At 58.0% G+C, this 141,229-nt stretch overlaps 2 protein-coding genes across 4 annotated transcripts; one reads left to right on the forward strand and one right to left on the reverse strand.

The window, feature by feature from the left end:
• Window positions 1–3,125: 3,125 nt before the first annotated feature.
• Window positions 3,126–98,046, reverse strand: SUSD4 (sushi domain containing 4). Of its 3 annotated transcripts, XM_042925382.1 has the most exons (10): window positions 97,933–98,046; window positions 96,544–96,729; window positions 52,840–53,052; window positions 40,674–40,847; window positions 36,922–37,110; window positions 10,132–10,323; window positions 9,025–9,169; window positions 8,038–8,067; window positions 5,038–5,414; window positions 3,126–4,282 (listed from the first exon to the last, which is right to left on the reverse strand). In XM_042925382.1, the coding sequence occupies exons 2-10, from the start codon at window positions 96,692–96,694 to the stop codon at window positions 4,254–4,256; spliced, it is 1,500 nt and encodes a 499-aa protein (XP_042781316.1). In that variant the 5' UTR covers window positions 96,695–96,729; window positions 97,933–98,046; the 3' UTR covers window positions 3,126–4,253. The 3 variants fall into 3 exon arrangements, with proteins under 3 accessions (XP_042781316.1, XP_042781314.1, XP_042781315.1); XM_042925380.1 differs by lacking the exon at window positions 8,038–8,067 and having other exon boundaries at window positions 97,933–98,042; XM_042925381.1 differs by lacking the exons at window positions 8,038–8,067; window positions 52,840–53,052 and having other exon boundaries at window positions 97,933–98,045.
• Window positions 98,047–110,947: 12,901 nt separating this feature from the next.
• Window positions 110,948–112,583, forward strand: CCDC185 (coiled-coil domain containing 185). The gene has a single exon (XM_042925375.1). It carries the CDS (start codon window positions 110,988–110,990, stop codon window positions 112,572–112,574), a length of 1,587 nt encoding a protein of 528 aa, XP_042781309.1. The 5' UTR covers window positions 110,948–110,987; the 3' UTR covers window positions 112,575–112,583.
• Window positions 112,584–141,229: the final 28,646 nt, after the last annotated feature.

The raw sequence follows: 141,229 nt of genomic DNA on the forward strand, positions 1-141,229 counted from the left end.
CCCTTTGGATCCCCTTCAGTTAGCGAAACGGCGGGAGCAGGTCCTTCGTGAAAGCCAAGCGGCCAAACGCGAACTTTTGGAAAGCAGGGGACACTCTTCGACTGTTGCCACTTCGGCTCAAGAAAGTTTCAGATGGGGGGGGGCCTACAACGCGTCAACGTGGGCTCATCCATTGTCACAAGCAAACTCCGGGTGGAAATAACGGGAGGAGGGGTGTGGGGCTCCGTACTTTCCGCTCGATTCTCCCATAACTCATGCTGTTCTGAAGAATACAGTCTGTTGAGAAACTAGAAAGGTCCGTGCACACGAGCCTAACCAGGGAGCAGGGCTGCCGTGCGCCTGACACCGCGGCTTCCTCCCGTCTCCCCCCACACGCGTCACGGGACAGGAAACGCTCCCCGATTGTGAAGAACCTACCTGGTCATTGGTCTGGGCCGGCTGCCGCCCCGGGAGAGGCTCGTTCTGGCCCAGGGTGCCCCCCCGCCCCGCACCTGCTCCCAAGGCAGTGGCTCAGAGCTGCTCAGTGTAGATGCTCCTGGCGGAGCCCGTGTGTGCAGGGGAGAGGCGCTGACAGGGAGAGAAGCAGGGCTCCAGGGCCGGGCTCCGCAAACTCCACACGGACCTCTCAGACCCGGTGCTCCCGTCTCATCCAGCCTCTTCCCGGTTTCCAGGCCCTGAGGAGCCACTGTCGTCCTCGAGGGGCACCCGGCTCGCGGCCTGGCCCAGCTGTGCTGCCAGTCACAGCTCTGCCTGCCCGCCCTCCCTCCCCTCGCCAGGCCCCGAACTCCTGGCCTCCGGGCCCCCAGCACCCCTCTGCCACAAACCTGCTCCCCCCGTCCTGGGGACTGCCACCCACCCCCAGCGTGCGGCCGCAGTCTCCCCGAGCGCCTAGGCCTGGCTGGGTGTCCTGGGTATCCTGGTCTGAGGCTGCCCGTTTATCAGCCCCTCTGCACCGGCCCGGCCCAGAGAGCTCCCACGGGGCCTGGCCCACAGAAGGTGCTCCCCGAGTACTCATCCGCTCGGGCTCCGGCCCATGTCCCAGGTGTGTAGGTTTATCCCACGGCCTGGAGAACCAGGGACCAGCGTTCCCACCAGCTCTGGATGCACCGATGCGCCGCTCAGCCGGGCGGGTCCACGGCTCCTGCGGAGGTGGCTGGGCCACGCCTCTGGCCCTAAAAACTGTGCGTCGAAGGTACCCAGGGGCTGATTCCTCGCCCAGTGTGGAGACGGTGCCCTGCTGGCCGCAGCTGTTAAACGTTGCTGTGCTGACGCCGCTCACTCTAAGTCGAGTTTTATGATTTCAAGGCCACTGTGACCGGGACCCACCCTCCCCGACAACGGACCGTTCTCTCCAGGGCCCTGTTCTGTCTGCCAGACCAGGCCTCTTTATTGTGAGGTCTCTCCCCTTTATCACCCAGGAACGTACGGGCGTTAACTTTTATGCTTTCAATCCAAGACAGGCTATAAAATTAGGGAAGCAGGGCTGCTGTGTAGCTGATCTGGGTTCTTCGGAGTCCCCGGGAGACTCCTGAGGTTGTCCTGCCCTCCGTGAGCAGAAGCTTCTGGAACATTCAGAGGACGGGACACGTTTCTCTGCACAGAGAGCTCAGGGAGGGGAGAGGCCAGGGGAATGGACCTCACGCTCCCGCCCATCTGCCGGGGGCGGCCTCCAGCAAGCACCCGCCCCGGGCGGCAGGGGCCCAAGGCAGGTGGAAGGTGCCCAGAAATCATCCACACGACCCCTCGCACACGCTCGGCCCCAGGGGAGAACAGCCACCGTTTGTCAACGCCTACTGGGCGCTGCGCGTGTGTCTGCGTTTGCCATCCTGCCCACCACAGGCCAGCGAGGAAGGCCAAGGGGGCCGGCTCTCATTTCTCCATGAGGAGACGGACGCTCCAGGCGCAACCCCTCGTCCAAACACACAGCCCGTTAGTGGCGGAGGCAGGATCTGAGGCCAGGTGGTGGCTGTGGCGAAGCCGTGCTCTCCCGTGTCACTGCGCTGTCCCCGCAGGGACACCAGGCACCAGGCCCTGGGGCACGGAGAGGGGAGGCACAGGGATAGGAGGTGCATCTGGACCCAGCAGAAGCCTGTGGCCCGAGAGCCTTGGACTCCTCCTGGGCCTGCGGTCTCGTGCAGCTACCGGGACTGGGGCAGGGAGGTGGAAAGGGCTCTGAAGCGCCTCAGGGCACTGGCCTGACTGCCGACCACTGCCCAGGGCAGCACCAGGACCCAGAGGGGCTGCCGGGACCTTCGAACGGAGAGAGGACAAGATTGAGACGTGCTGGGGCCATCACGAGCATCCTTTTCTGCCACACAGGCTCACTACAGAAACAATCATGGGGAAGAGCATTTGTGGGTGAGGCGCTGACGTGACCAGAAACCAGAGGGACCGAGGGGGTCCAGGGGACTCGTTTAGACTCTAATGCGGAGAAGCAGCACCTCCTTCCAAGAGGCCGCGATGCTGAGAACACTGCTGCCGCTAACACCTGGGTGTCCGTGGCACCTGCGGGACCGGCCTCCCAGGTGCAGGGCTGGAGCGGCACCCCTGCACGTGGCTCACCGGTGAGAGGGCCGCTCTCTACTTTGGGAGGGAGAACACTTTCCGGGGCCCTTCCCAGCTGTCCCGCAGGAAAGGAGGCACTTAGCCAGAGGTCTCTAACATGCTCTCCGCTTGGGGGCTGGGAGGGAGGACAGGTGCAGGCCTGGGGAACACCTGGGGAGCACCTGGCCTGACCGGGCTCCTGGGATGGCTGCCCGGAGGAGGCGGCCCACGCTGGATCCTCAGCGGCCCCTCAGCCGCCCCTGCCCCCTGCCTCTTGGCAGGCCAGGTGGCATTTAAGCAGAAACACTGATGAAAATTCAGCTCCTTCCCTGCGGCTCGTGCTACAAAGTTGTGCCGAACAAGGTCTAGTGAGTAACACTGCTCCCCACACGCCCAGCGCTCGCTGTCCCGGGGGACTCTCGGGCCCCTCCCAGCCGCCGCCCTCAGCCCCGACCCTGAGGTCACTGATCCTCCCCTGCCCGCCCGGCCCCACCCTGATATTAAAGTCACACTTCAAACTGTCACTTTGTTTTTAATTTTTACTCAGTCTGCGTCCGGATAAACCAGGATTTGACCAAGCTCCCAGCTCTCTCCGCTCCAAACACGTAGCAATTTTATGGATCAGAGTTTTGTTTCTATTTGTCTAAAGCCCAGAGGAAGAAAGAAACCAAGTCCACAGATGAACATGTATTTGAAGAGACATTTCAGGACTTGGGAGACTTTTTCATCCATCAGTTTCTCAGGAACAGCACCCAACGGGCCCGGGGGAGGCCCGCACAGCAGGTGCACAGGTAGGTGGGCGGCCGCAGGCCCCTGGAGGGAGGGGACAGCCGTGTGGGCTGGGCGGCCCGTCTGCTTTGCAGACAAAATAGAAAGAAAAACTCCAACTTCATTCATACTTTATTTGGAGGAAGAACACGTGTACAGAAAATCTCTGTTTTGGAAAATAAACTGTATGGCTGTTGGGGGCGACGCTGTAACGGGTAATGAGGGGGCTCGCGGCTCTTGAGACACATGGTCACGCGAATCCTTAAACCGCTGAACGCAACGTTACCTTGTAACGTTCCCTGCCAGGCCCCGCGTCTGAGCACATCCGGCCATCCCCAAAGTCACCAGACTCACCCGATGCACCGTCTGCGCGCCAGTCCGTGGACAGACGCTCGTCACACCTCACCAAAGGACGGCCGGAGGGCAGAAACTCCGCTTCTGGACAGGCTTCCGAAAGCAGAGTCCGCCCTCGTCCTTTCCTTCCTCCCTTGCTGGGACTGCTGCGCCCGCTCTGAGTACAGTGTCGGGCCAAGGAGGTCGCCCCAACCCCCCCGGGAGCCTTCCCCAGGGGCCTCCCGCGGGAAGCACAGCCCCCAGATGGAGCCTGCGTCGAGCACGGCAGACCTCGGGGCGAACCGGTGAGGGACATGCTGACAGAGGAGGCAGGCAGCGCCCACAGCACAAGTCACGGGATTGCTCCGCAGCAGGGACACATTGGACACCTTCTCCAGGACCGCCCCGGGCCCCCTGCTACCCTCCACTGTCGTGAAAACCTCCGCCAGCCTACCAGCCGCAGAGTCGAGTCCGCGATGGATGATGTGAGTCACGGCCCCCAAAGCTGGAACCCCCCAGCGCCCCGGAGCTCTGTCCCCCTGAGGCCTCACCCCAGGGCGCACAGTTTACATCCCCGAGGAGCAGGAAGATGGTCGGACCTCTGCTGGTCAGGCATCTTCTTCCATCAGAGGGATCTCTGTAAAAGGAGAGCCGTTACCAGCTTAGCTGCAGGGATCTGGGAACAAAAACTTTGTTAACAAGGTATCTGTAATTCTTGGTGTCAGAAGAAAACGCCAAGTTCCACGTAAACTGACCACATAAAGCACTCATTACAGCGTCTTTGCTGGAAAATCTCACACCAGCTCACGAAAAATAAAGTGCTGAGACCTTAACCCCGTGTCCTAGCGGTCAGACCCGCCAGAGGGCGAGATGCTGTGCAGAGGCAGTGGGCGGGCAGGAAGGAGGCCCGTCTCTGGGCCACCTCGGCCATCACGGCCACCACACGCCCGGACTGGGGCCCTCGCGTGCCCCGCGGTGCTGTGCGTCCCCCGGGAGACCCTGGCTGCCCCCACTTCTCCGGGAGCTACACCGGCCTTTCCTTGTGCTGGGCGCGTGTGCCCGTTTCTTCGTCCCTCCAAGAGGCCTGCGTGCCAGGGCTTCTCGGGGCCGCCCCACAGGCGCCCTGGTCTCCCGTGTGCGTGCGTGCATGCTGACCCTGGCACCAAGCTCTTCCAAGCCCTGGGTAGCGGACGGAGCGGGCAGAGAGCTCCCTGGCTCGCCCGGACACCACGAAACCACGCACGTCCACCGCGGGCTTCCTGCTCTGACGGCTTGGAGCCTCCTGAAACCTGCACCCATCACGTGGGAGAGGACAGCCTCGCTCCAGGCCTCACGCAGGGAGAACAATGAGCGGCAGGAGAGGCCAGGGGCGGGCGCGGGGCGGACACTCACCGTCGGCGATGTCGATGCCTGGGCTGCTGGACGCCGTCTCCCGCGCCGAGCCGGCCCCCGTGTCAGCGCTGTCGGGGCGGGGGCCCCCCGGGCACGCGGAAGGTGAATACAGACTCTGGAGCGGCTCCGAGGAGCCTGAGACGCCGTCACAGGGCTCTGAGCCCCCTGGGCCCGTGTCCGTGTCCCCTGAGCCGGGGTATGCCGGGGGGCTCTGGTCGTCCACAGGCAAGGGGCAGCCTGGGCCCACGGAGCCCAGGTACCCAGGGCCTGAGGCCCTCAAGCTGCCGCTCACGGCCTCGTCATAGGACGGAAGCATGACGGGAACCCCGTCCACCACCACGAAGTCCGGGTCGCTGCTGGAGCTCCGGGGAGGCCCCCTGTGCCGAGGAGAGTGGCGCCGACAGGTCAGAGTGGCGTGCCCCCAGGACGGAGGCCCCCAGCACCCCCCAGGATGGAGGCCCCCCCCCGTGCAGCACAGGCCCCCCAAGACCGAGGACGCCCACCCTGTGCAGCAGAGGACCCCCAAGACCGAGGCCCCCCACCCTGTGCAGCGGAGGCCCCCCAAGACCGAGGACCCCCACCCTGTGCAGCGGAGGCCCCCCAAGACTGAGGACCCCCCCGTGCAGTGAAGGCCCCCCAAGACCGAGGACCCCCACCCTGTGCAGCGGAGGCCCCCCAAGACTGAGGACCCCCCCCATGCAGTGAAGGCCCCCCAAGACCGAGGACGCCCACCCTGTGCAGCGAAGGCCCCCCCCAAGACCGAGGACCCCCACCCTGTGCAGCGGAGGCCCCCCAAGACTGAGGACCCCCAAGACTGAGGACCCCCACCCTGTGCAGCGGAGGCCCCCCAAGACTGAGGACCCCCACCCTGTGCAGCAGAGCCCCCCCAAGACCGAGGCCCCCCACCCTGTGCAGCGGAGGCCCCCCAAGACCGAGGACGCCCACCCTGTGCAGCAGAGGACCCCCAAGACCGAGGCCCCCCACCCTGTGCAGCGGAGGCCCCCCAAGACCGAGGACCCCCACCCTGTGCAGCAGAGGCCCCCCAAGACCGAGGACCCTCACCCTGTGCAGTGGAGGCTCCCCAAGACCGAGGACGCCCACCCTGTGCAGCGGAGGCCCCCCAAGACTGAGGACCACCCCCGTGCAGTGAAGGCCCCCCAAGACCGAGGACCACCCCCGTGCAGTGAAGGCCCCCCAAGACCGAGGACCACCCCCGTGCAGTGAAGGCCCCCCAAGACCGAGGACCCCCACCCTGTGCAGCGGAGGCCCCCCAAGACCGAGGACGCCCACCCTGTGCAGCGTAGGCCCCCCAAGACCGAGGACGCCCACCCTGTGCAGCGTAGGCCCCCCAAGACCGAGGACGCCCACCCTGTGCAGCGGAGGACCCCCAAGACCGAGGCCCCCCACCCTGTGCAGCGGAGGCCCCCCAAGACCGAGGACCCCCACCCTGTACAGCGGAGGCCCCCAAGACCGAGGACCCCCACCCTGTGCAGCGAAGGCCCCCCCAAGACCGAGGACCCCCACCCTGTGCAGCGGAGGCCCCCCAAGACCAAGGACCCCCACCCTGTGCAGCGGAGCCCCCCCAGGACTGAGTCCCCCCTATGCAGCAGAGGCCCCCCAAAACCAAGAACCCCCAGGACTGAAGGCCCCCCAAGGCTCGTGATGGCAGCGGAGCCCGTGTTGAGCCTCTTCCGGGGCCCCGTCTGGCAGATGGTGGCACTGAGGGCCACGGCCACACTGGGACAGCAGCGTCCCCCTTTGTCTGGGCCCCGCTGACCCCTCAGGCTTCCTCCTCCCCATCCTCCGGCCCTGAGCAGGGGACTACGTGGCCCATCCCGCTGTGCCTCCTCAGGGTCGCTCAGGAAGCCCTCTGGAAATGGAGGAGCTCCAGGAGCCAACGGGAAACCAGGGGCCCTCAGTGCGCGAGAAAACGTTAGACCCTGTGCTTCTTAGACTCCGTTTTTGTTTCCGCTCCAGCGTGAAAGTCACCGATTCCCATCAAGGTAGAAAAGGGAAAACCCACGTCGCCACCTTAGTCATTACGCGGCCCCTCCACCCCCCACCCAGCAGCCGCCAAGGGTGGCCGCTGTCTCTGTGGGCCTCGCCCCTGTGCGGCCCGTCGCCCTGACGGGGGTCTGACCACCGCGCTGCGTCTGTCCCCCAGAGGGCCCGAGTGGCTGGTTGACTCGGCTTCCTAGTTGCCCGCTGGGCCCTGGCAGAGTGACGCAGCCGGAGGATAAATGTCCAGAGGGGAGGACCCAGCCGGCGGGCAGACCTGAGCGCTGACTGCCGCGGCCCAGCTCCAAAACCCCGGGAAATGCCACGTGTGGATGTGGGCGCTGGGTGGAGGGGCACAATCCCGGAGACGGAGGGAGGCGGGCAGGGAGGGAAGGCGAGCTGGCCAGGAACGCTCCCCGCTCCCCCCGCGAGAGGCTGCGTGTCCCCCCCCTCAGCCTGTGTCCGTCCGTCCTCTGGTCTCATCCACCGACGTCGGGCCGCGGCTCGGCCCCCATGTGCTGCCATCGAGCCCCTCGCTCTCTGGTGTTCCCCGCCCCCGCGTGGCCCGAGAAAAGTCCACTGTGGGCTTGTCCCGAGAAAGCTGTCGTCTGTGTGGCTGACTGAGAATACTCGAGGGTAGAAAAACACCACGTGAAAGAGTTCGGGGCACGTTTTAAAAACTCCTCGTGCAGTGGATGTTCTGGAAGCTTCTCTCCCAAGCAGACGTGGGGAAATGGCCCCAAGCACCCAACGTGCCACAAATCACGTGTGGGTCAGCCCCCCTCTGCAACCTTCAGTCTTCTGTAGATGCTAGGACTGCTCACGATAGATCCCAGGCCCTCGATCAGTAAGTCAGATGTGAGGACCGAGGCCACAGAGCACAGAAGGTGCCGGCATCTCAGCAGGGGTGTGGCTGGGGCAGGTGCACGGCTCAGCGACACGGGGCCGGCCTGGGGGCCTGAGGGCCGACCAAGCGGCTCCACGGCCTCCCTCAGTCCTCACCTGGCCAGGAGCTTGAGAGACTGGACCTTCCTGGAGGCAAGAGGGGGAAGGGATTCATTCCAGGAGCCTCCCCCGCTGTCAAGCCGCCTTTCCGGGAAGGCGCGCACAAGTCTGGGGGCCACACCGGCCCTGCGGGTGAAGACAAAGCTTCTTCTGGAAGCACGGGGTCCCAAAGGGACCGACACGGGTACGCAAGCCTGAGGACACTCGAGATCCCTCCGGGTGAGGCGGCTGGTGTCGGGGAGGCCTGGCCGGTGATCTGGCCTCTGTTTCCTGAAGGTCACAAACTCGTCCCCCGACAACATCAGCAACGCCTCCCTCCGGGAACGGTGGTCAGCCAGCAGCAGGGGTCAAGGGTCACGCCTAGTTTGTCGGAGAGGCCGGGGCACCGTGTTCCCAGCAACCTCCTCTTCTGGGATGACCGCCACGAGGGTGGGGGCACCAGTGTGAGCCCGTGTGTGCACCGGCCAGGGGAGGGCCAGCGGGTCCTTCCCAACCCCCCACACCCCGTCCAGAGCCCTGTCTGCTTCCGGAGGCTTCCCTGGCACGTTGGTTTGGAACCTCTGCTGGGTCTCACACCTTTGCCTGCATCTCCTACTTAGTTCCGCCCAGGGGTGATGGCAACGGGCCCCGGGGGCCCTGCACGGCCACAGCCCCGACTCTGTAGGTCCATCTCCACACCCCCCGTGCCCGCCCGGAGCCGTCCACCAGGGGCGCACGAGGACACGGTGGGGAGGAAAGAGTTGAGCCCTGCCCAGCTCCGTGCTCCGAACGCAGACACCCCCTTCCCCCTCCTGCGCCCGTCCAGAGCCATCCGCCGGGGGCACACGAGGACATGGTGTGGGGGTGGGGGGTGGGAAGAGTTGAGCCCTGCCCAGCTCGGTGCTCTGACCCCAGACACCCCCCCAACCTGCGAGCCCATCTGTCAGGCCTGACCCAGTGCTCCCACCACCTTCTCCTGGCTGCTCGAAGGCCACAGGCACTGACCTGACAGGGAAATGGGCCTTAAACTTGGTCTGGAACATCCTGGCCAGGATGACGAGCAGCAGCACCAGCAGCACGCTGGTCGCCGTGAACGCCACGACCTTCCACGTGGTCAGGAGGGTCTCGTGAGTGCTGGGCCACGTTTGCTCTGCGGGGAGAGAACAGAGCGGCGCCAGAGGCTGAGCGGGCACGAGTGTGTTTGTTGGATGGATCTGACCTGGGGGGGCTCCGCAGGCAGGTTGGTGCTGCCCCAGGTCAGACCCCCCCTCCCCGCACCCCAAAGTCCGTCCCCAGTGCGGCCTCTGTGTGGCTGCCGGCAGGTACGGAGGGCGGACAGCCTGGTGCGCAGTGAGAAACGCACCTGCTTCTCTGGCAGAGAACAGGGGTCACTCTCCCTGGGCACCCGGGGCAGGGGGGTGGGCTGGGACTGTCGGCCGTGCTGAAGAAAGGGACGGGGGGTAAAGGGATGTGTCCTCCGCGGCCTCTCATCCACCTCTGACCGTCAACATGTCTGCCAGGAGAAGGCAGGAGCAGCCCTTCCAGGGGAGTCCCCATCCCTGGGGCCCAGGCCCCCCCGTGTGCGCCCACCATCCTCCCTTGGGGCCGCCCCCTCCCCGTGTAACGGGTTCCCATCCAAGGGTCACCAGATGTCCCAGGTCAATAAGCGCTTCCCCCACATATAGCGGCCAGGGGACAGGTGCTCTGGCAGGAAACCCCAGGGCGAGTGGGTGGGACCAGATGTGCGAGAGACCGAGATTGTGGTCACTACCCTGGGCTCCTGGGACCGGTGGTGGGTTTGCTAGCATCTTGCTAGTAACTAGGAGGCCCCCAGGTTTGCAAACAGCCTGCGGTTTTCCAAGTGGGCACAGGTCTTACCTGCAATTACACCGTCTGTGTTCTACACGCATCAATTGGAAGAGAAAGGCCGGGCTGGCGCCCGAGGGCCGGGGGCCTCCTCAGAGGGAGAGACGGGGCTGGGGGAGACCCCGTGCGCAGAGGACCACCCTGCCCCGGGGCGGGGAAGCATCTGGGGCCCCGGCGAGGGGTTTCCGCATCACGTGTGTCCTTCACGCCGGGGCAGGGAGGGGGCTGTGACCTCACGCTGCTCACCTGACTTGATGCAGTAAACCTGGTAGGAGGGGAACCACTCCCCGTACTGGCAGGTGATGTACTTGTAGTCGCTGGTGAGGCTGTAGCCGGGGTCGCAGTAGAACTCTACCACGGTCCCGTGGTTGTAGCGCTCACAAGGCCGCGGGTGGCAGACGAAATCACCGTGACTCACGGTGGGAGGCAGCGGACACACTGGGGCAGCGGGGAGAAAAACAGCTTCAAGACTGGCTCAGGGATGGCGCCTGAGGCCCGCGGAGCCCCTGCCGCGCCCTGGGCACGTGTGGGAGCCCCTGCCGTGTCCTGGGCCCCACGGGAGCCCCTGCCGCGCCCTGGGCATGTGTGGGAGCCCCTGCCGCGCCCTGGGCACGTGTGGGAGCCCCTGCCGCGCCCTGGGCACGTGTGGGAGCCCCTGCCGTGTCCTGGGCACGTGTGGGAGCCCCTGCTGCGTCCTGGGCATGTGTGGGAGCCCCTGCCGCGCCCTGGGCACGTGTGGGAGCCCCTGCCGTGTCCTGGGCCCCACGGGAGCCCCTGCCACGTCCTGGGCACGTGTGGGAGCCCCTGCCGCGTCCTGGGCCCCACAGGAGCCCCTGCCGCACCCTGGGCACGTGTGGGAGCCCCTGCCGCGTCCTGCGCCCCACGGGAGCCCCTGCCACGTCCTGGGCACGTGTGGGAGCCCCTGCCACGTCCTGGGCACGTGTGGGAGCCCCTGCCGCGTCCTGGGCACGCGCGGGCCGCAGGGGCCGTGAGAACCTCGTCAAAGACACGTTCATCCTACGCGGCAGCGTGTCTCTTTATCACACAGTACTGACCGCGAGTGTTATAACGCACCCGACAACCCAGTACCTGCAATTAAGATACTTACAGAGAAACACTCTACCGACGGGAGGCGCCACCCCAAGCCTGTTTCTGCCCGGGGCAGGCGCCTGGCAGGGGAGCACTGTGGGCACAGGGGGGCCACCGAACGCTGTGACCTCACGCACGCCACACGGCCTCTCCAGGCCCTGCTGTTCTCCCCTGTAAAATGGAAGCCTACCCCACCCACTGTGATTTGGTTTTTCTGACCCTAATACTCTTTGATTTCAGGGGAAGAAAAAAGGCATTTTCAGTTTCCTCTCTGGGCAGAACCGCTGGTGCCCCGTAACCGGTCGCTGCACACAGTCCAGGCACAAACTACCAAGGCAGCTCACGGCCACACGTGGGGGAGCCCAGCACCGCCGGTGCAGACCCCGCACATGCGGGCCACGTGAGAGCAAGAGGGGCCACTGCGCACAGCGTCCTGAGGTGGGGAGAGGGGGGCGAGAGGCCCTCTACACTCACTCCTCCGGCCCTGCGAACACCACTGCGGGGTCCTGTGGGCTCCTCGTGGATGGGGAACGGGAGCTCAGAGCTCAGACTCTCCGGCAGCGGCCAGCCCCGGTCTGAGCTCGGGCCCGGCGCCTGGCCAGCCGAGTGACCCCGGCCGGCTGCTTCTCGCCTCTGGGCCTCAGTGTCCTCACCTGTGAAACGGGAGAGTCCGAGGGCTGTTCCGACAGAATGTAGGTGGACGGCCAGGAAGGCCAGGGCCTGAGCGTCTGAAGCCAGAGACCCCAGTGACACTTGGGGACGTGGCGGGGTACGGGCCGGTGGGACTCCAGCCTTCCCCAGGCTGAACGATGCTGTGTGCACCAGCGGGATGGCAGAGGTCACTGGCAGCGGGGGGTGGGGGGGGTGGGGGGGGAGGTGTCCATGTCTGACGGTGACCTCTGCCCACTCAGGCAGCTGCCTGGGTCCCCCTCCACCACCCCGGAGCCCCCTCAGTCCTGCAGTGCAGAAGGCCCTTTCTGCGCTCAGGGGCACACAGGACAGCACAGGCTCCGTGTCAGTCCCAGAGCCACAGGGATCGGGAAACTACCGGAACGTTTCCAAGGCCCAGCGAACGAATGCGTCTCAGCAGCACCCCCTCACTTGCCCTGAAGGACAAAGGACCGGTCACACTGTGGCATCGACCCTGTGGCAAACGGTCCCATATTCTGCTGAGAATGACGAACTGGACGCTGGACAGATCAATCATCTAGGAGGGAATTGGGGGGGCCGCGCGGAACAGAGGGGCAGGGCTCGGATGCCCCAGATCTGCACGCGACCCCCACTCTGTGCTGATGAGCCGGAGTGCGGGGCTGTTTCCCTTCTGGGGTTTCGCCATCCGAACACTGGGGGACGCTCTCCCTGACTCCCGTGCCCTGGGGGACGCTCTCCCTGACTCCCGTGCCCTGGGGGACGCTCTCCCTGACTCCCGTGCCCTGGGGGACGCTCTCCCTGACTCCCGTGCCCTGGGGGACGCTCTCCCTGACTCCCGTGCCCTGGGGGACGCTCTCCCTGACTCCCGTGCCCTGGGGGACGCTCTCCCTGACTCCCGTGCCCTGGGGGACGCTCTCCCTGACTCCCGTGCCCTGGGGGACGCTCTCCCTGACTCCCGTGCCCTGGGGGACGCTCTCCCTGACTCCCGTGCCCTGGGGGACGCTCTCCCTGACTCCCGTGCCCTGGGGGACGCTCTCCCTGACTCCCGTGCCCTGGGGGACGCTCTCCCTGACTCCCGTGCCCTGGGGGACGCTCTCCCTGACTCCCGTGCCCTGGGGGACGCTCTCCCTGACTCCCGTGCCCTGGGGGACGCTCTCCCTGACTCCCGTGCCCTGGGGGACGCTCTCCCTGACTCCCGTGCCCTGGGGGACGCTCTCCCTGACTCCCGTGCCCTGGGGGACGCTCTCCCTGACTTCCGTGCCCTGGGGGACGCTCTCCCTAACTTCAGGGCCTTGTGGGGGTGGGAGCCACAGAACACGAAGGTGTGCTACAGCCCTGACTATCCCTGCCACCCCGTACAGCCAGGACCCCACACGCACATGTCAAGGCCGCATCTTCTTGATGCCACATGGAAACCACCCACTGCAGAGACTTTGATCCCGTGGCTGCCGCTGCCGCTGGTGAGACACACGAGCCACGAAGTGGGGACGTTTATCTGCACATCTCGTGGTATTTCTACTGACTGAGCCTGGCCCACCATCGGCTTTGCTGGGAGGGGACCGCCCACCTCGTGTCCTGCTAGCAGCCAGGGTGGGGTGGTCTTTCACTTGCAAGAGACGACGACAGAGACCATAATCACGATCCCGGCAAGCGGCTTTCCAATAACAACGTGGGAGCCCTCGGGGCTCGGGGGGCGCCCACCCCCGGCCCCTCTCGGAGCCTGGACAGAGTCCACGGCCCCCTCCCCTGCACCCCTCCCGGAGGGACAGACAGATCTACACAGACAGATGGCACCCCTCACCGGAGACCCCACACAGGCGAAACTCCGCTCGTGGTTGTGACTCTGACACCGGCAGCTGCCGCATCCACACGACACAAAACGAGCCCGGGAAAGCCCGCGGGCGGCGGGAACAGACCCCTGGACGCGGGTTTCCTCAACGTCTCTTACAACTCAGAAAATATTAGGTCCAGTTGGGGCTTCTGTGGGCCTTGGGGTCCCAAGGGTGTGCTGGGACTCAGCCAGGACCGGCCCGTAATCCCTGTCCCCTTGTCACTGCTCCGTGTCCTGTCACTGCTCTGTCCCGTGTCACCACTCCGTGTCCTGTGTCACCGCTCTGTGCCCTGTGTCAACACTCTGTCCCCTTGTCACCGCTCTGTCTCATCACCGCTCTGTGCCCTGCATCACTGATCTGTGCCCTGCCGTATGACACAGGGTCACGGCTCCTTCCTGCTTAGCAGTAAGATCTCTACCAACCAAATGTCTGCAAGGCGCACTATTCACGAGAGCTCGTCTCCTGTGGGCTGAGGAAGGGGAGTGGGAGACGGGCGCAAAGACACAGGAGCCCCACCTGCTCTCTGCTTCCCCTCTGTCCCCCTCCCCTCCCACGGCCCCTGGCTCCTCTCCCACGGCCCGCGGCACTGCTCGTGATGAGTGTCCACAAGGAGCTGGAGGGCCCGTCCCCCTCCCAGGGGAAACCCTCAAGCGTTTCTGGTCCCACGGAAGAGGAAGTTCAGGCGTGATCGTAGTTTTATCGAAGCTTCTCCACCACGTCGACACTGACACCTGCGTGCATTTTAGGGGCCTCAGCGAAGGGGGCCCGGGCCAGCCGGTGCCGCTCTGGGAAACACAGAAACGCAGAGGCCACGTTCCCAGTCCGCTTAAAGCAACGCCCTCTGCCCCTTCCCACCATGCACCTCCTGCACTTCCCGCGTGTGCAGCTCCCAGGGCAACAGGCGCCAGATGCAAATGCGGGGTTCGGTGTGGACATGGCGTGTGGCCCGGGGCTGACATCCGCCACAGAGACGCAGCCGCGCCCGCGCTGGGTGGCAGAGGCCGGGACTGAGCTCCAGCAGCACAGCCGCTCCAAGCTGAGCTGTGACAACGGCCCCCTCCCGAGCGAGGCGGAGGACGAAAACACACACAGACCCTACTTTTCTGGGTGGAAAACCCCCAAAAGGTTGCCAAGGGGCTGGTGCAGGGGGGCCCCTCCGTATGGGACACGGGGTGGCTGCTGTCCAGTGTCGGATAGACGGGGGCCTCGAGGGGCCCGGACACACACCCTTCGGTCCCGTCAGAGAAGAAGCCAGGAGAAATCAGGCCCCTTGCTGGGTCTCACACAGCCACTCCGCGGCCTCTCACCTGCCCGAGAGACCTCCCCAGACTCTGCCCGGGCCCACCAGCAGCATCGCCCAGGGCCTGGAAAAACCCCAAGTCCCCCGTGCTTCCAATGCCCCTAGAATCACCCCTTGGGTCTCCCCTTTCCTCACCTGCAGTCCTGGCCCAGGACCGGCCCCCTCCAGGCAGCTGGCAGGTGCCTGGGGGCCTGGAGGCAGGTGGTCTGTCTGGGCTGAGCTCGGGGAAGCCTCCCTCACTGCAGGGTGGCCACGAGCCGCGGGCTAAAGGGCCCGAATCGGGTACGGGTGCTGCTCTGTTGGGTCTTCCAGGGCGCGGGGCGCTCTCTTCCACAGTGTGGGGGGAGGAAAGCATTTGCCAGGGCCCGGGGTCCCCCAAATTCCTCACGGTCCACCCTGGGCCCTGGCGAGAAGCATCCTCCCACTGACCCCGCCTCGTGGGGGGTGAGCCCACAGCGGACTCTCTCCGTTCCTCCTCCAGGGAGGAGCCCCCTGGACGCGGAGGTTGTCCTGCTCCGTGGGGTCTGCGATGCTCACATGCCTGATGACCTTGGCTCGGCAATCCTGGCTGGCTTCTTGTGGGAGGCAGACCATACCAGCCTCTCCATAGATGGGGCTTCCCTACAACACAGCTGACCGGCCTCCCTCGGTCGTGACGGGGCCACGGAGCCTCACCCCGCACACCCGAGTCTGGGCTCCTAACTCTCCGGCCTCTGAGCATCTCGTGGGGACCCCCGGCTGCTCCTGTGCAGGCTGCTCACTACGTGGGGGGGGGGGGGAGGGGGCGGGGGGGCGGCTGGACGGGCCCCAGGGTCGGGCAGCAAATGCTGCTTGTGTTTGGGGTGCTAGAAGTGGACGCACAGGCTGTCTCCTGCCGGCATGTGGGACACTCATTTGCCAACGGGCAGGCACGTCTCAGACGGCCTCTCCCCTGTCCTTCCGTGCGCCTAGGCCCCTTGCCCACCGTCTGGGCTCAGGGAGGCCCAGCTCGTCCTAGTGCCCGAAGCAAAATGAAGCTGGAAAGAAAGCCTGATGCATATCTAAGTGGCAAAAGTGATTTCTCACCTGTCTTCCTGTTTTGCGTGCTCAGCACACGGCGCCCGCTCTGGCACAGAGACATGGGACTGATTACCCCGGACAGGCCACATCTCAGGCCTTCTGGAAGGGCCTTCCCACCTCTCGTCTCATGTACTGACCGTGTTCTTTCACCCTCTTTTTAGAGAGAGAAAGAGCGAGCAGAGCAGGGACAGAGAGAGAGAGAGAGAGAGAGAGGGAGGGAGGGAGAGGGGGAGAGAGAGGCTCACACAGTCAGCAAGGAGCCGGACGCGGGGCTCAATCCCATGAACCGTGAGATCATGAGCTGAGCTGAAATCAAGAGTCGGACGCTCAACCGACCGAGCTCCCCAGGCGCCCCATCTTTCACCCATTTCTTAATTCATTTAACAGACGTGTTTTGAATCGGCACTGGAACCTGGCACTACGCTGGTCCCCGTCCTCCCGGGCTGACTAAAGACGAGGACAAGTAAGTAGACGATGACTATTCACGTGGCTGGTAAGCCCTGTCCGCAGTCCACAGAAGGAAGCATCAGTGCCACCCTCGCACGCACACACGCACTCACACACACTCACACATGAGGTGGGTGAAGTGCCAGGCACCCTGCCTCCCGAGGGGCGGAAGGCGCTGGAAACTCCGGGCACAGATGTTGTTTTTTTTTATAAACAGTAAGATGTGTGCTGGCCCTTGTGGGGGATTCAGGAATGGGGGCTGGGGGGAGGCTTAAAACATGCAGGCCAAGCCAGCTGGCTTCCCCCCACGGGACGGGCCAGAGAACAGCCGCTGTGCACCCCACGATGGAGACACAGAAGACCCCCAGAGAGCAGGTGAGGCCATGGACCGTGGGCTAGGACCATGGAAGAGGCAGGCTCCAGCGGGATGGCGTTAATTGGGTCAGTGCCAGTGGGGAGCCAGGGACAAGAAAGGAACAGGACAGGCTGTGTGTGGCCCGACCCCATCAGGAGGGCAGGTCCACGTGGTCCCAGCCCCTGGTGTGGGTGACGCAGGGACCCTGTGATGGCGACACTTACGGGTCACCTTGACTGGGCTGCGGGCGCCCAGACCGCTGGTTAACCGTCACTTCTGGCCTGTCCGCGAGGGTGTCTCCTGTCGAGCATTTGAGTCACAGACGGGGCAGATGGCACTTCCCCTTGTGGTGGGCACCATCCAGTCTGCCGAGGACCCGACACAGCAGAAACGCAGAGGAGAGGCGAGACTCTCGCTTTGCACAAGCTGGGACTCTCCTCTCCTACCTCCTGGGACCCCAGCACTGGTGCTCGGCCCTCCTGACTCGGGCTGAGTCACACTGCTGGCTCTCCCGGACCTCCAGCTCAGAGACGGCACGCTGCACGTCCCGGGGCCTTCCAGCCTCCGTGAGCACACGCGCACACACACAGGGTACCTGTATGTACACTGTGATTATGTACACACAGAGTATATGCCCTGTGATTATGTGTATATAGTATACACACACTGTGATTACATGTGTATACAGCACATATAAACTGTGATGAAATATGTATATAGAGAATATTATATGCACTGTGATTGTGTGTATATGTATATATATAGTATACATTTACACAGTGACTACATATATACACGGTGTACGTATACACACATATATATATAAATATATATACACATACACATATAAGTACATATACACACACACTGTATATATTACATATACATATAGCATGGCATACGTACTGTGATTACATGTTTACATAGCATATATATATATATATATATATATATACACACACTGTAATGAAATATGTAGATACGTTACGTATGTATTCACTGTGATTGTGTATATGTATATATATATATATATACATATGTGCGTGTGTGTGTGTGTATATACATATATAGTATGTATATATCACACCACTGGCATAGATATATGCAGTGACTATGTATATACAGAGTGTGTATATATATACTGATTATGTTTACACACACACACACACACACACACACACACACGGTATAACATATACATTGTGGTTATGTATATATACATAGTATATACATATATACTGTGGTTATTATACACACACAGTGTGACGTATATACATTGTAATTATATATACGGTATGTGCACACGCACTGTGATCATGTTCATATATGATATGCTGTGAGTCTGTACACATACACACCATGACATATACACTGTGATTTTAAACATACAGAATTACCTGGGCGTGTGATTGTGTGTAGGACACATATAAACATGATCACGTGGACATACACACAGAAGAGCGTATACACATGCACACTACTGGCTCTGGTTCTCTCTGGAACCCTGACTGCACGGCTCCCTCACCCGGGCCCTCAACCCCGCCCCATCTACAGATTCAACTCACTACTGGAAACGGAGACTCGGGTGTTGTCTCCTGGCAGAGGGCAGAGACGAGGTGCTCCCTCTTGCTCCCCCAAATCACGGGCAGGCCCTGCAGCGCCTCCAACAGGGCACACAGGCAGTCAGAGGGCGGGGACGAGTGCCCATCAGCTACAGAGCAGACAGCTTCAAGGCGGGAGTCCCACACCACCACCACCACCGCTGTCCCTGGCACAGTCTCGGTGCCACGAAGGAGCCCAGAGGAGAGGTGCTGACAGTGCGGGGATGGGGGGCCTGGGTGAGGGCAGTGGCAGGCGAGCAGTTCGGGGACGGTCCCCACGGGGGCGGCGTGGCACTTAACCGAGCCCAGAGCCGCCTGGCTCACAGCGGGTCCACGCTGATGCTGGCGCACCGGCCGTGTGGGGCGAGTCCCCCGCCAAACAGAGAAATCCAGCGTAGCCAGTTGGAAACTTTTGTAGCAATCCGACCTTCAATTTGACCTTGCTGCAACATCCATGAGTGTTCTCCATTTCTATCTATTAAAACGCAATTTTAGTACTGTTGTGTCTAATAATCTAAGGTGGGACTTCTACGTCTTTGTCTTTTTGGTTTTTTTCTAGAATCCAGTTTTACCATTATACAATTATTGGTCTGTAACGTATTAGAAGACAAACACCAAACAAACCACCATATCTTCCGGTGCAGGGCAGTGGGGCAGGGGGGCACAATCCGGGTACGCTGGGCGCCGTGGGGGGCACAGCCCGGGTGTGCTGGACGCCGTCGGGGGGAAGGCACGGATGCTGCTACGTGAGACTATCTTTGGGGGGCGGGTGGCCTGGCCCAGTACAGGGGCAGTGACAGCAAGGAACAGATTATGGGACAGACTTGAGTCTGTTTCTCCAACAGGGCTGGTGAGGGTGGCGTTTGGGGGCTGAGAGTGTCTCCCAGATTCCGGATGCTGGCATCTGAGCAGACGGTGGGGCTCCTCCCAGGAAGGGTTCTTGTTGGTTTGCTGGTTCGGGTCGGGGCGGCACCGCTGAGCCTGGGGGCATCTCCACGTTGGATGCAGTAGCCGTGGAGGGCGTCCGGCGCTTGCCTGGGACTCCAGAGTCATGAGCACAGAGAGAAAATTCGGAACCACAGGGTGGGGGGAACTCACCTGTGGAGGGAAGGTAGACAGAAAAGAGGAGGGGCCCAGTCCAGACACTCGGATCAGTCAGGGCACAAGAGCGGCCGGGCAGACGGCTTTCAGGAGGAGGGGTGGTTCCTAGCAGGCGAGAAAGGCAGGAGCAGAGAAGGGACACTCGATTTGGCCACAGAAAACCTCAGTGACGTGGGCAGAAGGGAGGCCGGTTAGGAGTGAGCTGAGGAGGGGAGGGGCTGGGAGCACACGATGGTCGGAGAGGTCTGCCGGAGCCGCGGAGATGCCTCGACCGGGGCTCTGACGCCGTCCCCTATGTGGCAGGGAGCCCGGCAAGGGAGGAGGTGGGGGCAGGGCGGGAACGCAGCAGAGCTGAGTCCAGGCCGGTGGCCGAGGCTGAGTCCCTGCAGCCGAGTGAGGGGGAGGCCACGTCGGGGACGGTGGCTGCGATGAGAACCTAACTGGCCTCTGTCCTCAGCCACTGACACGTTTCTCCACGTGCGACAGAGGAAAAGGAGTCCACGAACAGCCTGCGCCTCAAGAACGCTCCCAACTCTCTGTGGGGCGCCGTGTCGGGAATCCCCAGGGCTGTGACCGGTCGGGTTCCGGTGCCTGTCCTTTGGGAGGGAAGAGCTGGCCCCCGTCTGTGCACCCGGACCACCCGCTGACTCTGTCCCAGGCTCAGAGCCGCCCTGCACCCGGGTCCCTCGTCCCCCTGAGTTCCAGTCAGCAGACCGTGAGCTGAAGTGACGGACGCCGCGTCCAGGCTGACGCCCAGAACGCTCCGGGTCTCAGGCCGACCACGACAGAGACGACCCCCGGGGGTCCCAGGAGCCGCACCCCGAGGACGGCAGAACCCCCACGGCCCCCGAGTGACAGGTGCAGAAGAACGCCGGCTGGCCCACGCACACAAACACCGCTGCGTGGAGACGAGCTGCTATCCTCTTGAGCCACGATACGTTTCTGGGCACCTGTCACAGCAGCGCCCACCCGCCCCGGTGCCAGTGCCGCGTCTCGACAGTGTCTCGGGGACGTACGTCAGCGGCTCCCCAACCCTGGCCGCCTGGCTGTTCCGGGTGGGTCCTGGGCACGGCGAGGTCTTCGGGGCCCCAGGTGAGTCTAACGGGGGGTCCAGTTGAGGGCACGGCCTCAGCGGCTGCGACAGCATGCGGGGCAAAGGCCTCCCTGCCGGGTCGCCAGCTCACAACGTCCGGGGAGCCGGTGTGAGAAGCCGGTGGTACCTTCCACCAGGCCCTTGCTTTCGACCCGCAGTCCCCGACCGTCAGCTTTGGGCTCAGCCGCGAGTCTCAGAAATGCACGTGTCAGCGCCAGCCCAGACCTCCTGAGGCGAGCCTTCGTTCGCGCAGAACTCCCGCGTGAGTCAGACAGTCCGGGAAGCGCCACCCCGGGCCGAGTGTGGTGACGCGAGGGAAGGCTGGCTCCTGGGCTGCAGGGGGCAGAGAGGACGGCCGGCGGCTCTGTGGATCGACGAGGGCCCCTCGTCTCCAGACGACCCGGCGTGTTGTCTGAGCGGCTCCCAGAGGAGCCGGGGGCACGGGCCTCGCTCTGCACAAGTACACAGTCCCCGAGCCTCTGCCGTCAGCGGGCCTGCTGGCTGCTAATAATTAAAATGGCCAGGGCACCAGGTGTCCCCAGTCAGGTCCGCGCCTGGGTAATGATTCCAGGAAGCGGGACAAAGCCCCTCTAGGCCACAGTCACAGCTGTTTCCAAGGTGATGCCCAAAACTTTGCTTTTAGCTCAGGGAAAATCAATCAACGTTACCCGGCACATTAGATTTTCCACTTTTGCTCGCGGTAACAACACGGAAGGCCGATAAATGTGTCCAGTTCAGGAAGCAAAGGACGATGAGGCCGGAGGGAGCCTGGTGTCTCTGTGCTCAGAGACGTGTGGACAGATCAGCGTTAGGATCAATCCTGCCTGGCTCCCCAAGGGGGGCCCTGGTCTGCTCCGCACCTCGGAGCCGCCCGGTCGGGGCGTCCCTCAAGGGACACGGGATGCATCGACGACAGCGTGCAGATTCGGGGCACAGAAACACGGCTCCACAGCAGGAGTCAGGCGGGCTGGGCCTGCAGACACGGAGAAGCCACGGGGTGGCACGAGAGCACAGCCGCCCTCCCACAGCCTCCGCGGCAGGCACGGCCGGCAGGGGTCTCGGGCTCTGACGAGGCTGCTCGTCCCTCTTCACAGCGGCTGGGCGCTGACGGCCAAGTAGGGCCCGGCCTCCGTCACCGCGGGGCAGGAGCAAAGCAGGAGACGAGTGTGCGTCAGCGTCCTCGTGTCGGGGAGCCTCTTCCGAAGGAGAATTCACCGCCCTCCGGTCGGGCTTCCTGCTGGAACCGGCGCATCTTAGTGTTTTGAGAGGGGAAGAAATCAGAGGCGCGAGACAAAAAAAGAGACGGCGTGTCACAGTGTTTGCGCAGGAAGCCCGGGGGTCTGGGAGCTCGGGAGCGGGCTCTCTCCACGTCTCTCTCCCGCCACCGGGTCCCGCCTGCGTCCGAGGCTCCGCGGCATCACCGCACGTCTTAATTCTGCTTCCACACTCTGGACACAGCGCTGCAGGGACAGAGCCCGTGTACCGAATTTCTGACTTCAAGGTTCTCTCCCATCAGTTTCGCCTTGGGTTTCTGGTGCTCCCCCACTCTCGTCTGTGAGCAAATGCTGGCGGCTGAGAAGTAGGTGCTGAATAGTCCGTTTGTGACAGCGGGAAGTAACGGTCGTGCTCCGTGCCAAGCTGTGCGCATGCCTGTGTGTGAGCGCGTGTGCACGTGTGTGAGCGCGTGTGCGTGCACGTGCTTGTGTGAACACATGTGCAAGTGCGTGCGTGTGCCAAGTGTGCGGGCACGTGTGCAAGCGTGTGTGAGTGTGCTTGTGTGAGCGTGTGTGTCCATGTGCTTGTGTGAGCGCATGTGCGAGGGTGTGCATGTGTGTGAGCACGTGCACGTGTGCACACACTGGGCATGGCTCTACGTCACACACAGAAAACAAACAGCCACGTTTTCCGCCAACAAGACCGCTTCTAAGGTTTGCACAGCGTTTCCTGGTGTTTTGGAAAAACAAACTGCTGTTCCGTGAACCAATCTGAGAACGGGCTTAGAAGCTGCAGGTGTGAGGAAAGAAGAAAGGGGAGGCTGGGAGGCGGGCAGATGAGCAGAGCGCAAGACGGGGGATGAGAGGGCATGACTGCCGGGGGTCCCCGGGTGACCCCACAGCAGCTCTACGAAGTGCAAAGCACTCTCTCCTGGGTTCGAATCCCGCTCAGCAGATGCACGGCATTTACGTGGCCTGGTTCTGAGCCTAGGTTCCCGTGGCTTGTGAAACAGAAGCCGTAACCCTGTGCAGGCTTCTCCAAATGAGGGATGAGGCCCCCAACCCTGATGAGCAGTCACGGTCATGCTCAGCTACGCTGCGGGCAGGGAGGCGATTACAGCCACAGCCCACGGGGCATCACCGTGGGGGCCACCCACGCGCTGCACACCTGACCCTAACAACCACTTTGCAAAGCAGGGGTCCCCGTGCAAGTAAGGGAATCCAGCTCAGAGGGGCGAAGTCACTCGCCCAAGGTCACCCAGCGAATAAACTGCCCGGCTGGGGTCTGACCTTAAGTGAGGCCACCCTGAAGCCACACTCCCTCCCGAGTTCTCAGTGGGATCTTGACTGAGTGGGGAAGTGGGGTGCAGACCACCCCAGGGCAGACGTACAAGCAGCGACCTATCTGCTGGGCTGTGTGCGGGCAGGTCGGAGGTTGAAAGAGGCAGAGGGACAGGAGGCGGGGAGCCCCCTGGGCTCAGGGGGCATGGTGGGTGCCGTGCGCTGGCCAGAGGGGACACTAGCCTGGGACAGGGCTATGGACAGAGTCTAGAGGAGGCTGGCCAGCCGGGGCCGGGACGCCTTAAGGAGAGTGAGCCCTTCCAAATCAGAAGCAGGCGGAGGGAAGGCCGAGGGCGTCTGCCTCTTCCTCAGCCAAGGGGAGAGCTTGGGGTGTGGGCCGGACTGTGACACTGAAGTCCTAATGCCGGCTACCCGTGAACGTGACCTCACTCGGAAACTGAGTGTGCGGCAGGTAAAATCAAGTTGAGACGAGGTCCTGCGGCTGGGGAGTCGGCCCTTAATCCACGGGGCTGGTGTCCCTGCAGGAGAGGCACAGAAGGGACACAGCCACGTGTGACAATGAGCAAGGGACGCGGCGGCCTCCCTGGAAGCCAGACCAGGCAAGGAAGGACCGCAGAAGGAAAATGGCCCCGTGGACCCTTGGGTCCTGGGCTTCCAGCCCCCGGAACGGCGAGAAAATCTGATCCTGCTGTTGTAATTCACCCTGTATATGGTACCTTGTAGACAGCGGCTCCGGGCCAGGACACAAGCCTAGAGGCGAGGCTGAGCCCCCGGGGCCCGACGAAGCAGCCCACCGGACCCAGAGGGTTTCCTGGGTCAGCCGGACCCCGAGATTCCCTCACAGGGACAGTCAACCAGCCACGAGCGTCCCTGTGGGCAGGCTGAGACAGGCCACAGCGGGCAGGGGGACAGTGACACAGACCTGAGCCCTGGGAGCCCTGGCGGACATCACCGTCATGCCTCTCCGGGCGGTGCCCACACAGCCAGGCTGGGGACGGTACAGGGTCGCCCGCGGTTAACCAAAGGGCCGGGGTCCCGAAATGCCAGGTGGAGGTGGAGTGAGATCCCACTCATGCCCCTCGCCCCGGCGGCCTACAGAATTCCACAGAATTCCCGGCTGCCGGGCTATCTACCATGCACCTTGCTTCCCAGTTCCACTCCCGGTATGAAAACACAGACGGACAAACGCTCACTCGTGACCGCCTGCACGGGGGACTAGTTTAAGATCCACGTTCCAATTTAACCGCCTTCTCAGCTACAATTGGGGCGATGGTCCTACCTTCCCGACACCTGCACCTGTCACATCCCTTCCCGCGAGCGGAAGAGACGTTGGGAACCGCGTTCGGTTCCAGCCATCAGAACGAGCTGGCCGGCACAGGCCGAGTCCTGCGGTGTTTTCAGGGGCCACAGAAGGGGAGCTGTCACTCTGATGGAAATCCAGGCACAATTCATCTCTTTGTAAAAACAAAACCAAGAACAACAAAAATGCTTCCTCCTGCACCGAGAGAGGAAATGGTTAGGAACACAGGAATCATGGTTTCAGGTTCTCCAAAATGAAGAATTCAAGACACCATAACAGGCGTGGAAACGTGTGCAAGGCTTACCTGCCTATCACGCAAATGTCTAGTTCCTGGGAAAGAGGCAATTCTGGAGACCACCTGTGAAGACAGGCGAGGGTGGGGGCCGGAGTTGGGGAAGAGCAACCCCAAGCCACCCCGCTGAACGCTCCCGGTGACGTCCCGCCTGGAAGAGGCCGGGACTGACCCGAGGGACCTGTCCCTGTCTGTGGTGCACCTGACTGACTGCAAGAGGCTATATGACCATGGAGTACAAGTCGCCTGACTCCCCAGAGAGGAAGGAAAGACAGAAATTCTGCCCGGAGTAGCGACGGAGAGGATACTGTGGAGTTTAGGGACAAACAGCGGGATTTTCCCACTTGTCCCGGCCACCTATTTTCCGAGCACGACAAAGTTGCTCCCGAGGCACGAGCTCGTGGCTCAAACCACGGGCCACCACTGTGCTACCGCTCAGTTCCACATCCCTTCAGTGACCAACACCTGAACACAAGATGAAAACCTCGGCTGGCTCATCCCTGAGCTTTTCAAAACCAAGAGGAGGCTGGAGGGCAGAGCAAGACGCCGTTGGTGAGAGCCACGGACGGCGAAAGAGAGAGACTGGTCCCCACTCACATCCTAACAACACACCAGGCCTGGGTCGCGAGATCTCCGGTGTCCTGGAAGGGGTGGGGGTCAGGCCAGCTCAGAAGAGTGAGCCCCGGGGGACGCATGTATGTGGGTTTCCCGCTGTGGACACGTGGCCTTGCTGCAGAGAGCTGGCCTCCGCTCACAGCCTCACACGGGCTTCATCAGACCCACAGCGCCGGCCGACCCGGGACTCACCCTCGTCCCGAGCCCTGCATCTGACCACTTCCCATGCAGACGTGAGTGACAGCGCATGGCCCCAGGGCCCCAGGCCCACCACACCCGGTGCCGCCGCCCTGGGGCCAGGATGCCTGCGGGTAGGGCCGAGGGGCGCAGGGCTGGAGTCTAGGGGACCCCCTCTCTGGAGGGGAGTCTTCAGGGGCGGGGGGGTGGCCCTCGTTCCCTGACTTGGTGGGAGAAACCAGTCCAGAGCTGGCCAGCTCCCATCCTCCACCAGTCCCTCTGCCGTTGGTGGAAATCCCTCCATTTGAAAGGGGTGGGGAACCAAGGAAGCCCGGGCGGCTGATGGCCACGTGTGTCCACGGAGGGAACAGGCAGCAAGGCGCCCAGACAGGGCTGCGAGGGCTCCAGCCGCCAACAGGGACTTGGACAGGACGAGGAAGCTCGCAGCCACCAGCCCATGAAGTAGCAGCAGGGGGCCCGAGGGCCCCTTTCTGCTCAAGAGACAGGAGCAAGGCCTTTTGGTTTCTGGGGACAGAAAGATCGGTGTTTCTGGATTCCATACAGGAAAAAAGAGGATTAGAAGGATGAAGTTTCTCGATGCCAGAGCACAGCCAGCTCTTGAGCACGCGAGATGGGGGTGGGGAAGGCGACGGTGGCAAAATTGCCGCGAGAGGCGGAGACACCTGAGCGCAGCGATGGCAGGAGATGCCGGTGTTCCTGCGATCCTGCCGCGGCGACGTGGAGCCCTGCGTGGGGATGGTGAGGGGTCGCCTTCCCTCGCGCGTGAACAACGCATTAGGAAGTCTGCCCCGACTAACACGAACCCCGCCGGGTCACGTACAGGCGGCGCCAGCAGAGCTCACAGCCAGGCGCGCACCCGCGGGGGCAGAGCGCGTTCTCGGCCCCAAGCCGCCTCTGCGCGGTTTCCCAGGGGCTCCCGGCCAACGTCACTAACACGGGAGAGGGCGGGGGCCAGGCCAGGACACACGCTTGTCCTCACAGAGCACTGACGACTGTCTCGCTTCCGAGAATAAGATCTAATCTTAGCTGGGCTCCTCACTGGGGCTCGAAATTAGCCGTTTCGCGCAGACCAGAAGGCTGGGGGCCTGAGGAGGCGGGAGTTTGCATGTGACCCGCAGGTCATTTCTCTCCCCGGTCTCAAGGTCCTCAGAGGCAGAACTACAGGAACGGCTTTCATGCTTCACGCTGACACGCTCACCCTCCGGTGGAAACACAGGATGTAAACACGTAAAACAGAGTGTTGGTGGGAGTTCAGGAACAGCTAGCTCCAGCCTCCCTACTCCTCGGGGAGCCCGCCTCTGGGCCTCCGGGCCTCCAGGCCTCCGGGCAGGGGTTCAGGGCCCTCTGACCAGGTAGTCCTGGCCCCTGTACATTAGGGAGGGAGGGTGCGGGCGGATAAACAGAGAGCCTCCCTCCCGTCTTCCCTGAATAGGAGCCCCAGGGCTACACCGAGTTAGGAAGAGGGCATTCGTTGCTCTTCGTGTTCTGCTGATTCAATCTCATACCGAACCCTGAGCGGCAGGGTCGGACGCGCGTCTGCAGGGGGCTTGGGAGCCCAGGCCCGGCCGAGGTGGGGGGTCCGGTGGGTGTGGGTGGCCAGCTGGTCACTGCTCTTCCCACCGTAGGCAAGTGCATGTCCGGGCCAGGAAGGAGGGGATAGGAAGGAATGCCCACGTTGCCCCCCTGCATTTGCAGCGCGGCTCGGGCCCATCACAGAGCGTGTCCTCCCTCGACAACGTCATCCGATCACGGAGCGTGTCCTCCCTCCTCGATAAGAGAACGTCGTACCTAGTACGTCATACGTGACACGTGACAGAAAACCCGGTGCCCCGAGCACCAGGGGGCGGAGAAGCCGGCATGAGCCACAGAAGGGGCACCGCCAGGGGAGCTCTGGCTGCCCCGCAGGGCCTGCTCCTTCCACAAAGGGCGAGCGGCAGGGCCCAGAGCCGTTCCGAGGCTACAGGAGGTGCCTGGTGCAGGACCACCCTGTGCAGCCACGGCTCCCTCCGCGGGGATGGTGCCCTGGGTCCTGCGGGTGGTTGCGGGGGCCTCTCCTCGTGCCCCCTCCCCTCTGCAGCCTCTCTGGGAGCAGAGCGTTCTGGGCAGGAGCAGAGTCGGGGATGTGGCTCTGGGAGGAGTGGGGGGCCTGCATCGAAAAGACGGACCCGCGGAGCCAGACTTAGAACCCAGACCCTGGCTTCCAGCAGGTGTGCTGGGCCCCGGGAACCAGGAAGAGCTGCGGGCTCACCCCCCACCCCAGGAGCAGGCAACCTTGGGAGAGGGTACACGCCATCCGAGCCTCAGTTTCCTCATCTGCCGGATGGCAGCACATGTATCGTGACACTTGTGGCACTTGTCAGGGTGAGGCACCTGGGGGGGGGGAGGGGCGCGTGGGGCGGTGTCCAGGCCCGTGGAATGAATCAAAGGGAGGTTCCGCCGGTGGCTGTTCACCGTGTGGTCCCCACGCTGCTCATAGGAAGGCCAAGTCTGAGTTCTCCCTGTTGGAGAGTGTGGGTGAGGAGGGGGCACAGAGAGGCAGGGAGGGGGTGGGCGTGGGTGCAGACCCAGGGGCTGGCACGCCCTCCCAGGCGGGGACACACCCAGTCAACCGGTCGCTACTGCTTCATTTCTGCCAAGGAGGCGCAGGGGGGCGTGGGGAGGGGCAGAAAGGGAGGCGGGTGTCTAAGGAATTCCAGACGGATGGTCCAAACTCAGCTCCAGGAAATCCCGCTGGGGGCTCGGTCCCGCCAAGTTACTTAGAACCCGGTGCAGGAGAGTTTCCGGTTAACCCAGGGATCTGATTCTTCAGTGTCTTTCCGGGGACCCAGGGCAGGAAGGCCGTGGAGACGCCCCTCCCCCTGGCTGGCTGGTCTGGTGCCACGGGGGGTCCCGCCTGGTTTGGGGCGGACCCAGCGACACGTGACCTCACAGCCCAGAGAGCGCACGGCACCCTTCTTCACAACGACTCCTGGGGTGCTCCAGTGCTCCTTCTTTAAGACGGACGGCGCTGGCACGGGGTAGGCGCCCTTGGGTGCATCCTGGACCCCGAGGGGCTCCGGCGGGTCGCATGGAGGAGCCCACACTCCCTGCTGCGTGTCTGCTGTTCCCGGCACTGGGTCGCCTCGGCGGTGCCGCTGCGGGAGGCCCAGGTTCCTGCAGGGAAATCGCACTGGGGGCTCTGGGACCCCCCCAGGTCCTGACTCCGCTCCACCGCAGCCAGACCTTCACATCCACACTGGCTCTCGGTTTTGCTCCTAAACTGGAACCTTTCCAGTTATTTCACATTTGGCCAAACAGGGTTTTTCAGGTTCTTATTTTTTGCTCTTTCTCTTGCAGAAGGACGTGGACCTGAGCGGACCCCTGGGCGCTGGCAGGTTCTCAGGAAATCGAGTGCTGCGTTCCTGTAATTTGAGGCTGAAACCGTGGGTTAAGCCTGCATCCCTGAGCCTGTGCGCTCTCAAGTGAGCAGAAGGGAAAAAATTACTTTGGGCAATTTGAGTGGTGAGACTGGTCGGATTTAGAAACAAACTTTCCCACGTTCAGCTGCTAATGGGGTCGGCTTTGCTTGTTCCGCGGGGGAAACGCCAGCCCGGCACCTGTTGAAAAGTTCTGCGCTGGCGAAGCCACGGCCCGAGTCACCGCAAATGGCACCTTCGTGCCCGCGGATCCTGGGGTGATTTAGTCCCTGTTTGGGAAAAACAAACACAGGCAACGACCCCCGGGGCCAGGCTCCCCACCTTTCTGGATGCCCCTGCTCCCCGCCGCCTTCTTCTTCCTCACCGAGGTCCCAGTGACACACAGTATTACATTACCTGTGCAACACACTGATTTGACATTTGCAAACACAGCGAAATGGCCACCGCAGCAAGTCTGGTGACCCGTGTCACCACACACCGTTAATACAACATCGCTGGGTATATTCCCCACGCTGTTCATAACTGGGAGTTTGTATTTCCTGACCCCTCCCCCCATTGCACCCACCCCACCCCTACCAACCACCAAATATGTTCTCTCAATCTAGGAGTCTGGGTTTTGTTTTGTTTTTCAGATTCCACCACACGAAAGTGAAACCATGCAGTATTTGTCTGACATTTTAACATAAAACTCGTCCCTGCCATTGCAAATGGCAAGGTCTGATTGCTGACTTTATGGCTGAGTAATATTCCATTGTGTATAAAAACCACATCTTTCTTACCCATTCATCTACTGATGGACAATTAGGTTGTTTCTGTTTCTTGGCTACTGTAAATAATGTTCCAGTAAACACTGGGGTGCATGTATCCCTCTGAATTAGTGTTCTTGTGTTCCTTGGGTAAATACCCAGAAGTGGAATTGCTGGGTCATAGGGTAGATCTATTTCTAATTTTTTTGAGGAAACTCCGTACTGTTCTCCATGGTGGCTGCACCAGTTTGCATTCCCACCAACAGTGCCACGAGGGTTCCCCTCTCTCCGCATCCTCGCCGACACCTGTTGTTTCTTGTGTTGTTGATTCTGGCCATCCTGACAGGTGTGAGGCGACATCTCATCCTGGTTTTGATTTGTATTTCCCTGATGAGAAGTGACGTTGAGCATCTTCTCATGGGTCTGTTTGCCATCTGGATGTCTTCTTTGGGAAAATATCTGTTCAGATCTTTTACCCATTTTTAACTCAATGGTTTGGGGGTGTTTGTTGTTATTGAGTTGCATGAGTTCTTTATATATTTTGGATATTAACCTCTCATCGGTCATATGATTAGCAAACATCTTCTCCCATTCAGTAGGCTACCTCTTCATTTTCTCGGTGATTTCCTTCATGGCAGCATTTTATTTTGATGTAATCCCGCCTGCTTAGTTTTGCTTTGGCTTCCTTTATCTTTGGAGTCAGGGCCAAGAAAACCTCACTGAGGCAGATGTCAAGGAGCTTACCACCTATGTTTTCTTCTAGGATTTTTATGGTTTCAGACCTCACACTCAGGTCTTTAATCCATGTTGAGTTTATTTTTGTATATGATGTAAGAAAGTGGTCCAGTTTCATTCTTTTGCATGTAGCTGTCAGGTTCTCCCGGCGCCATTTGTTGAAGAGATTTTCTTTTCCCCATCGTGTATTCTTGCCTTCTTTGTCGTAAGGTAATTGACCATAGAATTGTGGGTTTATTTCTGGGATCTCTATTCTGTTCTATCCATCTACATGTCTATTTTTGTGCCAGGACCACACTGCTCTAACTGCTATAGCTTTGTAATAGTGTTTGAAATCAGGGAGTGTGATACCTTTGGCTTTACTCTTCTTTCTCAAGACTGTTTTGGCTCTCTAGGGTCCTTTGTGGTTCCACACAAATTTTAGGATGATTTGTTCTATTTCTGTGAAGAAACACCATTGGAATTTTGACAGCTTTGAATCCGTAGATTGCCTTGGCTAGCACGGACACTGTAACAAATCTGTTCTTCTAACCCATGAGTGTGGAATGTCTTTCCATTTGTTCGTGTCACCTTCAGTTTCTTTCATCAAAGTCTTACAGTTTTCAGTGTACCAGTCTTTCACCTCCTTGGTTAGATTTTTCACCTCCTTGGTTAGTATTTTACTCTTCTTTCATTTCTTAATTTTACAGAAAGGCAGACCGCCGCATGCAGCGCCTCACTTGAATGTGTTGAGTCTTGGAAGCTTGACTGCCCTACACTCTCCCACAAATGGACTTTGAGAGCTTGTTTGGAGGTCCTAGGAGGTGAACACAGCCACTTGTATGCCTTTGACCATCCTCCTCTATTAGGGAAGGTCGTCCGCTTCTACTAAGTGTGCAGCTTCGGGAGGGACGTGTGTGGAGAGCTGAGGGAGGAAGGGGACACCTGCCCAGCCAGCCAAATCAACCTTGGTGATCAATGGGTGACAAATGTCATAGCCAGATCACCCTCTCATCCTATTTGATTCTTTCTGATGTGATTGTAAATGACACTGTTTTCTTGATTTCTCTGACGGTTTGCTATTCGTGTATAGAAAAGCAGCAGATATTTGTATATTAATGTTGTGTCCAGCAACTTCTACTAAGTTCATTTATTCTAACAGTTTTTTGGTGGAGTCTTCCGAGTTTTCTATATATAGTATCATGTCATCTACACATAGTAGCAGTTTTACTTTTTCTTTATGTGCCTTTATTTTTTTTCCTTGCCTAATTGCTCTGACTAGCACTTCCAGTACTATGTTGAATAAAAGAGGGAGAAGGGGCATCCTTGTCTTGTCCCTGACGTTAGAGGAAAAGTTTTCAGCTTTTCATTGTTGAGTATATTAGCTTTGAGTTTGTCATATTATGACTTTCATTACCTTGAGGTACATTCCTTCTACACACACTTTGTGGAGAGTTTTTATCATAAAAGGATGTTGAATATTGACAAATGCTTTTCCTGCATCTATTGACATGACCGCGTGATTTTTACCTTCTGTTTTGTTAATGTGGCGTATCACGATGACTGACTTACAAATGTTGACCACTCTTGCATCCCTGGAATAAATCCCACTTGATCATTGTATGTGATCTTCTAAATACATTGTTGAATTCATTTTGCTAATACCTTGTTGATGATTTTTACATGACTGTTCATCGGGGATACTGGCTTATAATTTTCTTGTGTTGTCATTATCTGGTTTTAGTATCAGGGTAATGCTGGCCTTGTAAAATGACTTTGGAAGCATTTTCTCCTCTTCAGTGTTTTAGAAGAGTTTGAGAAGGATTGCCATTAAATCTTTGGATGTTTGGTAGAATTCACCACTGAAACTAACTGGTACTGGACTTTGGTTTCTTGGGAGGTTTTTGATCACTGACTCAATCTTCTTACTAGTAATCAGTCTATTCAGATTTTCTTCATGATTCAGTCTGGGAAGATCATAAGTTTCTAGGAATTTATCCATTTTTTTCTATGTTGTCCACTTTTGTTGGTATAGAATTGTTCTAGTAGCCCCTTTTATCCTCTGTATTTGTGTGCTGTTGGCTGTAACTTCTCCTCTTTCATTTCTGATTTTATTTGAGGCCTTTCTCCTTTTTACTGGTGAATCCGGCTAAAAGTTTGTCAATTTTGTTTATTTTTTCGAAAAACTAGCTCTTAGTTTCATTGATCTTTCTATTATCATTTGAGTCTCTATTTCACTTATTTCCTTCCTGATCTTTGTTATATCCTTCTTTCTGTTAACTTTGGGCTTTGCTGGTTCTTCTTCCAGTTCCTTTAGGTGTAAATTGTTTATTTGAGATTTCTCTGGTGTCTTGAGGTAGGCTTGTATGGTTATGAACTTTTCCCTTAGAACCATTGTTGCTGTATCCTGTAGATTTCATTATGTCACATTTCTTTTTTTCATTTGTGTCTACGTATTTTTTTTTTACTTCTCCTTTGATTTCTTCTATGACCCAGCACTTGTTCAGTAACATGTTATTTAATCTCCACGTATTTGTTTTCCCAGTTTTTCTTCTTGTAATTGATTTCTAGTTTTATACCATTGTGGTCAGAAAAGATACTTGATAGGATGTCAGTCTTCTTGCGTTTATTACGACTTGCTTTGTGGCTTAACACGTGATGTGTCCCGGACACAGAGTTCCACGTGTACTTGAGAAGAATGTGTATTCTGCTGGTTTGGGGTGGAGTACTGTGTATACGTCTGTTAAGCCCATCTGGTATAATGTGTCATTTGAGGTTGATGTTTCCTGATTGATTTTCTGTGTGATGATCTGTCCATTGATGTAAGCGGGTGTTAAAGTCCCCTGGTATCATTGTATTGCTATAAATTTCTTCTTGTAGGTCTGCTTATATTTGCTTTAACTATTCAGGGGCTCCTACGTTGGGTACATATGTATTTATAAATGCTGTACCTTCTTGGTGGATTGACACCTGTATCATCATATAGTGTCGTTCATTGTCCTTTATTATAACCTTCGTTTTAAAGCCTCGCGTCTATTTTTCAACGATGGAGCGACGTTGTGGTTCGAGACTATGATTTCAGGTGCTTTGTCCCCTGCCCCCGGCGCAGCTACAGGGAACGCGTGCTCCAGGACCTTCCGCTCTCAGTGCGGCAAGTGTCCTGACCTTGGACACATGACCTGGGCCTTCAGCGAAGCTGCCGGAGCTTCTCCTTCCGAAATGTGAGCCCCTCATGAGGCCAGGCATCCATCCTGGGGTCACGGACACCTTGGGGCGGCCATCGGAGCTGGAGAAGCCTGACCTCACCAGGTGCCCTCCAGCCGAGTGAGGCCAAGAGGCACCGTGTGGCAGAAGAGCCAGGACCCAGGGGTGGAGGGTCTGGACAGGTCAGGTTGTCCTTCAAGGTGTCAGACCTGGTCTGTGACAGGAGACACTACCCTGGTGGGCTCTCCACCGTGACGGGGAGACGGCGGGCCCTGGGCACAACAGCGAGCGGCCTCCATCTGGCCTCACGTGCCCTGCAGCTAGGATTCCCACAGGACGAACAACAACATAGGAGTCCCTTCCTATGTGTTTTTTCAAAATTTTTTCACTCTTTACAAAATGGCTATTGTTTCCCTGTTGGACGTAAAGCAATCAATTTAATTGGATAAAGTGCCCTGGTGATTAGGAACATGAGCTCTGGGGTGACAGAGACCCATGTCTGAGTCCCAGCTCGCCCACTTACTGGTGGTATGAACTGGTGAGTTTCTGGAACTTTACAAGCCTGGGTCTGCCCATCAGTGAAGTGGGTTAAAACAGCACCTGTCTCACTAGGAAGACTGAGTTACTGTGTCCAACACTGTGACACACAGTAAGCTCTCAAAATTAATGCAAATTGCTGTGGTTCAGGGTTTCTGTCATCTGGGATTCGTCTTATCTGCAAACACCAGAGCAGCGAGAACAGTCATAATGTACGAGCAGAAAAGCTCGGTACTCTGTTCGCACAGCCATGTCCAGACCGGCCTACGTATCTAAATTCTGAGCACAGTGATAACGGCGGCCACTTGGAGGACCACTCACCGACTCCGAACTCGTTACCACGTGGAGCCTCACGGTCTCGGGAGGAACATAACCATCTGCCCCATTTGGCAGGTGCGGAAATGGGGACGGACAAGCCAAGTGACCCACCCCGGGGCAAAGCGATGAAGGGGGAGACCCAGGATGGGAGCCCGCCCGGCGGGTCTGATGGCGGTGCCCTCCCTTGCTCAGTGTGCCACCTGCCTCCTGGCCCTCTGTGTGACCCCTTCTCCTGGCCCTTAGCAGGTTTGGAAAAGCCGGGGCTGGGGGAGCTGCAGGACAGGCACACGGACAGCCAATGGGCTGGCGGTCACGGTGAGCCCGGAAAGTGCCACGGCACAGCCGTCCAGACCCGGGCACTCGGGGGCCAAATTGCCCCATTTTTAGAAGCCCCTGAGAGCTTCCTGCTTCCCCAGCACCGTGCACAGATCTCCACTGGGCCATCAAGAAAAATCAGCTTGTGAGCTCGGAAAGATGGACACTGAGGGGGAAACAGCGGCACGTGCAAGGGGCAGAGCCCTTCAGGACGGTTCACCGACCACGCACGCCCAGTGACTATGTTGTACAAATAGGGTCCTGCCCCCCACCAACTTGGCACACGATCCCGGCAGAGCTGAAGAAACACCGACGCCGGGGCCCCGCTGGATAACGTGTCGTAAAGTCGCCCTTGTTACTTTGACCCATCGTTTAATTCAGCCCCGTTTCTATCAAGTCTTGAGACAAAAAGCCTTCAGGCTGCACCGTGGCTCTGGGTCCAGGATCGTGGCTTTGGGGTGTCCAGCTGGTTAGCAGTGCCAGGTCCCGCACCTGGGTCTGGCAGGGGTTTTACGGCACCATGCGGGGGAATAAAGGTGATCTAAACGCACACAACAAAACTCTAGGAAGGACTCGGCATTTGCGACGCAGGCGGCCCCCTGGGCCACGGCCCTCGCTGGCGGGGGCCGCGGCCCACCTCCCCGTTCAGACCTCCAAGTTTGCCGTACCTGTTCACACCGTGTTCTCCAGGCTCCACAAAAACAAGCGTTCAAAGTCTCAAAACGGAGCTGATCAGAACGCGACCGACTTGAAGAGGTGTGAAAACCGGCATTTTGAACTGACGGGATCCCGCCAACGACTCCCTCTACCGAGTCTCTGTTTCTGGTTGTCTGCGCAGGGAGACGCTTCCGGACCTCAGAGTCCCCTCTCCTGGACCCAGGCTCACCTCAGCCTGCGGTCCAGATGGGGGGGAGGGACACAGGACGCCCCACCCTGAGGTTAGGGTCGCCGGTTTAACGAGTGAGAACACCGCACACTCGGTTATATCAACTTCAAATTTAACAAAGTAATTTTCCACCATGAGTTAAGTCCCATGCAACGTTCAGGGCACGTTCACAGTAAGAAATAGTTTGCTGTTGGGGCACCTGGGGGGCTCAGTCAGTTGAGCGTCCGACTTCAGCTCAGTCAGGATCTCACGGTTCATGGGTTCGAGCCCCAGGTTGGGCTCTGTGCTGACAGCTCAGAGCCTGGAGGCTGCTTTGGATTCTTGTCTCCCTCTCTCTCTGCTGCTCCCCTGCTCTGTCTCTCTCTTTCTCAAAAATACATACATATTAAAAACATTTTTTTAAGAAATCATTTGCTGTTTATCCAAAACTCAGATTTAACTGTGCACCCACATCTCTTCTGACATGTCCCCTGGAGGCTGACCCCGGGGGATTTGGGATGGGTGGGCAGTGGGGGTTGGGCTCTGAGGACACCGCTGCCGCTGGTGGTCCGGCAGCCCCTCTTCCCCCCTCCCTGCCGACGCTCCACCCCCCCCCCACTCCAAGTCCAAATCCCCGGGGGAGGCGCTTTCCGGAACCCCCAGCCTCTTCCCGCACCGCACGCACAGCCTGGAGAGAACACCATGTTGTCGTGTCTTGCTTCCCACGAGAGGCCACACGAGCTGTGGACAGGCTCCTACTGGAGCTCTCGTTTTCTTCTCCCCACCGGGCTCAGACGCCCAGAAGAAAACTGGTGTTTGTTTGATCATAATTTCAAGACCCGCATTAAAGCCAGGGCCGAGCCAGCATGCCCACCTTTCCTGGCAGAAGTCTGTACGGCTCTACCCCCCAGACACGGGCCTGATCCTGTCACTGGGCGCCCCGTCCCCTCACTGATCAGTGCCTCTTCGTGAACCACGCTCTAGAATCATCACAGACGTTTAGGGAGACCACGGAGGAAGGAGCTCTTGGTTTCAGGCTTCCAAGCGTGTGTGCTCCCAGCAAAGCATTTACAGCTAAGCCATAAACTGCTCGGAAATAGGAAGAAACATTGACACAACGATAAAATGAGGGGTGAGATTAACGATGCCGTAATACAATCTGTTTTCATTTAGTGCAGAGAAAATTAATTTTTGAAGACATTTCATTTAATTCTGCAATATTTTGCAGTTTAACCTTTGATGCTTGAAACTTTTCTCTTTTATTCCCTTTAAGCCTAGGACGGGCAGGGGAGGGGAGCCGGTTTTACGACGGTTCTAAGTCCTGCCTCTCGGCCGATGGCCAGGCTCGCTGCCTCAGCTCGGGCCCCGTGTGCTCAGGAAACAGAATACTGTGACCGTAACGCTCAGCTCTCCTAGCGACACGTCCGCTTCAATGACCCAAGATCCAGCCGCGAAACAGGGAGGCACGTTACCTTCCAGAGCGAGGCACCGGGGCGGGCTGGACGACCAGATGAGGTTGTGCAAGCATTCGAGATACTCCGACCCCTCCAGCTTAAAGCCAGGAAAGCAGTGATAGGAGATGACGGTCCCCACGGGGAAGGAGGTCTGGAACTCGGAGATGTTCACGTAGCCGTTAGAGGAGGAGAGAGGTCTCAGGCAGCCTGCGAGGGGACAGAAGGGGACAGTCTGGCTCGATCGCCTCTGTGCACCTTCAGATCCGCCACCGCCCCGGTGGATTCACTCGCTGGAAGCGTGACCTGGCCTCTGGGGACTGAGCGCCTTGGCCACACCCCTTCATCTGCTCCACTATCCCATTCGTGACTCGGATGTTAGGTTTTACAGCTGCACACGGCGGGTGGGGGGGGGTGGTAGCTGCAGGGCCCTGGCCGGTGGTCGTAGCCCTGACTGCACCTGAGAATCACCCGAGGAACTTTTGATAAACACCAACGCCCGGTCCCGTGCCCCGGGTCCACAGGCAGCCTGGACACTCTCCAAATAAGTTGAATGTGCCGCCGGGCTGAGAACCACCGTGGAGGGACCAACACCCTGACTGTTTCAACGGTCGGGGGGTGGGGTTGGGGGTGGTCTGGGGCGTTCGAGAAGGCTATCACGCAAACCCCCTGCTGCTGTGCGGATTACAGAGTGGATGCCCGCCTGACCCGGTGTGATTCCGCCCAAAGACCCAGCTGTGTTTTATGTGCAGTGGGTAAGGGACCCCGTGGCTCTCAGCCTTGAGAGTGACCTGGACAGAGGGCGTCGCAGAGCAGACTGCTGGGTCCTCCCCTGAGCCCTCTGGTTCGGGTCTGTGTGGAGCCCAGGGACGGACACTAAGGCTCCGGGTGCTGGTGCAGCTGTGGGGCCCTCTTGGAGGCCCAGTTCTGTGTGCTTTCCGAGTGCAAGTGGGGCTGGGTCCAGCACTGACACAGGAGCCCGTGCAGCCCAGGGGACACTTCCAGTGGGATCTGTGCAGCCCAGTGGGGCATTCCCAGCACACAGACCCACCTGGTGTGGCATCCACTGCAACCATGGGGTCTCTTACTGCCTTCAGTGGTTCCACTGGCGGGAATAATGGCCCTGCCGAGCCGTGCTCTTCCTGGGGAGAACTAACTGTGTGTGAAATAAATAACGTATAATGGAAATCCCTCCTTTCCCTTCCATTCACCGAGTACAAATTACATCACACCCCCCGCAGCAGGTGACCGGGCCTTCTTTTTAGGCGGCTGTGTTACGTATCAGAAGCATCAGAGGGCTTTGTCTTCGGGAAACTGTTTGGTCAGCAAACCGGCAGGTGACGTCCGTGTACGAGGGTGAGACCAGGGTGCGGCCAGAGAGGCCCCCCCAGCATGCAGAACTTCGGGAGACGCGGACTCTGGGCGGACCCCACACGGCCGTGTGCTGGAGCCACAGAGATCTGCGGACCCAAGAGACCACCCCCCGCACCAGCCAACACTCGGGGTGGACCGTATCTGAGACGCAGCCACATCGCCTCTCCACGGCCCTCGATGATTTAACGACGGAGCTGAACGTGGACGGTGTTCGTAACGAAAGTGAAATATCGGGGGCAGGGTGGGGCTGGGGGTCAGGAACGAACGGAATCAGTAACTGAGAAAACAGAACACGGTATTGGCACGAACACGTGATGCATCAGAACCGAGCAAGTTCAGAGGCGCTGACACAGGGGACCCTCGCCTCCTGCCGGGGAAGAGTGCAGTTCTGAGCCGCCCACACAGGTAAGCTGGCTTCCCCAAGGAGCAACCAGGTGGCCCACGGCCCACAGCGGGCATCATGCGCTGCTCTCCAATACCCGAAGTTCCCCCGGAAAAGGGGCCTTGGGACAGGGCTCCCCGACCGCCCAAAAGCAGACAGAAGGGGTTATGACTCAAGCAGTAAATCAAAGAAAGAAAGAGACGCTGTGTGCCTAGGGACAGGCCGTCCCGTCCTAAACACAGCAGTAGAAACCAGACTTTGAGTCAGTAATGTGATTCCTACCTGCACCTCTAGATAATAGAGTGGCTCCTCCTTGGGCTTCAGGCCCCCGGTTCTACAGTGAAAGCCTCAGGGTTATGTCATTCTAAGGGCCAATTATATTCCCCCCAGGGCTCTGAGGAGTCAGGCTGCCTCAGGCAGGGCACAGATAGGGCCCCAGTGGAGGGGAGGGGAGGGGAGGGCAGGGGTCCCATGGGGGGGCACAGGCGGGTGCTCCAGTGGAGGGGAGGGGAGAGGAGGGGTCCCATGGGGAGGCACAGGCGGGGGCTCCAGTGGAGGGGAGGAGAGGACAGGGGTCCCATTGCGGGGGGGCACAGGCGGGGGCTCCAGTGGAGGAGAGGGGAGGGCAGGGGTCCCATTGGGGGGGGGCACAGGCGGGGGCTCCAGTGGAGGGGAGGGGAGGGCAGGGGTCCCATGGGGGGGCACAGGCGGGGGCTCCAGTGGAGGGGAGGGGAGAGGAGGGGTCCCATGGGGGGGCACAGGCGGGGGCTCCAGTGGAGGAGAGGGGAGGGCAGGGGTCCCATTGGGGGGAGGCACAGGCAGGGGCTCCAGTGGAGGAGAGGGGAGGGCAGGGGTCCCATTGGGGGGGGGGCACAGGCGGGGGCTCCAGTGGAGGAGAGGGGCGGGCAGGGGTCCCATGGGGGGGGGGGCACAGGCGGGGGCTCCAGTGGAGGAGAGGGGCGGGCAGGGGTCCCATGGTGGGGGGCACAGGCGGGGGCTCCAGTGGAGGGCCGGTGGGTGCAGACCAGGCCACTGGAGGAATGAGGCTGGCCTGCAGGGCTGACTGACGAAGCACCAGTCTCCAGCCCGGTGGGCCTGCTCCCTCCTGCCGCGCTGAGACCTGAGTGTGGGGCGGTGGACGGAGGGGCTGGGCGAGCACGGGGAGAGCCGCACCTGAGCCCCTGACAAGGGCCCTGCCATTGGGCATTTAAAAAAAGTAACCGCGACCGAAAGAGCTGGTGAAGGGGCACGTGGTCCTCACGTGGTGTGAAAGGGAACCTCTAGAAAGCGGGGGAGCAGCCGCGGGGTGAGGGGAGTTTCCGCGGAGAGCCCTGCCGTGTGGTGGGGTGCGTGTCCCCCGTCCTCCAGTCCTGCGCCCACGTTCTCCTGAGGGGCCCCGACTCCAGCCCCCACGGAAGGAAACCACTTATCTGCAACCACGGCTCGCAGAGCGTCAGAGCCTGCCAGCCGGACTCCCACGCGCGGGGCCCACGTTGGCCGTCACCGGACCCGGCCCGCCCTCCCCTCAAATGATGAATTATGCGTGGGCCTCTTGGGCCCTCGGTCCAGGTCACATGTCAAAAAATAAAATCAGAACTGATGTGAATGGGGGGACTTATTTTCACAAACAGGGTCGACGTCGGCCCAATTTTAAAAGTGCAAGGAATACTCACTGTGCGGTTTAGATAAATCTGAATTTGATTATTTTTCTGATCCTTGTGCATTATAAAAAGGGATCGCATTATGAAGATCCTCTGTAATCTTACAGAGGCCTCTGTGAGATTAGCCATAAGTGTGTTCTCACCACCACTGAAATGAGTGTAAATACTGTTTTCATTGAATATGCAATAATTCATCACTGAGCTCACGCCCGGCCGCCAGCCTCTTATCTCCTGAACAATGAGGTATTTCCGCGAATGCTTTTGCAGGGAGGGTGCGGGGACTCCGATCCCAGTGCAGGGGGCGCGGGCCGAGCGCAGTCCCCGCGACCTGTTAGGGACACGTGCTCTGCACCCACCTTGACAGAGGGGCAGATTGTCCCAAGTCCCATCATCGCGACACAGCGAAACCATGTTGTGAAGGTCGGGGTAACGGATCTTGAACCCGTCGTGACAGGTGACGATCAGCTTATCTCCCTGTCTGTAGGTCTTGTTACGGATCTCAGCATCTTCCACCTGAGGGACGCGGCAATCTGCAATTGCGTGAACAGGACACGTTATCAACCCGACTCACACCGCTCGTGGCTCCCAGCTTCACTCCTCTTCCCAGACCCGGCCTCAGGCTCCACTCGGGGCTCAGGTGTGCCCGCGAGCGGCACAGCCTGCTTCTCAGAGACACAGGAGGGACACGGGAGAGGACACAGGGAGGGACACGGGAGGGCATGAGAGGGACACAGGGTGGGACACAGGGAGGGACACAGGGAGGGACGCAGGGAGGGGCACGGGAGGGACACGGGAGGGGCAGGGGGAGGGACACGAGAGGGACACGGGGAGGGACATAGGAAGGGGGATCCGGCCACGAAAGCAACTTCATCTCCTGCCTGTGACACCCGATACCACACAGTGAGCTCTCGGTGATTGTGGAAATGAGTGAAGAAACACAAGAGTTGGGGGTTCACGCCGCCGCCCACGTGGTGGTCCCCCCCCACGGCCCGCAGCCTCGGCCTGTGGGGCACAGAAGATACGCCTGGTGGAAAAGAGGGGCCGAGGCAGGACTGCACCTGCCAGGACTTCCCACCGACCTTCCCCGCACGTGCGGCCGCCAGCACTGCCTCCCAAGGGGGCAGCTGGAGCGGTGCGGAGGTCGGGAGGGGACGGGCCGCCCGAACGAGGGCCCGAGGAACAAGGGGTGCACACAGCAGATGATCAAGAGATAAAATAAAGCGAGTGACGTCTAACCCTGGGCCTCCAGCGCCGTCTCCTCCCAGCTCAGCGCACAGCCGCCAGCCGGCCCTGCCTCCGACTCACACGCGCCCGAGCGAGAGGTTTATCCCACTGTCAAGAGTCAGGAGGCCCTGCCTTACGGGGGGTTGCGCTCCAAGCTTCGGAATTTGTTATGACGGTTCTTATTGGACCCCCACACGGCTGGAACAGCGTCAACAGAAACCCGGACCTTCCGGGCCCGCGAAGCTCCGAACTGTCAGCTCTGAGGCCCGAGGCGGCGGAAGGCGGCCCAGAGCTTTGGTGTGGGGCTGGGTGCACAGGGAGCACCGGGAATCTGACCGCAGAAGGTCAGCGCCGGAGAGCCTTGGCCGAGAAGGGCCAGAGGCTCCGAGGGCCGGGGGCTCCCAGAGACGGGGGTTCGAGGGCCCGGGGTTCCGAGGGACGGCCGCCAAAGTCAAGGCTCGCCAGCCGGCTCTGCCCTCCTCTCGAGAGCAGGGACTGTGCCACCGGCTTCCTCCCACGTCCACTCTGCTCTTCTAGACTCCCCACACGTCTGGCAGAGAAGAAACGCCCTGGGAAACAGGACCGTGAAGCCCCCGGGGTCCCGCCCACCAGGCCTTCCCTGGGCCTGGGGATCTCAGCAGAGGCCATCTGGCTGGAAACGCTGTCCTGCCTCCAATCTGACCTCTTGGCTTTGAACTTTGGATGGTGGCAACGGGCTTCAGCTGCTCACGTTTAACCAACAGTCTCCCACCAGAACAGCCGAGTCCCCCCGGAATCAGTGCCGGAAGAACCCTGGCCGGCGTCACGCAGTCAGACCACTGGTGCCTTCTTAATGGAAAACGTGCATCGGTCTTCAGTATCACGATGCAGGAATCATTCACAGCAGATACAAACACATTCATTAAGGCACCCGCCTATAAAACCTCGCCGTAAATCGACCCCGCGGCAGGAATCTACGTGACGGAACAGCCATTTCCACGACCGACTTGGAATTTGTGCTCAGCAGGCAGCCAGCTGCAGGGAGTCAAGTCCACGGGCACCGAGGGCATGGGGACACTGGCCGACCAGGGAAGGAGCCTCACGGTTTCTCGGCGAGGTGGTCGGTAACACAGAGGGCTCTGAACTCCCAACTACAGGCCCGTGTCCACAGGCAGGGGCCGGGGCACAGACAGGGCATGTGACACACAGGTCACAGGGAACCACAGCCTCCCAGCCTCTGCTCAGAGAGGGGTCACCACGGGGCGCGGTGGAGGACCGGCTGCTGGGGGACGGGGCGCCCACCGACCGGAGGGCTGGAGGCTGCAATCTGAGCTCCCGTAAGCAGGGCTGTGCTGGGACAAAGGACAGAAGTGAAACAGACAAGCTGTAATAAACCCTAAACCACACCTCGACAGGAGCGAATGGCACACAGAGCCATCCTGAATTTTTACCCACGGCGTCTGGTGCCCAGCGTCCCCGCTGAAGAAGTGCGTGTGCCCCAACCAGCCAACGGTACCTGTAAATGGCTACGGACAGTATTTCTGTGGAAACAGATGAGCCAGGATCTTTAGTGTCTGAAAATAATGTAATCTTCATCAGTGCTGGTTTCAAATGGAAAAAGCACAGGTTTTCTATAGCACAAATGCATCCAGCAGGCAGCAAGGATTTTTAAAAGCCGCTATAAAAACACCACTGCCAAGGACTGTGAACACAGGTCCATCAGTATTGATTCTGTCGTGCAGAATGGGGTCAACGATCAAACCCTCCGTAGACAGCGCTCAAATGGACACTTCGGGGACGTAACCGAGAGATTATCAAAGGCTTCCCTCCCAGAAATCAACTTCACCCGCCTGCCATCACCGAGAGTGAGTCCTGCTTTGGGGCAAAGGATTTAATACCGTCAGCAGATGAAGGAGGGGATATTCAGGCGGTGTTTTGCATTTATACCGAAGAACAGATTAACTGGTCCTAAAGAAGTTAGCACACGGGGGTCCTAAAGAACGGAGCAGAAAAGGAAAAAAGTCTTAAGAATGCGCACCACACGCTAGACTTACTCCCTTTTTAAGTGTTGGTTCCGTGTGAAAACTGATTTGATTCCCTAAAACGCCAACTTCAGACACCAGTGCTCGCCAAAAAGTGCTTCCGGGAACTGAGTTGGTAGCACGCACTCGAGATCCCCCGTTCACGGCCGCGCAGCACAGCCTCTGGGAGTCCTGCTGTGCAGGGCTCTGGGTTTGTTTACACCGGCATCTGTACCGTTTATTTACTCGCCCATCTGTCCCATTCGCTGGCTCGCTCACGCACTCAGCAGCGGGCTGCTGAGTCCCGCTCCGGGTGCTGGGCACAGAGAGACGGTCGGGAACAGCACCTCGTGGCAGCCGTGTGCAGAGCGACCGCTAACAAACGAGCAGATGTGTGAGCTAGAGCGCGACGGGCACGATGGTGGCTCTGACGAGCAGGTGCCAAGGTCACACGGACACTGACCAAGGGCCCCCCGGATTTGGGAAGACAGGACGGGCGCCCTGAGGAGAGGACATCTGTTAAGTACAGCCCAGCGGCAAGAAGGACTCAGTTGTGCGGATCCGGGAGACGGAGGTTTTGGGCACAGGGACCAGCCGGGTGTCGGCGTGTCTGAACCACAGACAGGCCAGACCACACGGCACCTTGCAGATCAGGGCGGGGGTCTGGGGTTGGCTTCGTGCGACGTGCAGCTCCCAGAGCTTCTGAAGCACGGCTGTGGCCCGCACACCGAGGGATTACCCGACCCAAAGAGAGGTTCGGTCTTTGCCCTCGGGTCCTGGGTCATGACCTCCCTAGTGCCCTCCCTGAGCCGAGCGTGTCCACCGGGAGCCTCTAGGCCACAGCAGACGCTCTGTGCTGACGGTGTGACTGAGGCTGGGGAGCCTGCGTCCCTGTGGATCCACTCGGCCTCTGGGGAGCTGGAGGCCGAGCCCCGTGAGTGGTCAACCAAGGCTGCGTGGCCGAGCCCCAGGGACAACACTGGGCACCGAGGCTCAGGTGAGCTTCCCTGGTGTTAGCATTCACGCACGTTGTCACACGACACCGTGGGGAGAAACGGGCACCGTCCACACCACACCACCGCCACGGGACAGCCGGGGAACAGGCGCCAGAGGTGAGGTCAAGAGCATTCGCGGCAGCACGGCGGCGCTCCCCTTGGTGTCCACATCGGCAAGCAGATGGTCCTCCACTGACCACACGCTGCGCCACCTGCCCGTGTCGCTCACGTCACGTGGTCTCCCCACGTGGGCATCTCATCGTCACTGTCCTCACAGAAGAAGGTGAAGGCAGGACAGCAAGACGTTTAGAGACAGAGACCACGTTCACATACTGTTATTATGGTGTGGTGTTATAATTATTCTATTTTTTTAAACGTTTATTTATTTTTGAGACACAGAGAGACAGAGGGTGAGCAGGGGAGGGGCAGAGAGAGAGGGAGGCACAGAATCGGAAGCAGGCCCCAGGCCCTGAGCCGTCCGCACAGAGCCCGACACGGGGCTCGAACTCACGGACCGCGAGATCGTGACATGAGCCAAAGTCGGACGCTCAACCGACTGAGCCACCCAGGCACCCCGCATAATTATTCCATTTTATAATTAATTACTATGTTTATCTCCACCTGTATCTAATTTACACGTTACACTTCATCGTAGGTGTGTATGTGTAGGAAAAAACAGTGACACAGCGTTTGGTACCATCCACAGTTTCAGGGGTCCATTGGGGTCTTGGAACACGTCCTCCACGGATAAGGGCGGGCCACTTATTTGTAACAGACCCAGTGAGAAAAATCCTGAAGGCCCATCAACATCAGAATGTTCAAGTTCTGGTCTATTTGTAACAGAACACCCTGCAAATGTACCAACCACAGCTACACGGAAAACAGCGTAATTTCACAACCGAGTAGAAAAGTCTAACGTAAAATACCTAATGTAGAATTCCACGTATACGAATTCAAAAATAAGGCAAAGGTAAATCGAAGTGGTGCCGTGTCTGGGAATGCGCACGCCTGGGCCGAGTGATAACCAGGACACGAGCTCCTGACCCAGGAGAGGGGCAGCCTTGGGGGGCCGGGGGGCTGTCCACTGTGTGCTAATTCTGTGGGCTGTGGGGTTTCGTGCGCTTTCCTGTAGAGTTTATGTTCTATGAGTTTACACAAACAGCTACGCAATCCAGAGAGAATGAGAAGTTCACTGGGAGTGAGTCCCCCCAGCTGAACTGGGGCCTCCGGCCGGGCAAGCAGGGAGTGCTGGCAGAACTTGGGGACGACTGACTAGGGTGGCACCTAGATTTCCAAACCCATGAACCCTTACCATCTCCCGAAGGCAGAGGCTGCCCCGCCCAGAACACAGACCTACTTTTCTCTCGATCAACGGTCTCAACCGTTTCACGGGTGAAGGAACTTGACGTCTCTTCCCACCTTCTGGAATGTCGCCTTCACTCTCAGCGACGAGGAGGTGACAGAAAACACCTGTTTCCCAGAGCTGAGCTCGCAGGGACGTGAAAGCAGATGGTCCCCATACCCTCTACCCACCGGCTGCGCCTGGAATGTCTCCTGAGAACCTGCCGAGTCCAGACGCCTGGGGCACCGCGCGGGGCAGAGGCGCTCCCCGCACGCCCCCGGGGCAGTGCTGTGAACCCCGGCGAAGGCGGCATCAGCACAGCCTCCCCGCGTGGGCTCCGCGCCGGAGGCCCAGGCGGGTCCCCAGCACACGTGGGCTCGGGTGGGACTATGGGCGTGGCCCAGCCCTGGCGCCAGGAGAATCAGTCCCCCTGCGGTGGGTGTGGAAGGACGCGGGTGGGAAGCACTCCATTCTTCACAAGCAGCCAACCTAATCTGGGTGGTTTCACCTTCGAGCCCGGGAAAACCTGCTTTCTGGGGAATCCACACCATCTGCCTGGTGCTGGGGGCTCCTGACAATCATGCGCCCTTTGCACTCGGTCTGACCGGGGTCCTCTGCGTGAGCAGAGGGACACTGACACTGCCACAAGCCCACCTCCACGGCCCTTGCTCAGACCGGGCGGGACCCCGGCGCCCCCGGGACACGGGGACACTTCGGGCAGCTGGTAGGGCTGTGCCGCTGAGCGAACCTGTCTGTGGTGTCCAGCCGTCACCCTGTAGGGATGATAACGGTCATTTAGGTCACTCATCCCCTCTGTGTCTCCCCACCGTGACCTTACTTGCTCTGGATTTGTTTTTGCTCTCACGTCATGACCACGTTAAGTTGAAATCTTTTTAAGAAAGTAAACCAAACTCGCACTGAAGCCACAAGAGACGGGGGAGGGGAGGGGAGGGGAGGGATGGGGACAGCACAAATGAGAAGGGACAGTGCTCCTGGGGATGGGGGTCCTGGGGGCGGGGACGGGGGTCCAGGGATGGGATGGGGACGGGGATGGGGGTCCCGGGGGCGGGGACGTGCACCACTCTGCTTTCCCGCCTGAGGAGACGGCAGTGAGGACGCAGCAACCCGGGGACAAGCAGGTGCCCGTCCCTGTGGACACAGCTGCTGTCGGATGCCCACGCCCAAAGCAACGAGACATTTCCGGTGATGGAAGATACACACGTGGAGAAAAGGACTGTAAATAAGCATTCTTAGAGCGTCTCTGTCTTCGTGGAGCCCCTGGAGCCGGGGGACATTCGCCCTGACCCAGGGGTGACCGCAGAAGGTGACCCAGAAGGAGCGGGACGCGCTGCTGTTGAACAACGGCTGTGCCCCTGCGTTCAAGGGCACGGGGCTTACCCGCCACCCTCACTGGCCACGAGTGAGGCCGCATCTGCTCACTTAAAATTCCTAACATGACGACACTACGTAAACGCACTCTGCACTTGCCCCTGGGAGGCTCGGAGAACCTTGTACCAAACCCTTTGTCTTTTACAGGAGCCCCGGTCAGGCCTCCAGGCGTCAAAGCCCCTTAGCAAGAACTTACACATAGTGCTTGCTGCAGGGATGGCCTGTCCCCCATTCGGTCTGCGGGGAGGGGACACGTGGAGACCCGTGCTCCAGGCCACGTCGGCCACAACCAGAAGATGAAGACAGTGGAGGTGGAAAATGCTGGTGGCAAGTGGGATTCAGCCCCATGAGCTCCCATCTTCGCCACCCAGAACAACTGACAGCCTCCTGGAGGACGTTCCAGACCCCGCTCTTTCTCAGGCTCCCCGGGGGCTCTGCAGGAAGAGCACTGAACGAGGAGTCGGACGCTGGTCCCAGTCCCAGTGCCAGCACAGGCGCTCTCTGACCGTACGAGTTCATCTCCCAGGATCTGCCTCACACCAGAGAACGTCGTGTCCTCCCCCCGGGAAAACACTCTGGCACGTCCCGGCATGTGTGGGCCTCAAGCTGTTTTCAGGAGTTTAAAAAAATATGCAGAGAGCTGCTCTCACTCCTCACCTTCCAAGTCCGGAGGCCTGAAGATGTATTCTCAGCAAGTTCTTGAGACGAGGAGCCCACGGCACACACTTTGGGAACCAGGGGCCTGAACGAACAGACACGACGCCTCCCCCAAGGGGCGTGGGTCTGGCGTCAGGAGGACACATGTCACCCGCTCCCCCCTCCCCTGGAGGTCATCATCTCGGGGGCAACGCCTGGATCTGAATCCCGCTCTTGGACTCGCTTCCTGGGAGGCCCCTCTCACCTGCACTTTCTCGTCTGGAAAGTAAGGTCGTAACACCTGCTTCGTGGGGCTAGGTGGGAACCTCAGGAGGCAGTGCACGGTCCCCAGTGCACACGTCGACCCTCCTTAAAACACAGCGCTCTTGGTGGGGAAGGGACGCCCAGGTAACGCGCAGACGTCCAGGTAACGAGCAGGCACCCAGGTAAGGTGCAGACGCCCAGGTAACAGGTAGCGAGCAGACGTCCAGGTAACACGAAGATGCCCAGGTGAGGGGCAGACGCCCAGGTGTGCACTGGGGGTGGCCGGGTGTGTGCACCTGAGTGACGGGCGTGGGGCAGGTTCCGGGTGCTGATAAAAAGCGCACCAAGCCAATAGGAAAAACGGGAGGGTTTACACGTGCTTTCCAGGGGGTGAATGAGTCCGAATGGCTTCAGCCAAACGCACCTAGAGCCGAAATGTCAGGAAAAGCCACACAAAGACCCAGAAACCCGAAGCTGCTCAGCGTGAGTACTCTCAGCAAACGCCCACCTGAGGGATGCAAACCTTACCCAGATGGCCTAAGGCTGCGGGGGCCCCGCAGACGAGCAGACAAAGCGCATCGGGAGCCCGGCCAGTATGCAGAGCGTGGGCCCCGGCCTCCCGCCTACAAGGGCCACGAGGCTCCCCTCCCCCCTGGCCATTCCAGGAGTCGTACTCATGGCCAGAAAGGCCCTGGGGGTCTCCGGACAGGGGCGGCACTTTCGGGGCACGTGCACGTGCAGCTCGAACAACCCTTTGTCCCCCACGCACCCCCGCTCCTCCTGGGGCAGAAGGAACCACCCGGCCGGCCACAGGCAGGGTCCCCCCCACGGTCCGGGTCACAGCGCCTCCGCTGGCTGCACCCTTGTCAGGAAGGCACCCCAGAGGTGCGGTCTGGGCGCCTGCTCGGGACGAGCCCTGTGTGAACCTGTCTGAGACCTGTGACGCCTCATTTGCCGGACGCCCATCTGGTTTGCTCGCTGTGCGTCTGCCTGAGACCGACATCGGCGTGACCGTGACCATCCACGGAGCCGCTATGGGGACAAGAGAACCGTGTCCGGCCGCACGCAGATCACAGCTCCTTTAGCATCTAAACCCCGCTGCGTAAACACGCACGGGTCCGTCTGCCTCCAAAGCCTCCAGCAGAGAAGCCGCAGGCAGAAAAGAGAAGGTTGTGGTTTTGCAAGAGGACCAGCTTGTCTGAACAAAGAGCTGCATCCACCCGAAGCTACAAGCTGCCGTCTGACTCTCGTGAACGTCCCAAACGCCCTCCCGGATGAGGGTCCTAAGGGAGGGGGGGCCTGGGCAGAAGGCTGTAGATCGCGGCCTGGTAACCTGGGCTCCCCCAGCCGGGACCTGTGGGCCATTCTCCATCTGAAAACCGCACAGCCGGTGTAACAATGCCAGGGCGCTGAGAGGACTCTGCCCGGCCGTTGTTTCCACGAATACCGGTGGCACGTCCGCTTGGGCAAGACACAGGTGGATCCCCCCCGCCCCCCCAGCCCCCATGTGCTATTTTCTCATAACCTAAGTAGATTCGAATTACTCTTATTGTAGTCTCATTTGGGTACTGATCTTCTAAACACACCCCTTCCTTACGTGTGCAAACTGTCGTCTGAGTCACAACACTGACCCTGCCCCTGTCAGGGGAGGGACGGCCTCTCCGCGTCCTGGTTTGACACGAGTCCAGTAAGTGTTCGTCAGGTGGCTTCAGGCAAAGTCAGCCTTCACCCCCAGTGAGAACTGGGCGAGGGCTGTTTACCCGCGGGCAGGTGTCCCCCAGCAGACCTGAGCAGAGGCCCAACGGTGGCTCTCACCCTGTCCCCTGGGCTCTGGACTTCCCACATCACCGCCCTGCACCCGTGGGGTGTGTTTTCAGTCCCCTCCACCACACCGCCGCCTCCCCTGCTCCCTGAACAGTGACCGTCCTCAGCTCTGCTTCGGGCCGTGGGGGCTCCGGTCTCTCGGAACCAGCCTGGAGAGGACGTCTCTGCATCTGTACGGTGGAAGGTCTCAGTGCCGTAAAACTCCACCACCTACGTGATCAGTCCCATGAGTCCAAACCTGAAACTCGGTCGTTTTCTTGGAGGGAACGATTAAGACTGGAATCGGGGCTGAGGTGGAGCGCGGTGAAGAGTCAGCGGGCATCCGGGCGAGCCAGGGAGGTGCCACCTCGCTTCTGTAGGGCACTTGTAGCAGGATAACAACGCATTTTCCTGCATCTAAACCTACTTTTCAAAAATCCGCATCTCAGGCAGGACTGGCCGCCAGCGTGACAGCCCGGGAGGGGTCCAGGCGACAGCGACAAGACCAGGGGCTGGACCAGGTCTGTCCCTAAATCGCCATTTAACTCCGGGAAGGCTCTCGGTTTCTCTTTGGGTCCGACAAAAACCAGATCAGAAGCGGGGTTTGGGCCCCACGTTCCTCTGAGTCCCTCCGCCCTGAGCACCAACACCGCCACCTGTAGTAACCACGCGTCCTTGGGAGTGGCCTCCGTGACACGACCTCACAGGGGAAAACCCGCGGCTCCAAGCCTGCTGCCTGCACGTCTGCTATGTGACCGGGACAAAGCCAGCGAACCTCTCTGAGCCTCACCTTCCTAACCGGGGAGGCTGCCCCCTCGAAAGTGCTTCTCAGCGTTGAGGGCTTATCTGAACGCGGTGACTGACCCCTGTTACTACTACCGCCCGAAATTCAGCACCTTGACGCCTGGACGGAGGGAACCGAGGAATTCAGCAGCCCGGCATCCGCACGGCACAGTCCTGGCCGGGGCGGGAGGCCACGCACACCTCAGCGGAGAACGGTTCCGCGTTCTCGCCTCTGTGGGACACCCACGGTGCCCCCGCCCCCGCGGTCCACGAACAGCGACGCACGTCTCCGCCGTCGCAGCAGCACAGGACACCCCTTCCCACACGTCTCCCAAAGCCCAAGGTTACCATTATTATCGAGAAACGGCTGCTACTTAGAAAGGTGGTTTCTGTTCTTCCGAACTCTCTGAACCGATCCTGAGAGCACAACACGATGTCTGGACCCTCTGTGGAAAGGGTGGTCTTATTTTCGGCTGTGGAAGGAAAGGCTGGCGGTCCCCGGGTCACCCCAGGAGCACGGCCCTCCCCGTACACCTGGGGCTGTCCACAGCAGACGCTCCTTCCCTTTCTGGAATTACTACAGACTACGTGCTTATGGAGGCCTGGAAAGGGGCCATCTTTTTTTTTTCCCCCAGGACTGAAATACAGAAAGGTCTCCCCATCTCCGGGCAATAACCACGAAGCCCACGTGTCCTCTTTGCCCTCAGATGTTCCTGAGCTTGTCCAGATTTTAAACACTGAGACCGTAGGGCACAGATTTTGGCAGGAAAGTCAGGATTTGCAAACCAAACACACTTTTAATCAGTAGAACCTTATGGAAACCATAGCCTGCACGGGCTGCATGGGAGTAGAAAATCTGAATGTACAGGGTGCCTGGGTGGCTCAAGGAGGCGTCCAACTCCTCGTCTCGGCTCAGGTCATGATCTCAGGGTTCAGAGCCTGCTTGGGATTCTCTCTGTCGGGGGGGTCTGTTTCTCTTCTGTTCCATTTATTCGTCAGGTTTGCTCTTTAGAATCCACACGGAGGTGAAATCACGCGGTATTCGTCTTTCTCTGACTTATTTCACCCTAATTCTTTGCGCTAATTTTTTCTCTTTAAAAAAACAAAAACAGGGGCGCCTGGGTGGCGCAGTCGGTTAAGCGTCCGACTTCAGCCAGGTCACGATCTCGCGGTCCGTGAGTTCGAGCCCCGCGTCGGGCTCTGGGCTGATGGCTCGGAGCCTGGAGCCTGTTTCAGATTCTGTGTCTCCCTCTCTCTCTGCCCCTCCCCCGTTCATGCTCTGTCTCTCTCTGTCGCAAAAATAAATAAAAAACATTGAAAAAAAAATTAAAAAAAAATAAAATAAAATAAAAAAACAAAAACAAAAACAAAAAACCTTGAAATTCAAAGCCAGGGCAGGGCGAACTCTGGGGGCAGGCTGCAGTCCCCAGGAGGGCTGAGCCGGTGCCCCGTCAAGGCCTCCCCAAGTCAGCTATGGAGAGACGTTCACAAGAAGGATCTCGGCTCCTTCAGAGTACCAGCCCGCATGCCACGGTGACAGCTCCGTGCTAAACCAAAATCAACGACGGACACTGAACCGAGAGACCCAGGCTCTGCCGGCCTCAGACACACAAACCGCATCGCGCCTCCCCAACCAGCTGCACCCAGGGCTCCCTTCCGGACCTTACGCACCTACAAGCAAAGCCGTCTCGACCAGCAGGCGTGGGCTGGCGCGAACGGTAAGTGACTGCCGCGTCTCAAGCAGGATACTTGCCAGAAACAAACGCCCGCCAGGTCGGCTGGCCCTGCGGTACTCCCTCCTTACGTGGCTCGTGTCCAAAACGTGCGTCTCCGTATGGACTGAGGCTGCGCACAGTGAGCGGCTCTAACATTCTCCCAGCCGCTCGCTCACACGGACGAAAACGGTGACGAGTGGGGTTGGAACTGGGGCAGAGGAGGAACACGGTCCCTCCTGCCACGGGGGGCGAATTCATCCCGGGCCCCAGCCCTGGCCACACCGCCTTCCCATCCGCATGCAGGCTGGGCCGGATGGCGCGGCCCGGGGTATCGGCCTGCCCGGACGGGGCGGGCAGGGCGCGCACTTTACCTTCTCGTGCACAGACGGGCTTATCGCTGGGGATCCAGCCGAGGGTGCCGTTAGGGTGTCGCACGCACAGTCTCTTTGTGGAGCCCTTCAGCTTGAACCCGTCTTCACAGTGAAACTGGGTGACAGAGCTCTCAGGGAACAGCCCTCCGCTGGGCGTCCTGAAGCCGTTCTCGGGGACGCCTGGGTCCGTGCACGCCTGAAGGCCATCGAACCCTACATTGACAGAGAGAAGAAAAGGTGCCTCTGAATGCATCCCCCGGACGCCGAGGGCCTGCCCACGTCAGGGACAGACACTGTCATTCCACACGCCGTGGCCACGCGGCTACACAGCACGAGAGACGAGAATAGAAGCCCTCTCTGTGACTCGGGACGGTGCTGGCGGGAGTCCTCGTGACCGACCCCACCCTTTGTGGAGGCTGGAGGAGCTGAAGCCACAGAACAAAGACAGGAAGGAGGTGGTGGAACCTGAGCCAGGCCCTGCAGGACATATTGACGACACTCCAGGGACAGAACAACGCTGTCGGGGAGGCCGGGATGGCGTCCTGGCAGGGTTGGCCTGAGCAGTGAACGCCCCTTCCCCTCCCCGCCCCTTGCCCTTTGCTCCTTCCCTTGTGCCAGGCCTCCTGGAGGCTCCCCGAGGTCCTGGTGGCTTCCTAACCCATGAGACCAGCCCTGCAGGGAACAGTGTGGGGAACAGCACGGTCCGTGCTGAGCTGTGAGCCCTTCATGTTTGCGGCCCACAGTCCATCCCGGTCCTGCACAGAAAGAGCTACCCAGACGTTTGAAGAATGAATGAACCGTGTTGGGGAAGGGAAGCATACTGAGGTGACCCTGGAGGGCCGGGTCAAGCGAGGAGGCAGTGGGCGGGTGTCCGGGGGTCTGCAGACATTATAGCTGGAGGGAGAGCCTGTGCAGGTGTCAGAGCAGAGGGGAAACCTGGCAGGTGCCCGCAGGGAGGGCAGCACAGTGTCCTTAAGTGATGGGGTCCTGTCTTCACTTGGAAGGAAAGCACACAGTCGGGCGCCTCAAAGTATTGCTCAGGTCGACTGCCTGCAGTCCAACAGCCCCAGGCGGCCAGGGAGGGGTGGCAAGGGGCAGGCGAGGGCCTGGTGAGCAGCTGCCCGCCAGCCAGGGGGGATGGGCCTCTGGGTCGCTGTGGGGTGGGGGTGTCCTGTCCAGGGGGACCTTCGGCGCAAGAAGGAAGCAGAGAGCAGGAGGCAGAGCGGGAGCCAAGGGCGGGGCGGGAGGCGGAGCCACAATGGGAGGTGGAGTTGGGGGCGGAGTCAGGAGCGGAGCAGGAGGCTGAATCCGGAAGGCAGGCAGGTGGTGAGAGGCAGGGTTGTGGGGCGGGGTGGGAGGTGGAGCTGGGAGGGGCGGGAGGAGGAGGAGCCAGAGCAGGGGGCGGAGCTGGAAGGAAGAGCTGGAGTGGGAGGCGGAGCCAGGGGCGGGCCAAGGGGGAGGAGCCAGAGCCGAGGTGCAGGGGGTGGGGTGGAGGGAAGGGAAGGCGGAGCCAGAAGGCAGAGCCGGAGTGGGAGGCGGAGCTGGAGCAGGGGGCGTGGCGGGAGGTGGAGCCAGAAGGGGCGGGGCGGGAGGTGGAGCCAGGGGCGGGGCAGGAGGCAGAGAGGACAGCTGAGGGAGCCCAGGGCTTGGTTGCCGAGGGAGGGGGGGGGCGGGGGGCAGCGGGGTGTCACGGCAGGAACGGAGTCCTGTGCTGTTAGCTGCAGCTGGCACACGAGGTCACATTAGTGTTGGGTGCACAACACGGTGAGCCCGCAGTGTGCATGTGAGGCTGTGGTCACATGAGCGGAGCTGCCGTCGTCACCACACATCTTCACCACACATCACTGTGACAGCACTCACAGTGCTGTGACTGTTCTCCCCGGACCCGCTCTCCCCGCGCTGCTCCCTGCACCCCTCTCCGCCGGCAACCACATGTGTGCTCTGGACCATTTGTGTTTTAGATTCCACGAAATCCTAGAATATTTGTTTCTCTTTGTGATTTATTTCACTGAGCATAACACCCTCAAGGTCCATTTATGTTGTCACAAATGGCAAGATTTCATTCTTTTTGTGGCTGCGTAATATTCCGTTGTGTGTATACCACTTCTTTGTCCATTCATCGGTCAGTGGACACTGGGGCTGTTTGTAGCTTGACGATCGTAAATAACCCTGCAATAAACACGAGGGTGCGAGTGTCCTTCTGCATTAGTGTTTTCATCTTCTATGGGTGAATCCTTAGTAGTAGAGTTACCGGATTACATGGCATTTCTATTTTTAATTTCTTGAGGCACCTCCATCCACACTGCTCTCCAGAGTGGCTGCACCAGTTTGCATTCCCACCACCAGTGCACAAGGGGTCCCCTTTCTCCACATCCTCGCCGACACCTGTTGTTTCTTGCGTTGTTGATTTGAGCCATTCTGACAGGTGTGAGGCGGCAGCTCATCGCGGCTTGACTTGCATTTCCCTGAGGATGAGTGATGTTGAGCATCTTTTCATCCATCTGTTGGTCATCTGGATGTCTTCTTTGGAGAAATGTCTGTTCATGTCCTCTGCTCATTTTTTAATTGGATTGTTTGGGTTTTTGTTGTTGTTGTTTTTTTTTTTTTTTTTTTTTGGTGTTATGTGAGTTCCTCATATACTTTGGATATTAACCCCAGGGACTGAGAGCTTGAACAAAGGAATAACGGGGACCAGACGCGTGTCTCCGAATGACTTCTCCTCACCCAGGCAGAGGACAGACTTGCACAGACTAGGCAGGAGGCAGGAAGACCATCAGAAATAACTCCCAGGTACCAGGTTATGTCAGGATCCAGGGACAGTTTGTGAAAGGCAGACTCATTGGTCCCGGTGCTCTCAGGGTGGGGGGCAAAGGGCTGTGCTTCTGGAAGGCTCTCCAAATGGCTCTGAGGCAGCCAGTCCAGCTCCTGGGAGGGCCAGCAATTGAGGCATGTGGAGTCTCAAGCTACTGCAGCAGTCGTGGCGAGAAATGACAGGCCAGAAGAGGCAGGAGTGGCGCAGAGAGGCCGCAGGAGATACTACGGACGCAGAAGCGCAAATTCAGGGACGGAAGGGATGGCAGCAGGGGTGAGGGGAACGAGTTAAGGGAGGCATCTAGGATGGCCCCAGGTTCTGGCGCTGAGCCTGCATGCAGGGGGACGGGACGCGGTGAAAACCACCTGGGGCCAAAGGGGGGTGTGGGGAGTCTGGGTCTGGAGACACCCAGGCAAGGTGGGGGTGACCAGCCGGAGGAGCAAGTCTGAGCCGCATGTCTGCGCACAGACGGCAGCTGGAAGCACAGCTGGGTGGCCTCCTGGGAACAGACGGTGAGAGGAAGCCACGTGGCACACGGCTGAGACAGCGGCACCCACGAAGGCCAGGAGGACACAGGAAGGCAGGCAGGCGGCTGGGCAAGGGCAGGAGACACACCGGGCACGGGGGCGCGGCCAGGCTGGAAGGGACTGCAGAAAGGAAGGGACTGCTGGAAGGGTGCAGACAGCCCGGGCTTGTCCTCCAAGGCACTCAGTGTACACGGCAGAACGCGGCTGAAGCCATCCCGGGTCATCCCGCGGCTGAAGCATTAGGGTCACGGGAGGGGCTTTCCTATTATTATTGTATTAAGATCTTAAAATCAAAGAGATCTGAGCCTGTCTCCACGCAGCAGGGAGAAAGAAAGTCCACAGATGAGGGACGGGGAGGCGCAGGGGAGGGGGTCCAGCCCTGTGGGGGGGAGGGGGGCTCATCTTCCACTGAGGCAGGAAGGGGGCCTCCCGGAAAACCCACTGAGGGAAGGATGGTCCCCAAAACGTGTCCACCCTCCAGGACTGGCTTCAGGGGTGCCTCCCCGGGAACCATCCCTCCGCCTTCAGAGTCTGACCAGGAGCCTCTCTTCCCATCAGGGAACCTGTGCCCACCTCTCCTAGAGTCCTCCTCACCCTGGCAGCGTTGTGGTCTACCTCACGTCCTCCCCCGCTGCGCTGTGAACTTCTGGGTGGGTGGGGGGGGCGGGGAGGGGAGGCTGTGTCTTATTCTTCACCTCCTCAGCCCCCGGCATGTTGTGTAGTAAGGGGCATTCCACAGGTGCTGCTAATGGAGGAGGGAGAGAGGGAGGGAGGGAGGGGAGATGGATGGGTGATGGGTGGGTGAATGATGGATGGATGGATGGATGATGGATGGATGGCTGGAAGAGGTATTCCGCGGGTGAGGTGGGCGTGAAGGGCTCTCCCCCAGCACAGACCCCTTCTCTCCTAACACCCTCCCGGCCCCTCCTTTCTCCCAACCCGCGTGGACGGAGTTCCTTACTTCCTGACGACCTTCCTCCCACCTGCACCTGCACACACCTCCCCCTTCGTGCCTCTGCAGTGTAGGGCCAGAGCGGGTGGGGATGTGGCTGAGCCACATGCTTCCCTCACACCCACTAACCAGGAAGCCACACCGACTGCCCGTCATAGGCACCGACCCCTCGGCCCGGCACACCTCCCTGCCCCAGCCAGGAAGCCGCTGTCTCTGAGAAAAGGACAGATCCCCCAGGGGAGAGCTGAGCATCCGTGATCCGTCAGAAGGACTCCTGCTCTCGTAATTAACGAGAGAACCATGCTGTGAGGACGCAGTTTCCTCACGGGCCCGGTTCTGTGCTCTCCTTACTAATCCTTCCCTTCAAAAACCGCCGCCCTGTCCGCTGCCTCCCAGGGACCAGCCGCTGCGTCGCTCCGTTTCCAACGGTCTGAGGATCAGGACGCCGCTGGACGGGCCCAGCCGCCGACACAGAGGAGGGAGTGAGAACAGGTGAAGGGACCGAGGTCGGAGGACGGGATGGCGTAAGAGACCATTCTTCATCCGGACCACTGACCCCACCGAGCCAGACGGTCGCCTCTCACGGCCTGCCAGAGCTCGAGACGCCACTTTCCAAAGTACCCCCGGCGGGTCGGTCCCCAGCCGGGGCTGCTTCTCCACAGAGCCGTCCTCTGCAACGTGGGGGTCAGCCCACCGGACGCACACCCACTGGGGACGGGGGGGCCTGCCCGGAGGGTCCTGGCAGCCTGCCGTCCGGACTCCAAATCCTGCGGATGCTTTGCAAGTGAGCGGCCACAGCTTAGGCGGGAGGAGAGAGCTCCCGGGTGATTTCTGATATGTTTCTTTTGGGGGAAAGACAGAAAAGGGTACTTTCCTTTTTAACAAGCCCTGGGAGGTGGTACCTCCTGGCCATTCCTCCTAAATCCAATTCAGAACGCGGCGTGTACGCACAAGGGACAGTCCGTGTGACGGTCCACCTTATGGGTCAACGTGACCGGGCCACGGCACCCAGACATCTGGTCACACGGTCCTCTGGATGAGATCACCACGTGAGTGGGTAGACTGAGTACAGCGGACGGCCCTCCCTGACGTGGGTGGGCCTCATCTAATCTACTGACGGCCCGAATAGAACAAAAGGTTGAGTAAGAGAGAACTCTCCCTGCCGGACATCGTCAGGCTGGCGCGTTGACCTCCTCCCGCCGTCAGACTCATCCTCAGACCAGAGCTCATGCCATCGGCCCCCACTGGGTGACCAGGTTGCCAGGTAGATCTTGAACCTCCCAGCCCACACACCCGCGTGAACCAGTTCCTTACAGAGTGTGTGCATGTGTGCGTGTGAGTGCGCATGTGTGCGTGCACGCACGTGTGTGAGAGAGCAGGGGGGAGTAGGGAGAGCCCTCTCCTCCTGGCCCCGTTCCCTCCCGGGGTCCCAGGCTCGTGCCATCTTCCTAAAGGACTCGGACACTTTAAGGACGTGAATGACAGGAGAGCCAGTCGACCCCTCGTCCCAGGGGACATTGTTTCTCTCCAGAGCCGAGTCCCAGGAAGCAGCCTGGTGGGCAGTCCTGGCCTGTGACAGCCCCCGGTCCGGCGTCCCCTCCACTGGCACTGATGTCCCTGCCCAGCGCTGTGGCCCCAGGAAACGTCCAGAAAGCTCTGTACTTGGTGCCCTGGCCCTCGGGGGAACAGGAGGAAAGATCTCCTCCTTCCCTTTTCTTCCAGCCGCAAGTTAGCAGCAGGCCCCGAGGGTCCTTCACATACAAAGACATGCATCAAAACCCCGGGTTCACGGGGGTCCTGACTTCCCATCTGGCTACTTCGGAGTCAACCCACCAGGCAGTTTAGCCGTGAGCACCCTAAGAAGTCCAGAAAGAACCCTAAAACCAAAAGAGGCGTGAAAAGCAATCTTTGGGCTTTATCATAACTGAAAAGTCATGTTGGAGGAAGGAGGACTGTATCCAATGCAGCCAAATCAATTTAGAACCGGGGCCGGCTCTATCCCTCTGTAAACTGCTGTGTGAGTCTTTGCAGGAAGATACAGAACACAGACACAAAAATTGATTTTTTATGCATTCGCTTAGTGAGAGGATCTGGGGCCAGCGAGGAAAGGGCGTCCCCGCCGAAGTTTAAACAGATGCGCCTGCACGTTTGCAGTTGAATCCAGAGCGGCACCGAGCCCAGCCCCCAGCACCCCCGTCAGTGTCACTGGCGGGCATGAGACCCCCCAGGGGTCGGGGTCAGAGCCCTGGTGTCTGGGGTTGGGGGGGGGATGCTGGGCTGGGGGCAGAGGCTGGAACCACACCCGGGCTCGGGATCCCGGCCCCCATGCACCCCCCCACACCCCCTTCCACGCCAGCCACCCCCACGGCCGCCCACGGGGCCTCTCCTGGCTCACGTCTTCACGACTCTGCAAAGTCTTTGAGGGAAAGGACGTTCGTGAACGTGTTTGGGTCTCCACAGCTGTCCGGACAGGACAGAGCAAACAGCAGTGGCGAACTGTTAGTGCCTCCGTGGGACACAACCCTCGTGGTCCCACAGCACTGACACGTCCCGGTGCACGGTGCGGGCGAGACGCGTCACCCACAACACCCGGACCCCGGCGAGCCGGTCACCGAGCTCCCACTGACCACAGCGTGGCGGGTGCCGCACTCGGGCGCCGAAGCCTTCTCCCGGGGAGGCCGCGGCCGGGGCCCGGCGAGCGGCTCCTGAGGCGGAACTGGCCCTGGACAGCACGGGACGCTTGTCCTCAGAGACGAGGGTAAAGGCGGGAAGGTCGCGGGCCCCGGGAGTCCCTCTCCGCACCACGAGGACGTTCCTCCGTCGGTCTGAACAGACCCGGCTTCGCCTGGGCCGAATCCGCTCTCTCTGCGGACAGGGTTTCTCTGAGAGCATCTCACAGGAGAACGAACGCCTCTTCACCAGAAGGGAAAACCTTCACCCCGTCCTACTCTGAAGACCCTGGAGGTTGGGTGGCCCGGCCCGTGGAGCCAGAAGCCAGGCAGGCCCTGAGACCGCGGCGAGGCCCGTCTGACCCCCGCTCACCGCGCCTTCCGCCCCTGGAGCTCCGCCGCCTCCGAGATCCTTTGCCCTCAGAGTGACCTTCGCTTACCTTTTTAGTTTATTTTTATTTACTCGAGAGGGAGAGGGAGGGAGGGAGCGGGCGAGCGAGCGGGAAGCGGCAGAGGGACAGGGGGACGGAGTCCCAGGAAGGCTGCGCGGTCACACCCGTGAGCTCACAACCTGAGCCGAGACCAGCAGTCAGGCGTTTCGCGGACTGAGCCCCCCGGGCGCCCCTTAGCTCATCCCCTGAGCGAGCGCGCGGACCGACAGCCTGTCGGATCCCGGAAGCACAGGAACTGGCGGTGCGCGTGCAGCAACAGAAGAGCAACACGGAAGAGACGACACGAAGCAAAACCGGCCGGCAGACGGACCAACCCCCGACACCAGCGTCCGCGCACACAGCGCTCCAGGTCGATGACACGGAGCCGCCTGGCACGCCGGAAGCTTCCGGCCACCGCACAGCCACCCGGACGTCGTCTTCACATCCCGGCGGCCTGTCCTGGGCGAGGTCGGGCTCGAACACGCACAGGATCCCGGCCCCGACGACAGACAGTCCGGGGGCCGCCGGACACGTGCCGGGAGAGGCTGGAAGGACCAGGCAAGGTGGCCCCCGGCGGCCACGGATGCCTCCGCTCACCGGGAGGGAGGAGGCCGGCCCGTCCCAGGCCCGCCCTCCCCTGCAGAAGCCAGGGTGGGCCACGGAAGGCCCTCGCAGGACTTAGAGGAGGTCTCAGAGTCAGAACTCGGTAGAAATGGCAACCTAACACTGTCACAGTTACAACTAAAGTCTACGGGAAAACGTAATTCGCTTTATAAAAGTTGATTCGTGACCCGCGTTTCCCTCACAAGATCGCCATTAAGTGGTTCTTGACCCTCTCTGTTCCAGTCGAAACAATCTCCGTGTTTGATGGCATTTCAGCTCTTTGTTTTTAAAAAGAAAAGGGAAGAAGGAGAAAAGGGGATTGCTATAATCTATTTATATGCTGAAGCATCGCACAGCGCTGGGCACTGGGAGAAATTCACTCCACAAACCACCGAGGTCAGGCCCCCTGAAGAGTGAGCTGACATCCAGGACTGTCAGAAGCGGTTGAGCTGCATGTTGTGGCCTTACGGTAGGACGAGACCTATTTGAAGGGTCACAACGGGCACTTTTTGGAAGTGAAATAGAAAGGAAAAGTCAGAGTGGCTCTCACAGGGTAAACGGGAGGACCGTTTCGTGTGGTTTCATTAGCTGTTAGTCTGCAATGTAAAATACATCTGTTTCAGCGGTTCACAGTCAAACAGGTTTAAAAAACACTGCTCTAAATACACCCTGCCCTGTCATTCTATTGAAAACATACAGTTGCTTCAAATGACATAGTTGATGCCTAAGGGCACAGGTCGTGGGGTGAGACTGTGTGCTTTGAATCCTGACTTTGCCATTTTCTAGCTGTGTGATCTTGGCCAAGTTACCTAACCTCTCTGTGTTTCTTCATATGTAACGTGGCTATTATAAGTGCCTACTTCTAGGGCTATTGTGTAATTTAGACGAGGCATAGACATAAAGCAATGACTAGCACACGGCAAGTGCATAATAAGTGAAGGTAAGCTGTTACATTAATATTCAACCAGTTCCCTAAAGAACAAAAACATAGAGCTTCATAAAATGGTAACCTCCTGATTTCCTAGAACCACCTTAATTTCCAAAAATATTCAAGATTGTTTCCTACGATGCTCTAGGATTAAGAGTCTTTGCAAATGACTGTTGGGCATGAGCACGACAGTCCTGCCCTTGGCCCAACGGGTGAGCCTTAAACAGGCAGACTCTGACTTCTGTAAATTAGGAGCCGAGCCTGGAGGGGAGAGCTGTGGCCGGCGCTCTGGGCACTGACCTCTGTTCTGGAGCCAGCGGCCGGTTCCTGGGGAGGCCCGTCCGGTGCTGTCCCCTCTGCCCGGCGCTGTCCCCTCCCCCTGGCACAAGGACAGCCACATTCCTGGGGACCTGAGAGTCCAACCAAAACCACACAGAAAACACGGAGAAAGCACTCAGAGCAAACGAACAGGTTTAAGACAAATTTTCAGACACGACACACAACCAACAATTCAACAAAGCAAACCAAAGGCTTCTAAGTTAATTGTGTTTGTGAATGTGGGGCTGTGTCACTCCATAATTCAGCATGTTATCACTTTACAGATTTAAGAGGTATCCGGAAAAAACCATTACTAATTAGGCTAAACAGATTTCTCACTGGAGAGGCAGGATCCCCGCCCACCCCCAGCGCACCCCAGGAAACACAGCGAAGATGCCAGAAAGCAAGACCCGGCACGTTGCTGTGGCCCGGTGTCTGCGTCCCAACGGCCCACACGCTATTGTTACAGCGGAGTGACATCAAGCAGACCCCACCGACACCGACTTTCCTGGGGCCACGCAATGACGTCCACACAGCACCCACCCACATTGGGGCCACGGCCTGCACCCCACACCCGGTGGGAACCTAACGGCAGCTCTGAGCAGCTGGGTGGCCACCACGTCAGGTGGCTCTTCCCTGGAAATCGTGGGAATGCGTCAATGTTTCCAGAATTATCCAGAGATGAATACAAAGTCTGCTGCGTCTGAGCAAGGAAATGCAGCAAAAATAAGTCTTAATAGCATAATTTAGACTTGATTAAAATGCATAAAGGCCACAGATGTGGAAGTGTAGCGCTTCCCCGTTTGATGCCAGACTGACATTTTCCCCCTCTTGATTTAATTCACTTTGATTACCCAATTATTCTTAAACTCATTCTCTCGGTTTCAGCTCCAATGAAACGGATAACAGTACTAACTCATAATGTGGTTTCCACCCCAGTCTCAATACCGCTCCACAAATGCTCGCCCAACAACATGACACGATTATCCCAGGCTGCGATATTACAACACGGCAAAACAGAATAAGCCTTTAAACGTTTGAAATAAAGCAACACAGAAAACCACCCCCAGAAGACTCTGAGGGTCTCTCTCTGCGACAGGAGATGGGGCACGGAAATGCTGTAGTTGCCGTAAACCCAGGATTATTACCTGACAACGTCTGACAAAGACGTGGAAACATTGTGAAACTGATCAGTAAGTTACAAACGTGACTCTTTTCTAAAGCGAGTCCCGACCAACATAAGGAGGCTGTCTGTGTGACCAGCTGTGTCCCCGACAGGCAGCTCGGTCTTGTCACTAAGTGAGGTGCACGGACGGCCTCTCCCTCCACTTGTAAATTCCAGGATGTCTAGTCTCTTTCTCATAAAAACTGGTGACGACCCCCCGAAGCACAAGCCCTCGGATGGAAGCCCAAGAGACGAGTCAAGGTTTAGAAAAACAAGAAATTTCTAGAATACATTCTCAAAGTGCCTGTGGCCCTTTTTGTTTCTGAAACTTCAAATGTCCTTTCGTTTCTGTGAGCGAAGGCTGTAGGACAACACTAAAGCCGTTTTCCACGTGCTCAGGACTTCAGTTTCCAAAGTGCACACACGACCTCGTTTCATCCACGTCACCCCCCGCGGGATCGATACAACAGGTGGCGGTATCGGCTGTCACAGTCACTTCATGAAAATCCAGCTGCTAATAAACAGCCCTAGCCTCACACGGTCCTTCTGGAAATACCACGTGTCGGCACCCCTTCCCCGCCGAAGGCTCATGGCAAGCTGGGGTCCGGGTCACCTGTGAGGCTCCTAATCTCTGTGTACATTCCCAAGGGCCGCCCAGACTTTTCAGGGCTCGGGGACAGCGAGGAAGGGCAAGACACTGTGAAATAAGGCGGAAACACAGCGCTGGCTGACTTGGGGCCACGTTCTCCCCGACGGGTCTGCAGGTGAACCCCACCGCGCGCTTCGTCAAGCAGCAAAGAGCTCGGGGCTCCGTCTCAGTCTGCTCATCTCTCTGTGCTCAAGACGATTAGCTGGAGGGAAGTCTCGCCTGCCACCGCCTACCAGAGTCTCCACGGCAAAGCTGCCCACGTTTCCACTCCGTCCCCTGGGAGTCAGCGGTCTCGTGGGTCAAAGCCACCACGCTGCTCACTGACCCACTGCTGGGCTCCGGGTCAGCAGACCCTTCGTCCGACGGAGGGCCGGGCGCGTAGCAGTAACGAGCGCTACATACCACGTCTGTCGCACATCTCCTTCACAAGCTTATTTAAGTCAAACGGATCTTTACAAAAATACATTGAAAACTATAAAATACTACGCACGTATGTATCAGCTGCAGCTTCTCAGCCATGAAGAAATTACAGAAGGTTCCTGCTGGAAGGAATCTTAGAAGTCACCCAAAATAGCTGGGAAATGTGAGACCCAAAAGTTTAACCGGCTGCATAAACTGGGACAGCTCCGAATGAGGGGGTCCCAGAGACCCCCCCCCCCCAGGTCTCTGCCTGCTCGGGGAGGCCACGCCACGTGCCCCACGATGGGCACCCTGACCCGACCCACCTGTGCCTCAGACCGCTGCCAAGCTGACCTCCAGTGAAACACGTGGCGGGGGGGGGGGGGGGCGGGCAGGTCATTAAATATGGAGGGTTTCCTCCAAGTCACGATGCCAACACGAATTTGTTCCAAGCGACTTGGGCAGAGCCTGTCATTCTCCTCTTCTTTCCTGACCATAAAACGTGGGAACATCCTCCTCCTGATGCTGGACGCCCTCTGCCAACCACCTGAGCCCGGCAGGCTGAGGCCCCGAGCAGCTTCCTGCGCCAGGCCAGCAGGGCTTCAAAGCGAATCAGAATCATGGGGACGCACGGTGCACACGTGCTCCGACACCTCACAGATGACGGCACGGCCTGCGGGTGCACCGGCCTCCCCCCTCCACGCGCTCCTCGCCGTGTATCTATTTGCCATCGGCTCCCTGTGTCCCTGGGGCTTCTCGCTGGGCAGCAGGGGGGCAGAGGCCACTGCAGGGCCAGGGAGGCAGGCCTGGCGTGCTCTGGGGGGGCGGGGTGGGACCCTGAGCCGCCCGGAGGAGCAGGGCCCCAGATGCCGGCCGTAGAACCGGCAGCTGGAGAGGCAGCCTGGCAGCCGCCAAGGCCTAATGACCCAGCGCCCTCCCTGCCTGGCGCCCAGGACCGGATGACCCTGGAAGGACCGGGAGAAGGAGCGGCCCCACCCCCCATGACAGACACACACACACTCCTGAACTTCTGACCGAACTGCTCATCAGCCAGGCCGGTAGGGCTCCAAGGACATCACACTTAATTTAGAAGAATCCAGGATGTGCCCCCTCCTGCCTCTCGGTCTCCTCCGCGCGGAGCCTCGTCCCTGCTGTGGGTCTGGCGTGAACACGGAGGGGGGACCCTGGGAGCCGCTACTCCAGAGCGAATGAGGCCCCAGGGGGAGGCGTCCCCACGGAGGAGACGCACTCTGCCCAAGGACCGGCCTTCTCCCATGACGGACTCTAGCGCCCACGAAGCACAGGCATCTGGTTTCCCTGCACCAACTATGTTGCTCACGAACTCACATCCGCAGCGTCTCCTGAGCGCCAGCACCGGTCCGTTCGGGAGCCGGGACCGACAGGCCGGCCTCACTGTGGCCTCGGGCGCAGGGACGAAGGAAGGTTCTCAGCGTAGGCATAAAAAGGCTGCGCATTTTATTTCACGGAGACCCGCGGGCCGGTGCCTCGGACCAGGCCGGGAGGGCCGAGTGCGGCAGCAAACTGGGACTGTCGTGCAGACACAGCACGGCTCCGGCCGGCGGCTGTGGCAAGCGCGTGCACCCCGACGCTCTCCTACCGGGGCCTCACGCACGACCTCAGAGACCCCTACTTGCAGACGGTGGGTCACGCGGCACTTTCTCAGGAGCACCTGTTCGTGGGGCACCTGAACCAAGATGATCGAGTGCGATCCATTCCTATGATAAAACGCTCTAAAACCATTAAAGTCAGGCTTTGAAGATTTTCCAATCATTAAGTGTTAATGGTTATGGGCCAACTCTGCACATATGCAGTTGATTAAGAAGACAAAACACAAAACAGCGTGCACATCGTGGTCCTTGTCTTTAATACACAAGAGGGATGCACGTTTGTAGAAAAAAAAGGGAGAGACGCCCGAACGTTACCTGTGTTACTTGGGATTGAGAGTTGACGTTTTATTCTTTATACACGTCTGTATTTTCCAAGCTCTCTGCAATGAATATTCACAATCGAGAAACACGTTATTTTTTTATGATCCCTGTGGCAAGGGGATGTTAAGCTGGGGTGGGTGAGAGCCCGCGGGGCTGTCCACAGGCACGCAGTGTCAGAGACTGCAAACAGCACAACGGGAGGTTCTGCCAGGGGGACGCCGGGCTGAGGACAGCCGTGTGTCGCTGGGTATTAAATTCCACAGAGCCGCCTGCTAATCACATACCATCCCTTTAGTGCTGTCCCTAAAACACCTCCCTGCCAGAGGGTCCCGCGGGTCTGGCTGCCAGCCCCGAAATGCCGCGGGTGAGGCCGGCGGCTCTCCCCCCGGGAGGGTCCCCTGCACGTGGAAGATAAACGTGTGCGCTCGGGCCAGGCACGGTGCGACCAGGAGAGCAAAACAGATGGATGCCGGGGATAAAACCGCCGTCTGGTCGGGATTGATAACGAACCGTTACATCCTAGCTGCAATTACCTAATTTCTGAAACTGTGTTATAAATACGCCGTCAGTGGAGTTCGCTGGCGAAGAAAGGACGTGGACCAGAAACGGCTGGACGAAACACCACCAGCTCCCAAAACGAGCATGCTTCTCCCTCACCTTAGCTGAACGCTACGTGGAGGATGAAGGGACACGTTCCCTGGGCAGCCTGGGGGAGCTCATGAGCAGCTCTGCTTCATAAACAAAATCAGTCACCAAAGGGCATCGAAAGACGCCCCTTCCGTCACAGATTTCCACCTCACTCACGTCACAGAATTGCAGCGGCAACGGAGGGGGGGGGGGCTTTGTGAGCGGTGCGTGTGGGAATAAGTTAATTTAAGATGAATACAAAGGAAAAATGCAAGCAGGCATCTGTTCATTCAGCAACAGGCTCCGGGGTTTTACTGTTACTATTTTTCTTGCAAACTTTTATAAAATCCCCAAAGCTCTGTAACATAGAAGCAAATGAGCCTTCCTCCCTCGAGTGGCAAGTGCAGCCTGGACCAGCGTGAACCGGCCAGAAAACAGGACGCCGGTAAACCCCAGGCTGGCACCGCACCTCTGTGCTAGTTGCTAACAGAGCAGCATTGGGGGCGGGGCTGAGCTGCCTGCTAGTTTTCTCCCAACTCAAATCATCTGCTAATGTCATCTCTGCACTTATTCCAGCCAGGAGGTGTGGTGGCGCCTCCCCCCGCCCCAGAAGGTATTACGAATTAGAGCCAACAGGGTGAGCAGGGATTCTGTGCTTCGTCTGCACGGCTAATGGTTCGGTCCTGAATGGTGGTGCTCAAAATACTGCACACGAGCCAGCCTGAAAAAAACCGCACGATTCTGGCCGCATTTAAGGGCTCCTGGATCCCGCGGGCCCAGACAGCGTACCTGGAGCCGCCGTGCAGATGCGCCCGTCACAATCTCAAAGTCGGACAGGAAGAAAATGGAGCAGCTGCTGCTTAATCTTTCATGGAGCCCAGTTTGCCTCATTAGCTGGCAAATAGGACAGGCTGGGCCGGGAGCAGATCTGGCCTCCGCTCCGCACGAGAAAAAGGCGATCTGTGTCAAATCGCTCACTCTGCTTGGGGGTGGGGGTGGGGGCACGGTGGCCGCTGGCCCGCTCTAGCGCCTCAGTGACACGTGGCCCTCGGCAAACTGCAGAAGCTTCCATAGAGCCTCGTGACCGTGCCTGAAAAAGAGGGACTGGGAATCACCTTGTCCATCTCAGACCTGTGGGGCGCCCAGAGAAGGAAGGACCCCGACGCTTTGAAAACACTGAAGGGCTAACCCAAATGCAATTTGAGAGGCCCTGAATTGGTAAACTGAGTCCCAAGGGCAGAGGATTGGATCGGAGGCACAGAGGTGTGGCTAGGACCCTCAGCCCTCACCCAAGACCCAAGGAAAATCCCTATCTTCCCGTCTGCTCGATGTCCCCTCCCCCTGCAGCCAGGCAGTTGGAAAGAGAGGTAGATCTGGCTTCCTGGGTCATTTCAACTCAGAAACGGGGTGGTGTTACCAGGAGGCAAGTGGTGGTGACCTGCTGAGGGGGAAGGTGGGGGGTGGAGGGAGGTAAGCCACTGGGGAGGGGGAAGGAGGGAGGGAGGGAAGCCGAGGGGGAGGGGAAGGGGGGGAGGGAGGGAAGCCGAGGGGGAGGGGAGGGGGGAGGGAGGGAAGCCGAGGGGGAGGGGAGGGGGGAGGGAGGGAAGCCGAGGGGGAGGGGAAGGGGGAGGGAGGAAAGCCGAGGGGGAGGGGAAGGGGGGAGGGAGGGAAGCCGAGGGGGAGGAGAGAGCTGGGAAGTGTGGGGCAGCCAAGAGGGAGTGGGGGCTGGGAAGTGGGGGGGCCAGCCAAGGAGGAGGCCAGCTGAGGCAGTGGGTGGGGGAGGGGGGGAATCCGGCTGGCCCGGCCCCAGCTCCTAAGCACGCCTTCCAGCTGGGACTTCCCAAGTGATGTGTGTCCTTCTTATCCGTCCGTGGTCCCCGGAGAGCTGACAAGATGACCCAGGATGGAGCAGGCCAAGCCCAAACACCAACCGTGTGGTCAGAGATGGGCTGTGAGGCACGTGGCGTCAGCCTGCCCTGGGGGGGGTGGGGCACAGGGCAGTGAAGATGCAGTTTAATCACGTGGCCAGGCTGCTGGCAGGTGGGGTGGGGGGGTGGTCGGCTCCAGACGCCAGTGCAGGGTGTGCCATGCAGGCCGTGGCCCCACACCACCCCACGGGGTCCTTGAACCCTGGAACCTGCTAGGGCTCCGAGGGCAAGGGGGAGCTGAGGCCAGCGGCCTGGGAGCCGGGAGGCGGCCTGGTGGGCAGCAGGTGCGCCCCTGGGCCGTGTCAGACCTCAGCCTGGTTCCGGAGAGATTGTGTTCTGAAATCCACTCACTCCTTCTGGAAGCCTGGGGACAGGGACTCAGCCCATGGCACACTTTTCTCCCGCCCACCCAGGACGCTGCTCACTTACTTCTCTAGAACTTGAGTCCGGTTCTCACAAGGCCGAGCAGCCCGTTCGCCCCCGGGGCCTGCTCGGCTGCGGCTGGCCTGGGGCTGCCCTGACCCCCGAGCACCTGATGTTCAGCCTCTGGGCCCGAAAGCAAGATTCCTAAACTGGCAGGCTCTGCCTTCACCAGATGAGGCAGCAACCTCCCCTGGGGGACACTGTCTTCGGCAAGCCCGGAACGTGCACGCGGAGAGTTCACAAGGAGCCAGCAGTGGCCGGGACGGTCCACCTGTCGCCGGCGCTGGGAAAGCTGGCCTTTCCGCAGCATCAATGTCCTTCCCAGGGGCAAGCTTCCTCCCGCTGAATTTTAATCCCCAGTTCTTCACGGTTTTCAATGAAGTCAGGAGCTTGGCTGGCACATTTGCAACTAGCAAAGAAAATAAGGTATAAATACGCTTAGTGCTGGGGGCAGGCAGCGGGGCAGGCAGCAGGGCAGGCGGCGGGATGGGCAGGGGCTCCAGTCCCTGCATCGGGTGCGAGTCCTGCTCTGCCAGCCCCGGTGACGGCGGACAGGCCCGTCCTGTGGGCGCTAGCACGGCCTCCAGGCACCGCCAGCCCGATGAGCTCCCTCCTGACTCCGTGTGAAACTTCTGGCAGGAGTTCAATTTTGACCTTGAAAAATGCTGGTGGGATTCCGCAGGAGTCCCTTCTGTCTCCTCTCTGCATCTGTCCCTTGTCAGCAGGTCTCGTGGCTCCGGAAGAGAGAGGTTCCCACGAGAGCCTGCCCAGCTCTCCCGTGTCAGGGGCAGGACGGGACAGGGCATGACCTTCTGATCCGGGAGCACCCCACACCTCACCTCTGCAGACTGAGCCAGCGGCTGCCCTCCCACTGAAAAGCAGGGCCAAAGGGACGGCGATGGCAGAGCCCCCCCCCGCCCCCACCAGGTCCCCGGCCCAGCCTTCCTCCAGTGTCCTGGGGGCGGCGCACACACGGCCAAGGGAAGCAGAACCTGCCAGAACCCGCTGTCAACCCCGAATCAGCCCATCTCCAGCTGTTTGAGGCAGGGCAAGTCAATGAACCTCTCTGGGCCTCAGTTTCCTGCTTTGTCAAAGTGTGTGGGTGCACACGTGTGGGTGGCGTGCATGCATGTGTGCGTGAATGAGTGTGCACGTATGTGGGTAGCGTGCAAGGCTGCAATGGCAGCTGTGCATCGATCACACGATTTGAATCCGTGGTTGTGAATCTGTCTCCTTGACTGAAGCAATATTGTCATGGACACAGACCACGTTTTGTTTGTTTGTGCAACACGAATGGTATCTTGAAAACACTCACCGGGTGTTATTTTCATTCCCTTATAGTCACGCTCCCGGCAGCCACCAGGCCCGTCCCCGTGGTGTGGAGCACGGCACCAGGAGAGGGAAGGAGGCCTCGGAACAAAGGCTGGGGAGTGGACAGCCGTCCACGCTGGGGAAGAGCAGGGGTGCCCAAGGCAGCACCAAGGTCCTGAGGGCTCGTATTTCCTGCACCCCCCGAGACTGCAGGGAAGGAGACCCCTGCAGGTGTCTCAACATCACCAGATGTCCACCACGGAAGGGAAACGCCGTGGTAGTGGCTAGGTTCTCGGCTCCCACGTGGCAGGAAGGGACCTGCTGGGGCCACGTAAGGTGTGCGGGGGCTGCCGTGGAGAGAATACGAGCTGGGGACAGGACTCAGGACAGACTAGCAGCAGGTAGCCGTACCGAGGAACCTCCCGGGCGTGAGGTCCCCAGCCACAGACTCGGGCGTGGACACAGCAGGACGCCCGGTGACCACAGGACAAGGACCCCGGGAAGAACAGCTGGAAGCCAGCATCCCGCTCCCCCCACCGCAAGGACACCTGGGCTTCCCCTCCCTCCACCAGACGCCGGTCAGCACCAGGGACACAAGGCTGAAGCGAGCGTGGCCTCACGTGACCAAGGAGGAGGCTCCTGGGCCTCAGCACAGCCCCACGGTCCGGGCTGCGCACACCGACCCCACACCACCCCAAGGTCGGCACAGCGTCCAGCCCAGGCTCTTCCTCGACGCGGCGGCGGGCCTGTGATTCCTCGGTCTTCGTTTTGCCACGGGGGAGGGAGCCACGGCAGCTGGAATTGTGAGTGCCACTGGATGGGGCTGGAAGCCGGCTCCTGTCACGTGGCGCCAGTGGCCCCCCCCCGCCCCCCCCCCGTCTTCCTCGGAAGTCAGGAGAAACCCTCCCATGGGCTGAGATCTTCATTAAAAAAAAAATCAATAAGTAAATTTAAACAGAAGAGAATTCCCAAACGATACTATCATTTCATCAAATTTAGCCATAAGACAAAATTCAAGAGAAGACAGGACTCTGACAGAAACATACTGAAAGGTGACGGGGAGATACGGTGGTTTTACAGAATTCTGAGGAAAACAACTCGAAACTCATACCAATCTTCATCAACGTGCACAATTTCCCGTAAACTCGACGCTGGGCTCATCCTATGATTTCACCAAGAAAATGGCTTTGCTGGAACGTGGTTAACCCTGACGGCGTGACCCAGACCCACTCGGCCCACGATCCTGCCACTGCTGGGGGTGGGGAGGCCCCTGGCACGCAGGAAAGGGCCGAGGGGGTTCCAGGCCAGAGTCCGGACACGATGGGGGCACCTTCCCCTGGCCTGGCAGCCGGGACGGGGGACCCGAACAGCCGTCCCCAGACGCCAGGGTTCAGTGAGACAGCAGGTTACACGGGGCCTCCGTGGCCAGACCTTCCAGGCATCAGAGAGCGGGTTCTCAGCCGCTGCCTCCCGGCTCTCTGGCCTCAGCAGCCACCCTCCCCTCTGAAGACAGGATGGGGACGGGACACTGCAGGCCGAATGTCACCTGTTGTCAGTAATTAGAGTTCTCCCAAAATCTTTGACGAAATCTGCCATTCTCACGGGCTACTGGATGTGAGGACGTCCAAGTACGACTCTTACCAAACACCCACGGCCGCTGCACCGTTCGGACTTCACGAAGGCTTCTCAGGCACCGCGTCGCACGCGGTCCTTCCTAGGGGCCCGGACACCCTCCACTTCGGGGGTGAGGCCGCTGGGCCCTGAGATGTTCAGTGATCTGCTTGTGGTCTTGGGGCGGAGCCAGGACCAAGGTCACCACCAGCCCCTCCTGCCCACTAGCCACTCAGTCCTCAGTCCAGATGCCTCCGAGAGAATCCACCCGCTTGCTCTTAGAAAGTTCCAGATCCCTCTGGTGGAATCTATCAGGACCTCCTCTCTGCCCAGCTCGTACCTCCGTGCCTGCTGTTGGCACCTACTGCCCACACTGCCCAGACGGTCAGCGCACCCGTCAGGGACAGGGGCCCGACGATGCTGCCTCTGCATCCGCCAGCCCCATCCTAGGTGAGCCCGACAGCCCAGCAGCCGCGCCTCAGGGGCCTGCCCTGCCTCCCTGGCTGGTCCACCAGGGATCCTGCCATTCGGACATATTCGGCAAGTCCTGCCCCTCCCGCCCCTCCACGAACTCCTATGTCGGCCTGAAGTTTGGTGACACTGAGCATGACGCTTCGTGCCCCCGGGTTCCAAATCCCCACATCACTGGGCTGTGCCCCGAAAGCAGAAACCAGGGGCTGAGCTCAGCTCTGACCACCAGCTCCTGGCCTGGCACCCAGGGCCTCCCTCCACGCACCCCTGCTCTGTGCACTCAGCCCACTGTGCCCTCTGGGGCAGGTTTCGCTTCTGACAGCAGCTCTGTCTGTGACTATGGGGTAGGGGGGTAGGTCCGGCCTTCCACTCCTGATCAGGGAGCCTCACCCCCAGCTCTCCCAGTCTCGATCAAGAAACGCACAGGAATAACTGTGGGTTGTCTCCTCCGACTTCATGGTTTACGTAGTCTCATTCCCCAAACCTGGAAACACCCTTTCCCAAGCAGTAACACCCGACCTCTCCCCCTCCCACGTTCTCCGCTCTGCGGCCTTGTGTGCTGTGCTCCCGCCCAGACCCGAGTTCTCCCGTCAGTCCTTTCATGCCGGAGGGGCCAGCAGAAGCTGACTCAGTGATGGGCCGACAGATGCGGTAGATGGGACGGATGGACAGATGGATGGTCAGTGGACAGATGGAAAGATAGATGGATGGATGGATGGATGGATGGAAGGAAGGACAGATGGGCAGACAGGCATAGACAGGTGGACAGTTGATGGACAGGTGGATGGATGGACAGACAGGCATGGACGAACGGATGGATAGATGGATCGACAAGTGGGCACAGACGGGTGGACAGACGGACAGACAGATGGTCAGTAGATGCGTGGACGGGTGGACGGAGGGAAGGCACAGAAGAGGGACTCCTCCTCCGTGGAGGCCACCATGTCTTTCTGAATTTCTTGGACAAGCAGTCCACACCCACCCTCATAATCATGCCCTCTGGATGCCAAGCACGTTCTCAGTCGGGAGGTTGTGTGGTTTGGCCGCCGCAACCCCTGGACGGCAGGTGCACCGGCAGCTCAGGGAAGCGTGAAAGTCCCCAGACGGGAGGGGCTACATTTCTGACAGAAGCACGACCTGCAGACGGCTGCTCTCACAGGCCTGCCCTCTCCCACCTGCTCCTATGCGTCCCAAGAGCCCCAGAAGCATCTTGATCCCTCCCTGAGCCTCTCATTGCCGGTCTTCAGCAGGCTTTAAACAGAGAGATTCAGAGAGCAACAAAGGAACAAATAAAGTCCCCGCTACGAAAAACAAAACAGGTCAGCTGATAGCAAGGGGCGTGTCTGCCAGCATTTGTCGAGGTTGCTGCTTCTGCTCTCCAGAAGCAGCACCAACAGAATTGTGCGTCCCCCGCCCGCACAGCCACCGCGCAGCCGGCACCCGGCACCAGGAGCCACAGAGCCGCACGCGGGGCACCGGCCCAGGTGGGCAGACTGCACGCACAATCGGGCGGGGGCAGGCGGGTCTCACAGGCGACAGCCACGCAGCAGCCACGGCTCCCCGTCACGGATGTACTCGCCCGTCTGCAGTAAAAGATGTAACAGTGCAGACGGGAAGGAGCCAGGGGCGCCGCCCACAGGGGGTGCTGGGGTCTCGTCCCTATAAACACGTCTGTGCCCGCACGCCGGTGTGTCCCACGGCATGGTCACCACGAGAGGCACCACAGGTCTCCACCCGTGGCTCACCCGCTGAGGGGAGGGCGTTCTCACGGCAATTCCACGGAGCCTCCGACGGCCCGGCCCACACACCACCTGCTAGGACATCACCGGTTGCCCGCTCCCCTCCCACGGCACCCCAAACCACGGCCCCTCACAGGGGTGACCACTGCCCACCACCCAAAGGGTAACAGTAACGACTCCCATCCAGCTCCAACCCCTGGGGGCTTCCCAGAGCCACAGGGGAGATCTGCTCCTTCCCACGTACCCGTCACCCGGGGCCCCAAATGCAAGTTTTCCCCTTTTTCTTTAGTCTTGGCTTTCCAAGCCAACCTGTGTGCCCGCCGAGGTCTGCCGTTGCCGCAGACACACAGCTGGACCTGTGTCCCCAGGGGCTGGGACCCAGCACAAATGCACACAGGGCCTGGCAAGCGCGGTCGTCCAAGCTGGCTGCCGGACGCCCTCGCCGACCTCCAGGGCCCTTGTGCTGTCCCTGGGCATGGGCGGAGATGAGGTTCTCCGTGGAGACTCTCCGACACAACGCGCCCCACTCGCTCCCACCGCGCGGGCCTCCACACACAGGACTCCATGCCTTCTTTAGCCCGGCGCGGAAAACTCCATTTGCTCCCCTAGCCGGGCTCAGGACACGATCCCGAGGACTCCCACCCCCACCCCGCGTGTGCGTCCTCGTCTTCCCCAAGGGATCACCCCCCCCTCACACAGAAGGGCGGTGACAACGTCCACACTGTACTGAAAATAACAGTGAAGTCACAAGACAGCTACTAACGGACGGGGCAGCAGGGAGCCCCCGGTGACCCCAGCCTCCCCCACCCCATGCCTCCCGCCTGCCTGCAACCTGCTCCGGGAAATCCCAGCCCGGCAGCTGTAGAGGCCTCCTGGAGCCCGCACACGGGGCCGAGCCGCGGGGACAGAGGCGCCCACGTGGCCCCAGCTGCCAACCCGTCCTCAGCCCCGAGCACCCCTGCCCCTGGTCAGGTGCCTGTTACTCAGTGAAGCCGCAGGCAGGTGGGCACATCGGGGACTCTGTACGAGCCATAGAACACGCAAATGCGGCTTATAAAACATTCGGAGGCCGCGTGGAGGCTGCGATTAGGAAGTGTGGCCAGGCTACCCCAAACCACTTGTGTCGTACGTGACCACACGTCTGCAGGCAGCGTTACACGACGTGTAGAAACGACACGTCTATGTTCAGACACGGCACCTGAATTCCAACAGGCACTGACGGGATTAAATTACCCGGGGGCTCTGGCAGACGCGGTGTTCACCGCTCCCAGCATCCGTAACCACGTCCAGGCCCGCAGACACCTGACACAGCCTTCCCCGCTCATCACAGAGACCACACGGCTCCTGAGGGCCCGTCCCCTTCAACCACAGGTCGTTAGTCATTTTAAGGCTGTAATTTGGATCCGAGGCTTTAAAATACACATCCCGGGCGCCGAGTGACTTGCTCTGCGATCCTTGGTGAGGGGAGGTGGTGTGGGAGGGTGGGGCCTCCTGACAGGCCACGGGAAAACGAAACCACGGCTACCACGTCCTCCCGAGGCGCAGTCTGAAGCTGGGGCCCTCGCCTCCTGCCCCCTGTAGCCCCTTCAGGTAGGCGGCCGCTGGGGGGAGCCTCCCAACAGCACCCTCTGCCCCGTTCTCACCCCAAAGGCGGTCGCTGGCCGCGTGCCGCGGGCGCCCCGGGCGAGCACTGCCCCCCGCACGCCCCGCATCCCCGGGAGACCCGCCTCAGCACTACCGCGGGGCCGCTCACAGCTCTTGGCCAGCTTGCTTTCCTCTCTCCTCCCGGGCCCGGCGTGGCCTTTCTTCCTCGTCCCCGTGACAGAAGCCCACCCCCCCCAGGTGCCGACTGCACCCTCACCGTGTGCCGTCCTGCTTTGCGCGCGCACACGCCCTCCTCCCCAAGAACACACAGCGGGGGCCGCGGTTAACGCTCAGACCCCGCGTGCACTTCCCCCAGACCCGCCGCTCGCCACCCGGGCAGCTACCCAGCCTGGCTCTGCCTGCGTCTCCGCCACCGCACGCGGGGTATCGGTACCTCCTTCCAGGGCGGGGGTGAGGCCTCAGCGGGATGACACCCACGAGCTACTCAGAACAGCATCTTATACCGTTACCCGTGCAAAAAAATTATTCTGAAATAAGTTAAGGTGAAATTAGGGCTTCGTGAACGTGTCAGACTTAACATGTGCATAATTTTTCTCTTTCCCAAGACTCCACTAAAACGACAACAAAGGATTCAGAAAGGGCATAAACCCCCAACAACACAGAAAACACGGGAAGTGAAAATGCAGAAAGTATCTCATTTTTAAAAAACGGAAGGTGGACCAAGGAGTCGGCAGAGTCGTGAAGAGTAACGTGAGGGCGCCCCGGGGCCAAGGAGCCCCAAAAAGTCCTGCAGACGGCGGGGCGGGCGCGGGGAGGCAATGAGCGCAGAAAGAGTTCAACCCACGTGCCCTCCTCCAGGGCAGGTGCGGAGGCTCGTTCTCAGGACGCCCCACTTCAGAGATTTGGGGGCACCAGCAGAGAGCAGGGAAAAGGCACCGTTACCCAAAGCAGGCACTTGAGGGAAAGCGTAAATCTGGACCAGCACCGCCGCCCGCTGCTCTCCCGCCTGTGCAAGAACAGCGGCTCCAGGCCGCTGGCTTCATCCCCACCCCGGAGAGGAATCGGAGGCTCTGCCCGGAGAGGAGCAGCAGACCTGCTCCATGTGTGTAGCCGGGGACCCCCTGCCTCGAGGAGGTGGCTGAATTCCAGCCCAGCAGGTCCAGAAGGGACCAGTGGCACCTGTGCACACACGGCCCGTCGTCATCATGGACGGTCATAAGCCTCCACTTCGAGAAACACTAGGTCACACCACAGAGAAAAAACTACGACAGCATCATCCTCAAAGATACAAGACAAGAAACGTGACCAGGGTGCCGTTAGATAAAAAGGAAGGGTTCCTAGTAATTAAAATATGGCAGCTAAAACACCTGGACAAAAAAATATGGGAAGAAGTTGTGGAAATCTCTCAGGAAAGGAGACAGATGGAAGGAGGAGCAGGAACATTCCGGGGGAGTCTGGGAGGGCCAGCGTCCTGCAGACGGGAGCCCGGAAAAAAGGGAAGGACAAGAAGTCATCACAGCAGCGATACCAGAAAAGGCCGCGTGAGGGCGCCGTGCCGGGACGCCAGGGGCTGGGCGGGCCCTTGAGCAAAGGGGCCACGGGGCCACGGGAAGCACAGCGTGGAACCCGCCAGCTGAGGTCCTTCCGCCACGGCCGCCCTCACGCGGGGCATGTCCCCCACACTGCCGGTCACAGCCCCCAACCCTCCTGCGGGAGTCACGCTCCCTGGGGATGATCCGCGGCCCAGTCTTTGGGACAGCGTCTGGCAGTGGCACGGCGTCTGCTTGAGGCCAGTCCCAAGGACAAACCCCCTGTCTGAGAGCATGGGAGCCCTCGGCCCCGCCCTTCCCGCTGCAGCCCGGCCCCTCCCACCACCACCCTTCCCGCCGCAGCCCGGCTCCAGGGAACCGGCAGGACTTTAGGCTCCAGAAGCTTCCGGGTCCTTCTGAGCCTCAGCACACAGGCGAGGCCCCCCACGGGGTGCGGAACCGGGTGGGGTGCCGGCTGCCGCCCGGATTGAGAACCGCATCAATCCTGCGTAGGAGCAGAGGTGGGAAAGCCCCCGGGCGCAGAGTAGGCCTTCAGGAGTTAGCGGGAAGGGGCTGGGACGCTCGTTCATACCAAGGCCGTAAGGTCCGCCCTGCTTTGCCCTCCGAGGAGCCCTCCTAGGAGGCGAGCCCCACAGGGGTGAGCCGTGGGCCCGTCCGTCTGTCTGTCCAGGAGCTGCAGGAGCTCAGGGAGGGAGAGCCCGAGCGGGCAGGCCTGCGGCCGGACGGGTTCGACTCTGCCCAGCTCCCCGCGGGAAACTGCCCCCTTCGGGACAGAAGCCCGTGCTGTGGAGCCCTGGGAGGACCGGGCGGGCTCCGGCGCCCTCTCCTGACTTGGCGCGAACCAGCCGCCTGCTCTAAGGGAGGAATGACCTCGACTTTGGCTCCTGACATACACGTTTGACCTGCCAAGTCCTCCTCGTAAGGCCGCGGGCCGCCATCTCCTGCTGGGGAGGGGGGGTGGGGGGTGGGGCGCCGCCGTCCTCGTAAATGCAGGAGACCCTCCGGGCCTACGAGAACCAGGGCAGCACGCGCCTGCTGGCACCCTGACTCGGGGGTCGTCTGCCCCCCACTACCTCACGGAACCCTGAACGCAGAGCCAGATGCCCATCGGGTGCCCGGCAGGCCACAGGCGCGGCCGCAGTGAGCAGGCGGGATCTGGATTCGGCACCGGGAGCGTCGGCCTCCACGGGCGAGGAGCACAACGCCCCGGATGCAGGGAGACCCGGCAGCTGACCCCGCGGATCCCACGCTCCAGGGCCACCCTATGCGGGGGTGGGGGCTCCCCACAAGCCCCCCTCCACAGATCACCCAGCACACAGCTGCTCCTGGTCCCGGAGCCACGGACGCGGGTCTCAGGTTGAAGTATGAAACCAAATGGCAGGAACATGGACAAAAGTTGGTTAGGTTTTTCTTAAGTGCAATTAACTGTAACTACAAAAACAGTGCTTGTAATATACATGGACAGGCAGATATATGAAGTTTTCATAAATGAATGAGAAAAATATAAAAATCACCAACAGAAAAACTGAAGAACAACATGAACCAACAATTCGTGCGGTTCAATGCGAATGGCCCATAAAAATACCGGGGTGTCCTGCTTCCAGGTTGTTGAAAACCCTGCGCCCCCTGGTGACAATACTCCCACGCAGGCTGCTCCTCCTCCAGGAAGCCCGCTGGTACCTGCACACAGATGAACCCTCCCCTCTGCTCAGCGCCAAGCTCCCCAGGAACGCGTGCCTGACGCGCTCCAACCCGAGCTCCCGAGTTCCCTGCCAGTGAGCACACTCAACACCAACCGGATCCCCTCGGGCGCTTTTTACAGCGAGTAATTACAGCTTCGTTTCCAGGATCATCAGGCCGTTTGCACCCCCTGAAAAACCGCCCCTGTTTTTTCAAGCACCAGATATGCAGCACATCAGTTAAATAAATTCTGCAATATGCATAATGGAGAACACTACAAAGTGAGTTAAAATTATTTGTAAGAGATTAATTTTTAAGAGACGACAAAAGACACCATGATTACTTGTTAAGCAACAAATGCAGGTCACAAAATCACGTATACAGTCCCGTTTGGGGGGAAAATGTGCACATGTAGAAACGATGCCCGCATCTCACTTTCAGCAGAGTTCATGTGACATTTACTTCCTTAGTTTTGTTCTCTAAATCACCTTTAAAGTCTCAACAACAAATCACACACACACAACCCCTTCGCTATGGGGGAAAGATTAAAATCTCTAACCCAAGGGGTCCCCGGTGATCCCCACACATTGTCTCCCGGACGCTCCTTGTCCAGCTGCCAGCTTTGATCCCTCGGCAGGAAGAAAAAGCCCAGCCCCCGGGCTCTGTGCAGAACCCTCTCCATCCGGCCGCCTCCAGGCCCCAGATGACCCATCTTCAGAAAAAAAAACTAAATAAGGGCACACTGCACTTGAAGAAAACCTCAGACTTCCACTAAGCAGCCAGACCCCCGCTGTGCAGACCTCAGCAGTCCTGTGACCTGACAGATGCTGCTGGTGGTCCAGGAGGAGTCGCACGCGCCCTCAGAGGCGGGAGGATGGCTTCCTTGTGTCCGTCTGGCCAGTTTTCCTGAGTTTCCAACGTTTAGTGCCATTCGCTGTGTTCAAGGCTGGGCATCTGGAGTCAGAAGCAAAGCCAGTTCCACAGAAACGCCCACCAAGTCCCCCCTGGACCGCCCCCCCCCCTTTATAAACTCCTCCCGGACTCACCTTCTCGTGCTCCCCCTGCGGCTGCTGCCTCCTACTCAAGGAGAAAGGACGAGGCTGCACCGGGAACCCGCTGTTCCCCCCACACGCTCGCAGCCCCCTCGGCCGCCGTCAGAGAAAGAGCTGCGTGCTGAGGTCTCGCCAGGAACGCCAACCACGCAGAGGGGCGCTGGAACCCCCCGTGACCACCAGCGAGCTAACACAGGCGCTGTGTCCTCGCCTGCACCCCCTTCCACCCCTAGGGAGTTCCACCAGCCCTCCCCCAGCACCCCTGCACCTCACCGGCTTCTCCAAATGCCCCCGGGCACTGTGACCAGGCTGAGGCACAGAGACGCTCAAGGACGTGCCCAAGATCATGGGCTGTGCAGCTGGGATTCAAATGCAGGCCCCCGGCTCTCCCTGCGCCCCAGCCTCTGTCTGGGGAGCCCCTGGCGGACCCCCAGCCTGCAGGCTCCTCTCTGGACCACCAACGCTGATCTCAATGACTGCTTCCCAGAGGATGACTCTAAATCTGCTTCCAGAACCACGACTGCACCTGCCATCCTGATGCCTGCGGGGCAACTCCACCTGCACATCAAACTCTAAGTGTTTTCAGACCAAAGTCATCTTCCCAAAATGAGCTCTTCCCCCTGATGCTCACGGACTCCACACTCCTCCCCGGCACCTGGACCAGAAACTCCACTGCCGTTCCTCTCCTTCCCCTCCGTTCTCTTGACCTCACCCTTCCCTACATGTCCCCAGCCTTCCTTCCCCCCCATTCCCGCCCCCTCCCCTGGACCTTACTGCCCCCACATGGAGCACCTGCCCGGTCTCGCCGCGGCTGGACCAGTCCCTGGAGCGGCGCTTCCCAGCCTCAGGCCCAGGGCCAAGCTGGGCCACGCGCGAACCCCTAAAGCGTGGCCCAGACACACTGCTCCTTTCTTGGCCCCCAGGGGCTCCCCAATGACCTCCTGATGAGTTCCTGGGAAGGAAACAGTTTGCAAGAGATTAGGAAATTATGCTTCCTGTTGGAAGAGGTTTTGTTCGAGGGGAAAGCGGGCAGGGCGCTGGGAGATCCATCCCGGTCTGACATCTGAGGCGCCAGGGCCGAGTGCCCCCAGCCTGCAGGCGGTGGGGCCGGGGGCTTGCACGGGACCCCGGCCCCGGTACTGCTGGTTTGCTTGTCTGAAAACAGGCATGAACACAGGACCTACGCCATACGGCTGGACGAATTCATACGTGGAAAGAAAACACTCGGAACGTGAGAGGCACGAAGCATGTGGGTGATGAACACCGGCCATCGTTACTGCCGTCATAGTCGTGTTATCATGACCACACGTCCGGCCTCACTGACCGAGTGTCCCCACAACACAGTCTCAGTTCAGGCCAGAGTGAGTCCTCACCGGGCAGCAAGCGAGCCACACACCGGCCCATGGGCGGCCCTGCCCGCGTCCCTACACGTCACCCGATACAGACGTCTCCCTCTTCAAACAAGTCTGAACCTGTGTCTCTGCACCCAGACCCCATGGCACTGCTGCAGAAGCAGTGGTTTTGACGATCTCAGCACGGTGAGGCTCCGTGAAGCCCCACGGTTTGTGCTCATGAGCGTGAAGTTCTCGGCATGACAAGTCCTGGGCGACGCCCGCTCCCGGCTCAGGAACCAGCACACACGGCACGGCGTTCACGGGAGCCAGGGCTTCCGCAGCACATGGGGCCTCTGTTCCCAAGGGACACATCGCCCCGTGTGCTCGGGAAAGACAACAGCCCGGCCAGCCGTATTCCTCAGAGAAGGACCCGTCACACCAACCTTGGGCGGTGCACGCACTGGGCAGCTGACCGCCAGTGCCGCCTGTCCAAGCCGCAGGGGGCTGGGCCCCCAGGTCCCAGGAGAGGGGACGCATCACATGAGGAGACAGAGACACAGACAGACATCTCCCAGGAGGCAAAGTCTAGCAGCCGCATAGCGAAGTCTGCAGACCGTCCCCCGTGGCTGTAAATGTGTTTCAGGGAAATACAGAGAAGGATGTGATAGCTCGTGAGCATGTGACATTTATCACCCAGGACACGGGGGGCAGGGCGGGAAGCACCTGTTCAAGAAGGCCTGAAGCGGGTTTGTGGAGGAGGCTCACAGGACTAATGGAGGCAAGGACCCCTTGTGTTCACCGAGCCATGATCTGGGCCAGACCTTGCTGTGTGTGTGTGTTTCCTCCTATTATCTCATTTAACCCAAAAGACGCCTGAAAGGCGGGCACTGCTGTTACAACCCCAGCTGTCTGCAGGGGCGCGAGTGACATCAGAGAGAGGAAACTGGGGTCCCTGGCCGGCTCTGCCGCTCACCAGCTGTGAGAGCCCCGGGCCCGTTTCTGCACGAGTAATGACCGCCACCTCCAACGTCCCTCCAGCACGGACCCGGGCCGACCACAGATCTGCACGACAGGGACATTGATCATGTTTCCAGTATTCATCACAGAAAACACTGTTTCTCATATGCAACGAAACCATCGGTTTGTAACACAGGAAACGGTACCATAATCACAGTTACGAAGCCTGTAATGCCTCGGTTTGTGGTAACGACGGGCTGAATTACAGAGACAACTAAGACAGAGGCATCGCTTTTGCAGGTTTATTGGAGTATTTTTCATTCTGTCTGCATTTTCAGGGGAAAAAATAAAGATGGATATTTTTTTCCACAGCGGCAGAGCTTCTGGGTCCCGCCCGTCATTCGTGTGAGCGGCGCACACACGAGTCTTCACGCACACACGGGGGCGGGTGGGGCACTCACAGACCGTGGGAAGCTGATCCTCGGGCTGGAGGCTGAGGGCTCCCAGGAGGCAGTGAGCAGACAGGGTGACCGTCGGGAGCCCGGCCACCGCCCGCCTGGATGAGGCCGCCGAGGACCCGGTGCCCCACAACCACACCAGGCACACAGATGAGTCGGACACTTAGAACATCGGAAGGACAGGAAAAAGGAACAGAGCAAATGTTTGGGGGAGAAGAAACCCAGAGAAGATAAATGCGAATGACTAAACCTGCGATCAGAGCTCCCCTCCCGTTACCGTAGACATCAGCCGCCACGTCTCCGCAGGCCGGCTCCAGGCAGTAATTCAATATTTACCTGACCTAACCCAGACGCGGCCCACGGGGTGGCCTGGGAGCCACGAGCGATTGATTTTGTAGTGGCCAGCGGCTGTAATCGAGTCACAGGAGTGTCTAGCAGCCGGCTGATTAGGTTAGAGCAAACACCGTGGCCTATGATTCGGGGAACTCCGCACATTTGAACTTTCAGATGATCCCGGGGCCCCGGTGTCTGCACGTTAGTCTGCGTAGCTTGACCTCGGCCAACGCCTGGTGACTGACTCACTGAGTGGAGAGAACACACGAGTAGGAAAGCAATGGTTTCCTGACCCCCATCTCTCTCTCTCTCTCTCTCTCTCTCTCTCTCTCTCTCTCTCTCTCTCTCTCTCTCTCACACACACACACACACACACACACACACACTCAAGCGCATACACACACAGGCACAAACGTGTACACACCCAAGCGTGTGCGCACACGGGCAAGGCCACGTGGCCACGCCAGTGTTTGTGCTGCTGCTGCGTCCGTCTCGCTGCCACCCTTCCTCAGAACTTGGCTCTGGTATCACCTCCTCCTGGAAGCCTGCCTGGTCTCCCCCGGCTGGGATAAGAACTCTGCGTCCTCACGGTATCTTTTTGTCAGAATTCACATTGGTCTTCCTTGGGTATCCGCTGAGGACTGACCGGTGTCCCCCCCAATTCACATGCTGAAGCCGAAGCCCCAGTGTGAGTGGGGAGGTCGCAAGGGTGGGGCTCTGAGCCCGTATGACTGGTGTCCCGATGAGAAGAGACACCAAGGGCCCCTCTCCCTGCCTCCCCTTCCACGCCCGTGCACACCAGGGAAAGGCCTCGCGAGGCCCTGGCAAGCAGGCACCGGGGAGCCTGACGCACAGCCCCCCAGAACTTGTCGTGGCCGCCCGGGGTGGCCTGTGACAGAGCCCACACGTGGGTGCCACGTCCTCGCTCCCATTTCCGGTCTGAGCTCCTGGAGCAGGGCTCGCACACAGCAAGCGCTCAATAAGTTCCTACTGAGTAAACGTGATGGGGGGGGGGGGGGGCGGGGACAGAGGCTGGAGCTCAAAGCCCTGCTTGAACCCGTCAGGCCAGAGTGAGGGAACCTCGGGCCCTCGCAGCCGTCACTCACCGAGGGCAGGACAGGGTTCAGGGTGTCCTTCCGGCCAGTGACCCAGGCGTCAAAAGCAAAAGGGAAGAGAGTCAGAAGTAACAAGATGCTCAATTCAATAACACCCCGGCTGCAGAGCCCACCGACCTGCCGGCCAAGTCGAGGGGCCAGGCCGGGCTGGCTACGTCCATCTGCACTTCCGGAGATCTGGATGGAGCGCAAGCCTGGAGCCCAGCCTGGAGGAGGAGCCAGCCGTCCACCATGGAGGCCCGACTGCTCAGGAGACCCGGTTATGAAGCATCTAGATGGCGGTCAGGTAAAGAGTCGGCGGGGCCCCTGTCCTCTGACAGTGAAGACAAGTGACAATGGAGACGACCCCGCCAGACACTGCCCCTGCGATGGCTGTTCGAGCCTCATGGCACCCCACCCCCATCACACAGACGTGGACGCTGAGGCACAGACACATCAAGTCGTTCCCCCGACATCTGAAGACAGCAGCAGGTCCGGGATTCGCTTTGTTCTCTCAGTGACGACGGCACAAGCCACACGGGAGTCTTGACCTCGTCTCCCTCGTCTGCAGGCAGGGGCCCCAGCTGCGGGGAGGGCGTGAGCGAGCCCAGCACGTAAAGCAGATGCAGTCAAGTAGAGCGGGTGAGGCCCGGGCGACTTGCCCAGGGGGCCCCGAGGCCGCACACCATCCAGCAGACCCCGCGGGGGGAGCCGGGGGCTCCGTGTAATGTCCCGGACCAGGCGGCCTCCGTGGTGCCTGGCTCAGGCCAGGATTCTGGTGCTCCCAGGGCTCTGAGGACACGTCGACTTCTCAGATGGGGGCGGGGGTGGGGTGGGGAGGGGAAGGGCTGGGGCCGTCCAAGAGGTCACGGGAGGGGTGGGGCGAGGGGTGAGCCGTCTCTGAAGGGACAGGAAGACTGTGCCCAGGTAGGAAAGGGATGGAGGGCCGTCCAGGCCCGAGGAAGTTGCTGGCAGCTCAGGGCGGCGTGAACAAGTAGATTCCTCAGGCCTCATCCGGGTCTTGCTCCTTGCCTTCCCGGGCCAAGGGGGCACCCCTGGTGCAACATCTTCCGGAAAGACGGGTATCAAGGAACACGCGGCCACTTGCTCTGCACCTGCGGACGGCAACTTTACGTGTGGGCCTGAATCCAGGAAGAGCAGTGGAAAGACAGGCTTTCAGTGTAAACCAAGGCCCGAGGAGACTCAGGCTTGCTGCAATCTGCCACTTTTCTGCTACGTCACTGAGAACATGACCCAGTTAGCGGCAACATCCACCCAGCAGGTACGAGAGAAGAGCCAAGTACTAGAGGCCGAGGTGCGTAGGAGAGAGCGGCTGAGCGAGGGGAGGCCAGGCGGCCGCTATGCTTCTGATTAGGGCCCGGCAGCCACTCCACACGGAGCCACACAGCGAGGCGAGGCGGGGGGAAGAGTTTCAGCCGCCACCCCAGCTGGTGGGGACCCGCCCGCGAGCGTGGGGGCCACGGGCACAGGGCAGTTTCACCCCCACTCCCAGCCCCCAGAGAGCGGGGTCTCCCTGCATCCGGAGGGGACACGGGCCCAGTGGTCTGTGTGCTCACTTCCACGGAAATGAAAACCTCGTGCAGACTTCCCACAAAGCCGCTCTCCGGGGACACGTGCCCGCGACCCTACAAAGCCACACAAGGCCCTCTGCCACTGATGCAAGGCACACTGAGCAGGCTGCACATAAGGACCCTTCCCCAGGTAAGACCCTGGCACCGCACAGCCCTGAGGACAGGCCGGGCCCACGGGCGGCACCGAGACTGGAGGGCAGACAGAGGACCCCAGGCCTCCGGCCCACAGATGCCCAAAAGCGGCTGCAAAAGGGTCTCAGGAAAGACCACACGCAGCCGGCACTCAACACAACAAAGCGTTTGGTGATTCCCTGGATCCAAACGCAGCTCCCGATTCTGGGGTCCAGCGCTCCCAGCACCGAGGTAGTGTGCAGGATGGGGGCGGGGGGGCAAAGAGAGGGACACGAGGACCCCCAGCCACCGTGGGCCCTGGGCACGAGGGTGGATCATGTCCAGTTTCTCCTCCCCAAGGCTTCCGTGAGCACAGAAAAGGCCGCCGGGCCTTCCTCTGGCCACACAGGACCTTCTCTGCCTGCAGACGCGGCTGCCCCTGAGCACACCCACCGCTGCCCCCTGAGCTCTCACGTTCGTCCCCGCGGGGGAGGCGTTTCCGTGGAGCCGTGGAAGGAGGTCTCCTTCCAAGCTGCGATCCTGACTCGGGTCCTGCCGCCTCCACGCACACAGCCCACCCCCGTGAACCCCGTCAAGTGCAGGGGACACCCCTCTGCCCCGATCGCAGACGAGGAAAACAAAGCAGGGTGAGGGCAAGTGACCCGCCCAGAGAGGACAGCGCTGGCCACAGGGGTGGGCGTGACAGGGGTCGCTCCTTTGAAGGTTAAGTGGCAGCAGAAGGGCAAAGGGCGCATGCAGCCCCTGGAGGGCGGAGAAGCCCCCCCGACCAGTGACCCCGGGAGGGAGGACCTTCCGGCCTCGGGCTCTGCCCTCCCAGCCCCCACACCTGTGCACAGGTGCACGGCCAGGTGCGGACGTGCAGAGTCCCAGGTGCTTGAACAGCATCCCGAGAACAGCGTGGGAACAAATCTCGGGCCCACGTCTGGAGGAGCAGCCAGCCCAGGGCCAAGTCCCGCCGTGGTTTTACTATTACCGTGGCCAATACGGTGGGCACAACTGCCTTCTCGTCTTGACACCTGAGTATGGGTGTTTCCCAGGCTTCACCCTCCAGCCCTCCTCATGGCTCCCCCCGCACGCCCCTCCCCAGAGGGCCCCTCCCTCCGTGCGGCTCCGCTCCGCTCCCCCTCCCCAGAACCCGACCCGGTCTCAGCTGTACACATCGCGACCGAGTGGACGTCCTGAAGTCGACACAAGCCTGCTGGTCACGGGAGCCCCGCCCGCCAGCAGCCCTCCTCCGCCCACACCCGCCAGCTGTCGGCCACATTCCCGACTTCTACGGGCACCTGCTCCTCTCTGCTCAAAGCCCTCATGGGATCGGCCTCGGCCGGGGGAGAGCTTTCGACCGGCGGCCCTGGAGTTCGGGCCGAGGGCAGCGCTCCGTTCTGTCCCGACTGTGCCCTCTGCAGAGCCACCGGCAGAAACACGATAAAGACAGCGAGCAGCTGGGGCGCATGGCGGCTGAGTTGGGTCACGATCCCAGCCAGCATCGTGGGATCGAGCCCCGTGTCGGGCTCCGTGCCGACATCGTGGAGCCTGCTTGGGATTCTCTCTCTGCCCCTCCCCTGCTTGTGCACATGCACCCCCCCCCCCAAAGAATAAATAAATAAAGGCTTATACCTTAAAAATGACTAAAGACGACGAACAGAGATGGCTCTCCCTCTCCCCCATCTCCACGTTGCTAAAAACTCCCTTCCTAAAACGAAGATCCAGGCACATCACGTCCCTGAAGACACAGGCTGTCGGCTCTGACTGCCTCCAGTGGCGGTTCAAGCTCCTGATCCCTGCGGTTAGCGCGGCCGTGGGTCCGGCCTGCCTGCCCTCTGCTAAGGCTGCCCTCTGGACGACGGTCTCTGGTTAGCCTTCCCTGTGGACCCGCCACACCACGTCCCGACCACGGGGGCCACGGACCAGCACCACCGGGTGTGCTCGTTACCTACTCAGGTACTTGTTAGGCGACAGCTTTTCAGGACAAAGGAGGCTCCCGGTAACCGCACCACCCACGGTGAACGGAACAAGCACTCACTGCTGGTCCGTCGGTGAGGGTTCTGGCCCCTCGAACACTCATCGTCCCTCTGTCGGTGCATCCAGCCCCCACGACACCCACGGCAGGCAGACGGCGTGCTCCTCCCATTTCACAGGTAGGAGCAAGGAGGCTGAGGCAGCAACTAGGTTACCAGCCCTTAGCCAGCCAGTGACCGTGCCAAGGAACCCCGGCATGTGAACTTTGTCTCAAGACGCCGAGTCGTACCCCCCACGCCATCACGACAGGCAGACGAGGACCTCTTGTCTACAAACACTGGTGTCAGTGGAAGGGAGGCAGGAAAACACGGAGTCCCCCGGGTACCACCCAAAGAGAAAGAGCTGGCGAGGCTCTGAAGTCGACACAGCAGGGGCGCCTGGCGGTTCAGTCGGACGAGCGGCCGACTCTTGATCTCAGCTCGGGTCACGAGCCCAGGGTCACAGGACGGAGCCCCACGTCGCACTCTGTGCTGACATCTGGAGCCTGCTTGGGATTCGTTCTCTCTCGCTCTGTCCCTCCCCCACGCTCTCCCTCTCTCTCTCTCAAAATACATAAATAAACATTAAAGTAAAATTTAAAAGTCCACACAGCAGTTCACGGCCAGGTTGTTTCACAGCAGAGGAAGCGCAAACGTGACTTAAACAGAGGTGGCCCCAGCCAGCCATGGAGCGCATTCTGTCACGCCATCCTTAACGTGCATGTGTCCCCGAGAGAAACGATTACAACGCACTGTTGGCTGGGGTTCTGACACTGAGACTCTGAAGGGTCTGGTTCCGAGAGCCCCTCTCGGGATGAGCCCCCTAAATCCATCACACTTCTGCCAAGCAAGACTACTTCTCGCCGGGACAGAATCAGCTTCTTGTGAGTTTGCAGGATGAGGGGGCCCAGGGTTCCTCCACGTACTGAGAATCTGAACGCGGGAGGCCAGATCCAGAACGCTGCCTTACATGCACAGACCTGAGGAGAACGTCTCTCAGGAGAATGTCCTTCTGCCGGGCTCACCTCTCAATCACACACGTCTTTCACAAACGCAACCAGACCGAAGAAAATAAGATCTGTTTGTTCGGTGACTCTGAGGAAAAGGAACAGAGCCCACGAATGACCTTCCTGATCACTCCGTTCCCACGCTGCTAGCTCCGCGAGATAAGCCACCACTTTCGAACAGAAACCTCGGATAACCAGGTCGAGTCTCCATTTCCAAAAACCCTTACCCATCCTCCCTCTTGAAAAGTTCAATTTACTGGGATGATGACAAATGATCACTGGTCAAGCTTATCAGGCTCCCCAACTCCCCTCCCTTCTCAGAATAAAATTCCATTCCCGGGGCCTGGGCCTGCCTGTTGCAGGTACATACCTGTGTCTGCCCCCCCCCCCCAGCCCCCCGGGGCCCTCAGGACCTTCGCTCTAGAGTGGAGTCATGGCTCCATCCGCTAGGATGCTCCCAGGTGCCCTGTCATTTCCAAGTAACTTCCAGAATTATTTTGTTTTCCTTCTCTGACGTTCCGAGCTTACCTCGTTTAAGATTAATAAAGCAATTACGATACTCTCAATTAAGAAGCCATCTAAAAATGCACTCTTAATTTGTGCGCAACCCCATGATTTGTTTGTTTTTCCTCTTGAGTGGATAATTCCTTCTGTCTTAGAGTAGTACAGCAGTCTCTTCCTCAAAGAAGAAATATCGGACCAAATCCTTCCCTAAAACTCAGCACCTTAAGCTCAGTCCGTGAAACGCACCTTCCTGGACAGCAGACTGGGCAATTTCAGATTTCGCCAACTACCAAACCCTATTCTTACCTCAAAGTTAACCTTCCAGAAGGAGCAGTTACTCACGCTCATGACCCTCAGATACAACTGTCTTCTTCCGCTTGGAAATGCACTAACTACGCTGTCCTGTACCTTACACGACTCGAAGACAGGTGTACCAGTCGGGCCCACGGGACGTGGAGGGGAGCCTTGACCCACCCGCCTGGCTCCCAACCTGCTTTGTCTATTTTGAGACACTAGGAGATCCACCTCGCTGAAAATGTTTCTTCAAATTAAAAAAAAAAAAAAAAAAAAAAAAAAGGATGGGGGAGGGAAAAAAATCAAAACCTTCTCCTCATCCTCCTGGGTTGCCAAGAGAATCAAAGGCAGTGATAAAGTCCATGTGAAAACAGCCGGCAAACAGCACATAAGCACATATTAACTAAAATTAATCGCAGGAGAAAGGGCCTCACAGATGAAGGCCGTCACGCCGAGGCCACAGGCAGAAGGTGGGGACAGTGTCCCAGACCCCGTGCGCCCACCCTGTGCCCCTCAGCGCGATGGAGGGGTTCCTGGCCTCATGGGTTCCTCACGGGTTCCTGGCCACTTCCTCCCTCCCTTCAGGGCTCAAGGCGCCGGCACTCAGGCCTTCACTTTCTCCTGAGTTGTGGGGTTTCATATTGTTGATTTGCTTGTGTGTTTTCCCCTTTACGGTCATAACACAAGACTTCACTTATATCAGTTCCTAAGTATTTGGTAACTGTGGCTTAAAAAGCGATGCTCGCCTTGAAATACAATTTAAAAAAAAACAAAAACGCATGTAGTGATTGGGATTTCCACACCTACAGAAAAAACTCGTGATAAAAAAGATAATCTGGGTTGCCGTGCCTCACTTACCGGCTGGGCGACCCTGAGCAAGTTGCTGAATCTTCTGTGCCTCAGTTTCCTCGTCTGTAAAATAAGAACCAGGAACAGCGCCAGCCTCAGACAGGTGTGGTGGGGATCCCGTGAGCTAACAGGTGTAATCGCTGAGCGCAGCCCCGACACGTAGTATACGGTCTCTAAAGGTTCACAATCGGTAGCACTGTTACTAGTGATTTGCAGACCGGTCACTCACTCAGACGGTGGCCAGCCGGAAACTCTGTTTCTCCTTTTCCCAATCGTCCGTGTTGGCAACAGGTGCACAGCTCACTCTTGTGAGAATGGACCAATACGTCGACAAAATGGCGAATCTGACCCACGAGAATATGCATCTGATCCTAAAAGTTGTGCTTGGTTTTGGTGAAATGTGACTGAAAACACATCAGCAAAAAATATTTTTCTGCCCCTTCTTTCCCTCAGTTCAGAGCCAAGGATCCCAACGGTCTCTTCAGACACACTGCTGCTGTGTGTGGTTATTTCACCGTCAGACACAAAACAAACTTGCAAAGAAGGCAAGGATAAGGAAAAGTAGCCTGGGGAAACCAACTTTCTCGTCCATATCGGTGAACAAGACTAAGTTCTAAACTGAATAAAAACGTACACGAGGGGTGCGTGGGGAGCTCGGTCGGTTGAGCTACCGGCTCTTGATTTTGGCTCATGGTTCGTGAGTTCAAGCCCCACGTGGGGCTCTGCGCTGACAGAGCCTGCTTGGGATCCTCTCTCCTGCTCTCTCTGCCCCTCCCCTGCTGGCTCACACGCTCACTCTCTGTCTCTCGTTCAAAATATAAATAAACTTTTTAAAACAGCGTATGTCAAAAAAATAATTGTACACAAGCATTTCACATCTAAGCTTCTGAGAAGAAACCGGCCCGGACTCGGGTGTTTCCCTGGGAGCAGGACTGCGCCCCTCGCTGTGGGTGCCCAGGGCACAGAGCGGACACTCGGAAAAGACCAACATGTGGGTGCAAGACAGAGAATCAGCTTTACGGAGAGGTCGGCACCCATCAAATGCCTGTCATCACGGGATCAAAGAACATCAGCGACGTGGAAAGAACTGAGCCCGGGAGAAGCCGCACCTCTGCCCGAAGCCACGTAGCTATTCAACGGCAAAGACTGAACGTGATCTGTCAGCCCGGGAAGATGCCAGGCTCTCGCGCTGCCACAGGGCTCCCCGCGGAGGGCAAGTCTCCTGGCCTCTGGGAGCTTTTGAAATACACGTCGGACGCCAGGAGAGATACTGTGGGTGCTTCTCTCCACGTGTCCAACCAGTATTTACTGCAGGGAGATCGTCACCTCCCCCTTCATTACCGCGGGAATTACGGAACCACGGACTCTCTCCACCTCGCCACTCAGGCCTCGGAGATGACCGATCTGCTGGCTGCCGCAGGAAACCCCTCCCGTGTCTGTGACAGCCCTCAGATTCCACCTCGCGGGTACATCGACAGAGCCTCCAGGCTGCTCACATGTATTAAGGCCTTTTGTTGAAGAAACACACTTTGTAGTTTTGAGGAGTTGGGACCTCGGTTTAGAGACTGAGGTAAATGCAGTTTGAAATCGTGACTTTTAGACACAGCGTTGCATGAAAAGCTCCCACTCTACCAGGTAACAAAACCTTCTCGATAAGATGCCAAGGGCCCGGCACCTCCAAAGGAGTGAGCCAGTCAGAGCATTTGTGTCTTGGTGTGGGCACAGGGCCGGATGCCATGGCCATGTGGCCTCAACAAGACCCCAAGGAGCTTGATTCAACCCCACTGGTGTCACAACTCTGACGCACAGAGAGGGCAGTCAAGTGAGGGGTCCCAGGTCAGTAATTTGCAAGCAGAGAGAGGAAACCAAGCACAGCTTGGATGGTATCATGCACCTGCCCCAAACCCCTCAGCAGGGCCCCACAGCCTGCGGTGAGACATTCAGAATCCTCACCAGGCCTCCCAAGACCCTTACAACAGGGTTCCAACCTGTCTGCCCTCCTTACTCTCTGGCTCCCTGCAGATACTCTGTTCTAGACCATCCCTACTCTCTGGCTCCCTACGGACGTGCTGTTCTAGATTAACCGGACTGTTTGCTCTCCCTGAATAAGACAACCCCTGACCGCCTCCACACTTTTGCACGAGGTGTCTCTCCCCCTCCCTCGGTGCTCCAACCACCCCTCCCACAGACACCAGCAGAAGGGCCACCTCTGCTCTAGAGCCTCTGAGGATTGCCCCTCCAGCCTCCGAGACCACCTCCAAATGGAAGTGGCCTCAACTACCCTGAGACCCTTGCACTGTGGTGAGCACCCGCGGTAATTATTTTCTAAACAGTGGGGCAGGGGTCTGGGACTCCTTTCCTGCTGTCGGTCAACATCGGCAGAGCCTCTCCTGTATGTCAGATGCTGTCCTGAGTGCCTGAGACACAGAAGTGAATGAAGTCCAGGTTCTTGCCTACAGGGGACTGACGGTCCAGTGGATGAGACAGCTCTAGCAGGGAGGGTCATACGTGGCGCAGTGGCAGCCCACGTGAGGGCCCAGTGGCCAGGGAAATACGAATGACAGCGCTTTGAGTTTGGAAGTGAAATTTGTTCACTGGGCAGAAAACCAGAGAATAAGAGAGGGTTCTTCTAGGCAGAGGAACATTATACACAGCAGTGCCTAGCACAGGGTGTGGACGGGCACACGGTATCTATTGAACGAATAAAGCAAAGGCCTGGAAGGTTCTGGCACTGTCCCAGCCCCCACCTCATTACCACCTGCCCTGACTCAGTGCCTACGCGGCTTCCATCCCGCACACAAGCCCTGACGTCAGGTCCTCGGTTTACCCAGGACACTGAGGCTTCCAAGGCCCCAGGCACCGAAGCTGTGCAGTGTAGAGCCCGGCCTGCGATTCGGATGGGACATGCTAACGAATCTGCCCTCAGGGACTGACTTACAGGGCAAACTCTTAGCCCTCTTCCTGTGCGGTGCGAACCCCGCAGGCAAAGCCCCAGCAAGCGCATGGGAGGGAGACTCTGGGGACAGTGGGGCTTGTGTCTCTCTGTAAACCTGGTGTTAGTCCCCTCGGGGATTGGGTCTTAGTGGCCCCAAATGAGGGCCCTTTGTCCTCATTTCCAAAAAACAGCCTGGAAAGAGCCACGGAGCAGTCACTTCGGGCCAACTGGGGCCCACGGATGCTCTCCAAGGTCTTAAAGAATTGAAGCGAGTTTGCCTTTCCAGGACGAAGCGTTTCTCTTCTGACAAAGTTCTTTTCCCCCTTCGTCTGGTCGTCTTCTCAGTTCCTCCCCTTTCTAGCTCAGGCTTTTTCTGTAATACTTGCATTGGACGCATGCTTTTTTTCCTCCTAGCTGAGACTACAAAATCTTGCTATTGTTCTGTTTCTTTTCCCCTTGGAAACAATCAAAAATGAAAATCCGCATTTCAGAACAGTGTCTATTAAAATACACATCTTTTTTGTGGACAAAAGCAAAAACAAAAAAGAAAGCCTTCTGTGAGGTCTGGTTTTCAGCTCTGTGGATCACAGGAAAGTCGTGAGACCTCTCCTCCCGCCCCCTCCCCACCCCCGGCCCTTGCACTTGGTGACTGGGAGTGAGTCTGGGGTCAGAAGCAACTTGTTGAAGGAATGCCTTCGTCTAAAGCACTGCTAATCAGTGTGGTCCTCCAACCGTTAGCAAGGCATCAGCTGGGAGCGTGTTGGAAACGTGGAATCTTCCGGACCGACCCCCCAGACCAACCAGAATCTGCCTTTCGGTAAGATCCCAGGGAATGGGTCTGCCTGTCAAATCTTAGAAGCACGGGTGAGGAATCAAGGGATTTGCTTCTGTGACCACCCTGGAGCCTGCGGGTGGGTCTCTGCCCCGAGAAAGAAGTCTCTGTATGGCGTCCTCCGTAGGACAGCCCCACCACCCTTTGCACCCAAACTGTTTACTCGTGGAGGGATTATGAAAAGACGATCCTCTCCCAGAAGCCACACGGGCAGCCCGAGGGAGTTCAAGATGAAACCGAGGTGGGGCTAGCCCTTCCACGGTGCACGAGTGCCTGAAAAGGCCCAGCTCTGAACTCAGACGGGACAGGCGACGCTCACCCCGTCCTCCCTCAAGGCTCTGGACGCCAAGCGTGATGGCTTCTCCCTCCGAAGATGCGGTAACGGACATGTGGTGTGACCAGACGGTGACTAACCTGAGCCCGAGGGGCCGTGCTGAGCACTGAGCTGAGATTCTTGAGGAGAATCTCTGTGAGCACGAACAGTAGCATCGGGGGCACAGCCACCACGCTGCAACCAGGCCGCCCTCCGAGCTCACGCTTCCAACGACAGCGGTCGGGTGCTACACAGATAAACCCCGATATCCCTCGCTCCGAGGGAGAAATGGGCCCAGGGGATGGAAAGAGCTCATGGACCTGGTTTGAGAGATCAAAGCTTGAATGGAGGGGGGAGGGAGGGAAGAACAGGGAAGGAAAAGGCCCAGCCCCACAAGTGCCCTCCTGGCCCCCAGAAGCTATGGCCACAGCCCCGGCAGGCGGCACAGCTCCTGGCCAGCGGCCCCTTTGCCCACATCCTCTCTGAAGAGAAAACCTGCCTGGGAGACTTTTCTATAAATACAAGAGCATCAAAAATGTCCCCCCTTGTTAGAAAATCAAACAGCCCAAACCCCGTCCCTAGGGTAAGGCGAGCGTCTCATCATTAATTCTGAGACCAGCACGTCCCAGAAAGCTCCTTGATGCTCCAGAAGTCTTTCCCACGGCTCAGCAACATGCCCCAGCTAGGGAGGACTCTGCCATAGAGCCCCACCCGTTACCCCTCCCCCACTTTTGCTAATTTGTTACCCATGCCTTCCCTCTCCGCTTTCATTCTCTGAAACAGCAATATTTGAAAACAGGAAATGGCTTGCGTATATCAATCAATACCTGCTTTTCCACCAATTATCGTTTATTTATATACGAACAGCAGTTCAGCTCCAGAAACACAAGCCTGCCCGTCTCACAGGTGCGCAAGCGCTCCCAGAAATGCGGAGCGGGCAGCGATGACCCAGAGCGACGAGGTCGCAAATGCAGACGAGGGTCCCCATCTGTCCTCCTCCTCCCCTCCCCCATGAACCCCAACAGCTGGAGATGCACCACTGAATCGGAGGCTACGATTTTACTTCGGCCAGCTTCTGCTGCACACGGCGCCCTAGACCTCACTCCCCGTGACAGACCCCGAGGAGCAGAGCGGCCCCAGCGACACACCTCCGGGAAGCCCTGCACCCCACCCCGCCCCGCCCCGCCCCTACTTCGTGCAGACGGAACACACCACCCCCCCAGAAGATAGAAAGTTAACTTTCCCACAACCCGGTCCCTCCGCCGGCCTGGCCCGTCCGCAGGCCCCACACGCTCACAAAGGGGGTGCCCCCAACTCTCGCCTAAACCCAGGGGCTGAAACCTGGGGCACAGACAAGGGGCAAAGGGCCACAAACACGCGCTAAGCACGAGGCACCCCACTCCCCTCTCTCGCTCTCTCCTGGCCGAGGGGATAATAATGGGCCAGGTTTATGGTTGTCGTCCCCTCCCCCACCCCAGAACCAGGGGCCAGGCCCGCGGTGGGGGAAGCCCCACACAGACCGCGGGGGCGCCTCGGGTCGAGTTGGGGAGCTCCGGGGGTCGGGATCTGAGGGTGGTCTCAGGCCGGCGGCGGGCCCTGGCGCGCGCCCCGCAAGTCCCGCCCGGCCGGCGCCCCCCCCCCAACCCCCCACCCCTGGGCCCTGCGGTCACTCACCGCCCGTGAGCTGCGCGGGGCCGAAGCACAGCGCCAGCTGGAACCACAGGACGGCGGCCAGGAGCCGGCGGGGGGGCGGCGGCTGCGGCGGCGGCGGCTGCTGCCGCTCCAGGCATCCGTCTCCGGGGCTCGGCTTCATTCCATGATGCATCGTTCCTGCACCGCGGGCATCCGGCGGGCGGGCGCCTGCAGCCGGGAGCGGACGCGGCGGTGCCCGGGCCGCGGGGCCGCCCCCTCCTCCGCCGGGACCCCCACCCCCCCCCTCCGCCTGAACCCGAGCCCCCCACCCCGCTACCCCCACGGGACCCCCCCCACCCCGTCTTCCCTCCGCCGGGACCCCCTCCCCCTGGACCCGAGCCTCCCCCCAACCCCCGCTACCTCCCACGGGACCCCCCCCCCACTCCATCTTCCCTCCGCCGGGACCCCCTACCCCGCCCCCTCTGCCCGGACCCGAGGCCCCCACCACGACTCCCCACCCCGCCCCCCTTCACTGGGATCCGAGACCCCCCCACGCACGCCCCCGCCACAGGACCCCCCCTACCCCGCCCCCTCCGCGACCCCCCACAGGACCCCCTACCCCGGCCCCTCGGCGGGGATCCGAGCGCCCCCCCTACAACGTCCCATTGGACCCCCCCACCCTGCCCCCCTCCACCGGGACCCGAACACCCCCACGACCCCCCACGGGACCCCCTACCCCGCCGCCCTCATCCGCCGGGACCCCCCCCACCCCGCCCCCCTCCGCCCGGACCCGAGCCCCCACCCCACGACCCCCTACGGGACCCCCTACCCCGCCGTCCTCCGCCGGGACGAGCCCCCGCCCCACGACTCTCCACGGGACCCCCCACCCCGTCTCCCCTCCGCCGGGACACCCCTACCCCGCCCCCTTCTGCCGGGACAGAAGCCCCCCCCCCCACGACCCCCCCACAAGACCTCCTATCCCGCCCCCCTCCTCCGGGACCCGAGCCCCCCCAACCACTCCGCACGGCACCCCCCGACCCCGTCTCCCCCCCCCACTCCGCCAGGACCCCCATACCCCGCCCCCTTCTGCCGGGACCGAACCCTCCCCCCACGACCCCCTACGGGACCCCCACCCGGTCCCCAGGCGCGCGCAGCGGGAGGCAGCGCCATGGGGCGCCGCGCGTGCGGACCGCGGGGGAGGGGTGGCCAGGCGGGGGTCGCGCCGGGACCGCGGCCGCCAAGTCCGCAGCCTCTCCGCGTCCCCAGGCTACAGGAGCACTTTTCCCGGGCCTATGCGTGTCCCTGTCGGGCATCTCGCGGCGCTGCAGCGGGTCCCCGCAGCGACCCCCACCCCCCACTCCGGCGTCCGGCCCGGGGTCGCGGGGGTCCTCGCGCGCCGCCCCCTCCCCGGCCACGGGCTCCCGCGCTCACCTGCGGGGCTCCTCGGGCAGCCGCCTTCCCGCCTCCGCCTCCGCCCCGCGCCGCTCCGACCCGCATCTGTGCGCGACCTCTGCCGCCGCCGCCGCCGCCGCCGCGCGAGCCAGACGGAAGCCTCGGCGGCGCCCGCCCCCCGCCCGCGCCCCCCCTCCGGCTCCCGGGGCGCTCGGGCGCGGGGGGTGGGGACGCCGGCCCGGCCGCGCGCCCGCCACCTGAGCTCGCGAGAGCGGTGGCGCGGCCGGGGGCGCGCGGGGGGGGGGGCACGGGCACGCGCACTCGGGGCGGGGCCGCCGCGGCGCCGCGACCAATTGGAAGCCCGCGCGCCTGCACCTGCCAGCCCCGCGGCCTGCGCGCCCCGCCCCCCTTCCGGGCCCTGGGAGTAGGAGGCCTGTCCCCGGGAGGGACGCGCGGGCCCGGGCCCCTGGTCCCCGCCGAGGCTCTGCGTGTTCCCTTTGGGCCCGCGTGGCGACCCAGGTGGTTGAGACACTCCCCTCCCCGCACCGTGGCGTCTGCCCTTCGTGCAGGGCAGGGGGCGCTGTCCCGCGAGGAAAGTGGGGGGTGGTCCGTGCAGCTGCAGAAGGCTGGGTACCCGGTGAGAGGGGAAGCTTCTCGAGTGGTGGGTCGCAACCCAAGGGGGTCAGGGTGTTTGATCCCGGCGCTTCAGGGTGCGCCCCGGTGCAGATCTTGGCACACAGCCCCCCACCCGCGATGGTGCGGCCCACCCCCCCAAACCCCACCCCACCCCCCACACTCCCCCCCTTTCAAAGCCCCATCCCCGTCCCCACTTACCCGCCTCCCCCCACTCCGCACTCTCCCCCCCATCCCCGTCCCCACTCTCTCCCACACACTCCCCCCCACTATCCCCCCATCCCTGTCCCCACTGCCCCGCCCCCCACACTCCCCCCCTCCCCCACCCCCCACCCCAGTGTGCCCGAAGACCCCGCAGATCCCTCCCCCTCCAGAGGCCTGGCTTCCCTCTAGTTGGGTGGACGAAGAAGGAGGTGGTGCCAGCAGGCCGCACATCAGAACCCGTGACAGGCACCCCGTTATTCTCATGCAATTCGCCAACCAAAAACTGTATTTCTTATACTGCCACCAAATCGTCCCTTGCTTCTATCAGCCTTGCCAAAACTCACATACTGATGGTCCTCAGGAAATTACAGTTTTTACTGTGTCGTCTTTCACTGGGAGTAATTTTAACAAATTCTTCCAGGATAATTTAACTTTTAGTGGATAAATCAAGCTCGGTGTCTGTATTTGTTTATTTGTTTATGCTTTGTCAAACAGATGACAGCTTTTGGGGTTTTGACTGGCGCACGCTGATTCCTGCGACCCTGTTCTCGGGGGTCTGGAGCCTTAGCTGGGCACCCTTCCCCATTTCTGAGGTCCTATGACCGACCTCCATGATTTGAATACTGATTTTACTTTTTCCCTCGGTTAATTTCGAAAGTTCTTTTAACAGCCATGGAATCAACAAAGCTGGGGAATATTTGTGGACGGTCATAGGAGATGTATCTGAGCACAACTGAACTGTGTCCTTCAGCCAGAGAACAACCCTTTTGCACAGAGAGTATCAGGGCTGAAAGGAACATCCAAGTTTATCTGGTGGGAACAGGGGGTCTAGCTGGGGTCCCCTCTCTAACTTTTCCAACAAGCGGCCAGCCAGCCAGCCCAGGGGATGCTTCCCGAGGAAGCCAGCAGCTCATTTAGAAAAGCCTCCTGTGTCCTGAACTGAAACCCACCCACAGCTTCTGGTGCTGCCCTCCCGGCCCAGACAGCTAGATCGAATCCGCCTTCCTGAAGACCGCTGTCGCTGCAGATGGCTTTGTGTGCCCCTGGGCCTCCGTCTCTGGGTGAAACGCCGCCACAGCCCACAAGACCATCGCTGGACTCCTCGCCGGCCATGTGGCCTGTCTCTGGATGCGACCCAGGTTCTGACCAGCCCATGGCAGGGCTGACAAGTCATTTTGAGTAATTTGCTTAGGATGCTTTAGTGCATCCTAAGACGACAAACATTTGGGCGGCAGCTGCAGCAGACCGTTTGTAAGTTTTCTACGGTGTCTCGTGTCTGCTGGGGCAGCCGTGACCAAATCCCACCCACAGATGTCTGGTTTCTCACAGTCCTGGCGTCAGGGTTTGGTTTCTTCAGAGGCCTCTCTCCCCAACGAGTAGATGGCCACCTTCCCCCGGGGTCCTTGAGCTGTCCCTCTGTGTCTCTCCCTCCACATCCTCTGCTTGTGAGGACACCCCCCCACCCCAAAGACCCGATTTGAACCCTCTCCGAATGTAATCACGTCCTGAGGCGCTGGGGCTGGGGCTTTGAGGGGACACGATCCGCCCGAAACGTGGTGCGGCAAGATAAGTGTGTGTCGCACTCATTTTACAGGTGAGGAGGAGGAGGATGAAGGTCAGTCCATTGACTCAGGAGCACCCGGGCGCAGACCTGGGTAAACTCCACGCACACCTTCCACCAGGCAACCGCCCTGGACACATCACGATCTGGACTCCTCCCGAGAAGAGGAGCAGCATGAGGCCAGCCGGCGTGCGGACCCCGGCCAAGTGGGAAAAGACCCCTCTAGCCCTCTTCCTCCCTCACAGAGGCATTGGCCGCAGAACCAGGGCTCCCCTCCCAAACACAGCCCTATTTCATTCCAGGTAGATGAATTGGGCACCGACTGTGAACGGAGCACTGGCTGGGCGCTGGGGATGTGATGATGGTGAACACGGTCGCAGATCCGCCTCCGAGAACTCGCCGTCTAGTTAAGGACGACGTGCTAAGGGAAAGCGCGTATGTTCCGTGGTGTTAGGTGCTGGGCAGAATGATAAACACGTAATGATAAATATTACATAGGTAACGTGACGTGCATGGGACAAGTACACATCATTAGGGAGGGAAGAGGGGGGTGGGTCCCCGGACAGGAGGGGTCCTCGTAGCAAAGCATCCAGTACCCTCGATGACTCACTATTCCAGGTGGGCGCGTCTCTGCTCCACCTTCAGGGACCCTGATTCCCGGAGTCACTGCCCTGCCGCCCCCTAAGATAACGTCTTCGTCTGTAGAGTTGAGGCCGGTCGCGGGCCTGTCCCGGGTCCCGCCCGAGGAAAAGGGGGAAAGACAGCAAACCCAGGGCAACCGTCTCCTTTGGGGCAAGCGACAAGTCACACAAGTTTGTTCTCTCGCAAATCTCACGTGGGCATCGAGTCACGTGGCCGCACCGGGCCACAAGGGGAGCCGGGAAATGTAGTCTTTGTGGGGAGACTAGGTGACCAGAACGAAGAAGAGAGTGGACTGGCACGGTCAGGGGGAGCCACCAGCCCTCACATGGTCTGTACGAGCAAACAAGTGGGGATTTCTTAATAAGGTAAGCAGGGGAGCCCTGCTTGGGGGTGACTTCCAAGAAAAGACCTGGACAAGGTGAAGGAGTGAGCCGTACAGTTTTCTGGGGGGAAAGCACTTCCAGGCATCAGAGACACAGAGTCCCTTTCACCTGCAGGAAACAGGAGGGACATCTGGGGGGCTGGAGTCGGTGGACGGTAGGGAGACTGGGGGACTGAGGTCGCAGAGGTGGCCTGGCCGAGGTGGCCTTAGAGTCCTTGGCCGTGACCTGGCTTTTCCTCTGAGTGGGCACAGGCCACGGGCGGCTTGTGAGCAGGGAAGGGACGTGATGGGTCTCTCATTGTGCCACCCCTGTATCCTGCATGTGGTCCCCCCTGCTCCCTCCCGAGCCCTCTCGGGGCCCCCAGGCACCTGCACGGCCCTCACCCCCTAGACATCACCTCCCCCACAGAACCTTCCATCCACCCTGCAAGACTGCACGGTGTTGGGGGGAGGGAGGGTTGCCTGCCAGGCGTCGGGGCAAGAACAGGCCTGCCTGCATGGTCCACCTGTGGCTGAGCACACAGTCTGGAGCACAGAGGGGCAATCAGGACGTTTCTCTGAATTAATTCGTATTAGAAGGAGATTCCTCCCCGAGACTGACAACCCGAGACGAGCCAACTGACCTCCTGTCTTCTCTGTGGGTCTCCAGAATCCTGCACGTCCAGGAAAACACACAACCGACCACAGCCTGTCTAAGAGCTCAGAACTTGCTAGAACACTGCACGGATGTTGTGTGTGAACGCGGCTCTAGAATTCTCAAAGCGTCTGATGCACCTGCCAGCACCCTCAGGGAGGAGACGAGCTGTGGCCTGGGTGGGGACAGTCACCTCGCACACATCCTGCCGCCCATGCGAAGTGTCTGGTGGGTACTGCTCGGCACAGAGGCTTCGGGAATGGGGAAGATGCGATCCTCGTCTTCAACGAGTCTGTAGTCTACGGAGACAGCTGACAAATAAGTCTGCGATTAACGTCACCGGGCAGGTATGGGAAAGCACAGAGGAGGGGGTGTCCTGGCAACGGACCCTGGAGGTGACCCCGTATGTCATATGAACGTGTGCGTGAGGGGAAGGAGGGAAGAGGGGTTCAGGGGTCGTCCCAGGCGCAGGAAGCAGCCCTTGTGAAGACCGGGGGGGCCGGTGGGGGTCGGGGTGGGGCAGAGACCAAGGAGAGAACTTAGAAAGCAGGCCGAGAAGCAGCACGGAAAGTTCCATAGTGAGAGGGCTCAGTGAGGCGTGCAGGGGAGCCGGTGTGTAAGACAGAGATGGCTGTGTGTGTGGAAGCGGGAGTGACTTGGGAGGGGCTGCAGAGACGTGGAGACCCCAGCAGCACCATCCATCGCAGCACGGCGACGACCACGGGCGCCGTTTTCACCCGTCAGACCGACTACGGATGCACGTCTGACAATATCAGGTGTTTGGTGACGACGCAGGGAGAGGGGTCCCGGATCCCGCAGGAAGGACTGAGAATCGCTGTGTATTAACCGTGTCTTTGTCTTCTGTGCTGATACATGGACACCGGGCCCTTGCCGGCCCCACACATTAGGAAGGAGACGATGTCAGTGCCTGCCCCGCAGGACGCAGGACGGACAGATCACACCTGGGAAGTGTCCAGACAAGCAGATCCGGACACGTTCGCCGCAGGCGCTTTTGCGACGGCGGAAAATCGGGAACAGCCTGGCGAACGGCATGACTGCGGTGTGGGCACCGGGAGGGTCGCTGCAGCCCCGAGGGGGGCGTTCGTCTCCACGTGGGAGCCCGGGGTTGAGTAAGAGGGGCAACTCGTGGAACCAGGTGTGCGGCGAGATGTGATTTACGGGGAAAAACGTGAGCACCGAAGAAGAGAGAGACGTGATGGACGGCAGACGGGGTCGAGTCCAGGCCAGCGAGAGCAGGTGGAGTCAGCAGGGAGAGGTGGTCCGAGGTACTACCGTTGTATTTCTATGACTTTTATTTTGTTTTCATTATTTAATTTAATGTATTTGGATTTTTTTTTTTGTTATTATGGATTGCTTAGGTGATTAAAAATTTATCTGAGATGCAGAAGGTGGGGTGCCTGGGGGGCTCAGTGTGTTAAGCCTCCGACTCTCCATTTCAGCTCAAGTCATGATCTCGTGGTTCATGGGATCGAGCCCCGTGTCAGGCTCTGCATCGAGCGTGGAGCCTGCTTGGGACTGTCTCCCTTTTTCTCTCAAACAAATTAAATTGAAATGAAAATGCTAACCCGGTTTGCCACTTGGGAAAAAGTCAACCTCTTCGTCGGGCTGTTGGGGTGGTGGCTCCCATCTCTCCAGAAGTTTCCCACCCCGACCACATCCCCAGGAGCTGGTGGTTGTTCTCTCCTGGTAACTAGAGTAGGGTCGCCTGCCCACCGTGGCAGACGGGCTGACCCCGTACTGGGCCAGCACCACCCCCGTAGCTCTCCCCCACCCCCAACACGGGGTGGGGGGTGCTGACGCAGAGGGAGGTACGGGGACCGGGTGGATTGTCTGCTCTCCGGTGGTCATTCCGGAGCTCAGGCAGAAGGTGACTTTGTTGTCTGCAGCCCATGGCTTTCCAGAGCCTCTCCCCCTTCTTTGCTTCTCCCCTGCCTTCCTCTCTGATTCTCCCCCCCACTTCCTCTCTGCTTCTCCCTTCCACCCCCCTTCCTCTCTGCTTCTCCCCCCTTCCTCTCTGCTTCTCCCCCCCACCCCTTTCCTCTCTGCTTCTCCCCCCTACCGCCCTCTTCCTCTCTGCTTCTCCCCCCCCCGCCGCCCCCTTCCTCTCTGCTCCTCACCCCCCTGCCGCCCCCTTCCTCTCTGCTTCTCCCCCCACCACCGCCTTCCTCTCTGCTTCTGCCCCCCCACCGCCCCCTTCCTCTCTGCTTCTCCCCCCCCGCCCCACTTCCTCTCTGCTTCTCCCCCCTCACCGCCCCCCTTCCTCTCTGCTTCTCCCCCCTCCCCGCCCCCCTTCCTCTCTGCTTCTCCCCGCCCCCCCCCCCGCCACCGCCCCCTTCCTCATCGCTGTCTCACCTGCTCACACTCCAGCCCCTTCTGAGTGAGGCCCATCACACTCTCTTCCTCACGGCTCTTTCATCGCAGTATGAAAGATAGGGGCCACTCCAGAGCCCAGGAGCTCTCGTAAATATCTGATACCTCGAGTGTCATTTCAGTTACATTTAGATCACGGGGTGGGGTGGGGCGGGGTGGGGAACAGCAGCAGAAATGCTCTCTGGGCTTTTAGCCTTTCTCTTAACGCTGAATTGGACACATTCCCAGCAACTCTAAGCTTTGACCTGTATCTGGCGAGATTTGGTTCTTGGATTAAATGGAGCGGGTGTTGCTAACGAGGTGGTTTAACAACGTCGCGCCCGGTGGTCAACCCGTCCACTCTAGCTGACTACTGGCTAAAGGTACACCACGCTTTCAGACACGCTTTCAGCAGGGAATTATATTAAAAATGCTGTTGGGGCGCCTGGGGGGCTCAGTCGGTTAAGCGTCCGACTTCAGCTCAGGTCACGATCTCACGGTCCATGAGTTCGAGCCCCGCGTCGGGCTCTGTGCTGACAGCTCAGAGCCTGGAGCCTGTTTCAGATTCTGTGTCTCCCTCTCTCTCTGACCTTCCCCTGTTCATGCTCTGTCTCTCTCTGTCTCAAAAATAAATAAACATTAAAAAAAAAATTTTTTTTTTAAATGCTGTTTTCCGACCTTCCCCTTGTGTCCCATCTCCTACCACCTGGCGTTTCTTCCTTGGTTTCGCGAAGGCCCTTGCCTTTGAAAGCGCTGTCGGCTCAGCACCTGCGTCTCCTTCAGGAAGCAAACACCTAACATTCCGTGCAATCGCCACCTCGACGCTCAGCCAGCACGCGCTGAGCTCACAGCCGAGAGCCGAACCCCACAGTCTCTCCTCGGCAGACACGTACTCAGTCCCACTACGTGCGAGACGCCGCGGTAGGCACTGGACGTGCGGCAAGGAACGGGACCGCAATGCCGTCCTCCGGGGCTTACGGTCGGTCATCCCCCCCACCCAGCCCTCCGGCCCAGAAGGGTTTCCTTCACCTGAAAGTCCCCTGGGATTTTAGGATCTCTCTCTCTCTCTCTCTCTCTCTCTCTCTCTCTCTCTCTCTCTTCTGGCGACTGCCACTGTCCACCAGGTATGTCTAAGTTGACAAAGAGCAGGGACCGGGTCTTAATCTCTACATCCACCGTATGCCAAGGACAGGGTTAATAATGCTCTGTGGCTCGGGGTGCCCGATGGGCTCAGTCGGTCACACGTCCGACTTCAGCTCAGGTCATGATCTCGCGGTTCAGGGGTTCGAGCCCCGCGTCGGGCTCTGGGCTGACAGCACGGAGCCTGCTTCAGATTCTGTGCCTCCCTCTCTCTCTTTTCCTCTCCCCTGCTGGTGCTTGCACTCTGTCTCTCTCTCTAAAATAAATAATAAAACATTAAAAAGGTTAAAAAGTGCTCGATGAACGAAGGAGTGTGTCTTTTCACGGAAGCACAACACGCGCGGCCAAAGCAGATGCTGGAGATACTCTGGGGACGGTCCGTTCTCTCTAGTAGCTTCCTGGCAGAGGACTTTGTTGATCAAATACTCACGGGGCCACGCGTGTAACCCTGCGATGGACCCGAGCCAGCAAGGAGCGCCCTGACGGGGCCACAAGAAATCACGAGAGGTGCCCACTGGACGCCCAGACCCCGCTGCCCAGCTGCCCTCCCTCTCGCAGAGCTTCTGAAGAACACATTTCCTTTGAAGTTAAAAACTCCAGGCTCCGTTTTAACAAGCCAGGGGGAAGGGCAGACTTTTAAAAACCCACGCTTTTAAGTTTTGACAAAGCACGTTCTTTCCAGAAAACGTTCGGCGGAATGTCTGTTACGTTGAGGATGAAGAAGTGACCCCAAGTCGGGTAAGTCATGACGTGCAGCCTCCCCCCTCCCCCAGTTTCTACTGCAAAAGCCTCTTCCTGTGTCTAGCATTACGAACTCCTTGTCATAAGGTTTCAAAATAAATAACGGAATTGTGCCATCGTGTGCGTCTGTCACTGTTGGTGGGTCCCCCTGACCCACCGTGGGGTCACCGTCTGCCCTGAAAGTACACGTGACCCCTCCTTCCTCACGAGAACTGGCTGATTGCCATCTGCCTCTGATTGCACTCAGGTTCATCAGATCCCAACACGCCGAAAAACGTGACTCTCTAGAACCCTCTCCTCCCCCTCGTCCACACGTGACTTTCTCCGGCCGAGGCCGTGGGGCCGCCACGCAGAGGCTGGGCTGGCGGCCGGGCCGGGGACACCCTCTCTGTGCCCCAGGAGAGGCCGGGCTGCGCCCCTCGCCGCTGCCGGGAAAGGGTCTGCGCCCGCAGCACGCGGAGTGATGATGCCCTTACACACGGCAGCACACGTGTGGAAAGTGTGCATCGTGGGTAAATGATGGTTTCCACGGAAACATAACTGTCATAGTTCCAGGCTCTTAGCCCACTTTTTTCTTTTTCTGAAGAAGTTTACAGGCTACAATTTTCATCCCTGGTTCTGCGTTAGCGTAAGTTTTCCGTTACTGCCCTGGGAGTTCACGCAAGGCTTTTTCTTTCTCTACCGCTCTGTGGGCCTGGCGTTTTTCCTGCGTCCGTGTCTCCCACACGCACGTCCAGAGTGGCCCCTGCTGTATCTGCTGACCCTACTACTTTGGGGCGTCTGTTTTCCTGGGTGAGGTGAGGAAAATTGGGGTGGGCAGGAAGGACCGAGTTCCTGTGAGATTGGACTCCACAGCTGGATTTTGAAAATTAATACTTGACCCTGTCATCCGGCCACGGAGAAGAAACTTTCGCCCCAATTGTCACCTCCTTAGAAAAGCTGATTTCAAAGTAATCCACAGAAATCTGCCACAATCGACATTACATATACATGTAACTTTAAATTTACTAGGAGATCCCGTGTGATCACAAGCCACGTGTGAAATTAATTTTGATATTTCCTTTAGTCCATTGTGTTCGAAATACCAAGATACAAGTGTTGAGATATTACACTCTCCCACGCGTGTTTTTGCGACCACACGTGTTCTACACTCAGAAGACGAGCCACCCACGACCCAGCTCCGGGACAAGCAGCAAGAAGTCTCCAGAACCTTCTGCCAAGGGCACAGGGCACACCCCGTCTCACAGACGGATTTGAACGAGGGGGTCAGTCTGCCATAGTTGCCAAGATTCCGACAAACGAAACAAAGGAGGCCCAGGTCTTTGGCAGAAGGCCCAAATCCAGGGGCCTCCAGGGAAATGCTTTGAGGATTTTTCTGCCAACTGAGAAGGAGGCCGATGGTTTGCAGTTTATCCAGGGAATGATTGCCTGGCCACTCAGCACTTGCCAAACGTCCCTTCCATCCGTGTGGAGGAGCCGGCCTCTGCCCAGGCTCAGGGGGACCCGCCCTCCGCCGGTCCGGAGCCCTCGGAGGGAAGGACTCTCTGCCCGGCTCCGTGCAGTCTCTTCCAGGCACTCGGCTGGCTGTTCCATGCTGTGGGGCCTCCATGCTATCACAGATCCGCGACTCATTTCCTGCTGTTCCCAAGGTCACCTCCGTCCACACCCGCCCAGGCTTCTGCAGGCAGGACCCACCCTCGGGTCCCGGTCTCGACCTCTGACCTGCCCCTCCTGTGCCCTGGCCACCGCCAAGGCTCGCCTGGATTCCTGACCAGCCAGCCCCCTATGGCCCGTCTGCAAGGGTGAGCTTTAAAATGCAGACCCATCAGATCCCCTCTTTCTGTTTCAAGACGTGAATGGACTCACTATTGCCTACACAGTGGATTTCGACCCTTTTAAACAAGCAGAACCCCAATTCTCTTCGGCGAGGTGTTACCAAGAGCCCCAGGATATAAAACAGGTTAAGCATGAGCCGTACTGGGGACAGAGGGGCAGGGACCTCAGAGCTGCCCGAAGCCCTCCAGCCCCACCCCTGCCAGGGCCCTGGGGAATCCTGGTGGGAGGCCTCCGGAACCCCGGGCCCAGCCTGCACCACTGGGGGACCCACCCATCAGGCCCCCCCCACCGCACAACATATATGCACACGACCCCTGTGTGCCGGTGTCTCTGCGGCTCCCCCCCGGCCACGTGGCTTCTGCCCGGTGGGAACTCCCACCACACCCATCCCAGTCCGCAGGGATCCTGGTTGCCCCCACGTGGGGGTAGTGCCGACGTCACCCTGCACGAAGCCCTCCTTACAACAACCCAGATGGCCTTCCTCGTCCTGGCCTAGACCGTCCGTGGATATTTGTGTCACGGTAAACTGGGGACCGTGTCCCGCATTCAGTCATCGGCGGAGGTGAATGAACTATTCTCAACTCCACAAGGAATTCTGGGAGCCCTCGGGGAGGCAAGAGCCCCGGGTGGGAGTTTGAGTCCCTGGGTTCTTTGCGTGGCTCTGTTCCAAACCCGGTCTTTCAATCCAGCCCCACGCAGCTCTGCTTCCACTGCTCTTGGCCTGATGGTCATGATGAGTCTAGTGGCTGATGCTTACGAGGCTGCAAGCACAGGCCGGGCACCACGGTAGGCGCCTTTCATGGGTTAACTCGAGTTTGCTCTACAGAATGAAGGCTGCAGTGTGTCCAAGCTTGAACTCCCTCTTTCCGGTTACATCTGGGGCCGAAAGAAATCCACAGATTATCTCCTGCAGGGCTGAAGAAACGGAAAAGTCAGGGCGGGGGGGACATGACCACTTGAGGGGACTCCACGGGCTGCAGCGCTGGCTGGTGGCAGGTCTCCTGGCCCTTGGGTGGCTGTGTCCTGCCCCACGACACCGCTCTGCCGTGACCAGAAGCGGCCTGGCACCGGCCCGAGCCATGTTCAGGCGCGCAGGATGTGTGACAAAGAAGTTAGCAGAGACGTGGGACACTCGGGTATCAGCACCGCTCAGTCCGTGCCTAAATACTTCCTAACTTAAATTATTCCATTTCAAATCTAACTTAATTTTTTAAGAAGTCACCTCTTAGTAAAAATTAGTCACAATGTGATCTCTAATGACGGTATCAGTAGCACCAATAAAAATCTTATCCTCAGCTGCAGATGTGCTAAAATGACAGCACGTGAGCCCCCAGCCCGGCAGGACGGCCCCGGGGAGGGCAGATCACTCTGGGCAAGACTGCCACCACACGGCCTCAAGGACGTGGCCACCATGACCCTCTGGCGGACGCGCAGTCCTCATTTTCTTAAAAGCATCTCATCTTGGGCAGCTCAGGCTGCTACACCCAAACACCACGGGCCAGGAAGCCTGAGGAATATTCCAGTCACAGGTGTGGAGGCCGGGAAGCCAAGATCAAGGCGCCAGCCAGTTCAGTTGTGGTGAGGACCCGCCTCCCGCCTTACAGACGGCCGCCTCTGCTGCGTCCTCATAGGGCACAGAGGAAACTGCTGTCTCTTCCTCTGCCTACGGGGACACCGATGCCATCATGGGGCCCCCGTGACCTCCTCTACCCCTAATTCCCTCCCAAGGCCCACCTCCAAATACCAACACAGTGGGTGTTGGTGGGGGACAGGCAGTCCACAGCACAGGCCTCAACTGAAAATGCATTTCCTGGGGGCAGCATGGCACCATGGGAAAAAAGTGGATCTGAACACCCTGCCATTGACCACATTCCCCGTGAGGAAATGAGTTCTCAGGATCAGGCTGCAGCCTCGTCTCAGGGAAGTGTTACCAGCGACTGGCCCTGCCTGTGACATTCAGAGATGTGGGTGCAGCAGCTGGGGTGGGGGGTGGGGCGGGAATCCTCATCTCTCTTCTTTAAGGAGAGACCGTATTTGAGAATATTGCCCAGAGCTGTGTCCTCACCGCACCCGGAGAAAGGAGGGGACGTTGTCAGATGCAGAGCACAGGACAAACATGACGGGGCCTGCTTCAGAATGGTACTAATTCCGTTATTCCATTCTCTTCTTAGGCTAGGAATCTGCCGAAACTTTCCGTAAACCCACAGGTGAAGTCTTACAACTTTTAACCGAGGCCCAGCAGGACGTCAAGATAACATTTATCACACGCTAAGCCCTTGACCCTCAGGGGTCCTGCCGCCCAGATGACGTCAGGCCCCTCCTCCACGTTTCCAGAACTTCCGGAGACCACACGGTAGGGTGGGGGAGGGGAGGATTCAGACTCAGCTCTGCAGGACCAGATCCAGTGACTCCCCCGCAGCCCCAGCTGCCTCCACAAGGAAGAAACGACCTGATGCTGTTTCAGAAGTGTGCGCACAACATTCACGTTTTGACAAAAGCAGTAATTGCTGTACTAGGGAAAAAATAGACTAGTCTTTTTCTGTTCTAAAGTGGAAAAAAAAAAAAGTAAACAAAACAGACTCGGGTTTGCTAACTTAACCGGCAAAGCGTGGGGCGGGGGGGGGGGGGGGGGGGGGGGCGTGAGCGCACACGGGCAACCCCGCCAGCCCTCCGCGTTCCATGCTGGGGTGACGCCCTCTCCCGGTTCCGTTAAAATCCCGCCACGTGAAGGTGTACACACGCGAGTTCAGTCCTCGCCTGAGACCCCCGGGGCTCCCCGTGCACCCTCAGCTTCTGGGCCCCCTGATACCTGCGGCCCCAGGCGGTGGGGCTGTCCGAAGGCCCTGCCGGAGAGCATTGTGAAGTAGCCGGGGCGTCACAGGCGCGCAGCCGGGGCAGGCCCCCCCCCAGGGGCTCCCCGCAGCGCCGCGGGGCCGGTCACGGGCGCGAGTATGGAGGGCTTAGGCCGCTTTTGCCCGAGCTCCCTCCTGGACCCGGGCTCGGGGGCCACCACCCCGGGCTCGGGGAGCGAGGCCGGGACACCCTCGCCACATGCGCGCTGCGCGCCCACCGCGCGGCCTCGAAGGCGCAGGTGCCCGGACTCGCCCCGAGAGAGCCGCAGCCTGACCGACGTGGCCACTGGGCCCCCGGACGGCGCCAGGAGGCCCCGGCCCCACGGACGGCGCCTGGAGGACGCCTGGGGCGAGCCGGGGGCCGGCGCGCAAAGCCCGGCCTGGCGACGGCAGCCCCCAGGGCCCTGGCACTGCCCTCCAGCCCGGGGAGGCTCGCCCCCACCTTGCCCCGAGGGAGCGTCCAGACCCCCGGGCGGGACCTTCGGGGCGCACAGGGCGCAGAACGGAGACCAGTGGGCAGTGCCGCCGTGCGGAGGAGCGGGTCGCCGGTCCCTGTCCTCGGCTCTGTCCCAGAGGTCTTCGGGGCGGTCCCAGGAGTGCGGGGCGCCGGCGGCTTGCGCGTGCGCCCACCTGCTGGAAGGCAGTGACCCCGGGGAGTCCGCGGCCCGCCAGCGGTCCCAAGCGTCAGCGTCGCGCGAGGAGCGGCCGAGCCCGCGCGCCCAGCTCCTCAGGACCGAGCTGGAGGAGGCGCTCACGACCTCCAGGGGCCAGAAGATCGTGGCCCTGGTCCTGACCCGGCTCCGGAAGGCCCAGAGGATGCGGGAGCTGCAGCAGCAGGCGGCCGACGCCTGGGAGGAGCTGAGGCTCTCGGACCAGAAGGTGCAGCGGACCCTGGAGCGGGAGCGCGAGCGGCTTCTGCACGAGAGCCGCGAGCAGTGGCGGCAGCAGGAGCGGCGCGTCCGACGGCGCCACGGCCCCGCGAGGCCGGACGACGACCCGGAGCGCGCCCCGAAGCTCGCGCCGCCGACCCCCCGGCAGAGCCGTGAGCTGAGCGCGCCGGAGCCCGAGAGGCCCGAGCGGGCGGGTCCCCGGCAGGGCCTGCACCCCACGGACACCCAGGAGCCGGTCCGGGAGACCAACCTCAGCTCCCTGGTCAACTACCAGGCCCGGAAGGTGCTCCTGGACTGCCAGGCCAAGGCCGAAGAGCTGCTGAGGAAGCTGTCCCAGGAGCAGGGCGCCCAGCGGTGCCCGGGGGCGCAGCCGGGCCTGGGGAGGGAGCTGGGGCCCGGGGCGCAGCGGCCCCGGGAGCCTCTGCAGCAGGTGCGGCGGCGGCGCGCGGAGGCCGGGGAGCAGGTGCCGGCGCACAAGGGGCTGCTGACCGAGCTGGCCGAGCGCAGGGCGCGGCGGGCCGGGGGCGGCGGGGACGAGCTCGGCGTCCTGCGGGGGGAGAACCAGCACATTCTGAAGCTGAAAGCCGAGAAGGAGGGCAAGTGCCACATCGAGGGCATCAAGGAGGCCATCCGGAGGAAGCAGCAGAGGAGGGAGCACATCTCCCGGGAGCAGGACGCCACGTTGGAGGAATTCGAGAAGCTCTCCAGGGCCTCCCGGGGGGACCAGGCGCGCGCGCTGGCCGGCAGCCTCCTGGACCGGCGGGCGCGGGAGGAGGCGGGGCCGCAGGGCTGCTGAGGGCGGGCGCGCGGGAGGGGGGAGGTCGGGGGGGGGGTGCTGTGGTGCGTGGCACTCTGATTAGAACTGAGCGTTGATTCGAGAAAGTATATAAAATACTGCCGTGTCCTCTCGTGAACGAGTTCTGTGATTCACTGGGGGTAGTTGGGAGGGTTGGGTGGAAGGCGGGGGGCTCAGAAAATTGCTTGCTTTGGTAAATTCAGGGTTAAATGGAAAATAGTCATTGAGCGCTCCAGTCGTCTTCAAAGCGCGCATCAGGCACATTGTTGAGAAAGTAGAGAAAAATCCACAGCCGGGGGTTCAGTTCTGGGTCGTAAGGCTTTTCCTGTCCCGGAACTTGCAAATTATAATCCCAACCGCAAAGAGATGTTTGGAGGGATGACGAAATAATCCGTGTAAGGTAAAGTGTGAGGTTACAGTGGTCACAAATCTCCGAGAAAGGAAAAAAGTCTGTGAATGGCTCAGTGGGGGGATTTCTGTAAACCAGTGGTTTCCGGAACCCTGCATACTACCTCCCCTCTGGGGTGTTTATAACGCACCTGAACGTTTTAAAGGCTCTGACAAGGCCTGCAGCAAAGAACTCCAGTTCTCTAACCAGGCCTTCCACACGAACCATGGGACCCTTTTTCCCTTAGATCACTCCGTGGAACTCGTGTTCTGTGGCATGTTTTGGGCAAACGGCTCTCTATAGCTCCCCACCGGATTGCGAACCCTTCTGCTTTCCCTCTGTGTTGACAGGATGTGTCTATAAGTCCCTCAGGACCGCTGCCTGACTGCTTTGCCACAGCCATGCTATCCAAGCATCTTCGGGTCTGATTCTTTGCACACTCCCCCTCTCTGGCCAGTCCCATCCAGCGTTTTGGAACAAAATTCGATTGGAATCTTTCTTTCCCCTCTCTCTGCCCCCTGTCTCTCCTGGGTGACGCCGTCTGTCTGTACACACTGTGTCTCGTTGACCTGAATGACTCTGAATGAATGACCAAGCGTGATTCGGGAACATGACATTGTTAAATGAAGGAGCCACAAGCTGAGTAGAATTCAACCCATCACATCCCAAGCCTTCTATCAAAAAGTTCTAAAGGTTTTTCTTTAAAAGCCCCCAATGTAACATTTGTCTTTAGAAAAGAAAGACAGTAAACCCGGTTGTCTCGTTAGTATTTTGGAAATGACACAAAAGGTAACCCAGGAAGGGATTTTGTTGGGAGGGTCACACTGTCACCTTACGTAGCAGGAACTCGACCCTGCCCCCGTCTCGTGTCCTCACCTGCCTTGGGTTCCCCCGACGAGGGCCACTCAGGTGCTCACCCCTTTGCTGAAAGACGGAAGGACTGCTACGTCTTGCCTCAATCTCCGACTTTGTCTGGTCCCTCCGACGAATCCGCCTCTCCAGCCAAATGCCACGTGCACCGCCAGCATTCTGGAATGGTGTGTGAGGTGTTCAGACCTCCCATGAACCTAGCGCCTGACGGCTTTGAGCAAGTTGCCTTCCCGAGCCTCTCTCTGCCCCTCCGAAAAACAGGGTTATCACTCATACACTTGTGAGGCGTGACTAACGAGTCATCGTAAGCTGTTTGGCATAGTGCCCAGAGGCCCCCATCACCACCATCACCACGACCACCGTGCAGTAACCGAATGCCCCTTCCTCTTCCTGCCGGGTGGTGAAAGACAAAGCCTCGGGGACAGTGAGGAGTTTTGTCACCATCCAGCAGCCAGGGAGTATCCGTGTGGCCTCCAGGGAGGGGGCACTCCCGCCTCCACCCGGCAGGAACGAGGCCTCAACCTCCCTCCTTCTGGAGCAGTGAGAGAGGAAGGCAGAAAAACAGGAGGTTTCAGTAAAATCCAGTCTTAGGAAATTCAAAATGACCAGGCTTCCACTGAAAATCACTCGTCCCACCAAGAACCGAGACTATCTCAGACTGAATGAAAAAGACAACACAGATGATAAATGGGAGAAGGAGCTGAAGATTCCAACGCAGACACAATAAATTTGCTTCCACAAGCAATTATGAACGCACTTGAAATAAGTGGGAAAGAATTGAAAATCTGCGCCAAGAAATAAAACAAAGAATCACCCAATGACTGGGTGGCTCAGTCGGTTGAGCGTCCGACTTCGGCTCAGGGCATGATCTCGCGGTCCGTGGGTTCGAGCCCCGGGTCGGGCTCCGTGCTGACGGCTCGGAGCCTGGAGCCTGCTTCAGATTCTGGGTCTCCCCCTCTCTCTGCCCCTCCCCCGCTCATGCTCTGTCTCTCTCTGCCTCTCAAAAATAAAGAAACATAAAAAAAATCTTAAAAAAAAAAAAAAAAAGAATCACCAAATGGGAAGTTCACAACTGGAAAACACAATAACAAAAACAAAAAGCTCGGTGATGGGCTCCGCAGCAGAATGGAGGGGACAGAGCAGAGCTTCGCTAAAGTGTAAGACAGAACAGTAAAAGTTACCCAAACTGAGACACGGAAAATTTTCTGAGGAAAAAAAAAAAAAAAGGAACAGAGCCTCCCAGACACGTGGGACAAAAGACCCAGCATTCACGCCAGGAAGAGGACAAAGCAGACAGAGCTGAACAGGTTCTCAAGGAAACAATGGCTGAAAAATTTTACAAACTTGGTAAAAGAACTAACCTTACATACTCGAGATGTTGAGTGAACCCCCAAGAAAGGGTAAACCCACAGAAATTCATCAAGACATGTCATAGTCAAATTTCTAGAACTCAAGAAGAAAATTCCCAATTGAAAGAATGAGAAAACAAGTCACAGACTAGAAGAAAATATTTGCGAAATAGTGGCTATATTTAATATAAGATACAGTGTACTTCAAATAAAATACAACAGGAATATCCCCCAGGAAGACACAGCAACCCTAAGTATGTGTGATCAAACAATGGAGCTACGAAATATACCAAACAGAAACCAGTGGAACCAGACAAATCAGTAGAATCAACTAGAATGTAGTTCTAGAATACCCTTCTCTCAACAGGTGACGGAAATACTGAACACAAAATCAGCAAAGGCACAAGGATTCAACACCACCATCATCCCACAGGATCGATTCAGCATTTATGGAACAAGGCTGTTGACCCAGCCAGCAGAATCGAGTTCTTTACCAGCACCTGTAGAACAGACACCAGGACAGGACCCACCCTGGGCCATAAAATCAAGCCAAGAAATTTAAATAATGAAAACCATACAACATGTGTTCTCTGACCACCATGGAATCCTGCTAGAAAATCAGCAACAGTAACCACAGGGAATTCTCCAGCACTTGGAAACCAACCGGGACACTTCTGAATAAGCCATGAGTCAAAGTCTAGAAGGAAGTTTTGAAACATATGCTGAACTTTCGTGTCAAACTCGTGGCCACGGCTAACGCGGTGCCGAGACGGCAGAGTGCCCAGCGCCAAGTTCGTACTTTAGAAAAGAGAACATCTCAACTCTGTAATCTAAGCTAGCACCTCAAGAACCTAGAAGAAAGCAACATACACCCAGAGCAGGAGCAAAATAACGAAGGCAAGAGCAGACATCAGTTGAACTGAAAACACAAAAAAGTAGGGAGAAACAATGAAACAAAGACTGCGTTCTCTGCCAAGTTTGAGAAAATGGACAAAGGGAAGACTCAAGAGTGCGGCATCACGAACGAAACCGCGGTATCACCAGAGACCCTAGCGACGTGGGGACAGGAACAGAGAATGTTGTCAATCTCTTTACACCCAGGATTTCGGGCACTTCACCAAATGGTCCAAGTCCTCCAAATTCGCAGATTCATCCACCTGCTTCCGATTCTGTGTCTCCCCCTCTCTCTCTGCCCCTCCCCCACTCACGCTCTCTCTCCTCAAAAATAAATAAACGTTGAAAACAAAAATTTAAAAAAATACCATAAAATGTATACGGAAAGATCAGGGAAGCATAAACAACTTCAGGGAAATCAGGTGAGGGGAATCTGTCCCCCCCAGCTTTAGGACTTACGACGTAGCAGCAGTAATCAAGATTGCCTCAAGACTGCCTCAGTGGAACAGAATAGAGACACCGAAAACAGGCCCACATAAATATGTCTAATTAGATTAATTTTTTAAAGTTTATTTATTTTGAGTGTGAGGGAGAGAGCGAACAGAGGAGGGGCAGAGAGACAGGGAGACAGAATCCCAAGCAGGCTCCGTGCTGTCTGTCAGCTCAGAGCCCAACACAGGGCTCGAACTCATGAACCGTGAGATCACGACCTGAGCTGAGATCAAAAGTCGGTCACTCAACTGACTGAGCCCCCCAGGTGCCCCAGATTTTTGACACAGACGCAAAAGCGATTCAGTGGAGGAAGACGGCAATTGAACGTAATGGTTCTGGAGTGAGTGGGTATCCACAAGCAGAGAGAGAGGGACAGAGACAGGCCGGATGTCCTTCCGTGGCTGAAGGGTTAAAAAACCATGGGACGTCTACACCGAGGAACAACTATTGAAACACACGACAGCTTGGATGACTCTCCAGAGAATTCTGCCAAGTGAGAAAAGCCAATCCCAAAAGGTTACACAGTGCGTGACTGCATCTACCCAACGTCACGGAAAGGACAGACTGTAGATGTGGGGTGCGGAACAGGACTGCCCAGGGTCCAGGGGGAGCAGAGTGGGCGTGGCCATGAAAGGCAGCAGGAGGGCCCCTCCCTGTGTCTGGACTGTGTCAGTGTCAGTGTCCTGGGGTGGGGAGGGGAGGGGGGTGTACTATACCATAGTTTACAAGATGTGATCAGGAAACACCAGCAAAGGGACACAGGGTCTCTCTGTATTTTGTTCTTAAAACTGAACGTGACTTTGCAATTATCTCAAAAGGCTTCTCAAAACAAAATAAAACGGACATTGTTCGTTGCTGGAAAAAAGCAGCATTTTTGTTGGTGACAATTGAGAACTTCAAAAATCGGCCCCAGAACAACAGTAGACATCTATTAACACGAAGTAAGTTCAACCGTGGCTAAAAGTGCCAACAGTAACAAGTTGTTACCAATCAAAGTTACAGGCTAGAACCAGGTTTTCTTTACAATGCCCGGATCTGTAGAATTCGGCTGGTGGAGACCGAACCTGGTAGAAATAACTCCCACGAGGGAAAGCCCACGAGAGCAGAGGCGGTCATCGGTCACGTTTGACGTCGTCACAAACGCCGACAAATAAATGGTTAATCTCAATGCAAAGAACGTTTGTAAGTTGAAAACAAAACAGGAAAATGCGGAAGCATTGACTTGACCACACCATTTAGAAACTGATCACAGAAGTGAGTTGGCTTCAAGGAGTTTGGGCTGGAAAATGCTGTCGAGGAGAACCTACTGGCGTTGGCATCCTGAATCACACGCTGTGCTTAACTACAGACGGTTTCCGCGTGCTCCCCGCCAGCCATGAGATGACAGGGTCAATTCACTGACCACCTGTCTAGCTTCGCGTTCAGTATGGCGTGTCCAAGAAATGACCCCGGACAGCCGACATTTCTTCTCAGATAGACTTCATGTGAGGTGCTTGCCCAAGTGTTGGCTGACGTAGGTGTCACGGGCGTGTTGAAGGTGCGAGGCTCTGATGTTCAGTAGGTGAAGTGTAATTACATGCATTTCTGACTCGGGATATTTTCAACTGGTGGCGAGGTTATTGGGACGTAACCCCATCATGAGTCAAGGGAGATCTGTACCTCTCAGATCAAAATTGTGGGATTAAAACATCTTACCCTCTAGCAGCCAAACCTTATGAAGTATTTACTTGGAGCCGGGCCCCTGGGGCACACTATTATCTTCTTTATTAGTATCATTATGCTATAATTATTATCAATTATCTTAATTTTATAACCTCTGTGGCACAAGCACTATGCCATTTCACCGATGAGGACCAGGCTCGGCGAGGACAAGCGGGGTCTCTGAGATGTTCCCGCCGTGAATGCTAGTACTGGATCTGAACCCACTTGTCTCTGGCTCGCGGGCTCTTTCCAGCATCACGTGGCTCTCCGTGGTAGTGGCGAGGGCACCGGCTCTGAAGGCAGACCGCACACACGCAAGTCTATGCTGCATCACTCAACCGATGAGTGACGCCCAAAACCCATCCACGCATGGGTTTCTCTATCTGTGCGAAGGAGCTAGACTATATAATCACAGGGTTGTGACAATTCAGTAGCTTCACGCGCGCAAGGAGTTTAGAACAATGGCGAACACGCAGTACGAAAGCCGTGTTCGCTTTTATTATGTAATATTTTCTTGAGTCGGATGCTGGACAAATCCTCATTTAAAAAAAATGAATTTTGGAGGAACGGATGGCAAAGCAAACCACCTCCTGTCAAGTCTTGGCGTGCCCGTGTCTCTTATTGTAGAATTTAAAGACTGGCAGTGATATTAGTCGCATTTGAACTGAAAGACATCAGGAGTTTTAAAGCAATTGCCTTCGGCTCTGGGGGATCTGAGTGTTTCTCCGCTGACTGTGTAATTGAATTAATTCCACATTGGACCAGCTTTTATTAATGTTCTCCCTCCATCCTGATCCTGTGGTGATTCTGCAGGGAGGCGGGGGGTTGTCTGGAAATGCTGACTTAAAGGAATATTCTCAGCATGCACCCTTCTGGGGCTCGGAAGGTCGCCGAAATGATCTGGGGCCATATTCCTCTCCTTTCTGTGTGCCCTGGCTAATCAAGAGTCAATAATGGCCTTTTAAGAAATGCTTTTTTGAGACACCAAACAATTGCCAATTGATTCTGCCTTCTTCAGAAATCAGAAAGCCCTGGGTATTTTCCAATTCCACATCTCGTTACAACCAGACCCATTGAAACCAGAATAGTTCTATTTCCAGTTAATTTTTCTGTGCTTCAAAGGGAGCCATTGTTTCACTTTGATGTTGCAGATGTTCCAACTCAAAGGAACTAGGAGGTCAGATTCACTGTCAAGCCCACAGGTTGAGGTTAAGCTGAGGTGAGCTGATTCCCAACAGGGAGCAGGGACCCTCCAGGAGAATCTGCATCTAACTTGCTTGTGGGCCCGGTTATCACTTGTGCTGCGTGGACGGTGGTGATGGCTCAAAGCCATGGCCCTTTCACCGCCTTGAAGGTGGCAAAGGGACAGACGGTCCAGGTCCCTGTCTCAATCTGTGCTTTGCCAGCGACTCCCCACTCCTTTATAACCATTTTGTAAACATCTTCTTGAGGCTCAGCTAAGAGCCCTGCGTTGACCACAGATCCACATGGCATGGGATGTAGCCATCAGAAACCTCAGGCTTATGTGTTTCCTCTCTGCAGTCCAAGAAGTGAGAGGTCTCTGCCTCCAACATGAAAAGTTCCAGGGAAGAGTTGGACTGAGCCGACCTGAGTCCCAGCCCTTCCCATGGACCTGTCTCTGTCCACGCGGCATCCCATGGACCTGTCTCTGTGTCCACACGGCATTCCAACACAAAGCATTCTGCTTGGTCCATCCTGCGAGTTGAGTCCCCCGAAGCCGTTACAAGATGGGGAGGAGTGGGACCCTTGCCCGTTCTCGAGATGCTAATGAGAAGAAAGGACGCTGAGCTCTTGGCACTCAGGAAGCCAGCCTCACCCCCACGAGGCAGCCGGACGGCAATGACAAGATGAGATCGGGACAGTAGGAACCACAAGCAATAACTAGCATTTGTTAGGCTCACTTTATTTTTTTTTAATTTTTTTAAATGTTTATTTATTTTTGAGAGAGAGAGCACAAGCAGAGGAGGGGCAGAGACAGGGAGACACAGAATCCGAAGTAGGCTCCAGGCTCCGAGCCGTCAGCACAGAGCCTGACGGGGCTCGAACCCACGAACCGCGAGATCATAACCTGAGCCGAAGTCAGATGCTCAGCCGACTGAGTCCCCCGGGCGTCCCAGTTAGGGTCACTTTAGTTCAATGAAATACTCCCATATTTCCCTGAGTTCTCATACCCCTCCCGTTTATTGATGCAAACACAGGCCCAACTTCTACTCCCCACACCGTGGGAGACTAGCAACGTTGAGGGCCCTCCCGCTTCAGAACAGCGATATCCTTCACATCATAAGATTCTTTGCTGGGCTTGCAGAAGTGAGGGAAACCTGCCTGGAGACCCAGACACATTCATACACCAAACACAGTCAGAGACCTGAGCCACTGCTCTGAAATTATTCCAAATAACAGCGTGTCAGAAAGAGAAGCTGATTCTGACCTTCTGGTTTAGACCAGGGACAGGAAGGGAGTGACACTGGCCCAGGTCAGCCGCATCCCTAGCTCCCGGAGAAGCAAACACGACCCCCTCTGGAGTGTGCTCCCTTCAAGCTCCGGGGATTTCTACGGATCAGGATGAGCCCAGCACAAGCTCACAAATCACAGTGAGTGAAAATCAGCAGGAATAAGGCATATTAACCCATACCGATTGGAAATATTGGAATTCTCAGAATCAGAATAGAGAATAGCCACACGGGAAAGATTTAAGGAAAACAACAGAACTGTGAAGTGAACAAGCGAAAAGGAATAGGAAATATGACTAGGAATATTCGAAAAAGAAAATGACATAGAAGTTTTAGAAATGGAAAATAAAGTTTTTGCTATTAAAAAAACTCAGAGGGTGGGGTACATAGCACATCAGACACAAATGAAGAGAGGATTAGTGAAATTGAAGAGATCTGTAGAGATTTCCCAGAAAGCAGTACCAAGAAAAAGACATAAAGTGCAAAAGAGAGGTTAGGAGACAAGAGAGAGAGAGTGAGAAGTTCTAATATCAAACCATAGTCTGGGAAGGAGGAAGAGCGATGATGGGACAGAGGCCAAATTTAGCTTTTTTTTTTAAAGTTTATTTCTTTGAGAGAGAAAGAGAGAGAGAGCATGAGGGAGGGGCAGAGAGAAAGGGAGAGAGAGAGACTCCCAAGCAGGTTCCACACTGTCAGCGCAGAACCCAACGTGGAGCTCAAACTCACAAACCGTGAGATCATGACCTGAGCCAAAGTCAAGGGTAGGACGCTTAACCGACTGAACCCCACAGGTGCCCTGAGGCCAATTTTAAAGGTATTTTTTTCTAGGGCTTATGAAAAACATGAGTGCAATGACACAGTAATCATGGCAGTTACCAAACAAGACAGAGGAAAAGTAAATCCAAACCTAGACACGTTGAAAATAATACGCAAAACACCAAAAACAAACCAGAGACCTTAAAAGCATTAAAAAACGATGCATCACCTTCAAGAGAATAGCAGACTGATGGCAATGTTCTCAGCAGCAAAAAACCAAAGCCAAGAGACAGTAGAATACTACCTTCTGGATGACAAGAGAAAATACCAGTCACCCTAGAATTGTCCACCCAGCACGCGTGTCTTCACTCTCGAAACTGAAACAAGGCATTTTCAGAGAAACAAACAGATTTCGCCACCAACAGACCTAAGCTGATGGAAGTTTTAAAAGACACACTCTAAGAAGAAGGAAAGGGGTCCCGGGAGAAAGACCTGAGATACAAAAGGGAAGGAATGGGCAAACATTACACTGTCTGTAACAAATAATCTTAACATCGAATCCCCATGACTAACTTATGGCAATAAAAGTACTTAAAAGGGGGGCGCCTGGGTGGCGCAGTCGGTTAAGCGTCCGACTTCAGCCAGGTCACGATCTCACGGTCCATGAGTTCGAGCCCCGCGTCAGGCTCTGGGCTGATGGCTCGGAGCCTGGAGCCTGTTTCCGATTCTGTGTCTCCCTCTCTCTCTGCCCCTCCCCCGTTCATGCTATGTCTCTCTCTGTCCCAAAAATAAATAAAAAATGTTGAAAAAAAAATTAAAAAAAAAAAAAAAAAAAAAAGAAAAAGTACTTAAAAGGAAGACGCCAAAATCCTGCGGGACAGCTGTGTGAAGGCTGAGGAAGGAAGTCGTTGTGTGGTTTGGCGGGAGGGCGGAGGTACCGATGGCAGAGTTCGGCAGTTCCCCAGGGTGAAATGTCAAGGGTGACCGCGAAAGAATGTAAATAGAGTACAGAACAACGTCTAAACAATTAGGAGGGAACAATGGAGCAAGAACACAAACACGTGAAGTTTCAGTAGTCAAGAAGCAGAAGAAAATGATATAGAAACCAAAAAGCAACCACACTAGGAAGAGGTACACACACGTTAGCCGTCACAATGAACGAAAAGGACTAAACTCGCCGCACGCTAGATCGACATTATCACACTAGCTTTAACAATTCAGCTTTGTGCTATTCCCAAAGGATACATTCAAACATAATAAGAACAGGGAAATGTTGGAAGCGAAAGGTACATGGAGAAATGTTGACGGAAAAAAGCTTTCTGCTGTTAGAAAAGGGAGATTATTTTCAGTGTTTATTTATTATTTTGAGAGAGAGTGTAACCCAGCACGCGCAGCAAGTGAGTGGGGAAGGGGCAGAGGTAGAGAGAGAGAATCCCAAGCAGGCTCCACGCTGTCAGCATAGAACCCAATGCAGAGCTCGATCTCACAACCCTGGGATCATGACCTGAGCTGAAATCAAGAGTCAGACGCTCAACCAGCTGAGCCACCCAGATGCCCCGAAAAGGGAGATTTTAATAGATAAAAGCATTATACAGACTGAGTCTCTACATAACAAAGTGTTCAGTTCATCTGGAAGACAGAATTTGTATACGTGTGTAAGGCAAAGTCGATAGAACACACAGAGAAATTAAAATCATCAGAGTGGGAGACGTTCACGGTACCTCTTTTATTTGATGGGACAAAAAACTAGTAGAATTTTTAAAAAGTGATTAGCAAGTTCAGTTTATTGGAAATATATAGATTCCACGCAGCACAGGATATTTACAAAAGTTGACCACGGAGCGGCACCTGGGTGGTTCAGTCGGTTGAACATCTGGTGTCAGCTCAGGTCATGATCTCACAGTTCGTGGGTTTGAGCCCCGCATCGGGCTCTGTTGCTGACAGCTCGGAGCCGGGAGCCCACTTTGGATTCTGTGTGTCCCTCTCTCTCTGCCTCTTCCCCATTCACTCTCTCTCTCTCTGTCAAAAATAAATAAATGTTAAAAAAATTATTTTAATTGACCATAGAAATGCCTATTACGGAAGGGTCAACATTTTTCAAATATCTGTTATCATATGGACTAAGTTTTCTAACCACAGCACAATTAAATAACAACTCAAAACTATATGCTTAGAATTTTTAAAGCTCACTTTTATTTTTTAATGTTTATTTATCTATTTTGGTGGAGGGGAGAGGAGAGACACAGAGGGAGAGAAAGAATGCTAAACAGGTTCCACACCCAGCACGGAGCCCAGATATGGGGCTCGATCTCATGACCATGAGATCACGACCAGAGCCGAGATCAAGAGTCAGCTGCTTAACTTACTGAGTCACTCAGGAACCCCAAAAATCTCACTTTTAAATGTTTTTTGAGTTTAAAAAAAAGCATTATGAGAAATTTTTAAAATTTTAGAATTAGACAATCATGAAAATACCATACACCAAGGCTAATGGCTTGTGGCATCATTAACCTTAAAAATAAAAACTTCCAGTTATTTTAGCAGCAAAAATGGGTTTATTAGGGAAAAGCAGAGAAACGCAATCCCGAGCAAGCAACCTACCGCCAAACCCCAGAACAAAAAGGAGGAAAGAGGAGGCTGTTGTAAACTAAAAGTCCATTGGAGGAAACTGGGAGCTGGAAGTATAGTGCCTTCTCATTGGCTGGGCTGTTGCTGGGGCAGGAGGAAACCTTCCTTCCTGGGGCTGGGGTGGCAGAGCCGTGTCACCTGCCAGGTGCGTCCCCTCCGTCATGTCTGCAGTTCTCAGAGGCGCACCCTGCTGCCCCCCAAATCAGTGCCAAATAAGGTCTTGGAAACCGCGAAGCTACGGAGGCATCTGGCAGAATTGTTCAAGAAAGAAGGAGATGCACAGTAGCAAAAAGGGTGTTACGGGAATGTAGCAGAGACTAACAGCCAAAGTGTAAAGAAACCGTCCACCAACGAACGCAGAAAGATGAAGGAGCTTAGACAAAATGAGCACATTCCTTTAGAAATAACCAACTCCAGGGGCACCTGGGGGGCTAGTCGGGTAAGCGTCGGACTCTTGATTTCCGCTCAGGTCGTGATCTCGAGGTTGGTGAGTTGGAGCCAGGCATCCGGTTCCACAGTGACAGCACGGAGCCTGCTTGGGATTCTCTCTCTTTCTCTCTCTCTGTCGCTTCCCAGCTCTCTCTCTCTTAAAAATAAATAATCATTAAAAAATCAAACTCAAGGGGTGCCTTGGTGGCTCAGTCCAAAGAACGTGTGACTCTTGATCTCAGGGTCATGAGTTTGAGCCCCACGATGGCTGTAGAGATTACTTTAAATAAATAAAATCTTTAGGACACCTGGGGGGCTCAGTCGGTTGAGTGTCCAACTTCGGCTCAGATCATGATCTCACAGTCCACAAGTTCGAGCCTGCATCAGGCTCTGTGCCGACAGCTTGGAGCCTGGAGCCTGCTTCAGATTCTGTGTCTCCCTCTCTCTCTGCTCCCTCCCCCAGTTGCACTCTCTCTCTCTCTCTCTCTCAAAAACAAACATTAAAAAATTGTTTAAAAAACCTCAAGAAGAAATAGAAAGTCCAAACAGCTCAAAACCATGAAAATGAGTGAACCAATTGTTTGATTTTCCTACCAAGAATCACCAGGCACAGATGATTTTAGAGAAGTTCTACCAAACGTTCATGGAAGGTGTCACTCTATTCTTATGCAAGTCATTTGGTAAGAAAAAGAAAGATAAGACTCGCCAACTGATTCTGTGAGTCCACTCTGCCTTTAGTACTAAAATTTTAGTGAAGAAATATCACAGGAAAGCCTCATTCATGAGCATACAGGCCATAATCCTCCATAAATAGCAAAATGAATTCTGTGCTTGTAAAGAAAGATAACAGGTCTTGACTACATTGGGTTTACTCCAGGAATATAATGCTTCACTTCAGAAAATCTGTAATTATCTCTCACCACATTAGCATATTAAAAGAATAAAACAATATGGTTATTCCAATAGATGGAGAAAACACATTTGATGAAATTCAAAATACCTATTTATGATCTTGTAAAAAATTTAACTAGCTCCGAATGGAAAGGGATTTCCTTAATATGATTGGGGAGAAGGGTGGGTCTACCAAACACCTACAGGAAACATTTTTAACCCCGAAGCCTTTCAAAGTCGGGGGCAGGGGGAAGAAAAGAAGTAAAAGGCAGAGGGTTTGGGAAGGGGGGAACATCCTCCACGCTCATTATTCACAGAGGGCGTGATTGTCCACGGAGACCATTTTATCTACAACCTTCGAAGTTCAAATACTCATAATAATGCTTTTGGTAAAGAACCAGAAACATCCGAGTGTCGGTCAGTGGTGGGACAGTGGTGGGACGGGTAGATAAATCGAGGTGCATTCACACAGTGGGATTCCGGGGGGCAAGTAGCCAGCGGCCGGTGGGTCACGACCATCCCCAGCCTCGCGGTGAAGCTCACAAACTTAGCGGTGGAAGGAAGACGCCAGGCACCGAACGCGCTCGCTGCATGACTCCGTTTACATAAAGTACAAGTGGGGACACAGCTCGTCCCCCCGTCGAGGGGCCGACGGCTGGGGGTGCGGGGCGCAGCCACGGGGTGAGTGTGGGTGCAGGGTCAGTCCGGGCCGGGTTCAAATGCAGGCTTTGCCGCTCACCGGCTCACCGACCGTCCACAAGGAACGAAGCCACCGTGAGCTCAGTTTCCTCCGCTGGAAAGGACGTCACGACAGTGCTCGAAACTCCAGAAACAGTCTCCACTTGGCAGAGGGTTTAGATTTCAAGATGCGTCCTCCAAAGCTGCTTTGGGGACCCTCCTCACCCCGGATGTGCCCTGTCCAGCCTACACTGCTGTTGTTCCGTCACTGAGACCCCTGCCAAGGTCACAGGCAGCATCGGCAAAAGGTTCCGCAAGTGGACGCACTAAGACATGACTCACCAGCCCGCTCCCAGCACATGCGCCGGGTCTCAGAACCAGGAAAACAGGACTCACGTGCTTACCTCTGCGGTCACAGCTGCTTGAGTCCAAGGGCATTTCGGAGCTGAAGGGCCGTGCTTGGAAAGCCTGTCACGTGGCTCAGGGACGGGTCCAGCAGCCGCCCCCACCCCACCCTGCAGGGCACAGGTGTTTGTGAAGGCGAGAGCACAGCACCTGCTCCCTCCACCCCCACATTTCCTGCCTTTTGTAAAAGCTTCTATAATAGACTGAAATTGTATAGTCCTCCTACAAGGCTGTTTTGCAAAGTGCTTCTGGAATAATTATTTGTGCTTAGTGTTTGAAAACTAACCTTGCTCTAAGAGAAGGAATACGATGTGTGTATTTAACATAACCGACATTAGTGGCAGTCCCCCAGCTGATGGCCGAGCCTGGGCCCTGGGAGGGAGCCGTCCCCCCAGCTGACGGAGCTCCGCAGAGCGTTACCAGTTAGTGGTCCCCTTCACCGGACGGGACAGCTGGGGACCCAGCAAGTGCACCCCCGTGCACGCACTCTCACATTCCGGGGGGCCTGAGAACAAGCGGGCAGCACCCTGCCCATGTGACTTCCGCTGCACCCCAGCATGAGTCTGGGGCCTTTGGAGGAGTGAGGAAGGCAGGAAGCACCCCCAGTTCCCGGGTCACAGCAGGAAAGGGCCCGAGGGGGCTGGGCTGGGCTGCTGCCCAAAGCCTGAAATCAAGCCAGTGCCTCTGCAGCCAGACAAAAAGCCATCCCACCGCTGCCCGGGCCGAGCAGGCACTCCAGTCTCTCTACCGAACTCCAGTCTCTCGGGCAGGGACGGTTCTAGACAACTGCTTGTAGCGGGATGGACGTGAGGGAATTTGCTTGGGAGCAGAGGGGTAGAGATGACAGACAGACTCACCGTGGGACTTAGGGGACTGCACACAGTAAGCCCCCTGGTGTTAGCGGTGGGCTTGCGAGGAAGGCGCCGGAATATTTCTTCTGCATCTGCGATCAGGAGCCACGGGGCCGGCGGTGTGTGGGTGAGGACAGCCGTCAGGCCTAGCCTGCATCGGGGTTGGCCCGCTGCCCACCAGCCACCAGCAGATCCTCGCCTCCCTGGCCTTGGGCCTCCATATCTGTAAATGGGGCACGATGACCGCGGGCTCCGGGCTCGGAGGGAGGCCACGTGGTTAGAGCGCCCAGCTGCTGCCCACGGGGCCATGAGGTGGCACAGAGGCGCGCTAGGTGCTTTGTGTCCGGTCCCCCGCTAGTCCGCACGGGAAAAAGGACGTGGCCGGACGCTGTTCTCCGTCTGAGATGAAGACACTGAGCGTCCAGATGGATGAAATGGCCTCCATCCCTGCCCTTGGGCAAATCGTCCCTGTGTCCTCTGGTTCATGCAAGTGCCCGGTTCAGAGTGAGCTCTTTCTGGGTCTCTGTGACCCTGGAGAGGAGTGTATCCTGCCGTTTGCCCCTGGGCAGACACCTGCTCCCAAGCAAAATGGGCCCTGCCAGTGGGCTGGTTCAGTGTGGTGTGGACGGGACCGTGTGTCCCGGGGCCCCCGGCTCCAGCACTAGGAGCTGTCCAGTCCAGTGGCTTTTATGCAGACGTCCCCATGGAAGATACTAGACTCCTGCAACATGGCACCGGCGGTGCCCGTGGGAGCCCCCATGGTGCCCATGGGCCTCTCGAGGCCTCGTCCTGCTCCCGTGTGAGGGTGGCTGGTGTCCCCACCTCCCAGCACTGCTGAGGCCCTGCGGCTCCACAGTCTGGGGCGCGTGTGGACAGCAGGTCCTACTCCGGGCCGGGACACTCGCCCGCTGTGCAGAGACTGCTCGCAGGACACCGTCCCTTCAGCCCTTGCCTGCTGCCCGTCCTGTCGGGGGCCCAGCACGAACCCCAGGACCCTGAGTCCTGGTGCAGTTCAGCTCGTGCAGACGGACCCCGGCTCACCAGACTCCGGACAGACGCTGCAGGAGCGCCTCGGGGTCTCCGGGACGCAGGACTCGCTTTGCGCCGACAGCTTGTTTTTAAAACAGAGAACATATAAGCAGGTGGATAGGCTAGAAATGCACCCTCTTGGTGGAAAACCAACACGTAAATGTCAGAGGAGCAACAGGTCTGGAACAGCAGTACCAGACAGCTGTCATGAGATCTGGGATTTATTTATAATCGCAAAGCATCTCCCCACAAGACGCGTCCGAATTATGCAGAAACTTTACTATGCTGGGGAAAGTCCGGCCCATTCCGCCTTGACCAGGGGATCAAAGCCACACCTGCTTCCGGACGCGGATCCCAGCGACCGCCTGGGCACACAACCCTGAGGGAAACACGAGACGTGGGGGAAGGGGTGTTCCGCGAAGTCGCTGGCCTGTGATCTCAGAAACGTCAACACCGTGAACACAGGCAGATGCTCGACAGCTGCTGGAAGTCACGGGAGGCGACAGAGACGGGACAGGGGACAAGGGGACGCGGAGCCGGGTGTCCTCCGCCGTGAGGATGGATGGCAAGGCTGCCTCGGTCCCGCTGCTCTGGGCACGTGATGCAAGAGAACGTGGTAGGACAGACCGAGTAAAAGACCCGCATTTACTCGAATCTGAGTGGGATTCTTGGCCTTGTAACTTCCCTGTAAATTGCAAACGATGTCAAAATTGAATTTAAAATAAAATCTGAGCTATCCCTCGAGGCGTCGGAGGACATGTCTGTAGGGTCCTGGGGTCCAGGGTCTCATCCACATCCCTGTCCTTGGTTGGGGGGGGGGGGGGCGGGGATGAGACCACAGCTTCCCAGACCTTTGTGAGCGAGACTCTTCACTGTTACCGAACTCGAACCCGTTCTAAACCTTTCCACGGCTGGTTCGGAATAGCTTCCAACCGTGGGTGGGGGCGGGAGGGAGCGACAGCGTCTACAAGGACGCAGGCCCCGGGCACCCCGCGGGATCCACATCCGCGAGCTGATCGGTGACTCAAGCCGCGGGAGCTGGTTTCTCGCGGTACCAAAAATAACTCCAGCTGCCCAGAAGCTCACACGTCAGGCACCCTGGCTGGTGTCAGGACACAGAGATGCCTTATTAAACTGCTCTGTGGGAGCACAGATGTGTGGACCATCAGCCTGGGTGCCTCCCGGGGCACGGGGACGGCCTCAGATCCCGGTGAGAAGCAAGGGAACTAGGTAGACCTTGGGCTTCTGGGCTGCAGAGCCTGGTCTCCAGGAAAGATGAGCCCTGGTGCCTCCTCCTCCTGCTCAGGGCTGGCCCTCCGGCAACCGCCCTCCCGGCCAGCTGGGGCCACCCCACAGGGGGCAGGGAGGGCTGGACCTCTAGTGCGTGGGCTGCAGCACCTAGAAAATAGTATTTTCTGTGACTCTGGATGGGTCCTCCTATGTGGGAGTGACCGATAGACTCTAGAGAACGTGCGGTTCTCCCAACATTAGTCTGCAAGTGGCCTCGCGGTTAAATGCGCAGGAGGGACAGGAAGACACGCGTGCACACACACGCCCGTCACATGCCCGAGTGAGTGTGAGGTGCTCACACAGCCGGCAGATATGAAACAACACCTCTTGGTTCTAAGCAGATAAATCCTGCCAAGACCATATCCAACCTCACTGGTCACCTGCGGGTCTCCAGCCCTCGGCCGCCGGCAGGGGGGTGGATATTATAGGAGAAAGTGGAAGTTTAGACTCAAAGCGGGGAGCCAGGTGGCCGCATGGACGAGGAAACAGCGGGAAAGACTGTTTGGGGAAGGTTGTCGCCAGGCTTTGTGCGTGACCTCGGCGTCCTCGAGGCCTCCCTGTCTCCACGCAGGCCCCCTGAGCCCCTGCTCTGGGCCCGGCCTCTCTCCTGAGCCGCACAAACCCCCTGAAGTGAGGCCTCGGCCTGATACCCCGGCCAGGACGCCCCACCAGGAGCCCACGCCCGGCCCGGCCCTGTGTCACCCTCATCGTGGCTCCCGTCTTCACCCCAAACACCTGCACCTCCTGGCCCAGCGCCAACGTTCACCTCCGGAAGGAGGGCTGAATCCGGAGCGCTCCCTCCTCCAAGCGCCACACTCGGTCTCCGTGTCCCTGTCCCCCACCGTCCCCACCCAACTAGTGACACCACAGCTGCTTGGGCCACAGACGGAGGAACATTCTGGACTCGCCTCTGCCCCTCCCCCCCACACATCCAGCCTGTCGGTGTCGTGGGCCAGCCTCTGGGCTCCGTCTCCAGAGCAGGACTTGGATCCAAATAGTCACCGTCTGCACAGCCGGAGCCCTGGACCAAGCCGCCAGCTGACCGCAGTGGTCCTCCCGGCCCACACCACCCACCTTCCCTGCCAGAGTGCATTTGTCTCCCGATGGCGCAGGGGAGTTTTGAAAGCGCAAATTAGACCATGCTGTCCTCGCCCCTCGAGGCCGTCCCATGACGTCCCATCGCCACGGCCTCCACGGCCCGCCCGATGCCCTGCTCCGTCCTGCCACTCTCTCCCTGGCCCGCCACGCTCCAGCAGCCCAGGCCACGTGTTATCACGTGGTACAAACACGTGGATCCCATTCCTGCCTCAAAGAGTTTGTGTTTGCCCGGAATATTCCTCCCCGCAGACCTTCCTTCTAGCTTTTTCCGAGACCATAGGTCATAGCACTCAGATCTGTCACCCCCTCTGAGAGTTTCTCTGGCCACCTGGCAGAAGTGGCCGACTGGCCCCATCCCCCCCCCCAACCTATTGTTCTGTTTTTCCCTTGGTTCGTATCAGGATATGAAATTAACTGTACAAAAGATGTTTGTTCATTGTCTACCATAGCCAACGCACGGAAGCAGCCCAAATGTCCGTTGGCTGATCAGGGATCAAGAAGAAGTGGTCCATACACACGATGGAATATTATCCTGCCGTGAAAAAGAAGGAAATCTTGGTGGCTCAGTGGGTCAAATTTCTGACTCTTGATTTTGGCTCAGGTCACGATCTCATGGTTTGTGAGATCGAGCCCCGTACTGGGCTCTGTGCTGAGAGCACAGAGCCCGCTTGGGATTCTCTCTCTCCCTCTCTCTTTGCTCCTGCTCGCTCTCTCTCTCTTAAAACAAATAAAGAAACTTTAAAAAAAAGAATGAAATCTTGCCATTGGCAATGACATTGATGGAGCTTGACCGTATTATGTGAAACAAAGTCAGAGAAAGACAAACACCCTATGATTTCACTCACGTGCAGAATTTAAGGAACAAAACGAATGGACACACACAAAAGGAGAGACAAACAGAGAAACAGGCTCTCAACTCCAGAGAACACATTGCCGGTCACCAGCGGGGAGGCGGGTGGAGAGATGGGGATTAAGGAGGGCACCTGTGATGCGCACCAGGTGATGTATGCAGCGTTGAATCACGGTATTGTACACCTGAAACTAACATTACACTGTATGTTTATATATGTAAATTTTGAAATACATCAATAAATTTTTTACAGTGTTGTTGACTGTCTCCCCAGATTAGATAAATTCCGTGAAGACAGATACTTTGTCTTACTTCTTAGAGCCCAGTTCTTAGTACGGCACCTGACACAAAACGCGTGGTCTCGGGAACAACGTGTTGAGTCAAAGAACAAGTGAGTTTCAGAATAAGATTTGAAATCGGGCCCACGTAAATGCCAACCTCGGCCCCCGTATTGTGCCGTGCTGGACAAGGACGGGTGATGGTCGCCTGTCTTGGAAATCCCAGGACAGGACAAGCTCCCAGGCGTGCGTGGCCTCACTGAGCCCTCTGTGGCCAGTGCGATCCGCGTGGCCTCACTGAGCCCTCTGTGGCCACTGTGATCCCTAATAAACTAAGGCCAGTGGGAGAGAAGCGGGGTCTGGGGTCTGCTGCCACCATGCTCCACAGCCATCCCGCCCCAAATGACCCTTGCTTCGCTCCATACCAGGATGGAAACTGTGACATGAATTCAAACCCCTAATATCCCCCTAAGGTACACGCTACTAGCTGCCTTCCCACCGGGTACCGCCACCTTCGGTCCCAGATCTTAGTCACGTATCTGCCAACAGCTTGCCCTGGGCTGTGGGGAGGCTGGGAACACCCCCCGACCCAGGGTCTGGGGGTCTAAGGCAGCCATGGCGGCCGCGGCGGCCACGGTGCCCTTCCACTGGAGAAAGTGTGTCACGGGGTCTGGGACTCACTGGCACAAAGGTCGTCACCTTGACTGGAAAGCAAGCTCACCTACCGGGAAGGGCAGGGCAGGGGCTGGAGGAGAGCAGGGCCCGGGTGCCACCGAGCCCCCGGCCCCAAGACCGCTTCCCACGGAGGTGACACACGGTCCTCGCTGTGCAGACCATTCCAAGCAAGGTTTCTGTTCCTTATGGCCAAAAGCAGCCTCGAGGAGCCTTGTGCCGTGAAGCTCCGTCCGCCATGTCTGGGCTTTGCATCGGGTCTCCACCGGTCTCTCTCTCGGAAGGACACGCCAGGTCAGACCGTTGCTGTTTCGTCCTCGGTCCTGAACAGGTCTACACCACGTGGGATCCTTCCAGATGCAGGAGAGCCACGTGAGGTGACGAGAGCCACGTGAGGTGACGCGTTTACTGTGCTTGGAACATTTCCTTCCAGAAACAATGTTTAAGGGCCCGGCTGTGTGCCGGACACGGGCAGGCTGCGTGACGTAGCCGTGGGCAGACCTGACAGGCTTACTCAGAGACATGCAGGCCGTGGTGAGCAGCCTGCAGGGGCGAGGAGGGCGATGGGGCGGTGACCGGGTCACGGGGCAGGGACACCCTTCCCCGCTGGCCAACAGGGAGGCCTCTCCGAGGAGGTGGATCCTTGCACTGATTTTTTTGTACTGATGGTTGAAAACGTACGTAGTATAAAACTTACCACTTTAACCATTTTTAGCACTCAGCTCAGTGACATTAAGCACATTCCCATGCCGTGTGACCCTCACCGCCCCCCGCGGGGCTTTGTCACCTCCCCAAACCCAAGTCCACGTCCACTGAACACCGAGCCCCGTTTCCTGCCCCCCTACCCACCCCCAGCGACCCCTGCCCTTCCTGCCTGTGGATCCGTCCCCCTGGGGGCCTCACAGCCCTGAAACCACGTCCACTTGTCCTTCCGTGTCCGGCTGAGTTCACGGAACACGATGGCTCGTCCCTGTGGCAGCAGGCGTTAGTCTCCACCCTTCCAAGGCTGAGCGACGTTCTGCTGTGGGGCCGGACCACGGTTTGCTCCTTCTTCCTCCTTCGGGAAGTGTCAGCTCAAGGATGGGCGGAGCCAGCCACCCAGACCCATCACGCGAAGCACAGCGGGAGCTTCAGCGTAGACCACAGCCCCTGGGTGACGGCGGTGCATCGAGGAGGGCTCGTTCCCTGTGGTGGGGATGGTGACGGAGGGGACAGCGGGCACACGGGAGGGCCCATCCCAGCCCCTCACTGTGCTGTGAACCTTAAAACTCTAGGGAAGCCGCAGCCTCCCGGGGCTGGAGGGACACGTGAGAGAGCGGCCGACACAGGTGTCTGCTTTGTCCCGGTGACACGTTTTGTGCAGGTTTCCGGGGTGGACGTGGCCGCGGGGGCAGCGGAGCAGGGCGAAGGGAGGGGCCCTGCCCCTAGCCCTGGTTCCGGTGCGGTATGTGGGCCCACACGCGCCAGCAGAAGCCAGTAAGACTGAGTTTAGCGGCCGCGTCCGTCACTCACCACACAGCTAATGCTACGTAACAAGCAAAATGCTGACGCTGACAGTGCCCTAAAGACGGAAGGTCTTAAAAGAAGAAACAAAGGACCAATGGCTGCGAAGCTCGTGCCTCCGTCAGAGTCCACTCCAGGCCCGGGGCCCGTCCCAGTGTGCGTAGAGGACGGCCACCCCGGACCCGTGCTCGGCACCGCCAGCCGGCCCCGTGCTCACCCCCCGCGCCGTGGGACCCGTGTTAAGCCCGTGGTCACCCCGCCCTCACCCCCCACGCCGCGGCCCGGTGCTCGCTCTGTGTTCTCTGCGTCCTGAGCCTACAGACCGAGTTACCACTCACACAGGGCATGTCTCCATCTGGCTGTCATAGTGTCACTCAGTGGGGCTGCTGTGAATTCCCATAGTCTCTGATCCAAATCCACGCACGTGGCCGAGCCCGGGAGTCACGGCACGCCCCTGACCTCGGCTCTGCCGTGTGAGGAAGACGGGCCTCCGTCTTGACCCCACACTGCTGTCGTTCTGGGTGTCTCCGTCGCACCAGCGAGAGCGTGTGATGGGACAGGCGTTAGGACAGGTGTGGAGATGTCCTCATGCTTCCCGCCAGGCACGAGTGCCCCGTCACCCTCCAGGTCCCCGCGTCCCCGTACGGACCGTGGGCATCTTCAGCGTGTGGTCTGGGAGGAGGGTTGGGACAGGGGCGCGTCCCACTCCTGGGTCAGGGACAGGCCGGCGGCTCCTGCAGTGACAGTGGCGCAGCGTTCAGAGGACAGCCCAAGACGTGGCCAAGCACACCCGGACGCAGGAACTTCCGGGCAGTGGTGGTAGCCGGCGATCTCGGCCTCCCAGCAAAGGCCCAGCGAGAAGCCTGTCACCGGGGCCGTTCTGCGGCCTGCCGGCTGCACGGGGACCCCTCGCCCCGCCTGCGCCACGTGGGACCCAAACAGAGGAGAAACCAAATCTGTCACTTGTGCGGTCTGTCAGTCCAGATCTGCCGGTACTGTGGTTCTTGGCAGCTCTCGGAAGGAAGCTTGTCGTGGGGATGAAGATGGAACCACAGCCGGGTACGGGGGCCGCGCGTGCGGGCGAGCCGTTGTAGTGAAGGGCTATTCCCGTACGCAGGAATGCTGAAACAACACCTAATCCAGATTTCATCGAGCCGTCTTTAATGAAACTCTACTAACTTGTACAATGTTCTGTAAAATGACGTTTTACAAAGTAATCAGTAGATTTGGAATATTCTGGGTTGAACCTGGTCTACCTGGTTAAGCAAAGTCAAATCTGTTTCGTTCCTTCGGCATTTCTCAGACTTTAACGCGAAGCCACGTAACCGCTGTGCCTACGCGCGACGGGGGCACAATAATGACAAAGTCACAAATTAGGCACTAAAATGTGAATTACTTCCGGTGTGGATTCAAGTGCATAATAGTCCTTTGCTTCTTCAGCTTGTCCTGTGGGCATGGACAAGCAATCAGAGGAAACAATAACGCCGGAAGCACCGGCAATAAAAAGACAAAAGGACAAATTTAAAACTTGTAACCAACAAAGGACACACTCAACAGAGTGAAAAGCAAACCTACAAAATGGGAGAAACTGTAAAACAGGCTTCTCTTAAAAGGTTAGCATCCAGAATACATAAAGAACTCCTACAATACACAAAGGAGCCCAGTTCAAAATGGGCAAAGAGAATGAGGTCATCAAGACGGTGGAGTGGGAGGAAATAGACCTTGTCCCCTCAGACAGCCGTCCACAGGCTATGGGAGGGCTCTGGAGGCCATTCAACAGAATTGAGAGCCAGAGTAAACCCACACATATACGGTCAACTCATCCTTGGCAGGGGCTCCAAGAATGCACAACAGGGGAAAGACAGTCCCTCCAATGAATGGTGTTGGGAAAACTGGACATCTACAGGCAAGAGAAAGAAATTGGACACCTGTCTTACACCACTTACAAAAATTAACTTAAGATGGACTGATGACTTAAATGTAAAACCCGAAGCCATAAATCCTGGAAGGAAACAAAGGCGGAAAACTCTTTGACCTTAGTCTTGGTAATGATGTTTTGGATATGACACCAAACACAAACCAAAAGCCTTGTGCACAGCAAAGAAGACAGTCCAAAAGAGAAAAGGTAATCTGCAGAATGGGAGGAAATATTTGCAAACCAGATATGTGATAAAGGGTTAACATCTAAAACATAGAAGGAACTCGTACAAGTCAATAGAAAAACGAAACAAAACAAAATCCAAGCAACCCAATTTCAAAATGGGCAAAGGGCCTGAACAGACATTTTTCCAAAGAAGATGCACAGATGGCCAACAGGCACATGAAAAGATGCTCAATATCATCTGGTCATCTGACGATCCCAGATCATCAGGGAAATACAGATCGAAACCACGATGAGATATCACCTCACACCTGTCAGAATGGCTGACATTAACAACTCAGAAAAGAGCAGGTGTCAGCGAGGATGCGGAGAAAGGGGACCCCTCGGGCACTGTTGGTGGGAATGCAAACCGGTGCAGCCGCTCTGGAAAACAGTACGGGGGTTCCGGGAAAAAATAAAAAATAGACGTATCCTATGATCCCACCACAATCCCGCTTCTGGGATTATATGGGAAGGAAGCAAAGTCAGCATCTCAAGGAAGCATCGAACTCTCACAATCTCTGCAGCTTTATTCATAAAGGCGGAGATGTGGAAACAACCTCAAGTGTCGACCGGTGAATGGATAAAGATGTGGTCTTTGCATAATGGGATATTATTCGGCCATAAAAAAACAAAAAACAAAAAACACCGAAATCCTGTCATTTTGGACGACATGGATGGACCAGGAGGGCATTGTGTTAAGCGAAATAAGTCAGGCGGGAAAAGACAAATTCTGTATGGTATCACTTATATATGTGGAATCTTTAAAAATAATAATAATAATAACTTCTAGAAACCGAGAGTAAAATGGTGGTTGCCGGGGGCTGGAGGCGGAAGATAGGGGGAGATGCTGTGTTCAAGGGAATAAACTTTTAGGCGCAATCTAAAGACGTTCTGGAGGGTCTGGTGAACAACACGGTGAGCCCAGCTCATGATGCCACATGGTCTGCTTGGAATTTGCTAAGAGAGTAGACCTTAAGCATTGTCTCACACACACAAAATTTAAAAAGCAACTATGCGAGGCAATGGATGGTAACGAACATGATTGTGGAAATCATTTCACGGTGTGCAGCCATATAAAATCATCACACTATATACTGTAAATATATATAATTGTATTTGTGCGTTTATACCTCAATAGTAAGCAGATAAAAGGGAAGCTGGAAATCAGTGATTGTCAAAGAGACAAACCTGAGGACCCTCATTTAGGAATTGGGAAAATCTATGCTTTTAGTTGAAGAGATTACAGAGACACGAGGTGGCTTCATGGATGCTATTTAATGAAATTCGGCTTAGAGTCATTCCTTGTTTCTTCCTTCAGAACTGGAATTGTGACTGCTGGATACTAAATAATATGAAATGTGCATGTGTTTTATTGTGTCCCTAGTCTTGTCAGTAAATACCTCTCAACAGAGGGGGAAAAAAAAAAAAGGCAAAGGACTTGAGTAGACATTCCTCCAAAAACGATACACACAGATGGCCAAGAAGCACGGGGGAGGGTGTTACCTCCTGTGTAAACTGAGGCAGGCTCCACATATCCAGCAATTCTCTGCCTGGGGACGTAACCAAAAGAACTGAAAGGAGGGTCCCAAAGAGGTATTTGCACACCTGTGTGCCTAGCCACGTTATCCACGACAGGCAAACGGTGGAAACGACCCAAGTGTCCTTCAGTGGGTGGATGAAGTGTGGTGTGCACACAGGCGAGACCGTGAGGCGTTAAAAAGGACAGAAATTCTGGCACATGTTCCCGCATGAACCTTGAGGACATTGTGCTAAGTGACATAAGCCGGTCACAAAAAAGACAAATAGTGTGTGACTTTACTTATGAGTTACCCAGAGTCAAAGTGGTAAAGACAGAGTGGGGGAGCGTCTGGGTGGCTCAGTCGGTTAAGCGTCCGACTTCGGCTCAGGTCATGATCTCACGGTTTGTGAGTTCGAGCCCTGCATCGGGCTCTGTGCTGACAGCTCGGAGCCTGGAGCCTGCTTCGGATTCTGTGTCTCCCTCTCTCTCTGCTCCTCCCCCACTCACACTCTGTCTCTCTCTCAAAAATAAATAAACATTAAAAAAATGAAAAAAAAAAGACACAGAATGGAAATGTGGCGGCCACGGGGCTGGGGCGGCAGGGTGGGGGGTGGGGGGCCGTTCTGAGCTTCAGTTCCGTGAGAGGAAAGACTTCTGGAGATCAGTTGCACAACAGTGTGAATACACCGCACACGTAGGAATGCTTCAGATGGTGAGATTTACGTTATGTGTGTTTTGTCCCAGTTAAAAATGAAAAAAATTACAAAGAAAGAAAATGAAGGAATAAGCGAGGGAAATTCCATCAGCATCAGCCAGAAGACAAAAGCAACGCACTAATGTTCTGTGTCTCTCCAAGTACAAAATAAGGAACAAAAAGCTTTAAAAGATTGGTTACAACATCATCAGATCAAACTGAAGAAGCGAGACGTGAAGTCAGGCAGTTGGTAAGTAAAAGCCAAAATGCCTCACACGTTTGCAGAACAGCCGGTCGGCCGCCTGGAATTCAGAACCGGAGCCAGTTGTGAATAACGCTCTCTGGCAGGTGCACCACAGCGTCTGGGGGGCACTCGGGCACACTGCAGAATCAAATCTGCTCGCTGCGGGTATCTGCACACGGCAGTGATCGGTGATCGCAGTGATCGCGGCTGTGGTTAGAATCCCCAAAGAAAGGGCTTGGAAATACCTTATCTGTTGTGCAAACGAGGCCCCAGACAAGCCCCAGGTGCTGGGATATTCCTAGTGATAATGGGAGCAGTGGAAGGAACAGCGTGGGAACCCCAAGTCTGTGCGCTGTGGGTGCAGCTGCGGAGACAGGAGGGGGGCTGTGTTGCACAAGTTTCCTCTGAAAATCAGGCGTGAGTGACACCGTATTTCACTCACAGGGAAGCCCTCATACAAACAGATGTACCTATAGATCTGAATCTCATATAGAATAAAACAGCGAATCTAGGGGCGCCTGGGGGGCTCAGTCAGTCAAACACCTGACTTCGGCTCAGGTCACAATCTCACTGCTCGTGGGTTCGAGCCCCGCATCGGGCTCTGGGCTGACAGCTCGGAGCCTGGAGCCTGCTTCAGTTTCTGTGTCTCCCTCTATCTCTGCCCCTCCCCTGCTCACGCTTTCTCTCTGTCTCTCTCAAAAATAAAATAAAAGCATTTAAAAAAAACCCGGCAAATCTAATGAAACCCAAGTGCCTGGTCCCATCTGTTTATCTAAATAAATGGTATCATCACATCCATTTCTGCTGCTCATACTGAAGTTTATCGTGTAGGAATTTATGAACACAAGGAAGAATTAAAAATTAATTTACGAATCATTCACACCCTGCAGACATACCAAAGAAGAGTTATGACTTTTCAAATGGTTTATTTAACAATGTTTGAGGATCCGATAGAAAGTCAAAATTACAAGAATTGCACAAAGACATACAAATGTGTATGGCTGAAGTTTATGAAATTCAAAGCAAAAATTTAACTTTGGGCAAGTGGGGTTCATGTGATTTACAAGTGCTATTAATCAGGACAAATATATGAATCCCAAAAACGATTAAAGTCCAGCAGGGAAACACCAGTACAGGCTCACGGGAAATATTCGACATTATTTACAAATGCCCATCCTGAGGGGCGCCTGGGGGGCTCAGTCGGTTGAGCATCCGACTTCAGTTCAAGTCATGATCTCACGGTTCACGAGTTCGAGCCCCGTGTCAGACTCTGTGTTGACAGCTCAGAGCCTGAAGCCTGCTTGGGATTCTCTCTCCCCCGCTCTCTGCCCCTTCCCCCGCTCACACTGTCTCTTTCTCTCTCAAAAATAAATAAACCTTAAAAAATATTTCTTGAATAAATGATTCAAAAAATAAAAAAAAAAAAAAAAGAAATCCCCAACATGATGGACTTGGGTTGCATTCCTAATCCAGCCACATCATCACAAGATATTATATCTGTCAACGGAGAAGACAGAAAGCCTTAAAGAATCACCTCACCCCGAAAGCACAATTATACGAATCCTGGCAGGCAGGGAGGGGGAGGTTCCCGCCGGGTGAGGAATAAGGGACAGACCCCACCGTCCCTGCCCGATAATGTGCTCCCTGGCTGCCTGTGAAAATCCTGAAGATTTACACGCTGACACTTCAAATGGAAAAGCTGGAATTACAGAGTAAGCCTGCGAAGCCCAGGCTTCTCACAGATCCCTTTGAAACGTAACAACTCGTGTTTCATTTTCGACCGCAAGCGCGTGACACGAGGAGTGGCAGTGTCTCCTGTTCTCCGGTGAGCCGTGGAAACAGTACATCTCCTCTGTGTGTGCCACGGTGTCCAATGTGGGAGGGTGCGGGTGGGAGGGCGCGGGTGAGCAGGTCACGTGCACGTCACGTGGACCCGGGAGGGGACCACAGTGCACAGCTGTTCCCAGAACATCCCTGCCTGGCGTGGCTGATGTCCTGGGGGCACTGGTGTCTCAGGGACCCACCCAAACCTCTCGCCACCGCGTCTGTCCGGGAAGGGGGTGAAGTGCCCCAGGTCAGGGCGAGCGGGTCTCCACTTTCCAAACACCTGCTCCTTCAAGGGGGAGGTCGAGTAGGACTAGGATGAACCCACAGCCAGCTCCTTGCTGTCTTCGTCTTCCTGGCGGCCTGCTCTTGTCCCACCACACCCCTGGGAAAAACTGGGGGTGTCATTCTGGATGCCTCATTTTCTGTTACTGACTCCTAGGACTGGGTTATATCGCCTACTTCCTTGTTTTTTCAAGCATTTGGCTAAGTGGGCTCATTGGAGAGAGTATTTTCCAAAGCTCATACTCTTTTAATCATCCAGAAATTGGAAATGCCGACCGCCATGCCAGAGCCCCATGGGGGAGGGGCAGGACCGGAAACTTCCAGCCTTGAACCTCCCACTCTGGTTCTTGACTTTCTCCAGTCTTGGCCCGTGTTGATGTGCTGCGTGTTGAGCAGCCTTGGGGATGGAGAGGCCATTGGAAA

The sequence above is a fragment of the Panthera leo genome, chromosome F3 (assembly GCF_018350215.1).
Source record: "Panthera leo isolate Ple1 chromosome F3, P.leo_Ple1_pat1.1, whole genome shotgun sequence".
Taxonomy (NCBI): domain Eukaryota; kingdom Metazoa; phylum Chordata; class Mammalia; order Carnivora; family Felidae; genus Panthera; species Panthera leo.

Bases quoted from the DNA above. Each gene is read 5' to 3' on its own strand.
- SUSD4 (XM_042925382.1), bottom strand. From the start codon at position 96,694: ATGCATCATGGAATGAAGCCGAGCCCCGGAGACGGATGCCTGGAGCGG. The intron at 53,053-96,543 runs GTGAGTGACCGC...CTGTCAATGTAG, and splicing joins CCCCGCGCAGCTCACGGGCG to GGTTCGATGGCCTTCAGGCG. The intron at 8,068-9,024 runs GTCAGTGCCTGT...TCTTGCCTCCAG, and splicing joins AAGGCCCATTTCCCTGTCAG to GAAGGTCCAGTCTCTCAAGC.
- CCDC185 (XM_042925375.1), top strand. From the start codon at position 110,988: ATGGAGGGCTTAGGCCGCTTTTGCCCGAGCTCCCTCCTGGACCCGGGC.